At 36.1% G+C, this 144,179-nt stretch overlaps 11 protein-coding genes across 19 annotated transcripts; 4 read left to right on the top strand and 7 right to left on the bottom strand.

The window, feature by feature from the left end:
• The first annotated feature begins 36,519 nt into the window (after positions 1-36,519).
• On the top strand, positions 36,520-59,040 carry LOC110788342 (arabinosyltransferase XEG113). Its single transcript, XM_021992977.2, has 13 exons — positions 36,520-36,982; positions 38,382-38,672; positions 40,436-40,641; positions 41,956-42,061; positions 42,922-43,178; positions 52,481-52,616; positions 53,681-53,775; positions 53,854-53,907; positions 54,623-54,736; positions 55,684-55,782; positions 55,869-55,988; positions 58,225-58,311; positions 58,412-59,040. The coding sequence occupies exons 1-13, from the start codon at positions 36,814-36,816 to the stop codon at positions 58,577-58,579; spliced, it is 1,902 nt and encodes a 633-aa protein (XP_021848669.1). The 5' UTR covers positions 36,520-36,813; the 3' UTR covers positions 58,580-59,040.
• A 305-nt stretch (positions 59,041-59,345) lies between these two features.
• Positions 59,346-62,180, bottom strand: LOC110788343 (glycine-rich protein A3). Its single transcript, XM_021992979.2, has 3 exons — positions 62,024-62,180; positions 60,192-60,540; positions 59,346-59,851 (listed from the first exon to the last, which is right to left on the bottom strand). Exons 2-3 carry the CDS (start codon positions 60,523-60,525, stop codon positions 59,556-59,558), a joined length of 630 nt encoding a protein of 209 aa, XP_021848671.1. The 5' UTR covers positions 60,526-60,540; positions 62,024-62,180; the 3' UTR covers positions 59,346-59,555.
• Positions 62,181-64,731: 2,551 nt separating this feature from the next.
• On the bottom strand, positions 64,732-71,505 carry LOC110788341 (F-box protein SKIP31). The gene is made up of 9 exons (XM_021992976.2): positions 71,196-71,505; positions 70,497-70,730; positions 70,322-70,395; positions 68,904-68,979; positions 68,622-68,732; positions 67,344-67,518; positions 67,127-67,245; positions 65,137-65,203; positions 64,732-65,047 (listed from the first exon to the last, which is right to left on the bottom strand). The coding sequence occupies exons 1-9, from the start codon at positions 71,271-71,273 to the stop codon at positions 64,977-64,979; spliced, it is 1,005 nt and encodes a 334-aa protein (XP_021848668.1). The 5' UTR covers positions 71,274-71,505; the 3' UTR covers positions 64,732-64,976.
• Positions 71,506-79,036: 7,531 nt separating this feature from the next.
• LOC130462510 (secreted RxLR effector protein 161-like) lies at positions 79,037-79,844 on the top strand. The gene has a single exon (XM_056830898.1). The coding sequence runs from the start codon at positions 79,037-79,039 to the stop codon at positions 79,730-79,732; it is 696 nt and encodes a 231-aa protein (XP_056686876.1). The 3' UTR covers positions 79,733-79,844.
• A 1,297-nt stretch (positions 79,845-81,141) lies between these two features.
• Positions 81,142-84,685, top strand: LOC110788340 (mediator of RNA polymerase II transcription subunit 22b). The gene is made up of 4 exons (XM_021992975.2): positions 81,142-81,467; positions 82,594-82,743; positions 83,351-83,416; positions 84,239-84,685. The coding sequence occupies exons 2-4, from the start codon at positions 82,600-82,602 to the stop codon at positions 84,476-84,478; spliced, it is 450 nt and encodes a 149-aa protein (XP_021848667.1). The 5' UTR covers positions 81,142-81,467; positions 82,594-82,599; the 3' UTR covers positions 84,479-84,685.
• Positions 84,686-85,790: 1,105 nt separating this feature from the next.
• LOC110788339 (superoxide dismutase [Fe], chloroplastic) lies at positions 85,791-90,445 on the bottom strand. Of its 4 annotated transcripts, none has more exons than XR_008922913.1 (9): positions 90,288-90,445; positions 90,137-90,189; positions 89,038-89,109; positions 87,780-87,968; positions 87,520-87,691; positions 86,906-87,024; positions 86,690-86,740; positions 86,328-86,541; positions 85,791-86,078 (listed from the first exon to the last, which is right to left on the bottom strand). XR_008922913.1 is itself a non-coding variant. In XM_021992974.2 (9 exons), exons 1-8 carry the CDS (start codon positions 90,346-90,348, stop codon positions 86,416-86,418), a joined length of 843 nt encoding a protein of 280 aa, XP_021848666.1. In that variant the 5' UTR covers positions 90,349-90,445; the 3' UTR covers positions 85,791-86,078; positions 86,399-86,415. The 4 variants fall into 4 exon arrangements, 2 of the variants coding, with proteins under 2 accessions (XP_021848666.1, XP_021848665.1); XR_002533299.2 differs by having other exon boundaries at positions 90,137-90,201; positions 90,288-90,437; XM_021992974.2 differs by having other exon boundaries at positions 86,399-86,541.
• A 2,402-nt stretch (positions 90,446-92,847) lies between these two features.
• Positions 92,848-94,182, bottom strand: LOC110788300 (glucuronoxylan 4-O-methyltransferase 1-like). Its single transcript, XM_021992925.2, has one exon. It carries the CDS (start codon positions 93,780-93,782, stop codon positions 92,940-92,942), a length of 843 nt encoding a protein of 280 aa, XP_021848617.1. The 5' UTR covers positions 93,783-94,182; the 3' UTR covers positions 92,848-92,939.
• A 490-nt stretch (positions 94,183-94,672) lies between these two features.
• On the bottom strand, positions 94,673-98,943 carry LOC110788338 (uncharacterized). The gene is made up of 4 exons (XM_021992972.2): positions 98,474-98,943; positions 97,904-97,957; positions 96,685-96,810; positions 94,673-95,317 (listed from the first exon to the last, which is right to left on the bottom strand). The coding sequence occupies exons 1-4, from the start codon at positions 98,867-98,869 to the stop codon at positions 95,135-95,137; spliced, it is 759 nt and encodes a 252-aa protein (XP_021848664.1). The 5' UTR covers positions 98,870-98,943; the 3' UTR covers positions 94,673-95,134.
• An 8,815-nt stretch (positions 98,944-107,758) lies between these two features.
• Positions 107,759-113,199, bottom strand: LOC110788337 (uncharacterized). Of its 6 annotated transcripts, XM_021992968.2 has the most exons (10): positions 112,971-113,198; positions 112,594-112,840; positions 111,278-111,485; positions 110,580-110,657; positions 109,909-110,272; positions 109,598-109,710; positions 109,344-109,508; positions 109,062-109,201; positions 108,306-108,398; positions 107,759-108,192 (listed from the first exon to the last, which is right to left on the bottom strand). In XM_021992968.2, the coding sequence occupies exons 2-10, from the start codon at positions 112,707-112,709 to the stop codon at positions 108,033-108,035; spliced, it is 1,437 nt and encodes a 478-aa protein (XP_021848660.1). In that variant the 5' UTR covers positions 112,710-112,840; positions 112,971-113,198; the 3' UTR covers positions 107,759-108,032. The 6 variants fall into 6 exon arrangements, with proteins under 6 accessions (XP_021848660.1, XP_056686708.1, XP_021848662.1 ...); XM_056830730.1 differs by having other exon boundaries at positions 112,594-113,199; XM_021992970.2 differs by lacking the exon at positions 111,278-111,485 and having other exon boundaries at positions 110,534-110,657; positions 112,594-113,192.
• Positions 113,200-131,757: 18,558 nt separating this feature from the next.
• On the top strand, positions 131,758-133,821 carry LOC110788311 (uncharacterized). The gene is made up of 2 exons (XM_021992935.2): positions 131,758-132,086; positions 132,555-133,821. Exons 1-2 carry the CDS (start codon positions 131,758-131,760, stop codon positions 133,819-133,821), a joined length of 1,596 nt encoding a protein of 531 aa, XP_021848627.1.
• A 3,832-nt stretch (positions 133,822-137,653) lies between these two features.
• LOC110788336 (uncharacterized) lies at positions 137,654-140,331 on the bottom strand. Its single transcript, XM_056832864.1, has 4 exons — positions 139,389-140,331; positions 139,039-139,317; positions 138,491-138,948; positions 137,654-138,376 (listed from the first exon to the last, which is right to left on the bottom strand). Exons 1-4 carry the CDS (start codon positions 139,948-139,950, stop codon positions 137,654-137,656), a joined length of 2,022 nt encoding a protein of 673 aa, XP_056688842.1. The 5' UTR covers positions 139,951-140,331.
• Between the last annotated feature and the right edge of the window lie 3,848 nt (positions 140,332-144,179).

Raw genomic sequence — 144,179 nt, 5'->3', positions numbered from 1 at the left:
GTGATTTACTAGTATCTTTAAAAAACATTGCAAGTACCAGTAGGAATTAGGAAGCTAAGTAGAGTGTAGGGACTATTTATTTTTGTTTGTACTCGAATTTTACAACGGATCTAGCTTTATTATGTGATTACTGTCCTTATTGCTAAAATTCAAACACTATTTTTTTATTTCTTAATTTGAGGATAAGGTTTTTTCAATATTTTTGGGGGTGTTTTTGGTAAAATTATATGATGAATTATAATATCAACTTGTGGACAAAATAATATCTAAGAAAATTAGTTAAATTATTTATTATTGGGATATTTTTTTGATCACCAAGGTCACATCATAATAATATTATTACACCATAATGTTTATATTATAGTGGTGTGTGTGCATCAGAGGCATGGTGCTACTACTTTACAATGTTGCATAAGCAAACTTTAGAACAACAACTTGTTGGCAGCATAAAATATTCATAAAATTACTCATTCAATTTAGATATTCACTAGTGTTTTTTTTTTGTTTTTTTATGTACGTACACTCGAGTGTATATATCTTGCGCATGATATAATTATGTCTAATTTACTACTTATGTGCTTGTTCTTTAACACACGGGGGAAAACAACCTTGTTTCCTTACAAGGTAAAATTAACCAGTTGTATTATCCTACGGAGTACAAGTACTTTATAATATACATTCAACGGATTATTATTGTTTCCGATCCCCTAGCTTGTTCGACTATGTTCTTTTGGATTGAAATAATAAATAATTAATAATTTTTTTTTATAATTTATTAGTACTATTATGTTTTATATTATTTTTGTTACAAATTATTTATTATTTAATACAACGTATAAATTATTCATAATTTATTATTTTTTACTACTCATTCCTAAATTTTTTTTTTTAAATATTTACACAATAATTTAGGAGGAAAATGAGATCAACATTTTATTTGTCTTACATGGAATAAATGTCCAAAGCATTTGTCTTATATTTGCTTGTTCTTTAACACTCGAGGGAAAAAAACCTTGTTTCCTTACAAGTTAAAATTAACCAGTTGTACTATCCTATGGAGTACGGAGTACTTCATAATATACATCATCGGATTATTATTGTTTTCCCTTGTTCATCTAAGTTCTTTTGGATTGAATTAGTCAGAACTAATAGAAATAAAAAAATATTTATTATTATTATTTATTATTTTTAAGTATTACTATTTTATATTATTTTGTTACAAATTATTTAATATTTAATACTACGTATAAATTATTTATAATTTTATTATTTCTTACTTACTCGTTCCTAAATTATTGCCGTTTAAAATATTTACACAATAATTTAGGGGGAGGAAAATGAGATAAACATTTTCTTTGTCTTACACTCTTACACGTAATAAATGTCTAAAGCATCGTAATTGTTGAAATTCTATTGAAAATATTGTTCATCCTAAATTTCTCTTTGGAAATATTATCTCTAATTTTGCCTTTCACTTATAATTCCCAACATTTATAGTAATGACTAGTATTTCCCTGTAATCATTTAAATTGTCAATGTGGAAGTTGCACCGATATTCTAAAAGTGACAATTATTTAAGAACTGGAAAAGTTAGTAAAGAGACAATTATTTAGGAACAAATGGAGTATTTATATTTGTATTCGTATCTATTACTCTGTATTTCATTTCAGTTCATTTTAAATACAATATGTTAAGTTAAATTCAATTCAGTTTAAATTTAATCATTTCAAAAGCTCAGGGCTTAACCCCCCAAGTGTAATAACAAGTCACGTGACAAGAGAAGTCAATTAAGTGTTTAGAACCTTAATTAAATAAAATTATCTGATGCATAATAACATGCAATGCCAACCAATAGCTAGAGCTCCTATGGGCTTAATACAGAATACTATTGGCTGAAAATTCCGGTATTCAGAATACCCAATAATTAAATCTGAAATTAATACCATAATTAGTATTCCGTACTACGTATGATCCTTCCTGTAATTAAACATGCATGTTTGACCATTTAATACTACTACAAGCTTAATTTCATGCACGTGCCATTAATTCGATATTCTGGTTCATATTCCCAAAACAGAAAAACTATGATCATGTACTCAAATTAATACTGTACCTTCGTACTTTACTACGGAGTATATACTCCGTAGTGAAGTTGAATCTAGGATTGTGAAATTAAAGAGCATCAATTATTTACCCACTTTTAAACTAAAGAGTTACTTTCTCTACCAAAAATCCAAGAAGTAGACCACCTCTTAATTATACATTAACTCTTAAATACCTTTTTCATGTTAAAAAGCATATATAAAATACACCTCATACTCCCTTTTATTTCTAAGAGCTACCTCTTATTTAGAGGATGCACCAATCAACCTCGCTCTAAATAAGAAGTAGCTAAGAATTACCCTAATTTTTTTAAAAGTTAATTAGCTCTTAGAGATTCTCTCTCCTTAAGATGAATCTAAGAATTAGCTACAATTGATGCTCTAAGGTTACTCGACAATACACTACAAAAATTTGTACTCCCTCCGTCCCGGAATACTCGACCCGGTTTGACCGGCACAGAGTTTAAGGGATTTGAATTGACTTATTTAATTTAATAGGTAATAGTTGATAGTGGGGTATTATTTTAATGTAGTTAGTGGGAGGTGGGTTAAGAGGTGGGGTTGGGGGAGAGTAGGGGTTGAATTTTTAATTATTTTTTGTATGGAGTAGGGGGTAGGTGGGTTAATAGGGGTGGAGTGAGAAATAATATAATATTGTTAGAATATTTCCATTTTTAGAAACAGGTCAAGTATTAAGGGACGACCCGATAAGGAAAACAGGTCAAGTATTCCGGGACGGAGGGAGTATCTTTTATGACAACCTAATAACGACGGGTAAAAACCCTTTTGTGACGGGTGTAACAACCCAACAAAGACGGAAACAACCGTCGCAAATGTCTTTTACGACGGGTTAACGACGAGATTTTTCATTAACAACGACCCCCTTTTATGACGGGTTCGAGACGGAAAATTTCGTCGTTAATCAACAAAAGATGGCCTTTAACGACGGGATTTTTCATCGTTAATAGTACAATTTCTTGTAGTGATAAATCATACTAGTGCAATTTTTTACTACGTAATACGTAGTAGGTAAATAAAACAATTCGATATTGTTAATTACTACGAGTAGTTGTATTGTACTAGTATAAGAGTTAATACTTATTTTATATCCGGCAATTTAACCGCCGTGATGGGAATAACAGTCCTAGGACTATTTACTTTATCAGTATAATATGGGCACTTTAGTTAGCCAGGAATAATACAATTCTTCGAGGGGGCTTTAAACATCACTACGGTTCTGGTCCTCATCAAGGAAGGGATTGATCAACATTTCATTTTAATGAAAGGTAAATATCACTCCTTGAGCTTCCTTCATCCACCAGATTTCTCTAGAGTAATTATTGCTGATACGGGTACAAAAGCTGCAATGGATATGATTGTAGTTGATGGTTCTTGACATTCTCATACCCGCAATGCATGAATGGGATGATATTGGGAAGGCCAACAACATAATGATCTTAGGATTATGGGTGAAGCTTGCTCAGGAACGACATTTTCTGCTTTGCATTTGGAAGCGTTGATGTACTTGTTTATACGGGTTAATTATGTTGGGTTGTGCAGGCAAATACTTACTGGTTCCCATTCGCTGGTGGAGATGGTGATGAACCAAGAGTTAGTTGACGACCACTTGATCTGAATTGTTGCAGAGATTAAACTTCTTGATAAAAGGTTGTAGTGGTACAATATACACAAGGTGGATTGATTTGAGTGCAGAGAGCACACGACCTTGCCAAGGAAGCAACTTCATCTTAATTTACTGTCTTTTAATAATTTTGCTAAGTGTTTCTTTGTGTTTTTCTTTAAGCTTGTATCAAAACAAAAAAAAATACATGAAAATGTATGACCATCTTTTTTTTTTAAAATTAAGAGATCGAGCTCATACTATTCACGGGCTAAAAATTAGTTAGTGAAGTATAAAGCAGAGGTTGTGTAAAGCCCACTCCTAATCTCCAACGACCTACATAAAAGTAGACATCGATAACCTAATTATTATATTTTCAGGAAAAGATTAGTGCATATATTAGTTAACCCAAATTCTATTTTGGTGTACAATAAATATTATACAAGAGTAAAATTTAACTCGAACAGCTTCAAAATTAACCTTATATATGTAAAAATTATCTATTTTTTAGTGATTAAATTTATCATTTTAAATTATTTCTTCAAAATCACTAATAATCCTTTAAATATTTATTAACAACTTTTTTTATATAATATAAAAATTAATCAAAACATATTAAAAATGCAAAAAACTAGTTAAAAATTACAAATAATTGGGTAAATATTATTCTGATGTACAATAAAATCATTATACGCCGTGTGCGTATAAGACCTTCTGACTAATTAATGGAAAATAGCCCATGGCCCCATACGGTACACACGTACGGTGATATCGTGGAGTATGATGTGTCTCTGACTCTCTGTTAGGTCAAAAGTATAAGGATTAAGGAATTAGTAGCTAATAAGGGAAACAATTAGTGGAATTTCAACGAGTAAGAAATGGCGGGAGCACTGAAAAGAAGGCTAAACAATTTAATTAACAAAATTAAATAAATCCACTAATTGTTAAACTTAAATATACAATTCGAATGTTCCTAAAAAAACAAGCTCACAATTTTTGAAAGAGGACCATTTGAATCTAGAAGCTCCAGCACCAACTTAGTATAAATTCCACTATCTTCATTAGAGCTGGCAATGGGTTGGGTTGGGTCGAAATCAGGTCGACCCATTTATAAACGGGTTGAGATTTTCCCAACCCAACCCGACCTGTTTAATCAAACGGGTTGAGATTTTCAACCCAACCCAACCCAACAATAAACGGGTTGACCTGAAATTGACCCGTTTAAATTTATTTTCCACTTTTAAGTGTAAATTGACTTGACTATAGAATTGTGAGGTGATATTTTTGTGGTATATCTCATAGCAAAAAATAATACTTCAATATGTATTTGACATGAATCAAAACTTCAAATAATTGTTCAATGTTGAAGGAAAAATGAGAAATAAAATCTTTCAAATAACATTCAACAGATCTATATTACATACTTGCTTGAACTTAAACGGGTTAGGCGGGTTGTTTCCGGGTCGAACATTTCAACCTGACCCAACCCATTTAATTAAACGGGTTGGGTTGGGTTGACCCATTTAATTAAACGGGTTGAAAATCTTGACCCAACCCTTTATTATTGGGTTGGGTTCGGGTTGGGTTGGTGGGTTAGGTCAAATTTTGCCAGCTCTAATCTTCATTATTAAATCTAGTACTAGTACAGTAGTACTATACCGTAAAGTGAAGTGCTTCTTAAAAAAAAATAACAATTTAATTAAAAGAAATAAAATATCAAGTGCTTATTAGATGTTGTCAAAAAAGGTTTTTACTACGAAGTATAATATTTTGGGCATGCAAGTGCTAACCTACTATCATCGTCAATTTTCAGTTTGTGTTGTAAATTAAAAAGTCGTGTGGTTTAGAGGTAATCATTAACTTAAATTTTTTCATATTCATAATAATCAAGTTGATTATTAAAAATGACAACAAAAACAAAAAGTTATATTTGTGGTGGTATAGTTTAGCTAATTAATTAGATGACGACTGTTTTTTGATGTTTACCTAATATATACGGAGTATGTTTTTTGTGGTAGCTAAAAACGCAAATTCTTGCAGTGATATATTTTATTGCTGTGTTTTGAATGCTCTAACTTATTCTCCTTACCAAAAAAACATTATAATGATGAGCAATCACAATCCGCAAAAAAAATGACGAAGACACAACTAACAACTTTCTGGTAGTTAAACTGCAGCCCATGTAAACAGAGAAAACCCACAAAAAGTTGAATTCAAATTAATCAATATCCCAAGAAAACAACATCAATAATCGAATTCAACTTGATTTTTTTTTTCTTTCAAAGCTCGTAATATCATCAAACTAAATACATAGAACAACAAAAGGGGTAAAATGATGTCGAAATTATTCCATTAAATCAGTAATTACCTCAAAATTTGAACTTGAAATCTAAAGAACAATCAATACTAATCATCCGCAAATCTAAAATTTAAGAGAAAATTTCCAAAATATAAATTTAATTTCAATGACTAAATATAAATTATGCCTAATTTCAGTAATTTCCAAAAAATAGAGAATTTACCCGCCGAAAAATGAATATTCTCATGATAGATAATTGAACCTGAATTTAAATGTCCCATAAACTTCTACCTTTCAAATTCATCCCCTTATTGAATCATTAATTACTCAATTAAATAATTTAGTTGAGAAACGTGTCAGAAATGAAGAGGGGAGAAGAGAAGACTAAGCAGTTGATTGAAATTGAAACAAATTCAGTCAAATTGGCAGAGGAATTGAATTAGCTAGGAGAATTAATTTAATTTAATTTAATTTAATATAATAGGTCATTGACTATGAATGTTGTAAGACGATTAATGATCCCAAGACTGGTTTTTTTTAAAAAAGAAGGAATATATGTTTAGCCACGTGTCTTCTACGTGGTGATGCTTATGTGTCTGCCACGTGTTTTCAGAATAGTGTTGCTTACATGTCCTTAAAATGGAGTTAGTTTTCTTTTTAAAATACTAGGTATTGATGTCGAACTTAATTAGTAAACCAATATTAAGTAGATTATCACAAATACTTAATCTCCCTAAGAAGGTCAGCTAACTATGAGATCATAAAAGACTTTTAATATAAACGGAAAGGAAACTCCACCAAATTCAATTGACTTATTATAGAATTGAACTAAATTATGTGTTCCCGGGACGGGAACTCATCATCCATTATCATTTATCAACTCAAACAACCAACACATCACGTACATACACATTGTTCACTTCATAGTTCATAGGGCTTCTTATACATATTTGATAAGGTTTCCATCAAACCCCTCGATGCTTCCTCATTCCTTATAGCAAAAGCCAACTCGGCTAATGTCAACCTCACTAGTCACTAGTCACTACTTTAAATATTGACGGTGTAACACTTTATAATCCTCATTTTTCATCGAATTCGATTAACACCACTAAGTGGATGATAAATAATATTTTGATATAACTAATCAGCATTTTTAATTGCCCAAATACAAGTTTACGTCGAAGCTGAAACTCTATTAGACTCATACGTGATAATTTACCTTAATTATAAATTAAATGTTGGTCATCCTTGATCTATTTTATCAATTTAAAGAACTACGGAGTAGTTTTGACTCACACAGTACATGTGTTATTTTCCTTATGTATAAGCATGATTAGACACATCTACACATAAATTCAGAAAATTTAATCTACTGAAAACTAGTTTTCTCCCTTGAAAAATAGGGTTTCTCTGTCTTTGCTCGCGAAAGAACTGCCCTACCCTTTGGGTCATCATCTCCGTCGCGGTACGCTGCGAATCCATGGCTGAAGAAATCGTGTCCCAATATGCGTCACTAAACTTAGATGATGATGATGACGACGTTGTTGATCTGCGAACGATTGAATCAAATGACTCGAAAGACAAATTTAGCCTGCTACTAATCGGAAAACTGATTTGTGATAGACCCTTTAATGTTGAAGCGTTCAAACGCACGATGACAAGCGTTTGGGCACCGGAGAATGGTCTCGTGATTAGGGTTCTCGGCCCTAATTTATTCGGTTTCCAGTTTTTTCATTGGAAGGACAAGGACAAGGTCTTCCATGGGCGTCCTTGGTGCTGGGATAACAAATTGATTCTCTTGAAGGAGGTTGAAGAGGACGAGCAACCGGAACGGGTAACACTCTCATCGTCCCCTTTCTGGGTTCATGTGAAGAAACTGCCCTTTAACTGTCGCTCAGACGCGGACGTGGCTGCCCTAGTAGCAGGCATGGGAGAGGTAATGGAGATAGAACCTGACTTGCTCGGACTAGACAGAATTCGTAGGGTTAGGGTTATGATTGACATCACTAAACCCCTACGCAGATCGAAGAAGGTGTTGGATAAGGGAGGATGACAAGAAGAAAAACTTGGGGTGGGGCTTATTCCTACGAGCTTCCCCTAATAAGGGTCATCAGAGGTATGTCAGGGAGGTAGAAAATGCTTTGGTAGGGAGGCAAGTGATGTTTGTAACTAGGGAAAAGGACGATGCGGCGAGCCCTAGCTCGATGGTGAAGAAATCCTTGAGGTTCGAGAAGGCAAGTGAGCTGGCCCTCGACACGAGCCAAAGGGAGGTTAGTCAGGCCCCCAGCAAGCAATGTAACTCTAATAAGGTGGCAAGAGATAGTGAGTTAGTATTAGAGGAGCAAGGGGGAGGAGATGGAGTGCGAAAGAAGGGGAGTGAGGGAATGGAGTCTGCTTCGCAACTGGGGTCGGGAGGCAGTAGTGAAGATGGTGAAGGAGAGAGGAGTATGAGGGTGAAGCCTGTTGATGATACCGGTTCCGCATTAATGCCCCATCTGGCTTTTGCTGTAGGGGTAGGGGAGTCGAAGGGTAAGCCTGTTGGGAAGAGTTGGAAAAGGATTGCTCGTTTGAAAGGAGATAGTGGACCAAGGCTGAGTGGAGTTCCGGGAGAGTCTGCATTGGGTGGAAAGAGGGATAGAATTGGTGATTGCGAAATGCCCGACGTGGAAGTGGGTAAGAAGATTCATGTATGCGACTCTTTTTCTGGATTGCGGGAGGCGGTGGTTGCGGTGGAGCAACCCCTCCAAGCTCAATGAGTATCATGAGTCTAAACTGCAGAGGGCTGGGCAACCCCTCTGCAGTTGACGGGCTCCGAGCTCTGATTCGGAGGGAGGCCCCAACTGTTGTTTTCTTATCGGAAACAAAGTTGAGTAGTATCGAGTTTGGGAGGATAAGACATAGGCTCGGGGACTTTGATGGACTGTGTGTGGACTCGATGGGGCGGTCGGGAGGGGTGGCCCTATTATGGCGTAAAGAGGTGGTGGTGGAACTTCGAACTATGTCTGTGCATCATATTGACGTCATGGTGAAGGATGGGTTGGGCAACGAGGAGTGGAGGTTTACAGGGTTTTATGGATGGCCGGAAGTGCATAATCGCCATTTATCTTGGAAGCTACTCACGGCTCTTGCGTCCCAGATACAGGTTTTGTGGGTTTGTATGGGTGACTACAACGAGATATTGTTTCCATCAGAGAAGATAGGGGGATCCGAGAGGGCTGATTGGCAGATGAATAGCTTTCGGGAGGCAGTTGAAAAGTGTGGTCTTCGGGATGTGCCGTTCTCGGGGTACGAGTTTACGTATGACAACGGAAGGGAGGCGGGAGAGAATGTTCAATGTCGTCTAGACAGAGCAATGGCGTCGGAGGAATGGCACTCATGTTTTCCGAATTCTCACCTACTGCATCTCGACCGTGAATGGTCGGATCATGCGCCATTGAAGCTTACTTTGTGTAGGGCTGATAATCGGGTTGAGCTAGGTGATCGGCCGTTTAGATTCGAGCAGCTATGGATGTCGGACGAGGGGTGCGAAGGAGTCGTAGAGAGTGCATGGCAAGGAGGAAGGGAACTAGAGTCGAAGTTAGGGTTGTGCGCGGAAAACCTGAAATCGTGGAGCAGTGAGAAATATGGCGCCATTTTTCGGGAACTAAAACAAAAAAGAAAAAAACTAAAGAAGTTAAATAAGGGAGGCCTTACAGCGTCTCAATTGGAGCAACGAAGGGCATTGGTTAACGACATTGTCGGGTTGACCCAACATGAAGAGGTTTACTGGAAGCAACGGTCCAGGGTATTGTGGTTGAAGGAGGGGGATAAGAATACCAAGTTTTTTCACCAACGGGCGTCCGGGAGGAAGCGGCGGAATACCATCACTATGCTGAAGGATGAGAGTGGCGGGGTGCATAAGGGAGATGAAGAGTGTAGCAAGGTGGCTGTCTCTTATTTTAAAGAGATGTTCTCGACTTCCAACCCACCGCTAGTGGAGGCAGCCCTTGAGGAGTTTCAGCCACGAGTGACTGAGGCTATGAACAACTCACTTCGGGCCGAGTATAAGGGGGAGGAGGTTAAGGTTGCCTTAAGTCAGATGCACCCTATCAAGGCCCCAGGCCCGGATGGGATGTGCCCGATGTTTTTCCAATCCTATTGGCATATTGTGGGCTCATCTGTGACGAGTACGGTGCTGAGCATATTGAGAGGAAGCCCAATGCCGCGGTACCTTAATAGAACGTTCATTGCTCTCATCCCTAAAAAGAGCAACGCTGACCGAATGGCGGATTTCAGGCCTATCTCCTTGTGCAACGTGGTGTACAAGCTGGTGTCCAAGGTGCTCGCAAATAGGTTGAAAGTTTTTCTAGATAAAATTATTTCGGTAAGCCAGAATGCCTTTACTCCGGGCCGGTTGATAACTGATAATATTTTAGCTGCTTTCGAGGTGTTTCATTACATGAAAAACCTGCAACAGGTTGAAGGGTGTATGGCCATGAAACTTGATATGTCAAAGGCGTATGATCGCATTGAATGGGGCTTCCTGGAGGCGGTGTTGGAGAAATTTGGGTTTGATCGTGGGTGGCGTAGGAGTGTGATGGGTTGCGTGAATACGGTGTCTTTCTCGGTTCTTCTCAATGGGCGACCAACCGAAGAGTTCACCCCAAGCCGAGGGATTCGTCAAGGGGATCCTATATCGCCATATTTGTTTATCTTATGTGCTGAGGTCTTCTCTAATCTTATTTGAAAGGCAGAGGAGAGGAACGGACTTCACGGGGTGCGAATTGCTCCGACCGCCCCACCTATCTCTCACCTATTATTTGCAGATGACTGTATTATATTCTCTAGGGCTCGGGCTCAAGATGCGGAGGCTATCCAAGGTGCTCTTGATCTCTATGAACTCTCGTCGGGCCAAAAGGTTAACTTTGATAAGACAACCATTTCTTTTAGCAAGGGAGTCCCTAATGACCGGCGCGTGGAGCTTGCGGAAAAGCTTGGGGTGCGCATAGTTGATGTTCATGACCGCTATCTTGGTCTTCCCACTACGGTTGGAAGGTCTAAGAAGGTGATAACTCGAGGGGTGAAGGAGAGGTTATGGAAAAAGCTTCAAGGGTGGAAGGGGATGGTGCTTTCTAAGGCGGGAAGGGAGGTTATGATAAATGCAGTGGCCCAATCTCTCCCTACCTATGCAATGAGTGTGTTCAAGTTTCCATCTTCTTTTTGTGATGAGATGAGATCGATGATGTCTCAGTTTTGGTGGGGTCAAAAACAGGGTGAGAGGAAGATTCACTGGGTGGCTTGGAAGAAGCTGTGTCGACCAAAGGGTGAAGGCGGGCTAGGCTTTCGGGATCTTAAGTTGTTTAACTGGGCCTTACTAGGCAAACAAGCATGGAGATTGATGACTAAGGAGGGGACTTTAATTGAGCAGATACTACGGGCACGGTACTATCCTAGTTCGTCATATATGCATTCTGAGTTGGGTAACGCTCCTAGCTATACTTGGAGGGGGTTATGGGAAGCTAAATGGGTGATTCGACGTGGGATGCGGTGGAGGATAGGTAACGGTGAAGGGGTGCGAGTCTGGAGGGATCCGTGGATACCGGGTACGCAGTCAAGGCGGGTGATTTCGCCTCAGGGAAGCTCGCCGGGGAATCTGATGGTTGCGTCGCTCATCGACCCTGTTGCGAAAGGCTGGAACAAGGAAATGGTTTCCCAGCTTTTCGTTCCGTTTGAACAGGAGCGAATTCTAAGTGTACCCCTAAGCTGCCGATTGCCGGAAGATTGTATTTGCTGGGATCTTGAGTCCAATGGAGAGTACTCGGTTAAATCAGCATATAGAGCTCTATTTAACGACGACTGGGTGAGGGAGGAAGTTACTACAGCCCATCCCCGTGCGATTTGGAACAAGCTGTGGAAGCTCCGGGTCTTACCGCGAGTGAAGCTCTTTGCGTGGAGAGCTGGCTTGGAGGCGCTGCCCACACGAAGGAATATTGGCCGACGGATTGAAGGCTATGACGGAATGTGCGGGGTCTGCCGGAAAGAGGAGGAGACAACCATGCATGCAATTCGTGACTGCCCGTTGGCAAGAGCAATATGGGGTAAGTCGAGGTTCTATTTTGTTCTTACTTGGCAATGTTGCTCGACCTTGGACTGGTGGGAAAAAGGAATGACCGAGTTGGCGGAGGAGGAGCTAGAGGATTTTATAAATCTCTGTTGGGCGGTGTGGGGGGCCCGAAACCAAGTGGTGATGGCGAACGGGGTGGTGGAGCCGGATAAGACAGTGGCTTATGCACTGAAAGTTAGCGGGGAAGTCAGGGAGGGACTAAAGGAGAGCGAAAAGGATGGTGGGGGGTGCGGGTCGGGCTGGACGGTGAAGTGGGAAAGGCCGACGGAGGGATGGCACAAAATCAATGTTGATGCAGGTCAAATAGGGGAGGTAGGTTCAGGGCTAGGGGCAGTCGCACGAGGTCATGGAGGAGAGGTGGTGGGTTGCTCGGTGTATCAAGGGATAGAGAAATGGGATCCGAAAGTGGGGGAAGCAAAAGCTGTCTTGCTGGGTCTGAAGTTAGGGAGGGAACTAGAGCTCCGTCGTGTCGTAGTCGAAAGTGATTGTTTGATGGTGGTTCAAGCCTTACGGGATGGTGTGCGAGGCCGCAACAACTTTGACTTGGTGTTAGATGATATATTCAGCTTGTCCTCTGGTTTTGAAGATGTTAGTTTTGTTTTTGTTAAACGTAGTGCCAATGTGTTAGCCCACAATCTTGCCCATTTTCAACCTTTGGGAATTTGGAACAAGAACCTAGGCTAATGATTTTCCTTGTAATGTTTTGGACTTAGCTATTGCTCATTTATCAAATTAATACCCCTACAATGGGTTCTTTCAAAAAAAAAAAAAAAAAAAGACACATCTACACATAAACTACTAATAAAAACGTTACATTTTACAACTATCATGGAGTGAGATTGATCGATTTGCATGACGAGTAGTGACACATCTACCTCATCTATCCCTTTAGAAAACTCTCAACCCAACTATTTATTGAAGTTCCTATATTTCAACGACTTTATTTATTATCCTTTGAAAATGTCATGGGCAATACCCATAGAATTAGGAAACCGTTCAAATAATATAGAGATGGATAGGAAGAAAAAGATGAGAAACACCTTTTTGAATATGCAAGTTGTCATTTAATTCAGATCAATTTATGATATGTCAATGAATTGGATTACGATGTTCCCTGAAACGAGCAAATACTTTTCAAAGTTTATTTTTCACTATCTTTATACTCCCCCTGTCCCTTAATACTTGTACCGTTTTGACTTTTTGCACTATTCATATAATTCACTTCGACCTCATTTTGTTTCTAGTATATGAAAATAAATGTTAGTATGTAATATATTGTTGGCTTCATCATAATATATATTTTCAAATATTAATATTTTTTTAAGTTTTTATAATATGTAGTTAAAGATATTGGTGGTCAAAGTTGTGCATTGACAAGCGTATCCAATCAAAACGGTGCGAGTATTAAGGGACGGAGGGAGTAGTGAGTAACCAACATTGCGTCCGTAGATCCTAGAACTCACATAAGTCCTATTAAGCGAGTTGAGAAATAACTTTGTCACACCAACAAATTGATTTTGACACACTATTATGAGACGCTATTTTTCGTGCTTTATTCATAAGATGGTATGTCAAAAGTCAATTTTTGATGTGCCAAAATTAGTTTCCCATTAAAACTATTCACTCAGTTCTTTTAAGTGTTATACTTCTAATTATGTGAATTATTTCTTCACTATTTATCACGGAGTAGTAGTACTATGTTTTTCTTCTAACATGATCTTCACTTGTAATTACATTAAGTACTTCCTCTCTTAGCTTCTATGTTTTCACACATACTCGCACCATCTAATTCTCACTATAAAATAATTCACCCACTATCGATTCCTTATACAGTAATAAGAATTAACCCATTATCCATTCAACTCAACCTCCTAACCCTCAAGGGTGGAGTCATGATTTTTTAATAAGCTAGGGGGCCAAATTTATACATCTCGAGCAATCATATTAAATAAACTTGGGTTTTTTTTTTTGGCAAAATGAGCGTAATAGTTCACAATATTTTATAGACGAAAATTTAAAATATTATGGAGTAAAGGGACATTATGAAAAAAATGTCAAGTATAACAATCATCAACTATAAACAGTATAAAATCTTAAATTAAAAAATAATATTTTAAATTCAAGAAAAATACATTGCAGTAAGGGAGTTCAAATATGGCAAACCTTATGATTAACTTTTGTTAACAAATATTCTCTCCATCCTAAATTACTCGTTACACTTATCTTTGCATAAAGTTTTAGGTGATAAATGGTTGTTTGGTTATCAATTGTTATTTTATTGAAAAAAATAGATGTGATTAGGAGCTAATGAGTTATTTTTTCAATTAAATGAAAAAGGGTGTGAGGACAAAAAAATTTATTGGGAAGAAAGAGACAATATAATAATTATGGGGTCATTCCTAATTCAGAAGTATAACAACTAATCTGGGACGGCAAGTGTAACAACTACTCCGTTCTATTGGACTTATTTTGACTTAACTTATCTGAAATTATCTGAACTTATCTAAACTTATTTTATCTGAAAAAAACTTATTTTATCTGAAATAGACTTTTTTGTGTGTGAAAATGTCTGAAAAAAACTTATTTTTGCTGAACTTATATTATCTGAACTTATCTGAACTTAATTTAACTTAACTTAACTTAACTTTTCTGAACTTATTTTATCTGAAATAAGTTAAATTAAGTCGAACGGAACAGTGCCTAATCTAAGACGGACGAAAAAAGAAATTGTAACCAGTATTCTGGGATGAAGGGGTAGTATATATTACAACCACTAAAAAAAACAAAAAATGCTAACCCATGATTACAAAAACAACTTCATAAATCCATATACACTTTATTAATGTAATTTCTTGTAGAAATTAATACTTCGTACATATCCAAAGTCATAGGGGGCCATGGCCTCAGCTAACTAGTTTGGAATTACCCTATTCCGAATCCGGCTTAAAAGAACCAAATAACTCAATTAAAGTAGTAAACTAATATTTCTACAAGTTATATATTCTACAAATAGATTAGCTTCCCGGTGAGAGTGATGGATAGCTTGGTTGGTTAGAGCTTCTATTCCGGTACCAGGTGATCCTGTGAACGATTCTCATCCCCGCCATTATAACTCGCAACCAAAAAAAAAAAAAAAAGAATTAGCTTCCCGGTAAAAAAAAAACCACATTGAATCATTCGAGTACATACCGTGTTTAAATTCGAAAAGGCGCAAAAGAGTGTAATTAATGAGAATTTAAACCTATATACCTATATTACTATGTGGCTATATGCCAATATATATTCAAAGTTGCAATAACCAAACAACATTTATCAGGCAACTACAAGTTGCGGTTAATCAAATGTCACATTCATCAACATCAACCAAAATATATGAAACATTAATGGGAAATCAGATCTTCTTGCAGCTTTAATTATTATTTTGTTTGAAAAAAAACAAATATAATTATATACCACGCGTCTGATAATCTTATCTATAAATATGGGCAATTTTTATTTTTATTTTGAATTTATATTTTTTGATGTGTAATATTTTTACAAGTGTCACGTACATGCAAAGTTGTGACCATGAGTCACATGTTTGTTCGTCATTGTGTAGCTTGCATGGGATGCAATCATGCAAAATTCTTTGATTTTGAAATTTATTTGGTTACAAATCTCCTTTCGTTTTCCTTTTCTTCATCTCTTTTGATTTTTTTAACTTTTATTTGTCTACTGTTTACCTTTCCCACTATCAAGACTATGAAAGTTATAACTAAAGGACTACGCCATGGGCGGACCTACATAGCTTTTGAGGGGTCTAAAGAGACCCCCCGGCTATTATTTTTGAAAAAATTTGTAAAATTGATATTGGGGGTAATTAATTACACTTAATATAGTTAAGTTATGTATAATTAATTTACATTAATGACAATGCAATTTACTTGAAGTATAATGGTTGCTTGAATACAATATTATCCAAGTGACCGGGTTCAAATCCTTTTAAGCAAATTTAAAGATGATTTTTTTCATTTTTTTTTGTCTTTTACTTGTTCCCTTCGTTGATCATCTAAATTCTTTATGTTTATTTTTTTTATTCATTTTGTTTTTCCTATAATGGTTCATGATTTTGCTTTTACAAAAACACAAAAAAAATAGTAATGTAATTTTTTTCTTCAAAAATATTTTGTATTTTTCATAACATATACTTCTAGTGGTAATTATTGTAATAAAGTAAATCTCATTCAAAGTAAGAAAAACTCGTTTTTTTCATTTCAAATTGAAATTACGCCAAGTTATTGTTTGCAATTTGGATTAGGTGTTGAGTTTTATTGCTATGAAAATCCAAAATTAAAGTTCATAAATCCTCCACATATTTTATATAGCGTTTTTAATATTTCGAGTACTTACCTCTCACCTTTAACCCTCTATAAAGAGCAATTATGAGAAATTAAAAAGCAATTCACAAATTTTTTTGACCCTCATTTATAAATTTCTGGGTCCGCCCCTGGACTACGCCATGCGTGTTTTCGTTATTGGGACGAATGGACAATTTTCAAAGAAAATCGAGGGATGCATTAAACATACACATAGTCCTTTTATACAAATAAGTTTCATATGCATTAAATATTTAATTATACTATTTCCTTATATGATATTACCTCCGTTTCATAAAATTCTTTACGCTTTGGAAAATGTGTCCAAAGTATAAAAACTCTGATCGTAAATTCTCACCATTATATACATCAAAACGTTACATGTAAGATCTTGTTAGATTGGTCTCGGGGTGTATTTTCAGAATATCAAATTTTTATAATTTTTTCACATACGAAATCGGATATATTAGTAGTTAAATATTGTATTAGATTCCGTGCAAATAGTAACTGTAAAGATCTTTTTGAAAATGAGGTAGTAAGTTTCAAAAAATTCCAAAGATACATCTACTGAGTTTACTCTCTCAATTTTAATATCTTGCAATCAACTTTAATAAGGTCTAATGAGACTCAATAAATTCCAATCGATCATATCCAATATATAAGTTTAAATAAGTTTAGATAGTGCAAGTCATCTAAGCTAAGTCTTGTAGATGGAGATCGATAACTAACCCTTAATTTCGAACAAGTAAAATAAATGGTTTACTCCATCTTGAGTTAAGATACACAAATATAAATAGTCACTTTTAAACAAGGTTAAAAAGTGGTGAACAATGTGTATCAATATATGTATGAAGAGATTTGAGATGGTAATAAGTAAGAATGAATAAACAAAGCTATAAAGTGATAAATAATTAAAGTTTAGACATATTTGCGATGTAGCAATTGCATGATCTGGACTATTTATATAACTTTCTTTAGTACGGAGTACTAGTATTTATTATTGGAACTGATTTAAATGTTGTAAAGACCTTAATTGATTTTGCTATATAGGTTAATAGTGTAACAAAATGTTCAATATTTTTGCATGTCTATACAAGTAATAGTCTTGTCTATAAATAATAAATTATTTATTAATCAAGTTCATAAATTAAAAGTGACGATTTATTATTTTATATATAGCATAATGAAATGCAAACCCCACATATAATCCTACTCCGTATTAGACAACCAGTAATATATCGTAAACTGTAGGGATAAAGTGTTACCACATAATGAAGTTTAAGGCAAATCATTCAAAATTAACAACTTATTACTGACCACGTACGTACATTCAAATTAAATATTATTAGCCTAGTCAAAATTTCGTTTTTGAAAGCAGCTTGTAGCCATTACAATATTGTCACCTGGTTCAATTTTGAATTTTGTATGCAATATTAATTCTATTTCTCTTTTTGGCATTTTGGCAAGGTGCTTGCTTGATTTTGCCAATTAAAAAAAAGGGGGCTTGCTTAATTTGAATTAACCACGTATGTACGTGTATTATAACTAAATTAGATCTTGAGTCCGTTCAAATACCGAGTAGTTATATAGTGGTTGTTTTTCCGTAATTTTTCGAGGACTTGTGATTTTAATGAGAATATATAATTTAAATAGAGTTGGAATTTTAAGGTTGAAAAAATATATAAATTAAATGGTGAATAAATTTCTTATAAAATGAAGTGAAAAAAGATGAATAAGTATAGATGAATTAAATGGTGAATTGATGTTGAATGAGGATCGGTGATGAAGCGTAGAAGGTGTTAGAGCGTTAAATTATACCCCTTTCGTATTTTAAAAAGAGATACATTTTCCTTAAACGACCGTATTTTAAAAAGACATAAACTTTCCTTTTTTGACATGTCTTAATTGATCCCTATTTCCAATCTAATACATTATACAAAAACAAACACTAGGAAATTAGGAATCACACGTGTCATTTTCTGGTGCAAAATATTCCCGCAAAAAATGTTGTCATAAAAATATACTTCCTCTATTTTTATTTATATGGCACAATTGAGTTTTTGACACTATTCACACATGCTCCTTTGACTTCCTTTTGTGATTTATGCGTAATAAAAAGCATAGCCGTGTGGGATCTTATTAGATTCGTCTCAATAAATACTTTTTAAATATCAAATCTTTATAATTTTTTCTTATCTATAATAAAAGATATTAATGTTTGAAATCGTGTATTGACAAACGTGCCTAAATAATTGTGTCATTTAAAAAAGAACGGAGGAAGTATTAATTAACTTTATTTTTTTTATTTTATATCCTTTTTTATAAATTGATTATGTATGGTAAAAAAAAATATTGGAATGTAAATATGACAATTAATAGATATCACGTAATAATAATATGGTTAAAATAATTTTGGTAATATTTTAGTCAAATAGATATGTTAAATGGAAAAATTAGCATATTAAACATATAAAATATGTAATAGGACGAAAATTACATATTAAACTGAGTATGTACAAGATTTATGAATTATGCATTTGCTTTATGATGAGAAATATATCAATTAAACACTTTATAAAAAAAATGGTCAAATAATAATTTTAGATATCCGTGCATGCACGGAATCTAATATAGTTATATTTTTCACTTTTTGTGGTCCCTCATTTACTCACTGTAGACACCGAAATTTCTCGTCGTTAATGGTACAATTTCTTGTAGTGTACTCGAATATACCAAACCATTAACGAGTCAAGCTAGAGCAAGACTTTTCCAACCTCGTACGAGCATGTCGTGCGTCAGAATTTTGGCATTTTTTTTAAAGACGAGTATTGTTAGAAAAGCAGGTAAAAAAATAAAATAAATAAATTAAAGCGCTAGATTTCTTGCAACGTGTTTGCTTATCTTTGGAGCCTGTCTCGTGGGCCGAGGATGTCAGTGAACCCACAAACACTACATTCCCATCCGGCATCCCATATTCCCATGGGCAGCTTTGAGTTACCACCTATTATGATGAGCTTACATACAAAGAGAAGTGAGAGCTTTATAAGTAACCACTAACTCATCGTTGCTCATGTTCTCGAGTCATGATACAATGAAAATTCTCGAAAATAATATACTCCGCGTCTAGCAACTCGACAATTTGATACAATGAACGTGCTTGAAAATGTAAAAAGTTGACTTTAATTAATCGTAAAGAAGTCCTTATCAAGACTTAATTGTCATTTTTGGATAATAGGCAAAATACATCATTTTGTCCTCCTCAAATTCAATCCCCGGCTTCTCCTAGTCCTCTCGTAACAGATGAAGAATGATTTCTTGTTTTTTCTTTTAAAAAATAATGTAATTTTTTTTATTAAAAAAAACAAACCAAACAACAGTTTCCTTTATTTGCCTCCAAATTAGTGCAAAAAGAATAGTTCGTTGAGACATCGCAATAATAAATCATCATCAAATTGTACTACTCGATCTCAATCATTTTTAGAGGTACGTCACCTACTCATCTTTTCGTATTTATTTACCTCCATCCCCCCTTCTCCCTACCACACTTCCATTTCAGAAACAATATAATCTAAGACACAATCTCGAATGTTAAATTTACTCTAGGTGATGAACTCGGAAACATCTATGTTAGTACATGTTACACAGGATTAGATAAAACTATAGTGAAAGCCTGAAAGCTAGCGGATCAGCAACCTATATGTACGGGGTGATTACTTTTTCAGAACAAACACAATCGTCTAAACGGCTGTACTTATTCCGAGGGGGCTAGTTGTACGGAATACTCCTATAACCCAATTTAATACAAGAATAACATACTATTGAATTATAGGTCCGAACTGTAAACGACCCAAGGTCTAAAGAAATGACTGAATATTTCACAAACTACTATAAATTGCCATTTATGGGGCAAGGTAAAGGGGACTCCACTACTCTCACTCTCTACTTTCCCACTATTTATTGTATAATGGATACTAGTTTGGGCGTCGGAGGCCTGATCCGGGGAGCCTCTCTGAGTTCAGATTCACCTTGCAAGAATTCACCTCCACGCTCAAAATCCGAAGGCCCGACCACATCACACGATTTCGATACCGGATCACTATATGTCGTCATACATGTACATGTGATTTACAGTAAAACAATGTGAAAATTTGTCACCCCTTATAAGTGTACATCCTTTGTACGCGTAAAACATCGGATGTAGGCTTAAATTCAGCCAAAAAAAATGGTTGGATGCCAAAAGAATGAAAAATGGGTGGGGGCTTAAGTTGTCGATTTTTGTCTATTTGGTTTGGTTTGGTTGGTTGTTTGTTGCGTAGTTATGCGTAGAGCTTCCGTACCTAAATGTATTGCCCACCTTTTTCTCCCAAGTCATCCACACTTTCATCCTTGACTTTATTAGGAAGCCGAATTCTTCATTTTTTTGGATTTGGTAACACTCATAAAATAAATGGCCAATCTATTAATGGATAGGGACTAGTTAGTCCTTAGATCGACTAGTAAGAGATTGTTGTAACTTTATTTCGAGTCTTAGACTTGAGATATAGGGGTGCGATCGACCTTTGAAGACTTTTTGTATTCAATCAGCAAGAGGAATGGAGCAACCAGCCGTATTTTCTTTCAGTCATTTGGTTTCTGAAATTGTGTGTTGCTTAATACAAGTGCTCCTTTATATATGGAGTCACCCAAAATTAGGTAAACTAGGCAACCAATAGGAAGCTTACACTAATTCCTAGAAAAGACAACTACACTAGATGACAAAAGATCACATGATCCTAGGCTGATTTTGTTGGCTATTGCTGGCTGCTACTTTGTTCTTTGTTCGATTGGGCCTTCTATTTGGGCTTCATTACTACCTCATTCAACACTCCCCCTCAAGCTGAGAGTGAGGTGGATCGAACTCCAAGCTTGGACAGAAGATGATTGTGCTGTGTGGTAGGCAACACCTTAGTAAACACATCTGCAACTTGTTCAGAGGAAGTGACATAGCATGGATTGATAGTGCCCTCTACAGTCTTTTCTCTGATGAAGTGGCAATCAATATCAACATGCTTTGTTCTTTCATGATGCACTGGGTTAGCTGCAATGGCAAGAGCTGCTTGATTGTCACACATGATTGGTGTATTCCCCAAGTTCTTAATGCCAAGATCTTGTAGAAGTTGTTGCAGCCACATTACTTCACACACAGTTAGAGCCATTGCCCTATATTCAGCTTCAGCACTGCTTCTAGACACAACACTTTGTCTTTTTGATTTCCATGATATAGGAGATTCACCCACTAGAATGCAGAAACCTGAAGTGGACCTTCTTGTATTTTGACATCCTGCCCAGTCACTGTCACAGAATGCTGTTAGATGAGCACTGGACTTGCTAGCAAGCAAAATCCCTTGACCAGGTGCACCTGATAGATATCTAAAAACCCTTTTGGCTGCTTGAAGGTGAATAGATGTTGGAGCATGCATGAATTTGCTTAAAACATGCACAGTATAAGCAATATCAGGTCTAGTAATGGTGAGATAGATGAGTTTCCCAACCAATTGTTGATACACTTCAGGGTGAGGAAGAGATTCACCAATATCAGCAGCAAGTTTTTGATGGCTGTCCATTGGCAATTTTAGAGCTTTGCATTGAGACAACCCATATTCTTCCAACAGATCAAGTGTGTACTTCTTTTGTGACAGAAAGATTCCATCATCTGTTCTGTCAACTTCTATTCCCAGAAAATATCTCAGCTCTCCCATGTCTTTCATATGAAACTGACTTGAAAGAAATGCTTTTGCTGCATTGATTTCATTGAGATTGGTGCCAGCAACAATTAGATCATCCACATACACAAGAATGACTGTCAAGTCTGATTCAGTTTGTTTGGTGAACAAGGAGTAGTCAGACCTGGACTGAGTGAAACCATATGTTTTCAGAGCAGAGCTAAGTTTGGCAAACCATTGCCTAGGTGCTTGTTTGAGTCCATAGAGAGACTTGAGAAGTTTACAAACTTTCTTTGATTTTTGTGTTTCAGTGATGATCTCCCCCTCTTTTCTTACTTTAATTCTGCTTCCTGTTCCAACATAGCCAGGTGGCATCTTCATATACACACTTTCCTGTAAATCACCATGCAAAAAGGCATTTTTAACATCCATTTGTTGCACATACCAGTTTTCAATAGATGCCACAGCAAGTAAAGACCTGACAGTAGTCATTTTTGCCACTGGTGCAAAAGTTTGCTCATAATCAATCCCATAAGTTTGTCTGTTTCCAAGAGCAACAAGTCTAGACTTATATTTGTCAAGATTTCCATCCTTATCATACTTAGTTCTATACACCCATTTAGACCCTATGGCTGTCTTTCCAGGTGGAAGATCAGTGATTTTCCAGGTTTGATTCTCCTCAAGAGCATCAAGCTCTTCATTCATGGCTGTCACCCAATTGGGATTTTTTGTGGCTTGTTTGAAGTGAACTGGGTCAGGGTTGGCTGTGATTTTGGCTAAAAAACAGAAGAATTTAGAAGTGAGATTGGTATAGGTGGCTTGTTGAATTTTGTGTGGCTGGAAAACAAACACATTGTTTGATGTATGGTAGTCTTTGTGCCAAGAGGGAGTTTTGTGGGTTCTGGAGGATTTTCTAATATCAGGTTGTGATATAGTTTGAGGTTGAGGTTCTACTACAGGTTCAACTTGGTGAGTTTCTTCTTCTCTGTCATTCACTTCACCTGTGCTATCAGTGTCTTCACAGTTGTCAAAGACAGTGTGAGGGGTTTGTTCACTAGGTTTTTTATGACAAGGTGCAGAATCAGGCTTGAAACATTTGTAAGGTATTATGTTTTCATAGAATCTGACATCTCTGCTCACAAACTGCACACTGGTTAGCAAATTCAGAAGTTTGTAACCTTTTTGTGTATGAGGATATCCAAGAAAGACACATGGTACACCTCTTTCACTAAATTTATCAGTTATTCTACTTGGATTACTTGCCATTGCTAAACAACCAAACACTTTCATATGAGAATACTCAGGTTTAGTTTTGAATAATACCTCAAAAGGTGACTTGTGATTCAGAAGGGGTATAGGCAATCTGTTGGTGATGTATACTGCTGTAAGAACACATTCACCCCAAAATTGCAGTGGCAAACCAGCTTGAAACCTCAATGATCTAGCCATTTCCAGTATGTTTCTGTGTTTTCTTTCCACTCTTCCATTTTGCTGAGCCCTATTCACACAAGATGTCTGATGTATGATCCCAAGTTTGGAGAAGAAAGGTCTGCATTTCTCATCATCAAATTCCAAGGCATTGTCTGATCTTAACACCTTTATCTGCTTGCTGAATTGGTTCTTGCACATATTTGAGAATGGAGCAACCAGCCGTATTTTCTTTCATTCATTTGGTTTCTGAAATTGTGTGTTGCTTAATACAAGTGCTCCTTTATATATGGAGTCACCCAAAATTAGGTAAACTAGGCAACCAATAGGAAGCTTACACTAATTCCTAGAAAAGACAACTACACTAGATGACAAAAGATCACATGATCCTAGGCTGATTTTGTTGGCTATTGCTGGCTGCTACTTTGTTCTTTGTTCGATTGGGCCTTCTATTTGGGCTTCATTACTACCTCATTCAACAACCTTTATTTGTTGGGTAATTCAAGTTTTTTTTTTTATAATTGGGATCCGATATGACTAAACTCGTATTTTGATTAACTAGAATGCATGATAGTATTCTCTAGATTAGAGATATATCCTGAAAAATATTAATATTAAAAACAAATATTTAATTGGTACGTATTTCAGATATCTGAGTCGACAATACTTTTTCCCAAAAAATTACTTTGATACAAAAAGGTCAAATGTGACTTTGATTACAAACAAACAAAGGAGTATGAACAAATAGATTACATAACTTATATTTCAAAGTTCTGCTTTTGCAACTCAAAGATATGCTAAAAACAATGATTTAGTAATTAAGTCAGGACTTTGTGTAGTGGTAATATGATGCATGATAGTTGTTAATCACTACACCTTGATCACTTAATCATTAGTGATCAAGAACTCGGATAGAAATGGCGAAATAAAATCAGAATAGAGGAAAAATTAGAGTGAAGAGAGGAGAATAGAGAGATAGTTGAGAGAAGGTAAAAGAGAGGATTGATTATTATCATTCATGATCCTCATTACAAGCCACACTCATCTATTTAAACAATAGACAACTAAATTATTAGCATAACAGAATTGTGCTGACATGGACAAGTTGTTGTAACAACTTAACAAACACTTTGGCGCCTAAATGCTAGCAGAAGTCAACAATTTGACTTTATGTTGAGCTCTTCCCCTAACATTCCCCCCCCCCTAAGAAACTTTTCCTCAAGTTTAGGAAACGCATAACTCATGGTAACTGTTCTCAAACTCAGAAGCTAGCACCCAAGAGGCGTCATAGGAAGGAGTATCTTTCCATTGAACTAGATACTGCACTTGGTCTTGATTGTCAACTCTATCACCCTGTTGTCTAAGATAGTCATATGGGTATAATCAAGTGTGGATTCTTGGCCTTGTAACCATCTAGGTATATAGGAAGCTAGAGGAAGTATCCCATGAAACAACTTCAACAGAGAGACATGAAAGACATCATGTATCTTGGCCGAGCTAGGCAAAGATAGCTTATAAGCAACCTATCCCACATCTGCAACCACCTGAAAGGGTCCATAATATTTAGGAGCTAGGTTTTGACTTCCTCTGAACTGGATTGTCTTTGTCTATAAGGTTGAAGCTTCAACCAGACCCAAGCACCAGTAGAAGAAATTATGTTTGATCTGTGTTGATAAACTTGTTGTTTCATTCTTGTGTGTGCCCTTAACAGATGAACATTTATAATTTGTAACAATTCATCCTTCTCTTACTGCTTCTGTCAACCTCATCCACATGAGAATCACCAGGTAGATAGGGTAAATGTATGGGTGGAGGCTGGCAATAGACAATCTCATAATGTAAGTTGAGTAGAAGAATAGAAGTGTGTGTTAAACCCCCATTCTTCCATAGATAACCATGCTTGCCAATCTTTAGGTTGGTCACTACACATGCATCTAAGGTGGGTTTGAAGACATCTGTTAACAACCTTAGTCTAGCCATCTGTTTCTGGATAATAGGCTGATCTGAAGAGAGTCTAAACTCAGTACCATGAAGGCTGAATAAACCTTGCCATAATTGACTTAGGAAGACTAAATCCCTGTCACTGACAATACTCATAGGCCAATCATGGAGTTTGAACACATTGTCCAAATAAGCTTGTGCAACTTGTATAGTTGTATATGGATGAGAAAGAGCAATAAGGTGGCTGTATTTACTCAATCTGTCAACCACCACAAAAATAACGTCTTTTCCTGCAGACTTGGGTAAACCAGTAATAAAATCCATTAAAATATCAAGCCAAATAGCCTCAGGTATTAGTAAAGGTTGGAGGAGTCCAGGACTTGCTGAAGTGTCATACTTTGAAGCTTGGTATGTCTTACATTGCTTGACAAATAATCTTACATCTGTAGTCATGCCCTTCCAGTAAAAGAGGGATTGAACCTTTTTCAAGGTCAGTTCCCTTCCCGAGTGACCACTTTCAAGAGAAGAATGCAACCAAGTAATTATCTTGTGTTTTAGAGTATGATCACAACCTAGAACTAACTTCCATTTGTTCTTAACAATCCATCTTGCCAAGTGTAATTATCCACTGTCTCTCCATTCTGTAACTTGGTGATGATGTTCTGTAGATGATTTTCCAGAACACAACTAGCCTGTATCAACACATTCAGATCATATTGCACGATAGATACTTCCATACAAAGAATTATAGACCCCTGAATCCTAGAAAGTGCATCTGCTGCAACATTCTCCTTACCAGACTTATACTGGCCGGATTTTATAATCAAACCCCATCAACTTAGATAACCAAAATTGTTGAGATTTAATAGAGATTTTCTGCTGTAATAACCACTTGACACTTTTTTGATCAGTCCTTATGATAAAATGAGAGCTCATAAGATACTGCTCCCATTTTTGAACTGCAAAGACAATAGCTAACAACTCCTTTTCATATACTGAAATCTTTTTCCACGTGGGACCTAGTGTTTTGCTGATGTGGGCTATTGGATGATTGTCTTGCATTAGAACATCTCCTATACCAGTATTAGAAGCATCCGTTTCCACTATAAACTCTTTAGGGAGATCTGGTACAACCAGAGCAGGAGTAGAAACTAATGAATGTTTGAGGGAGACAAAAGCTTGTTGGGCCTAATTTGTCCATTCAAAGGCACCCTTATTTAACAAATCAATCAGATGTTTACTAATGATAGAATAATGTATCACAAATTTCCTATAATAACCAGCTAGACCCAAAAAACTCCTCAATTCTTTGACATTCTTATGAATGGGGCAACGTTCCATTGAAGAAACCTTGTTGGGATCAGTTTCTATTCCTTGCTGGGAGATGTAATGCCCTAAATACTCAACTTTATCCATGGCAAAGCAGCACTTACTATAATTTGCAAACATTTTGTTGGCTCTCATCAATTCAAATACCCGAGTCAAATGTATCCAATGGTCTTATTTAGTTTTGATGTACACCAAAATGTCATGAAAGAATACCAGAACAAACTTTCACAACATAGGCTTAAACACATTATACATCCACCTTTGAAATGAAGCAACATCATTGGTCAAACCAAGTGACATCACCAAAAATAATAATTCCATGTGTGTGTCTTAAAGGTAGTCTTATACACATCATGACTATTCACCCTTAATTGGTGGTAACCAGCTCTTAAATCCAGTTTGCTAAACACAGTAGCTCCAACTAGCTCATCAATCAACTCATCCAATACAGGAATTGGAAATTTGTACTTGATTTTCCGGTTGTTTAACTCCCTGTAGTTCACACATAAACTCCAAGTGCCATCTTTTGTACCTACCAAAACCACAGGTGAAGCAAAAGGGCTAGAACTGTTCTGTACGATGCCTCTTTCCAACATTTCTTGAACTAATTGCTCTATGATATCCCTTTGCTTCAATTGATACTTGTATGGTCTTATGTTTACAGGTCTGGCATTATGTTCTAATGGTATTGTGTGGTAAAACACACCCTTGTTTGGTGGAAGTAAGTCACGGTCAGCGAAAATGTCACTAAACTTGATTTTCAACTCTTCTAACTCATGAGACTTCATAGGAGATGAGATTGAGGTATTATGAAGTTTGATATTCTGAAGTTATATGAATTACATGTCCCTCACATGTAGTAAACATAGTTGTACAACATTGTCTAGCAATTTAGGAGAAGGAGCACCATTCAACACCTTTACTTTATGAGGATGAACCCCCTGCAATACAAACTGATTTCCATCTTGAGTGAATTCCATCTTTAATTCCTTGAAATCCCAACAGATAGTCCCTAAGGTAGCTAAACATTGTACCCTAAAACCATATCAACCCCCTAAATAGATGAGCATAACATTTTCCACAAAGGTCTTCCATTGCATATCCCACCTAAAGCCTTTACACACATGCTGGCAAGCCAGGTGGTTTCCATCTGCCATTGTGACAGCATGTGAAGGAATGGATTCAATCTCACAACCCATCTTCTTTGCCAATGCCAGATCCAAGGAACTGTGAGTACTCCCTGAATCCACCAAGATATGAAATAATATACTTCTCTTCATTCCCTTAACCCTCATAGTCTAGAAATTTTGATTACCAGATAAAGCATTGACTGACAGAACTGGTTCACTCAAAGTTTCTTCTTCTGAATCCATCTCTTCCTCACTCACGGAATTAGACTTGTCATCCACACTAGAAATCTCCAAAACAAATAATTGAGGCTCCTTAAACTGGCACTTATGGTTTCTGTCATAGGGTTGGTCACAATAGTAACACAAGCCTTTGACAATATTTTCTGCCCTTACATCAGCTGGAATGTGTCTGAAGTTTCTTGAATGTTTTGGGTTTAATTTAGACAAAGGTAGTTGAGGTTTGATAGATGGGGTATGCAATAAGGCTGGTTTGTTTGAGTTAATAAGTACAACTTGTATGGCTTTTTGAGCAAAGTAAATAGATCTAGTTGAAAATGGCTTCCGTGTGACAGCCAAAGCTTGCTCCTCATGCAATCTAGCATATTCAACTGCTTCAGCTATGCTATTAGGCCTAAATGCCTTCACAAATGGCTTAACAGTAGGGTTCAGACCCCCAATGAAACTCTTCAATATGAATTCATCAGGTAAGGAGTGATGAATATTCAAAACATAAGATTTAAGGTCTTCAAACTCATCAAGATATGACTCTATTGAATCTGATCGTTTGCGTTTATTAAATTGTTCTAATGTATTAGTTCCCCTAACATCCTTGAACCTAGCAGTCAGGTCCAAACAGAACTTACCCCACTCTACATTTCTTTTAGTAGTCAGGTAACTTGTAACCCACTTTTTCGCTTTTTCAACCATGTTCAATGAAGTTAGGTCTACTTTTTAATCACCAGCAATGTGGCAAAGATTGAAATACCTACTACACAACTTAATCCAGATTCTAGTATTGCTACCATCAAATTTTGAAAAAGATAGTTTATGAGTATACCCCCAAAGATTTGGTATGTTGAGTCTTCCTAGTTGAACCTCCATGCTTGCTATGGCCATTGCCAGGAGTGTTGTTATCTTTCACCTGGTTCATTTGATTCTTCATATCCAACAGAAGTTCCATATATAATCTCATCCATTTTCTTGGATTGGTCTTGGAGCTGAGCAGACTGAACTTCTACCCTTTGTGACTGATCCAACAATCGATCCTCCAATTGTTTCAGATGGTCATCCATGGCTTTCCTTGTTGCAGGCGCCACCAGATTAAAGAAACACTCAAAAGCTTTCTTACCAATAAAGTGGAAGCTCCAGGATCTACGAAGTGATTACAATTGCACTGATTTCAGCCAATTGAAATCGAAATGCTCTGATACCACTGATGCATGATAGTTGTTAATCATTGCACCTTGATCACTTAATCATTGGTGATCAAGAACTCGAATAGAAATGGTGAAATGAAATCAGAATAGAGGAAGAATTAGACTGAAGAGAGGAGAATAGAGAGATAATTGAGAGAAGATAAAAGAGAGGATGATTATTATCATTCATGATCCTCATTATAGAACACACTCATCTATTAAACAACAAACAACTAATGAGCATAACAGAATTGTGTTGACATGGACAAGTTATTGTAACAACTTATCAAACACTTTGGCGCCTAAATGCTAGCAGAAGTCAACTGTTTGACTTTATGTTAAGCTCTAGCTCCCCCTAACATAATATGATCGGAATACAATATTAGCTTAATTCAATGCCTTTTATTATCTCATATACGTACGTGAACCTTTAATCATAAAATTGTCCATATATTAGACATGTCTATTTTATCTACTTGCATTTAGGCTCTATTATTTCGACGGAAAAACTTTCACAAAAATATAATGTTTCCATTTTTCTTTCTTTGTTTGTTTGTTTTTTAATTAATGAGTGGAAAATAACTTAATAAAAATGAAAAATATTTTCCTTTTAAAAAGAAGGAAAGTCATATTTTTCTCTCTGTTCATTTACCATTCTTTTTGTATCCTTCTTTCCGCTCTCATTTTCTTTTTCAACTTTTCTTGTAAGGAAACAAACAAATGAAAACTATTTTGTCATTGTGTTTTCCATGACAAATCATTTTCCTTGAAAATGTTTTAAGTTGAAACAAACGTTTAAGATCGTTCAATTTCATCTACTCATTTCAATTTTCAAGAAATACAAAAGGAAAAGAAAAGAAAAGAAAATTGTTCAAGAACCATTACGGATAGCATATAATTAATCATTAGCCTAAGCAATTGCTAAAAACCTTAATTTAAGAGTAAAGAACCGATTCAAAGGTAAGGTTAATTATAGCCCACATAAGAACACATGCAACAACGAAGCTGGTACGTATAGTACATGCAATGTATGGTTGACTTTTTAGTTGTCCACTCTATTAATATTATTGACCTAATTAGATGGTTGCAAACTGGCAAACTATACTTATTTCCTATAAAATACAAATGGCAACCTAAAACAACTACACGTGTTTACTATTTGACTTTAGAGCCGTTGAAGCTTTTTGATGTATCTTAAAGAAATCAAATGCTCCGATCCGTACTACTCCGTATAATTATGTATACGGAGTACCTAGATTGCTTGATCAAAATATTACATGTTGGTTGACATTTTAATTATACAGAAACTTTTCAATACGTGTTTGTTGTTTGTTTTGTATGATAGGAAGTATAAGCGTTTACTTATTTTTTGTATTATAATTAATAAGAAGATTAAATGACTATTATAATAATGAAGTAACATATATATATATATATATATATATTATATATATATATATATATATATATATATATATATATATATATATATATATATAATATATATATATATATATATAAACTAATAGTTTGTTTAATCATTAATTCGTACGTCTTAAGTGACATAATTCACGCCATATATGCACATCACTACTACCCAACTTCAATTCGTAAACTAATAATTAATTTGTTTGCTTATATAGTTTGTTTTATATTTCAACAAACAAAAATATAGTTTGTTTTGAAGCACAATTCATTGGTATTGGTTTTATCATGACATTAATTATTAGCTAGGTTATGTCGAGTTATATCTACGAATTCCTCTTTTTAATTTTCTGTAACGAAAAAGAAATTGACCCTGATCCCACCACTTTCAAAAAAGAAGAATACAAAGTTTGGAACGTTTCAAAAATTTCAAATGAGATTCTCGTTCAAATTTCTCTTTCACCACACTCACTTTTGAAGATTTTAGCAATTTAATATCGGGATGAGAAAGGGATATATTAAAACGGAAGGAATGCACCATGTATATAAATTACGGAGTAGAATTAACTTGCATGTTGATTATTCGCAATAAATCTTGATTATTCCACACTAAAGACGATGCTACACTGCTAATCAATTTCGAAAATCGATATTTTCCCTAATCATTTTCGTTTGTACCATACATACTTAACAAAGCTGAATCCAAAATTAAAATAAGGGGATCGATTGGAAAAAGTAACCCTACTTTTTTTTTTTTTTTTAATGTGATAGAGAACTAATTAGTCCTAATTAAAAGTTAATGAAAAAGCTAATCGTACGTGGTCTATGGACATCCTAATCATGTAGGGTAAAAAAGGCAGGCCAATATAATAGAGTAGAAAGTGATATCCAAAGATTTGGTGCAATGAGTAAAAGGTGCACACGGTGTGTGATATAGCTGGAATTTGCAACCTTAAAACAGCGACGGCCAACTTCCAAAGATTTTGTACATCACCATAAACCTAATAAAATCATTCTATCATGCACTGCAAAAGTTAGTAAAAGACTAAATTATTAAAATAATTGATTTAACCCTAAAGAAGAAAACAAGAAAAGGATAAGAATCTAGTCACTATAACATCAACTTTAGTCGTACAATAATGGACAAATATCACATCTCCATCTCACCCCATGCACGTTTAATTACTAATTATTTTATTGCATCCATCCGAATAATCAAGGTCGATTAACATGTACGATAAATTGTATTGCTAATTAATATAAGTACTTCGGACAAATTAAGTATATCTAGATATTGTACTGCTCCGGCCCGTTGATTATATATAATTTGAGAATTAATCTTGGTAAAGATTGAGTCAAATAAAAATATTACTCCGTATAATAATTTGATATTAATACGAGATAAATATTTTATGAATAATTTATTTTTGTAAGGGTGATTAAATATAAAATTTGGTTAAACATCTTATTAAACTAAATTTGAATTTAAAGTGAAGTAGTCGGTTGCTAACTTGATTGCTATGTTCAAAATACAATTTCTCTTTGTTTTATACGGAGTAGCTCTAAGTAAATGTAAATGAATTGCTAAAAAATACGTAACTGTAAATGAACCTGTAAAAAATAGTAACTGAAAATGGAAAAAAAAAAATGTAAGTAGTATAGTTTAATTTCATAAGAAATTATTAAAATATAAAATGATGGTAGTTATTAAAATTTTAATACGGGGTGTTAATAAACATAACTTAATGTTTTGAATTGCTTAAATATAATAAACTGTGTTATTGGACTAGTGGTTAAAGTTCTAATTCGTTAGCATGGGGTCATGAGTTCAAGCATCGATGTTATCATTTCTTCATGTTATCGTAAGAAAATAGTACATGTCAAATCACTACAAGAAATTATACTATTAACGACGGGAAATCCCGTCGCGAAAGGCCAATAATCGTTGATTAGCGACGGGATTTCTTGTCGCGAACCCGTCATAAAAGAGGGCCGTCGTTAATAGAAATCCCATCGTAAATTCGGCGTAAACCCGTCGTTAAAGACATTTCGACGGTTATTCTCGTCATTATTTGGTTGTTAGCCCCGTCACAAAAGGCTTTTGCGACGGGATTTTTGACCCGTCGTAATTAGGTTGTCGTTAAAGATACAAATTCTTGTAGTGAATTGTCAATATGACTATGACTTGACACCATGTCACTTGCTATCTAATGGAGCAACATGTAACTGGATGATATAAAATGCATAATAGATTGAAAAATGGGTGCTTTGTTTTTTTCTCAATTACTACTAAATTAGTACTAATTCCAGATTGTTATATACGAAGTACTACAGTATTTTACGGGTGTTACTCATAATATTTAACGGACATGTCGTTGATCGTCAATTGTGAGAAAGTTACTAGTAGGTTCTTCTTGATTTCATAATACATCATCGATCACAAACAGGAGGCAATTTATGGCTGTAATCAAATATCAAAATATATTATTACTTTAAAAGAGATGCACAAAAACCTAATATCCAAAAAGGCTAAATATAACTTTGATGTTTTTGCTAGCATGATAATGATATTCGATCACAATGTTAAATTATTGCCCTTTTTTGTGTGTTATTGTTTTGCTTTTCCTTCTACTCGAGGGCCCTCTATGATGAAGTTGTAGCACCAATTATTTTGTTGTTTTATGGATTATATATGATTTTCTTAATCATAATCTTGATATAATATGGAGTACTTAATTAGTTTAATTTGTCAACTAACCTACTTCTTAGTGATGGATAGTCCAAATAAACTTCTTTAGTATCCTTCTTGCAACCATTTAACTTTCACGATTACCGATGCATAATTTTAATTAGGGATGACAATATATGACCCGACCTGATAATCCGACTCGAACCCTACCTGAAATTATTGAGAGAAACCCCAACCCTACCTGAACCGAACCCGAACGACATAAGATCGAACCGCTTTGACCCATTTATCATATTTTATAGTAATAAGTTTTACAATATTTCTGATATTTTTGACACAACTCGAAATCGACCCAAAATAAAACCAGATGCTGACCCATTGACTCGAATTGCCACCCCTAATTTTAATCATTAAATCATCAGTTATCAATAAGTAAAATATAAACAAAAACGGCAGTTTAAAAATATACATTGAGACCAGTCTAATAACACAAGTGACGGACCTTGAGCAATTTTACGAGGGGGTCAATAGAAGAATTAAGAAATATAATGTGCAATCTATACTATTACACACAAATTATAACGGGACCGTAACTAAAAATACTCTACGGAATTTTCCGGCCAGGGAATCCGGTCCCATCCAAATTATAAGGAACATCTGAACACTGCACGTAACTATTTTTTCCCCTTGCTAGTACATACTCCCTCCGTCCCAGAATACTTGCACCGCTTTCCTTATAAAGTCGTTCCGGATTACTTGCACCGTTTCTATAAATGGTACATATTTATTAATATAATAATATTATATCAACTACTCCTTTCCCATGTCATTTTATGATCTCATGCACCATCTCCCCTACCCCCTTACCCCATTTAAAAAGTTGACACATATCTCTATCTATATTAAAAAAATCCCACTATCAACTACATCTAGTTAAGTAATAAGTCAATTACATTGTATTAAACTTTGTGCAGGTCAAAGCGGTTTAAGTATTCCGAGACGGAGGGAGTATTAACCACCAAAACTTAATTTGGAAGTTTGTGAATAGTGTTCCAAGTGATGGAGCACGTAGTAGGATATTGGATAAATATAGCTAGCAATATGCGTCGTATATGCATGGACAGTCAATTATAGGACTTTCGTACGATGTATCATTTGCAAGTTGGGATACTTGTGTTGTGGAATGTAGTGTAGTTCGTTGTTAGTATTTTGCAACTTGTGCGCACAAATTGGCCTCTGTTTCAAGGAAGAGGGGAATGATGTTTTATGTGTTTTGGATGGGAATCCGGCTATTAACAAAATGCAACTCACATCAAACTTTTTTTGGTTCTAATCATTTGCTATAGTTGATGTGGGGTGACTATATAATTAGCCAGATTAATAATGACCTCTATATTATGTTACATTTTCAATATTTATATGTCTTATTTTGCCTATAATATTAATTTACTCTTCGTATTAATATACAAACATAATGATTTACTCACGTGGGATTGGATTGGATTTTGGAAAATTTAATTTAGACTAGTCCGTACTCAGATGCTGAGTCTCACGATTGACGAGTGAATTTGGAAACAACCTTTTCCCGGCTTTGGCCTTGATAGTTGGGCATTAAATTTTTACTTTTTTTTTTTGATGTAGAGAGAGGAACAAAATGTAAGGCGATAAATGAAGTAGATAAAATTCGATCTCAGGTTTCGGGTACCATCACTCAAAACTTTACCAACTAAGTTAGTTGACATCCACGTCAAATATAAAATAATGTTCTTACAGTCTTACATACGAGTAAGTGATTGAGTCCATTTTTAGGACAAGGCTTGAACCGGGCATGCCCAATTGTAAATTTGTAACGGACTATTGATAAATTGGTTAAGGCAGGTTTTTTGGTGCTAAACGGGTAAGTGTTGAGTCCATTTTTAGGACAAGGTTTTTATGATTATTGGCGAGTTTTACAGACTTAAAAAACTACTCCATTGGGTACCCAAAACTATTTCTACAAGTTTAAGGGGCTTTTTAGCTTATTTACTTTTTGGGCCACTTGTCTTTGGGTCCATGACCAATAGGCCTTGTGAAATCAGATTGCATTTTGCAACGTAGAAGAAATGCCTTGTGAAATCAGATTGCTTTTTGCAACCAAGAGTGCCATTTTTTTGTGTGTAGTTGATAGGAAAGAGAAAAATCATTAGAATAACAACTACACTCATTAAGAATGACTCTCAAACTAGAGATGTATCATATATGTAGCAAGAAACATGTTGCCGTTAAACATCTTCTACTTTAGATGAATGGAGGCCTCCATAGTTAACGATATCCGTAGTAGTTGCCTCGACATTAAAATATGCTTCAAATTTGATATTGTACTTGAATAATGATGCGCACTCATCACATAAATCAGAAGATTCAACCATGGAATACACATGTCCTTCTTGTCAGCTAACGTACTCTACTAACAAGAGACGAATTGCACGAATAAACTAACGACATTAAAGAAACTCACTACATGCATAAAGTGTAGTTTATAAAGTGTAGTTTATTAAACTAAAAATTAAAGAGAATTGAGTCGAAAACAACCAAATATCTAAAGTGATTTGACTATTTCCAACCTAAAAAACCCTAATTTTTGTACACCCTAGAGAAAGAAAAGCAGAGGAGAGAGACACAAGATGGGGCGGCTCCTTAGAATTGAATTTGTTTAGAAGTGCCATAATTGTGCTAAATATATGAAATATCTACGCAACACTTTGATTTTAAACATGATTTGCATATTTTCGGAGGAAAACAAATACTTTGTATATTCTTACATAAATTTCATGTATAATACTAATAATATGTTGGGATGACAACCCAAGTCCCACACCATAAGAATATGCAAGAGTTGTCTATAATATAAGTGTAGTGTTTTTCTTGTTTAATCAACCTAATTAAACCAATCTTCTTCATTAATTAATAATTTTAGGAAAATTAAGCAGACAAACAACCTTGTTCTTTTACGTTTGAATATTCCACACTCCACTTACTGAAGACGAACTCGTCGTCACTCTCACTTTTTGGGCGCCCAAACCAATCTTCATCAAAACTATTAAATTAACCTAAATTCACCGAACCCTAATTTCCGATGATCTTCCCCAATTTCTTCACAATGATCACAACAAATTTGTAACCAATCTTTTAATTTAGAAATTCATTGATTCATTAATAATAATCTCATTAGTCTGGGCAGATAAACAACATTTTTTGATGATCATTTTGATTTGGTGATCGGAGAAGATTAAAAATGGCGTTGGAAAATCCATGCCAAGAAGCTGCAAAATCGAAGCCATTATTTGTTACAATTTATGCAACTGTGATTGTCGGAATCATCTTCTCTTCATTTTATGTTTTTTCTGCTATTTACTCATCCGAGCCTCCCGATGCTCGAATTTCTATCTCCACTTCGCCTTCAAGTAATTATCCATCTCTTTTTATCTCTCATGCTCTGATTTTACGATTTTTGTTGTTGATTGAAGTAGAACTTATTGCAGTTTTGAACCATGTGTAGATTTTATTAGTAGGAATTTAAATATTTGTTATGTTTATGTGTTTAAAGGTAAGTATGTGGAGTGATTGCACTTTCTGGACAATGGTTTGCGATTTCTTTGCTATCAGTGGTGCTTTTGAGTTCGAGATTGATAGGTTAAGTGTTCAATTGAGGTAGCTTTATGGAAATGTATTGTGAGTGAATTAGGATACGAGGATCGGGGTATGGGGGAACATTTTTGTGTTTGAGGTGCAGGAATGCATTATAAATTAGATATTCAATAATGCTTTCGTTTTCCCTTGTGAAATTTCCGATCTTTGGTTTTGGGATGAGCTTTCCTTTGATTGTAAAATTAGACAATGCTTTGCTCATGGATACTCCGTACTCCGTATCTTATAAGCAACCTTCTATTACTTTAAAGTTTAAAGTTATATTGCACTTCGTTTGGTATGTTAAGCAAGTTTGAGTGATGGTAATGTTTACAATGGTAAATTTCATTACCATTCCACAGTGCATAGTTTTTGAGAGATGAACTCAATGAAGAGTAGTAGTTTGAATTAAGGAGGGAGAACTCAGAACATTTTTGGTTCTTTTGTGAATGAATATAAGTTACTATGTGGAGGGAAAATCTTGCAGGGGTTGTCAATGGTGTGGGATAAGTTACTGGAATTTGAAATATTCCTGCCCCTGGACTACTTTTCAAAAACATAGGCTTTCATGTTGTACGCAGACAGATAATTGGAAAGGTATACTGGGAGTTAGTTAGATACCCATGGAAGTAAAACCAGATGATGTTCGATAGGTGTTATCTCCTGTGCTGTTTTATGGTTTTAAAAGTGAGCATGTTAATATGGATGGTCTCACTTTAAGATAGGGTAAGAAAAAGAGAAAATGTGGATGTAGAAGTGACACGGTCTTGCTGTAGTCAATATAAAGGAAGGCACATGTGTAGCATGGTTGAATGTGTAAGGTGAAGGCTTTATTCTCCATCCGTGGGCAGGTGCCAGGCTGTCAGAAACTTCCTTGAAAGAGCTATTTAAGGGTGAAGGTGTGTGTGTGTGTGGGGGGGGGGGGGGGGGGAGGTGGGGAGGGAGGATGCTGGATGAAGATTTGAGGCAAGATCTTTTGATTCTCATCTTCAGGAACCTGTTCGATTGACAACAGGGGGACATACCTTGATTTGGTTGAATTTTCAGTTCCCAATTTATCTAAGTCATCTAAGTCCATATAATTGTGCATTCATGTTTTCATGAAAAAGCGAATAATTTTCCAAAGGTTTAATCAACAACTTGATTAAGCTACATCTGTTTTGAATTATATTTCAGGAGGGGATTCTCTTCTACAAGCACCAAACTCTTCTCCGTCAACAGGTTTAAGCACACACTCAGTGTCTCCTGTCAATCCCCAGAGCACAAATTTGAAGCCTATATGGGAGCCTCCCCCTAAATCTAAGAAAATGCCACCTATTGATTCCTTTCGGTTGAGAAAAGAGTTGGTGGAGCAGAGGGTGAAGGATAATACAATCATAGTCACTTTTGGAAACTATGCCTTCATGGATTTTATCCTGACTTGGGTTAAACACTTGACTGATCTGGGTTTGTCAAACCTCCTAGTTGGTGAGTTCTTTTAACCTCAACGTCTTGCCAGAAAAGTCTTGTTTCTTGATCAGCTTCGTTCAGATTATTTTAGTTGAAAACTGAATTTATCCTGATAGTATCTTCCGTAGCTTTGAATTTTGCTATATAATGTGCCTCCATCCCCGTTCCAATTAGTGGGCTGTATTTGCTGTGACCTCACTGTTAAGCATTCTTACTCGAGTTCATAATTTCTATATGATTCATCATGTTTAACTCGGTGCCTTATACAATGCTCGAACAGGTAAAATGTTCAATTCGCAAGTTCGACCCTTGTAATGTTAAGAGTATTTCACTTTGATACCCTTTTGACTAACCTACTACGGACTACTACAGAGTACTTGATAAGAATTAGTTAAAGGACAAGTTAGTGAACCATTTGCTATTGTCCTTCACTCCTTTATAATTCAAAGCAAAAGTATATTTTTAACTTTTTGACTTTGTTAGCTGTTTTGACGACAAACATATACTTGTATGAAATTGTGTTACTTTCAGCGAAGAGCCATTCTAATTTGTTGTTCTAAATTGTGTTTTTTACACATTCCGTAAAACAAAATGATATTCTTTTTGCCATAAGACACCAAAATGTTTACTACATACTCCTTACGGGGTTTTTTATTTTTTAATTTACTCACGTCTCTTTTCTTATTTTTCTAAAATATACACATTTTTAACTTACTAATTTTAGACAATGAACCCATAACTTACTTTCACATACACTACTTTATGCATGTCATTGTCACAACTTACCTCTCTTTCCTAAAATGTATGGTAACATTGGTAATTTGGTATTGATGAAAGTCAAGGGAATAGATTAAAAGAACCAGGAGGTAGTACACTCATACAGAATATCTATAACGTAGACACCTTGTCCGAAACATGGCTTCCCATTTACATGTAACGTTTTTGTGTGTCTTAATAACTAAAAAAATCGTTTTTATGGAAGATATAGAATCATGGAAACTTCAAAAGATAAGATTGATCTACTAGTCTAAAGTATATAAGAGTATCTGAGTATAATATTATGAAACTATATGAGATAATTACGTTTATCTATGTAGATTGCTGAATAATAGTATAAAGAGTCTACAAACTTGTGGAATTCGAAAACTACTTGGAAGTTGTTTAGTCATGCGGAATTTTGTCATCAAATACACACACATAAACGAATTAACGCGCATGCACTCAGCCACTCACACACACAGTCATACACACACAATTACTATGCAATTTATATATTATAAACAGTATGTACGAATAGCAAGATTCTTTTTAGAAGGAACATGCTGTTAATATTTTAACTTCACGTGATCTTTTAAGTCATAGGGATACAAATATTTACAGCTTCATGTGGAAGAAGCATAAAAGTAGGTAGAAACTGTTTAAGAGATGACGGATTATTGAGTACGAACGCCATTGATTTGTGCAAATGGGTTGACATCAAGCATAGTAGGGGTTGAACCTACACTCTTCCCAGGGTTAACTAATTCCCACTGAAACCGGCTTCGATCTTTTCTTAAGAAGAAAAGGATGTCAGATGAATGAGAAGAGATAGGGGACAGAACACAGATATTTGGAAATGTTCTATTCTTCTTTTTTTTTTGTTGGGGGGGGGGGGGGGGGGAAGGCGTTGGAGCTTGTTGTGGAGGAAGCACAGGGCTCGTTTAGTTAACTAAAGCAGGAACATATACATCTATTGTGGTATATAGAAATAAGAAGTCTTATTTAACTTGTTGTTACTGTAGGTGCGATGGATACTAAATTGTTGGAAGCACTGTATTGGAAGGGCATTCCAGTTTTTGATATGGGAAGTCACATGAGCACTATAGATGTGGGATGGGGATCACCAACTTTTCATAAAATGGGAAGGGAGAAGGTTATTTTAATAGATTCTATTCTTCCTTTTGGCTATGAATTACTGATGTGTGACACGGACATGGTTTGGTTGAAGGTACCCTTTTTCACTCATTCTATTGTTTTTCTATGTTTGGGATTAAATCTTTTTGCATATTTTGCTGCCTTCAATCATTAGAGTGGCGCTCTAGATTCAACAGTGGAATAGCCATTATCTTGCAACTGGAATGGAAAAGTTAAGGTTTGTTTTATTTAATTTTATGCGTGGATCGTCTTTCTAGAGTTTATTGGTAGGTGACTAGCATCCAAATGGTATAAGGGCCTTGGCCCCTCACCACAATGATCGGGCTAGTAGCTTGCTTTTACTCGTACAAAATTCAAATAAGTCAAACTTAAGAAAGGAATGTGTTGGAGTTGTCTAGATTATAGGATACTTTATTCTGTCTAATTTTTGGACCATTTATATTGTAAGATGCACTAAAGGGACACTTTAAATGTGGTAATTCTAAAATTATAATCCCTCCCTCCCAAATTAGTTTTTACACTTATCAGGATACAAAGTTTAGGAGATAAGTTGTCGTTTGGTTATCAAATATTATTTTATTGAAAAAGTAGACGTAAAAGGAGATAGTAGGTAATTTTATTGAAAAGTAGATGTGATAGGAGATAGTGGAGTATTTTTTTTAATTGAATGTGAGAGTGTGTAGGACCCTAACCTTTTGGTAGTGGGAGGAGAGAGATACTAAAATAATTGTGGGGTCTATTCCAAAATGGAAAGTGTAAAAATTAATGTGGGACAGATGAAAATGGAAAGTGTACGAACTAATATGGGATTGAGGGAATAGTAACTATAGTTTTTCACTCCGCATCCCAAGCTATGACTTCAACCCTCATTTCTGTATTCGAGTGTCATTGTGCGATTCAATTAATGAGCTAAACTTTCCCTTTACACTACTTCTAGTGCCGCAACTTATGTTTGACTACCATGCAACATTCTAAATTCAAGCAGCTCCAAACTATTTTTTCGGTTGCCTCATTAAACACATAATTCTAGACTTAGGTTGCAAACCATGGTTTTGAGGGTCATTATTACGATGCTTTAATTGGGTCCCTATATTTATATTCAAACACTTTTTAAGTTCACATGAATGTAAAGATATGAAAGATATACAACTATCCGTGTTTTTCTCGTTCAAATGTTCAGAACAATATTTGAAGTTAAAAAGATTGTGTTCCTTGAGACCTCTATGTTAGCTTGTGGCTGCAAAACCTGCAATGCACATTTTATGGTTACTACTTCTTTGCCAGTTTTTCAACAAATTTATGATCCTTATCTTTCGGGTTGCTTCTCTTATATTCTTTCTTTTATGTATTGTCTTCCCCTTGGTAACGTTTCATGTTCATGTAACAGAACCCCCTTCCATATTTTGCTCGATTTCCTGAAGCAGATGTTTTGACTTCAACTGATCAAGTTATACCAACAGTGGTTGATGATAGGTTGGATGTTTGGCAGCAAGGTGAGTCTGTTAGAATTTATTTTAGTTACTGAATACTGTTTTACTAGTTATCACACAAAAATATTCTACAATCTTAATAGCAAAAGATCTGGTACATACTCTGTAGTCTCTAATCATACACATAATATTTTATCTTCTTATACAACTTTTTGTGATATACATGTATCAGCTGGAACAGCTTTTCTTGTGGACCTTATATTTCCTTTCCTTCAGTTTTCGTCAAGAATTCTAGTGTATTTTTTTCTTTTTCTAATCCTGTATTAATGAAGGCAGATTATTTTGATTGTATATTTTTTATGGTATTTTAAAAAGGTTACTTAGCTTATAGTTTATGTGATCAGTGTACGAGGTCAATTTAGATTTTTTTCACATTCACAAAAGGTATCCTGGTGTGTTCGTGTCATTGGAAGCCTTATAATGTACCTCAAAGGCTTTATGGAATGTATGATTTTTATATAGGTTTTGTCAGTTGTCTCTCTCTTAATCTGGTGCGTGGGCTTTTCTTTTTCTTTTTGCTGGTGTTCATTTCCAAACCGAAGCCAGTAGTTTCTTTTAGTCCCAATGATCTTGTATACGTGGGGCGAGGTCTGATTCAAATGATTGCAGAAATCAATTTGATTTTAGGGTGCCTTAACCATTAAACATGATAATGCTGAAGAATGTCTTCCCTTAAAAACTAGTTCGAAGTTTAATGGGTTTCCATGGTTGTTTATGATCCTTGGGCCGGTTTCTTGATGTTAGTGGGTTGTTCCATTTTTTAAATGACAATGCATGTACCATTGCTTTCCGCGATATAAGATTCATAGATATATATGCTTTGCTCAATATATATGGTACTCATTGTTATATCTGTCCAACAGTTAGTGGTGCATACAATATAGGAATCTTTCACTGGAGACCGACAGAATCTTCAAAGAAGTTGGCTAAACATTGGAAAGAGTTGCTACTCGCTGATGAAAAGATATGGGATCAGAATGGGTTCAATGATATTTTACGAATGCAGCTTGGACCTTCTGTTGATGATGAAAGTGGTCTTTTCTATGCTTATGATGGAAATCTCAAGCTGGGGCTCCTTCCATCCAGCATATTCTGTAGTGGACATACCTATTTTATTCAGGTACATTTTCTTCTTCAGTTCTTTTATGCAGTTTTGACGTATCTTCATGCCTAGAATAGGGACAGAGGGAGATTAGGAGAGCATCCTTGAAGGATAAGTTTTGATTAGTTTCTTAACAAAATTAAACTTGGATGATTTAAGAGGGAGGGAGTTGGTTGGGATCATACCTTTCATTTCTACCCGTGTGCCCTTTATGGGGTCAGACCAGAACAAGATCCACTGTCATTGTCAACCTACTTTGAATCCCAAAAGCAAGGTAGAATTACAGAAGTTTATGCGCAGTGTCAAGGGTGCATTGAGCACATAAACAATGATCAGTTGCTGAACCGTGAAATTTCCATTCATGTATGGGTTTCATCAAATATCACCATAAGTGCAGTGTAAGTCACAAAACACATTCATATTCAGTAACACCTTCCACCCATGCCTTGCTTTTGGATATACTAAGATTTAGATAGACCTTCATAGTACTCCCTCCGTTCCAGATTACTTGTTGGTCTGCCCCAGATTACTTGTTACACTTCTAAATTAGGAATGACCCCACAATTGTTATATTGTCTCTCTCTTCCCACTAAATTTTTTCCCACACCCTCTCATCTCCAATTAAAAAATACCCCACCAACTCTTATCACATCTACTTTTTCAATAAAATAACAATTGATAACCAAACAACCACTTATCACCTACAACTTCGTGCAAAGGTAAGTGTAACGAGTAATTTGGGACGGAGGGAGTATTAGCTGGAAAGCTGAATGATTGAGGTTGGCCTCATAAACGGTTCAGGAACAATGAACAGTTTGCTGCTAATCTGAATAGTTCAGAAACTTTTTGATATTCGGGCTAGAAATCCAACAAAAGATAGAAATGACTCATGCTTGACCAAATAAGACACTATTTCTTCCAACTAATAAAGCTCCCTCAACACTGCTTAACTTCCTGACAAAGCCTTTCCTCAGAAACCAACTTGATGGTCAATTTTTCTGACTTGATGATTTATCAAACTAAGCGGGGGATCAAGTTTTTTTTATTCTCTCAGCTTCAGCTAGGTGAATCAATGGGCTTATTACCTTCTCTCCTGTAAATTCCCTTCTCGATTTTGTTCAATCCAGCACTTTGATGGAGATTTGTACTCCACAAGACCTTGTAAACTTAACTATTGACTATTGAGTGCCTCAAATCCTCAATGCGGAATTGCGGATATCAGAACAACATTATGCATACTTGAATCATAGTATGGATGTGTTGTCTATGTATAAGAATAAAAGATGTTTACTTCTGAAATAAGTCTCTGTCGATTTTCTTTGCAATCTTCTGTTATGTTCTTCTGGAACTATGTAAGAACTGATATTCTTGAGCATAATAATAATGGCAGAAAATATATTAATATGCTTGATAGATGATGAACATAAAATAGGATACTACTATACTAGATAGTAGGTAGTGACTTGAGGCCACCAATCTCCGGGTTTAGTGACTTGGGGCACCACTCTCCGAACTCCAAAGCCTAAGCTTACCAAATTCTCAACATCCCTCCCATAACTTAATGTGCCAGCATTTATAACCATTCTACTACACCTACCTAATTTGTCTTCTACCAAATACCACTCACTACCTATTGTGCCCTTTCCTTACACTTGATTCATTGCAATACTGGCCCCCTAAACTTCCACCTTGTCCTCCTCAAGGTGGGTAGTAATTAGCACAGAATTCACGGCCTCGGCAGCAATGGTCAATGTTCCCACTCTTGCACTGGCTAAGAACGAGCTGCTGAGTTGAGATTTGGTGTATACTCCTGGTGCTTAATCAATGAATTCAGGTGCAGCAACTTATCATCCTCAAAACTCTGCCTCTGGTGTTGTAGCATATTGGTAAGTGTCAGTAAGAGTGCTTGGCTTGGATGTGGAAATGAAATTCAGTTACTGATCTTGGGAGGGTAAGAAATTTTGGGAAGAATGTGGTGTTTGAATTAAGATGATGAGTGCATAGGTTGGATGGAGTTGTGTTTGAACTGGTGTTTGGGTTGGATTGATAGGTGCATTCAATTGGTTTGGATGAGTTTTTGTTACTTGCTAATGAGCAATTCATTGATTGGTGCTTCCTGAAGGGATGCATGCAGTGGGCTGGTATTGACAACTTCAAAATGGCCTATGATAGGATCTTAACTTTCTGGATAAGATAGCTGTTGACACTTGACAGGAATGGTTTTGTGATATGTCCTAGTGGAAGAAGATATACCTGCCATTTGATTTCTGCTCGATTTTATTTCATTTCTGGCGACGGCAGCTTAATGGTTACACAAAGCCATCTTCCCTCTTCTTCTTTTTTGTTTTAAAGTGGTTGATGTTCATAAGCTCTGTTTTGAAGGAAAAAAGAACCAACTTTATGCACAGTTCGATTTCCAGTTGGTGTTGATATTTGAGATTAGGATTGATAGAATCAGGTGGGGGCTGATATTGTTGTTGTGCTTCCGGTCTATAATCTGCCGACACTACTATTTGCTCTTGATGTATTAAGAAAATTCTATAGGCTTTCCGGGTGTTGTCTGGTCATAATCTAAATGCCTGGGACATATGTGATGCGTAAATAAGACCACTAAATTGCAATCTAACTCACACAAATTGTAACTGATATTTCAAGTTGGTAAATCACTCTTGAAGTTCCAATCGAATCCCCTAGCCTAGAAGATCACTCTTGAATCCTAAGTATGAGACCTAAGTCCTAGAAACACTCCTGAAAGGCTGAAATTAAGCAAAAGTTTACTTACGTTCAAGCCACTACTAGAATTAAACACAAGCAACGAAAGATCAAAACTCTCGATTTGATTAAGCAAAGCTCTGAAGTTTATTGATTTCTGAATTGTGTGTAAAACAAGCATAAGCACCTCTATTTATAGGGAATAGAGTGCGGGAATATTCTGGAAGCTTTATACTTAATCCTAGTCCTAAAACAACAAGGAAACCTAATCCTAGTGCAAGTAGGAAAATTAATCCAATTCAAAATAGAAAACCTAAAACCAAATCCTAATAGGTTTAGGAAACCAACTTCTACTCCTAACTGAATTAGGAAATCTAACATACATCAAAATGAAATTTCCCAAAATGAGAAAACCGTCTCAAGTGAGACCAAAAACTCATGAGCAAAATCTAATTAAGCAATAAAGAGATATGAAGAGTCTTGAAACGGTAATCATCCACGCATCACCATGCATGCTCTTGCATTATACTCCCTTCTTGAAAAAAAAAATTGTCCTCTAGTTTCTTCAAGCATGGAATTCAAATCATCTTCCTCTAACCCATGATAACATCCAAATTAATCTAACGGAAAACATAAGAATCAAGTCAATTTTGTGTCGCTTGCATCTACATCAATATGGTTCTGTACTTGATAGGGGATTAAACAATTTAACCTATGAGGTGCTCTTTTTAGTGAGGAGATCCTATGAATCCTCATTTTATGTATCTTTTGCTGAGAAGATTTCTTAGAGGTTAGATGTGTTAAAGGCGCCTTTTATTCTCTTGGAGGTGCATTACTTTTAACCAATTTCCTTACTTTCACCCCGTTTGTATTTTGTTTTGCTAACCTTGTTTAGAATCATGGGTTAGCTGCACAGGGGATTGAATAGACAGCAATTGAATTTCTTTGGTCTGGGGTTGGGGAAAGCTGGAAAGGCTTAGGGATTTCACATATACAGGTTTGGCGATAAGTATAGGGAATTTTGGTGGCTTGGGCTAATGTTTTCTAGCCTATAAATGGGTAGTTAGGGCTTTATAATGTGATATAAAAAATATTTTAGTGGGTTTATAAGTGTCTCTATTTCTGACAAATATGACGCAAAGAGCCACCTTCCTTCTTATTAAATTAATGAATATATATACTCCCTCCGTCCCAGATTAGTTGTTACACTTACCTTTGCACAAAGTTTTAGATAATAAGTGGTTGTTTGGTTATCAATTGTTATTTTACTGAAAAAGTAGATGTGATGGGAGTTAGTGGGGAAATTTTTTAATTGAATGAGAGAGGGGGTGGGGACAAAAAGAAAATTAGTGGGAAGAGAGAGACAATATAATAATTGTGGGGTCATTCCTGATTTAGAAGTGTAACAACTAATCTGGGACGGACGAAAAAAGAAAGTGTAACAACTAATCTGGGACAGAGGGAGTATTACAATTCCTAACTATTTTCAACCTAACTATTCTTAGATATATTAAGATAATACTACTAATAATATGGTAATCCTAATTTTAAGATATTATACTAATATTATGTTAATCCTAATATTAGGATACTAATATGGCAATCCTAATATTAACATAATATTTAATATTCCTAATATAGCTTAACATCCCCCCTCAAGGTGGAGCATGTAGATCTCGAATGCCCATCCTGTCAAGAAAAAATTCAAGATCTACATGCTCCACCTTGAGGGGGGATGTTAAGCTATATTAGGAATATTAAATATTATGTTAATATTAGGATTGCCATATTAGTATCCTAATATTAGGATTAACATAATATTAGTATAATATCTTAAAATTAGGATTACCATATTATTAGTAGTATTATCTTAATATATCTAAGAATAGTTAGGTTGAAAATAGTTAGGAATTGTAATATATATATTCATTAATTTAATAAGAAGGAAGGTGGCTCTTTGCGTCATATTTGTCATGGTATCAGAGCCAGGTTTATTTTCACTAACAGGAAAAGGACTCCTATTTTTTCTTGACAAGATGGGCATTCGAGATCTACATGCTCCACCTTGAGGGGGGATGTTAAGCTATATTAGGAATATTAAATATTATGTTAATATTAGGATTGCCATATTAGTATCCTAATATTAGGATTAACATAATATTAGTATAATATCTTAAAATTAGGATTACCATATTATTAGTAGTATTATCTTAATATATCTAAGAATAGTTAGGTTGAAAATAGTTAGGAATTGTAATATATATGTTCATTAATTTAATAAGAAGGAAGGTGACTCTTTGCGTCATATTTGTCATGGTATCAGAGCCAGGTTTATTTTCACTAACAGGAAAAGGACTCCTAGTATGCTTAGCACGAGGACAAACATCGCATACATTATTATTTCTCCTAACAACATTACTCACAGGAGGAAGAAGCTTCACAATTCTTTCCGATGGATGCCCCATTCGTTGATGCCACAGTTCGACCACACATTCTGTCTCAACCGCACACACCTTGACCAACGGAGTTCCACGAAAAAAATAAAGTCCATCCCTTCGTTCACCTAGGCCAATCATCTTCCTCGTCAACCGGTCCTGTATAACACATATCTTGTTAGTAAATTGAATCACACAGTTTGATTCATCACTCAATTGCGTCACAGAAATTAAATTGCAATTTAAAGTAGGTACAAATAACACATTATCAAGTATTAATCCTCCATTCAATTCCACCGAACCAATTTGATTCGAATTAGTGAATTGTCCATCTGGGAGGCCTACAGGGCAATTTTGGATCGTCCGCACATTCATCAATATTGAGAGGTCGTTTGTAACATGATTTGATGCTCCCGTATCAACGATCCATAATAAATTATTATCGCATATACCTTGCAATTTCATATTGGTTTTGGATGTCAACAGGTCAATAATCTGCTGGACTTGAGTGGAGGATACTCCTGCTAGCCCTTCGGTCATCCCAAAAGCAGCAAAAGAAGTTTGATGTCCCTGGCTTGTGAGTTTGTTAGCTCGCACACCACCTACTGCCCCTTGATTACTTGGCCCTGTGACACCATTGCCTCCTACACGACCGCCTCTACTATTGTTACGGCCAGAGCCTCGTCCTCCTTTTCTCCTATCATCCCACCATTCGGGAAAGCCAACTAGCTGGTAGCACGTCTCATCCTCATGGCCTTCCCTATTGCAATGTTACAAAATCTAGTGGCATGATCTCGATAACCCGACTTACCTCGTACCTCAGTCTTGAAAGCGATAATGTTACCCTCACGTTGATGGCCTTCCTTTATTCGTAAATCCTCAGTATTAGTCACTGATTGGTATGCTTCATCTATCGAAGGTAGAGGCGTCTGTCCTAGTAATTGGGCTCGTATCTATGTTACTCAGACACGGGTGTCGGTGTCGTGTCAGACACGTGTGTCGGAGTATCCGACACTTCGATCCAAATTTTTGTAGACACTTGACTAGGGTTTTAGACACGGTTACCATATAAAGTGTCGGAAAAAAATCGACACTTTTTATAAATTAAAAATTTCTAAAAGTAAACATTAAAAAAAAAGTATATGGTATTATGTACTTCTTTAATAGGCTAAGATAAAAGTCTTTGTATAGGGAAGATAAAAGTCTTTGTATAGGGAAGATAAAAGTCTTATCTAGGAAAGGTGAATGGTGTAAAAAAATAAAAACAAAAAATAAAATACGGAATACGAGCAGTTATTACTCCGTAAAAACTAAAAAAAAGCCCTCAAAAAGCTAAAAGATTCCCTCACTGTTCAGCTACAGAACTTTAATACTAAAAAAATTTAATAAAAGATGAAGGGTTGGACCACAACCCACTTTCTGTCTTTCTTCTTTCTCTCTCCTCAACCCTTCTTTCTGTTTTCTTTCTTCTCTTTCTTCTTTCTCTCCTGACCCTTATTTCAGCCATTTTTTCCGGCCGATTCGCCTCACCAAGGAGATCAAAGCCCATTATTTTTCCGGTGAAGTTCAGATCTACAACAAAGAGAAAGAGTTCGACACCTGATTTTTGGATTCTTTTCCGACACCGGTGTCGACACCTCCCCGGACATGTGTCGAGTGTCGTGTCGCGGGTCGGGTCGTGTCGACACCGACACCCACTGCCGGACGCCGTGTCGGAGACTCGGAGTAACATAGGCTCGGATGGCTTCGTAAGGTTTGTCAAGCCCAATCAAAAAATAATGTAAATGATCCTCTTCTCTAATCTCCGCTACTTGCGCTGCAATACCACACGTGCAACCTCCACAATCACACTTAGGTACCCTTGCATAATTCACAAGTTCCTTCATGATAATGGACAGCCTGCCATAATACTCAGCTACTGTCTCATTACCTCCCTGCTTGCATTCACCGAGGCTTGTTTTTAATTTGCAGACACGTGTGCCGCTGACCACGCAGAAGCGCTTCTTCAGGTGAAGCCACAAAGTTTCGGCATTATCATAATCTCCTACGGTTGATCTCAACGATTCCTCCAACGTGTGTGTGATCCATGATACCAACATAGATTGGACAGCAATCCAATCTGCAAGTCTATCCGGGTATGTTGTTGGTTCTTTGATTGATCCATCAATGAAGCCAAATTTTCTCTTCGAAATCAAAGCTCTACGAACCGATGTAGACCACTCATCGTAGTTCTTGGAGCCTCTAAGTTTAATAGGTGTAAGTATATTTCCTGGACCATCAGATGATCCTAGATAGTATTCCTTCGCAAGTTCATCCTTCGGTGGCGGAGTTTCCTCATCATCCTTCGTCATTACACGACCTCAAAACTCACCTTATTTCTCTCCTCAAATTTGCGGAGGAAAAAAAAATCTTACCTTGCTCTTGATACCATGACAAATATGACGCAAAGAGCCACCTTCCTTCTTATTAAATTAATGAATATATATATTACAATTCCTAACTATTTTCAACCTAACTATTCTTAGATATATTAAGATAATACTACTAATAATATGGTAATCCTAATTTTAAGATATTATACTAATATTATGTTAATCCTAATATTAGGATACTAATATGGCAATCCTAATATTAACATAATATTTAATATTCCTAATATAGCTTAATAATTTCTAAGGCGGAGCTACTTCTGGCACTGTGTCTTCCGAATTTGTATTGTTTCCTGCTAGTAGGTTGTTCATAATGGTTGAGTGGTCGACAACGACGACAAGTAAGTCACATATGCACTTATGGAGAAGTTAATGTCCATTAAGGTGGATTTTGAGTCAGATTGGATTACTTAATTCATCATGGGGGGATAATTTAAGGGAAGATGTCCCATTTACCCAACCTATATTACTCAGGAGTCAGGTACCTGTCTAAGTAAGTAATTTCCGTAAAGAAGTTTATGCACTAAAAGAAAGATTCAATTTTGTACGTTTTTGTTTCAGGAGAAGATTTGAGGAAGTTAGATTAGGAACCTTTTGATTTTTGTTCCCTTGCTGGATCAGACACTAGGGTCTGGAGTGTTGATAATATAGAGCAAGTCATGCTCAGAACTTTATTCTCCACTTGTTACCCCTGCTTGTTTGACACCCATTATGTTGGCAATTCATTTGGAGAAGTACCAGGCAGAGTCAAATATTTCCCTTGAGTGACCATTTTGAGTATAGTTAGTGTTGTATAATGATTGTTCTTAGTGTAACCAGCAACCTGCTGTTGAAGAGGAGCCTATATCAGGCATTGTTCCTGGATTTATGTTTTGCACTTTAATTGTAGCCAGAACAATTAGCATCTCTTCTGTTATTGCACCTTGCTTGGATGTCTTGATCAACCTGAATTACTCCCTTTATACCTAATACCAGGCCGTATATGGTTAATCATCTTTAAGGAGTTGAGCTAAGTACAATAATTATCCGTTGGCTATAAACATTTTACATGTGCACCATACCAATTGATTTTTTTTTTGGAATTTTTGTTTAATGGTGTCATCATCATACTGAAAAATAAATTTAACATACTGAATCTAGAAATTGGCCTTTATATTTGGGATGGCCTAAACTAGGATGTGGTCTATTATTTGGGGATGAAGGACGGGGTAGACAGGGGTAGTAGGTTTGGTGTACAATAGCCACCTCAAATGTTGGAATCCATTTGTCAGCTTAATTTTACAGGGAAAGATCTTGGAACACAGTGATTGAATCTTTAGATACCAGGTTGTCCCTGGAAATATTTCTCCATTTGTCAGCTGTTATCTGGCGTATTAGGTTGGAACACAGTGATTGAAGCTTTAGATACCAGGTTGTCCCTGAAAATATGACTCCTGCTGCCTCTTTGTCGGTTTTCCCCACTTGTGTTTTCTAGGGACTTTGTTTCCAGATAGTCTGTTTTATTAATAGGCGCAATTGTAACAGATCTTTTGTCTTCTATACTCTTAATTGTACACATTCTCGTTTCAGCAAACTCTCCTCAGTATCTCAGAAAAGCCATCTGTATGTATTGCATTCTGATTTGCGGACTACTAATCTTTATGTCTGGCTTAATAGGGTCCAGGAGTTTGAATAAAAATTCTGCGCTGTAGTATGTAAGGACACATTTTTGAGAATGATTTATAGAGTGATACTTATTTCACAGGCAATGTATCAACAATTTAAACTGGAGCCGTATGCAGTGCATACCACATTCCAGTACGCTGGTACTGAAGGAAAACGCCATCGATTACGAGAAGCCATGTTGTTTTATGATCCACCTGAGTACTATAACTCTCCAGGTACTTTGGCCAGACTTCCCATAATATATGTGCTTCATTTCATGTAGCAAAAAGACGACTGCTTGTACCTCACCTTTTTCTTCTCTTTCATGTTTAGAAACAAACCTCTTTCATGCTTGTTGGTGATTTATTACTTGCATTTTTGTATTCTCTTTATTTCATAGTGATTGCCTTAGTATGTTTCATATTAACCCTCCTGGTGGTTCAGTTCCACTGCAAATTTATATTTCGGTCCATTTCCTCATTCCTTAATCTTTTTAAATCTGTTAACTAGGACAACAAATTGAGTGAGGGGTTTGTTTGTCCTATGTTGCTATTGATTGGCAAGAAGGGAAATTATGCATGCCTTCTTACTTTAAAGGCTCTTAGTCATTTGACATGTATTTCATGAGAAGAGTTGAAAATTGTGAGGTTTCCTAACTGTATTGCTTTGCCCCGACAGACTACAGTAAGCTTCCCCCCCCCCCCCCCCCCCCTCCCCCTCTCCCTTCAAACCAGTCGAATACTGAGTGAGGGGCTTGTTTGTCCTATCTTTCTACTGAATGAACAAAAAAACCTGAAGATAAAGGATCCTGTACCCTCAAAGAAATTCAGGATGGGCATGTTAATGGTCTCACGTGAAATATGTGATGTGTGTCTGACAGTCTTTTAAGTGGAAGTTCCTCTTGTCAAAGTATTTGGCCGTTTCGATTTGGGCTTCTGTGGACCTCTATAGGGTAGTGTTTAAGCCTGTCTTTGGTGTTGATTGACATTTATTTTATAAAGAAGTACATGTGTGTTCGTTGGGAGATATGGATTGGCTATTTGTCTATTATCAAATCTGATGGAAAAGTGTCTGAGTCCAGTATTGTTCTTCATAATCATATATTGATTAAAGCATATAAATCTAGAAAAGTTAGAAGTTAACAATGATTATAAACTTTCTTATCTTCTAGCGGTAGTAACAATACATTGGATTTAGCATTGTTCTCGGGTTCATCTCTTAGCCCTTGCATAAGCTCTTTGCTTTGTATTTGAAAGTTTGGAACATAGATGATCTGCCACCTCTGTTGAATCTAATGCAGGAGGTTTCTTGTCCTTTAAGCCATCCATTCCGAGGAGCTTGTTATTAGATGGAGAGCATAGTGTTGAGTCACACTTTGATGTTGTTAATTATCAGGTACAATGTAAATTGCTGATGTCTGTAGTTGCTACTATGTATGACATCTGCTTAATGACCTTTTATGCTTTTCTTCAGATGAAACAGATACGAACAGCACTTGCTATCGCGTCATTGCTGAATCGTACCCTGGTGAGAACACGTTTGACTGTTCGTAAATGCATATCTTTTGTAATTGTGGCTGTCGATGTGCATCTCTACTCAAAATGAATATTTGATTCTGTTTATTTTAAGTTCATAATTATCAATTGTGATACATCATCCTAATATTAAGCACGAACTAAAATATATTAGAGAGAGTACATATAGGAAAAAGGGAGGTTAACAGATAGAAACTTTATAATAAATATACATTTTGACAAGAGGATATACCACATCGGCATTAGATGTATTAGTTCCTTTTTCAGCTTCTTTCCTTTTTTTTTCTTTTTTTTTTTGTCTCCCCCTTCCTCGGGATTTCAACAAACTTTGTACTTTAGAAGTACCTAGAGTTTTACATATATTCTTGTGAGTTGCCTTGACCATTTTAACCTCTAATCTGTTATTATGTTCTGTCAACAAGAACAGACCCCTTCTATAGAGAAGACGATGGTCAAATTGTATTTTTTGCGTTCCCAGAGTACATAAGTTGTTTATACTCGAATAATTTGAAGATTTGCAGTGTGTTGGTGCCTTGTCTATTATGTCCTCTAGTCTTGCATCTTTTAATCTGAAAAATTGAGTGATGCAAATTTGTAGATTTTACCAGTTGCAGTTGTGATTTATGACTTCAGGAATCAGGACTTAAGATTGCCTCGTTGGGAATTTATATGTTGACATCTTGTTTACTTCTTGCTATGATTTATAGGTTATGCCTCCAATATGGTGCAGGTTGGATAGGCTTTGGTTTGGTCATCCTGGAATCCTGGAGGGTACCATGACAAGGCAACCTTTCATTTGCCCTATGGATCATGTTTTTGAGGTAGAGCATAGCGTGAAAATTCATTCAGCTACAATCCTTGTTTAGGCTAATTGCTTTTACTCTTTTGCTTAATCATTTGCGTGAGTCTGGCCTTGAAATAGTTTGGTGTTTTAATATTGAATGTTTTACCTGGAAAATAACCAATATTGGTATATGTGAAGGATCAAGAGAGTTTTCTTTTACTTTTATCTTGAACGGAAAACCTATAAATGCTTGTCAGGCTATTTGTTTGTTCTCTGTTGCATTTCATCTACGAGAAACTTACTCACTGAGTCACTAGAGATAATTGAAGTTGTTTTTTATGAATAGAAAGTTGATTGAGGGTCATAGAAGCATTAGGAGAAGACAAAAATATTTAAAAGAAGAATAGAAAGACAGTTGGAACAAAGACGACCAAATAAGTAGAAGAAATAATAATAAGCTAATGTCATTGTCTTCTTGCCTTCTCTCCATTGGATATAGACCAAAAAGGTTGTGAATCTGACAATAAATATTGCATTAGTATTGATGTTTCAATGTGAATAAGTTTGTGCGTCTCAATATGTCTTCAGTCTGAAAAGTTGCTCTGTTAATTGCTAGAGTTAAGAAGACGCATGGCAATGTCTAAGTATATAGAACTTGGAACTTACGTGCACTGACCGTTAGAAGAAGAGAGTTTTCTGATTCTTGTGAAGGTAGAAAAAGGTGAAGTTGGGGGTGTTCCTTTTGAAGTAAAAATCTTCCCACTTCCTAGAATTCTTTCGAACTGCAAACTTACAATGGTTCTTCAAGGAGACTATATAAATCCATGTTTATCGTTGTGTGTTCTATACTTATACAGGGGAGACTTGATTCAAACACATGTTCATGTTACATACTCTTAAACTTAAGTCTTGAATCTGGTTGCTGAGATTTACATGTGTTTTTGTATATTAAATTTGACATTGTTATTTGAATATCTACTGCAGGTTAACGTGATGCTGCGAGACTTGTCACAGCAAGAATTTGGCCCACATATTGATATCAGGGAATATTCCTTTCTTGATAACCCAGCACTGCCCCTGAAAGTATGTTAATATAGGGATGTGATAGATCCATCCAATAGAAACTGCATATTTAAAAAAATAATTTACCTGACTTTTTTGGTGTCTAGGTAAAGGAGTCGTGGCTCGATGTGCAACTTTGTCAAGTGGGATCAAAAGACTGCCATGCTACCAGTAATTCTAGCGCTGCCGGACTGCTTAGATTTCCCAAACATGGCAGCGAAAAAACGGTATTCATTTATGATAGTTGGGGATTGTTGATAAACTGTCGTTTAATTTGATTAAACTTATTATGGTATGGTAAAATACACTTAGATGTTCACTACAAGTGCACCTATTGCTGATATCTTAAGAAATCACCTGCCTTAAACAGCCAACCATCTGGTAATTTTATCCCATAAAATCTCCTCTGTCTCCCTGTAGTAATAGCCCAACACAAAATTCTCTACACAAACAAAGGGCTACATAGTAAACAAAAGAGGAGGAAAACTGCAAGAACAGAGAGAGAGAGCAGTAGTGGAAGCTAGTATGTACTTAAAATAGGCGTGGGTGCTTCATAAAATCTATAATTGTCCTAATGTGTTTATTATCTGATGTTACTCATCATGTTTTATTGATCCTTTTCCTAAGGCCTTAAATTGTTTTACATTTCCTAAATTGGTTATGAACTTATGATGTAGAACCAGACTGAGAGACACAATCCCACCTTCCAAGTGACAGATGATCATCTTACTTAGGCCTCCTTCCACGCCAGCCTTGTTTGTAGCCATCCTTCTCTGTCTTCCTATCCTAAATCATTGCTAGCATGCCATTTAGTCAATGGTGTTACCGTGTTACCCCCCAGAACTGATTTTATCTTAGCTACTCTGCTGCTACCTTATTTATGTTTGTCTGGAGCTGGAAATTATCCTTTTAAAAATGCATAATATGCTCTTTCTCCCACCTATCTTGAAACCTGTCTATTTTATAGCCTGACTGCAATTTCCAAGGTATTACACCGCTTCCAATAATAGGACTTACTTTCACATTTCATTTTTGAAGTATGTAATAGAGATGCGTTGTTTGTGATTGTTCCCTAACATTTACTACCTCTGGATACCTGTCATTAGCCAGGCTTGTTACTTATATGGCAACGAAGCGTGAAGAATAACAAATGCCGTTAGTTTGCAAGATGATAGTTTGGGTGCTAACGTGCTTGAAAGTTTTGGTGGTCTTTTTGTTTGGGTCTTGGGATTTCATTATTTGGCATCTTCTTGTTGTGAATGTTCTTGTAGTACAGGAAAGTTATTTACAAATGGTTTTAGTTTGCAAGATGAAAGATGAGAGTTTGGGTGCTAACGCGTTGCTTGAAAGTTTTGTTCTGTATACTTGATGCTTTCCTTTATTTGGTATCTTGTTGTGAATGTTCACAATGTACAAGGAGGTTATTTTAAGTTTTCAATTGCCTCTTAGTATATGTATTTTCTCATTATTCTTGATTAGTGTTGTAGGATTCTTGTTATGGACTATACTAAATCAAAAGGTCTTGCACTCACAAGGTGTACATTAAATTTTTTGTACACCATGATATAACTTTTCACCAGCTTTTTGTAACTGTTACCTAGTTTTTTTTGTAACTTTTAATATGCTTTGTCTAAGTTTTATATTATAAAAAAAAAATTGATAGATAACTTTATAGAGGGTTAAATGATTAATTTTACACATTATCAGTGATTTTGAAGAAATAATTTTTATTAAAATGAAAAATTTTATCACTAAAAAATAGAACTTTTACATATATAAGGGTAACTTTTAAGCATATTGGTTAGGGGGTCCGGTCCGAAGAAGACAAAGCAACAGGAAAAAAAAAAAAAAAAAATGGAGCAGTTCGGTTGAAACTCGGAATTAGGTAGTAAGTGATTGGTCTTTTGGCCACCGATGAAAGGAGGATTTCCAGTCATGTAATTCAAAAGAAATAGAAAGAAATGATGGACAAAGATCTAAACCCTGGTCAGGCATCCTCGCCGGTATAATGAGAAAGATTCCGTAGTTAAATTTACGGTGTACAGTATTTAGTGCATAAGAACTTGTGATACTAAATAAGAGCTAGACATCTTTGAGATACTCATACTGGAGAAGATAGGATAAAATCCACAAAAGTGGATCAGCATTTGGTTGAGATGATGATATACACAAAAGGGGCTGGCCAAAATTTGGACCTCTTTTATGGGTAATACCCAGTCATTTATATTCCATCTCCTGTAATCCCCGATCAAGTCCTCCTCATCCTCGTGATCTTATCACTCACAATACAATCTTACACAAGAAAAAGAATTTGAGAAAGGACTCTTTAACTTTCTGCTTCCTTGTTATTTGAGTGTTTTTGTTTTGTAAATGTGAGTTCCTTTTTCAGTTCTGCCTAGCCTTTATCTTATTAAATATATTCAACAATGCAATTGATTATCTTATGTTTTAATTGTTTGATAGTTCAAGTCAGTGTTCTCCCCATTCAAGAATGTCAAAGTTATAAATTTCATGTCAATCCAGGATGCCTTCCTTGGGTTTGCTGAAAAGGTAAGTTTCCGTTTCAAAACATTTCCTAGCTTTTGTGTGCATGCTGCTTGCTACCGTACGTAGTTCCTGTAAATACTTACATGGTAATATGCTCATTTAGGAGAGAGAGCAGAAGTTTGAGAAACGTGTTAAACGTTATGTAGGCATATGGTGTTGTGTGATGAATAACACACCAGGTCATATATATTATGATATGTATTGGGATAAGAAACCTAACTGGAAACCATTACCGCCACAAAAACCGGAGGATGATCACCCTCCAGTATAGCTGCCTAGACCGTACGCCCTTCCAACACGAGAACTGTAAAGGCATTACACGGAGAGACAAAAGCATGCAATCAGCTGACAGACATTTGTAGACAGTACTTCATGTTTGGCCGGAAGCTGGCAGTACTCTAACAGAGGAACATATTTTGGTTATTGGTGCAATGCTTGCTGCAACTCAGGCGTACAAAGAGAAGTCTTGCCCTCTTCTAGGGCAGGGCAGTCAGGGCAGTCAGGGCAGGGGAAGCTGTTGCAATACTATTCTGAATCGGATATTTATGAAAATTCTGTTGAATCATTGATCTTGATAAAGATCGGTTCATAAGTTGTAGCTAAACATTTCTTTTATTCAGTTTAGTTTTATACCAAGCTGTATCCTGGTGCATTTGTTCCAATGTAATTGAACTAAAGCACCAGTAAACAAAAATGGTGTATGGCGCAGTTTACCGCGATTTTTTTGTAATATAAACAAATTTTGAAATCCATTATGTTCTAATTTGATACGGCAAATTGGAAGGATCCTTTTCGCATTCAAGTTTTGTACTTATTAACAAACACAATCGATTATATGATACTACGAGTACTACATATGATTTGTCATATAACTAAAGATGAGCAGAAACAAACATTGTATTATTTGGATAATTTTAGTTCACATATCATGATATCAACAGCAAAATGCTCTGTTAAATTAAACCATACAATGAAACAAACTGAATTAAATGCAGCAATATTTCTAGTCAAAGAAACCCTCAAATTAGAACGTGAAATCAGGAAAGACAAGCCACACAAGCTCCATTCATGTATATATCTAAATCGCAATGGTCAAGAAGATGCCGCACTGACTGGTTCAGGCCACAAAGGAGAACAATCCATGACAACAAATACAACACTACATCCAACATAATCCTTAAGCACAACAAGTAAATAAGTAGTCATTTAAGTTATTAGGTATGTATACTGAAATGGGGACATCCCAATTACTTCCACTTCTTGAACTTCTTTCCACCTCCGAACATGCCACCCTTATGTTTGCCACCCTTGAACTTGCCGTGTTTCCCGTGCTTGAACTTTCCTCCATGATGACCGTAGCCACCACCATGAGAGCCACCAAACATGCCACCACCATGGGAACCACCACCAAAACCACCAAGCATACCACCACCGTGAGAACCATGTGAACCCTGTGTCAACTTATGAGCTCCATATGCTGCTGCAGCGGCCGCAGCACCTCCAGCTAGAATTCCACCCATGGCACCCATGCCTCCTGATCCACCTGAACAAGGACACCAGACCAACAAATTATATAAAAGATATTAATGCGAAAAATGATATAATTCCTCCGTTCCTTACATATTGCACCATGGTTGACTTTTACTACTTTAATACACTAGTTTGACTCTTAATATCTCAAATTATGTATGAGTAAAATTAAAAAGAAAAAGAATGATATTTAGAAAATATATATCGATACGAATCTAACAAGATCTCACATGACTCCAAAAAGTCGTAGTGTGAATAGAGTAAAAATCAAATTGGTGCGATATTCAAGGAACGGATGAAGTATTACCGATGTTATGTACATAACTCAAACTCCTCTATTTAAGTATTATTACCTGAATGTGAGCCATGACCTCCAGATTGATGCGAACCATGACCACCAGGATAAGCATTAGGAGGATAGCCTTGAGGTGGGTAGCCTCCCTGCTGAGGTGGGTAACCACCGTGTTGAGGATATCCGGCGGGAGGATAGCCTTGAGGTGGGTAGCCACCCTGCTGAGGTGGGTAGCCACCTTGTTGTGGCGGGTAGCCACCCTGATGAGGTGGGTAGCCTCCTTGCTGAGGTGGGTATCCGTGTCCTCCATGGCCACCATGTCCACCAGCAAGACCAGCAATATTTGAGAACAGTCCTTTGTCAGATTCATTATAGTTGTCCTTTCCACCCCCCATGTTTGCTTCAACAAACTAATGCATACAAATTAAACATGGTCAATAAGTTACTCCACGATTTATCTAGTGACAGATCCCATTCATAATAGAACAAATATAGACCATTCAAACGCTAAGAAAACATGCTTGTCGAGCAAAAGAATAACAATGATAGGAAGCCTGATTAAGTTATTAATTTCATCCTTGCAATCGCATATAAGAAGAAAAAAAATATGAACAAAAAAGGTCGGCTAGTTGAGGGCAGTCTAGTTGTTCCTAGCTTCAACTGAAATTTACTAAGCAAATAAGTTGCAAAACACACCCTTCCGGGGGAAAGGGGTACAGGGGTAGTAAAATTTCAACAGTCGGAACTAGATTGATAGCGACTTCGAATCCAGTGCACATGATAAGCATATTTCCATAGGCATACGTGCAAGTACATGTGCAACATGCTCGAAAATACTCTCTGTTCCTAAAAAATTGTCCAATAGCCAAAATTCACTTTATTAAGAATTAGTTGTAAAATATGCACATAGGTTGATAGAGTAGGCTCATGAGGAGGGAGATAGGGAGAAAACGGGTGGAAAAATTTACCATTTAAGGTATGTTGGCAAAGGGACACCCAAAAAAAGTAATCTTTTAGAGACGGAGTGATCAATAGACACCAAATAACATAGTTGGTTAAAGACTTGAGGGAGGTACCCGAGACTTGGGATCAAACCCCGTCTACATTTGGTGCCACTGCGGCTCCTAATACACCCAAATAAAACATGCTAAAATAAGGCGAATCAGACAACTCTCCAATTTGATCAGAAAATTCGATTTTGAAGCAGTAACTGTCTTTTATCCTACCAATAGAATAGCAAAGAATGGCTAACTAGACTTGTATTATAAACACAACTTCAGATAATAATCAAACACTTTCTCTAGCAAAACATCTACACAAATAAAATTCTGAATACAACACAACAGTACAAACAAATGCCCAAGAAAGTTAAAAACTAAGGCAACATCTTCCCAATCTTCATTATCTTCAAAACAATCACACCAGATCCAAAACCTAAATCAATCACAACACAACGAATTTTTATTTTTATTTTTTGCATGAATGTAACTATGTAAGTAAAATAATATTCCCTACAATTGGGGGAAAAATGAACCAACAATTTATACAACAAAATCAGTTGACATTTCATATAATCTTAATCGAACAAATAAATGTGATCAACTGATCATAATATCATTTTCCAAAATAACATCAAAGATTAATCACAAAAGTCAAACACAGGATTGCATGTAATCTCATAAAAATAAATCTGCAAAAAAGGAAATCTGGGTACTCCAGAAAATATAAAGTACATGATCGCAGCATTGAAAACATGTAAAAGAGCTTTGATCAAAGTCAAAAACTCGCAAAATAAACAAAAATATTGCTCAACACCCATCAAAATTAACCCAGAATATTAAATTGCAGATAACAAAATCAGAGAAGATAGAAAGGAAGAGAGAGACACCGTACCTAAAATTAGCAGAAAATGATCAGAAGAGAAGAAATGAGAAAATCGAGTAAAAGAAACAGAGGAAGAAGAAATAATAGGGAAGTTTATCCTATTTATTTATATATACTTGTAATAAGAGAAAATATCCCCCTTCGTTTCTGGGAATTCGATTCCACGCGGTATTTCAACGCGCACTACACACGGCTCGTGATTTTTGTACCAAAAGGTCTTGCGCGCACAAGGTATATAATAAATTTATTGTACACCAAGATAACTTTTATTCATTTTTTTATAACTTATATTTTAAAGGGTTAAATGATTGATTTTATACATTATTAGTGATTTTGAAGAAATAAGTTTTATTAAAATGAAAAAAAAATCACTTACAAATAGATAAATTTTACATATATAAGCTTAACTTTTAAGCATTTTGTGTTAACTTTTACTCCGGTGTACAATATTTATTATACGATAAGAATTTGTGTTTTTGTACATATCCATCTTACAATCAGGTGTATCTAAAACTCAAATTAAAACTATGCTTCCTCCGATTTTTAATCCTCGCAACGTTTGTTACTTTCATGCATGTCAATGCACAACTTTGATCATTAATATCTTTAATTATATTTAAGCAAAAATTACCAAAAAATGATATTTGGTAAGTACACATTGAGACGAATCTAACAACATCTGACATTACTATATTTTATCTTACTTATAAATCACCAATCATAGTCAAAGTAGAATATGTAAATAGTATAAAAATTTCAAACGTTGCGAGTATTAAAAATCGGAGGAAGTATTATTTTTACCTGTTTATTTATTTCAAAATTTCAATATAAATACACCCGAGTGTAAGTCTATAGCGGATTAAGTGATTGTATTTTTCATTTTAGATAAATGTATGCAAATTACTTCATTTCATTACTTATTAAGCAAGTTCATGTTGGATTTACAATTTCATTTGATTTTAACTTATACCAAATACTTCAATACTTTTTAATGGGAGTATATAGAGATAAGATAAACTAGACTTTTAATTCATATGCATTCACACATTCACTTCGTATTTTATAAGCTACCCCGTGCTTTTCGATGTTGATAATAGAATCCTTCTAGTACGCATTGATAAAGACTTTCATAACAAAATGATGAAAATACTTTTAAAGTGAAGCAAATAATATACTTATATCTTCACCGACATATTATTACAGTTAATCGATTAGGTCTTGACTTAGTTGTTAAGACTGAAAGCCTGTGTACAATAGGTCTCTGTTTCGATTTTCCCTGCCCCCATTTGTAATTTGTATTGTCCTTGTGGCTCATTCACACCAAAAGAAAAAACATATTATTACGATTATCTTCAATTACCGTTAACTATAAAATGGACTGTAAGGGATCAAAATGAAGTCTTAAGAAAACAAATAGTTTATTAACTACTACATTCATACTTTTGGACAATCAAGAATTAGTCATAAAGAGTAAAATCACCCGCTCGGATTAGCAGGTTAGACACTTTGAGAGTGGGGGGAGTGATAAGGGGAACCCCAAACCTTTTGGTTGGAAGATGGAATCATTTCCACTAGGCCAAGACACACTTGATTTTCTTGGATGGAAATACTTGCAAACAATAATACTCGTAATAATATAAAGTATTCCTAGCAGGCTGGAGGAGAACAAGTCAATAAAAGTTAGAAACTTGATGAGCATATTAAGTGGTCATGTACACAAAACAAGGTATGTATCTCGTGATTTAACAATTATAAAAGGGAAGCTTCAATGCCTTTGTGCTTAAGATATTGGTCTATTTATATAATTTACTTAAGAATCAAGATAATGATCCTTGGTCCAGAGAGCGTCACCAAGATAGGGATGGTTTTAGAGGTTTGAGTGAACATATTCGCAATTTCACCAATTTTTAAATGAATTCGGTACACACTAAATTTATTGTCGACCATGCCTTAAAAAATGTCAACAACTTGTTCTTAATTTGTTTTGGCATGTTTATTAGGATTATTAAGCAGGAAAAAGAAAAATATGACAGCAGTAGTGCATTGTTTGAGGGTTTGGAGGTACTATCCGCTTAGCAGTCCATTTTTGGTCAAGACAACCAATGTAGCTACAAGCAACTTCTTCCAGACCCAACAAATATCAAATCAGTGTCTTTTATACATGTTGTGCTTGAAAAATGTGATTTTAAGTAACAAATCACTTTTAAAAACATAGGGTTACTATGATTTAAAAAATGGTTATTACATCTAACAAATTTGGTGCGTAATCACTGTATGAATAATAAAGGTACTTACGTATGTAAAAAGAGTACTAGAGAAAATTATTAGTTTTGGGTTTACACTAATATTATTGTGGACCACATTCACACAAGAATAGTCCAATTCATGTTTTTCATAGTTGCACTTTCCTACTGGACGCCTGCACTTTCGAGCTTCAGCAGTACATACGATACGCTGTAATATTACTAATATGGAAAGACAAAAGAATCATGTTGCTGTTTGAAGCAGATAGATAAAAAAGAGTCTGGATCCTCTAGAGTTTTAATAAACTCTACAAGGTAGAATTGTATCTAAACCATACATTTTAAAATCAATGGCTCATATTGATGAGAAAAAATAGGGGAATTTCGGAAAGATAATATATGAACCATTGATTTTTCATTCAATGGTTGATATGCTCAAACTCTACCTTGTAGGGTTATTTTAGAACTTTAGAGGATCCAAAACCGATAAGAAGTAACCTTCATTGAACTATTATTACAAACTTCAAATTTTAAATACTACTCAAATTCAAATACAAGCTTACAAATTACAATACAGACATACAGTTTTAGTGATACAGTAAGTAATAGCAGTTACTAACTTACAACACCTTCATGGTACAAGTATAAATTAACATCATCTCAAGTACAGGGGCTTCTGATGCATTCACCATTATGGTAGAAAACATATTATTGGGTCTCTAGCAAAACCTCAAGGCAGCTTCAAGTTCCTTCTCATCATCACAGTTATACCCCAACAGATAAGCTCGTGCTGAGAAAGAGTAACCAACATAAGATTTTAAAACAAGCTCACAGAAAGTATGTATCAGTTTTAAGTTACAGTGAAGGTGAATTTCATACCAAAACGACCAGCTCCCATGAATGGTTCTGCTTCATCAGCTACAACATCTTGTTGTAGCTCCTGGTCCTGTATATTTCCAGCATTTTAATCAGAATACAGCAGTCATGGAAAATAATAGGTATAGTGTATACAAACACCGCACCTTAAAATTCTGCCTGTTCTACTACTAGGTATTTATTGGTTTTCCCTAACTAAATAAAATGAAATTATAAGTAAAACATAATCTATGGAGGGACTCATAAGAAGCCATTCCATAGAACTGTTCTTGCTAGCATCACAATCACAAAGTGGAAATTACAATCATGATAGCTGGTACATCTTAATGCAATCAAAGAGGGATGTCGCAGGATAGCATAAGCAGCCAGTTCCGTTAAAATGAACTAGTGTCAAATTTCACATAAGTGACTGGCAATTACAGTACATGGTAATCTGGTACGTAGTACATTTTAGTTGAAAAAGGATAACACAGGATACCATGGTACTATGTGCAGCTTTATTTACCAAATAATTTTGACAACTTCTAGGCCTTGAAAACAGTACTCATTCTTGTAACTGGCAAAAAAATCACTAGCACATCCTTGAAATACACATAATGATATAATAGGGTTATAATTCAAGTATTCAACCACCTCATCCCCAGTGGAAAATCTTCCACGCTCACAATTAGATTAAGAAGGGAGAGTGGCAGGCTACAGGGACTTTCCTTTTTGTTGAGGGAAAGAAGTTTTGGGGTTTAGAACTGGGAAGGTTATATAGTTTTTGGCTTGAAAGGAATTCTAAAACCAAGGACAGAGGAAAGACGAGCTGTGGTTAGAAAGAAAGAGTACCGTTGGGTTTCCTACCTTTAAGGGCCCATTTCGTTTTTAAAAGGGAAAAGGAAAGAGTTTAAGAAACGGAAACACGGAGAATGGAAAGATAATCCCTTTGATATCATAGGTTGTTTGGATTGATAAATGTTTTTTTACATCACCCCCTCTTTGTTCTTCCTTCTTTCACCACAAGGCTCCCAAAAGACCTCACCAGCATTCACCATCAGCCCTCTATCTTCATTCTTTCTGTTGTCACCATCCTCTGTCTTCCTTCTTTCACCATTGGTTTTCCTCAACAGCGCACTTTGCCTCCACCTTCATGACCGCTCACCGGATTCAGAGGTTCAGTTCGGCCATAAAACTCCAGATCTAGAGTATTCATGGGCAAATTTGACCATATAAAGCCATACTTATTAGTATGAAGTGATATTTTACATCCTCACTCTTGAATTCGTTTTTCGGTTTGATTTTAGTTGGTGGTGATGTAGTGCGTGGTTTTCGGAGAGGGGCAGCGACTGTAGTGATTTGATGGGTTAACTTTGTGGTGGTGGTTGGAGTGTGGGAGGTGTTGGTGGGTTTATGCGGTAGTTCTGGTGGTGGGTCAATTTGGTGGTGGTTGGAGAAGAAGTGGTGGGGCTGGTGATATACAAGGTTGTAGACAACTAATGGCTACGTGGGTGGGTAAGGGGAAAGGGAATGGAAAAACCTAGTCGGGGTGGGAAATCAGTGTAGAGGATTGAGAATAATAAGTTTGACCTAACAAACATCTAAGGGAAAGAGGTGTTGATCCCCTTACTCTTTCCTGAATACCCCAAATCAAATGCCTCCTAATAGTAAACGGAGCACACCGCAAAAAGATTCTGCTATAATTGAGAGATAGAGGACAAGAGACAAGAGTACGACAAAAGAGACTTGACTAGTGTAAGAAGTTCACAAAAGGAAGTAACAGCGAGTCTCATAAAATCAGACGGTAAATAATTGAACACTGAACATTGAACGACCATTAAAGAAGTTTAAAAATTTGTAAGATAAAATATATTGCAAGTTCATAACTAGCGAAGAAGATGCAACTTTTAATCATTCTATTAGAGAACTCGTGGAATATTTTTTCCTTAATCGGGGTGGGGTTGGAGTGGGAGACTGTACACTGCAGATAACATAGGAAAAAACAATTACTTACACCATCTCCTGCCATTTCAGAAGGTGAGAGTAGTCTGTCAAAGCAGCGTCCAGATACAGTACAAACCAAAAGCTCATTTGCAGGATCGGCGATAGCTTCTTTACATGTATCATCACATACTGGCAATAAAAGAACAGAATAAATTACCAAATCTGCAATAAGCTTGTTATGCATGTGGTACAATCTTTAGTCTTGCACAGTCAGAAAAAGGAATTACCATGGACATTTCCTGTCTTTTCACAAATGAAGACATTCCCAATTTGAAAGTAAGAACAAACTTCCCCAGAACAAGTATGGTCTGTGACCACCATATCACTGAGGCCTTTATTTCTCTTCCATAGAAACACTTGATCAGCAACTGTTTTGTCAAGAATGATAAGATCGTCGTTTACCTTGCCAAAATAAAATTAAAAAAAAATATTTAGACTGGTACCATGAATATACAAGGATATGAATACAATACACATTGAACAAAAAGAAATTAACATGCACCAGACCATGAATCCCAAACATGATGAGAAGCACAAAGTTGACTAAATGAGAGTTCAATTGCAGGAACAAAAAATATATACATTATTGAACTTCGAAACCCTCTTAGTGGAACCAGAAGTATCTCATACTTGGTGTGGCAAGGTAGAAATGATAGATTATTAGTTACATGTTTGTTCATAAACTTTGAAGTTGGTCAAAATCTGCAGTTGGAAAAATCAATGTCTTAAGGTGTGCAGATGGGGAAGTCAGATCCTTAACATCCACATGAAGCAGGAAAAGAAAATCCACGTTAAATATGACCTCCTTTTAAAAAAAAAACATATATAGAGTATATCCTAAAATAGTAGGCAACGTCATTGAATATCCAGTTCAACATCAACATGTGTCCAAGAGATAAACAAGAATGTGCCAGTTGAATATATCGAAGATTAGATAAGTCAGACAACAAGTGAACAATTATTTGCAATTCTGATACTGTTACAAGTCTTACACCTCTGAATTATTTCTCTTCTTTTGTCTCAATAAAACTTTACTAAATAACGTGGAACAAAACAGAGGATATGAGAAACAGCAAAAAGAAAACCAGAGAAAAGCAAGACTACAAGAGTGGTTTGACGTACAAGAAGAGTGGAATGAAAAAGAAGAAAACATTCTTACGCCACCTAACATCTAAAAGAAAATTTTAAAATAAAATATTTTCCTGGGAAAATTGGGGAAGTTTATAGTTTAAACTCGACTAAAAGTTTCTTGAATTCTATTGCAAGTAAAAAAGCAAAATATGTTTCAGCGAAAACAGGTCCAGTTGGATCATTCTCAACAGTTGTTCCAAGTTAAGCAAATTTTAATATTTATGTGATCTAAATTATATTCAATACCAGCAGCATTAATCTGTCACTCTACTCTAGCTTGGGTACTACAGTCACCATAGGGAAGCAAATGCAGCTACATATCATCTCTTACAGCTGACAGGAAAAGACTTGAGCCTGACAAATCCCCAGGTTACCTGCGAAAGAAGTGGAGCTTGACTTCGCTTAGCTGCATACATTTGAAGATAATACTCTTTAAACTCAGGCTGACAATTCGTCACAGACTGAACCATATCTTCCTCATCACGCTGCAAAAGAAAAAACGGAAGTATTTAGACAAGAAAATGGTTACCGGTGCAAGAGATTCCACCAAATACCAACCATCTAAAGTAGATAAATTGAAGTAGGATATTCTTTAGGGTACTTAAAACTGACACTACATACTGCTACGTTAAATTAAAAAAATATGCAAAAAATACCTGGATATACAGCTTCTTCCAAGCACAGTCGCGTAAATTCTTTGTTTGTGGCAACAATCCCCAACGCATGCAATACCTGCAGGCAATGTATAATGTGGGCTTTGAATAAACTGGCAACTTCATAGGACTAAAGGCACTTCAAAAAATAGTGAACTGATCGGGGAAAAAAAATTAAAGTGAAAACAAAATCAGCACAACGTTTTGAGTTATTGAGCAGGCACGGCATTCCCTAAGTGTGTACATTTCTCTTCCATTTCCAAATTATCTTACTGTTACCCTTTCATCATGACAGTTACTTTTTCAACTGATTCTTCTTTTTACCACCGGATACCCTCATGCTTGATGCTAATTACAAAAGAAGCCAAGCTGCCTGTCAGCATTAAAAAGACTGAAGAACAAAACATTGCCTACTGCTTGAATTCACTCAATTCCGTAATATTGAGTTTTAAGGCTTGTTTGGTAGAAAGTGGATGCAAATATATGGAAAGAAAGTTAATAGCATAAATCCTTCCTTTTTCAAAATCTTTTATAATGAACCAACCAACCAACCAACCAAATGAATTATCAATCCCGGCCAAAATAAACCAAACAAATTTAATCTTGTTTGCTTCCTTTCTTTTTCTCTACCTCTTCCCTTCCCTTCCCCTCCCAGCCTTTCTTTTCAGTCATCTTCAAAAATCAAAGAAGCTTTAAAGATCAGTAATTGAAAATTATATTGCCTGCCTTTGCTCTTCCTGTTTTCTATCTTTCCAAGCATCAAGAATCAAACAAGGATAAATCATGTTTTCCTAGCCTCTTTCAGTAGATGGAAGAGTCATAGCCTAGCCCATACAGTTGGTCTAGTTCATCAATGAAAGCTACGGAGTTAAAATAAGCCAATAGGCACGTATTGGCATGGAAGTATATATAGTAACTGCTAGTACCAGTAGACTTCATATTCACCGTGCAAGTAACATTTAGAACAACTATTATCTCCCATTAATATTTCTAAAAGAGCGAAAGCTATGAAATTCTGTCAGGAACTGATTTCACTTCAAAAGATCCCATTAAAAAGAGAACACAAAAATGTTACAAACACTTTGAAGTACCAGCACGCCTCAAAGGTTAACAGAATGGATAAAGATAACATGAAGAGGATCATACACAAGACAAATGCAACTACCAACACAGTAACAATGAAACTAGATTGGCATATCACATTTTCTTTCATTGAACGAGATAAGTAGGTAATTGTTGACTGGATAAGCAACAGCGGTTCAGTGCACAGGCTAGATATTTTCAGTGACTCGATCAAAATCAAGTAGCAATATAGTTCACCATGAATAAACACAAAAGATACCAGCAAGTAAACAAAGAAAAGGCAAAGGCCTAAACTTCAACAAGTACTACAAGATGCAAACATAGATTATTATACTCACAAACGACGCCAAAGGGATTCTTCAGCTGCTGCATTATTCAAAAACTTGCATACTTGTGAACATGAAATGAGATCCTGCACATACCGGATAAAACATTCAATACAAGATCCTAGCATAAACAAAAACTCAGAAATAACATAAATAGTCAATCAAGTTCAAAGTCAGTATTGGATACTTCAGAAGACAGGAACTTGAGAACATGCTGAAATAGCTCAGGAGGTATCTTGCTTAAAATCCCTGTTTCAATCCTCCTCCCAACCATTATATCGCCACTTATGCTGGAACTCGAACACTCAACCGTCAACCCGCAATCTTTAAGGGTACCACAAGCATCATTTTCGGTCACTCTGAAAATATCCTCTGTACGCGTCCTCTTCATTGGTCTCTCCGTGTCCTTTGTGTCTTCATCCTGTCATCAAAGATATCCATAATCCAATTAATTTCTCATTCTTTACTCATAACATAAAGTTCCACTAATGCATAAATTCTAAGGACTCCCCACCAAACTCAAACAAGTAAAAATGCTGGAAAGTTTCAAAATCAGAAAAGAGTAAAATTGCTGGAAATTTCAACATTCGTCATTGTATAACAAAAAATTCTCAATATTCTATCTACAAAATTTTCACAAAAGAACCAATACATTATCATGCCACGGAAATATTCAGTCACAAAATTCGAAGAAAATAATATCTCCACAAAATTGAAGAATAAAATAAGAAAACATACCCCCTAAATTTGTTTGCTTTAACATAAACTAATCATACAAAAGTTGAAATTAGGGTACTTTGGAATTATTTTAGAGGCAAGCAATCGGAATAATTTGATAAATTTCTTAAATTTGACATCAATCTAGAGAAGAAAGAGAAAACGAAACCTGATCGGAGACTTCGGAGAGGACCTCAGATTCGAGAAATTGAGCTAGATATTCCTCTTCCTCATCCAAATTCGACATCCTTTTTTCTATTCTGATATCAGAATTGGGATTTCCACAAAACAAGATGGAATAAATTAGGGTTTCAATCGGGAAATTCAGGATTTTCCAGCCATCAGAAAACCGGAAACCGGCGAACCTTCGCCGGCGGTGAAAGAGCGTATATATATGCCTCGGCGAAATTTCCGTTGTTTCTCTATGTCTGTATTTGGCCAGATGAGTCGGTTGGGGTATTGGGCTGGCAGGATACTGGGCCAACGTTTTTGGGTTGTTTGTTTGTGTACTGTTTAAAGGCCCAATTCACTTATTGAAACATGCTCCCTTCGGTTTTAATGGGTTAATCGGTTACCTATGTAGAGAAGTATTTTTTTTATTTTTTTTTGACGGGACCTATGTAGAGAAGTATAATTGTTGTGAGGTAAGAAATTAGAAGGGTGTAAGATAATAAGGGCGTTTGCTTAAAATAGAATAAAATAATGAGATTAAAATATAAATGAACAAATAAAATTAGGAAGTGAGTAGAACTACGAAGGACAGAGTAGGTACTTTCTGACTTCTTGAGGGTTAATGGAGTTTTGTTCACATAACCTTAATTAGTTGCTAGAATATGGACCTCAATATTAGAAATGTACGTGAAGTGTAAATTACGTGACTAGATGTTAGACGTTAGTTGTTTGTGTAAAGTATTTGGTAAATTATCGGTTAACTGTTAGCTATTTAACGTGTAAATGACCATTAAGAACTTTCACATAAACTAATTTAAGCAAGGAAAAATTGTAACTTTTTAAATAATACGGAGTAGGGAAAAGTTATTATTATTACACCTACTTCTTCAAACCTTAATTGAATAATATGAGCTTTTTAAAAATTAGTTTTTTCATTCTACAAAATTACTTTCAAATCTCCCTTGATCAACACTCTCGTTAGACATGATCAAACTCTAATTCACCCATTTTTTTTTTTTTTTCACAAGATGCACAAATAAGTTTGAAGTATCTCCTCCCCACTTAAGGGTGCGTTCTGTTCAACTTATTTGACCTGAACTTATCTGAACTTTTCTGATCTTATCTGAACTTATCTGAACTTATCTGATCTGAACTTATCTGAACTTATTGGAACTTATTGAAACTTATCTGAACTTATTGAAATTAATAATTAATAATTAATAATTAATAATTAATAATTAATAATTAATAATTAATAATTAATAATTAATATTAATATTAATATTAATAAATAATAACATTATTATTAATATTGGAACTTATCTGAACTTATTGGAACTTATTGGAACTTATCTGAACTTATCTGAACTTATTGGAACTTATTGGAACTTATCTGAACTTATCTGAACTTATTGGAACTGAAACTTATTTTTTTTAAGGTGAACAGAACGCACCCTTAAAACTCCAAAGGATCCTAAGCTCCTAACGCCCAAATCGCATAATGCTATGTTTGGATTCAAGGGCTTCATTAAATTTAAAATGCTGAATTTGGCCTAAATTCTTTAATTAATGTTACAGGAACATATCTGTGTAAGCAAAGCCCACTTGTCTTATTTATGAATTATGTCCCTTGTAACTCACTTTCTCTCTCCTCTCCCGAACCCTCTCCCTCCACCAGCAAATTAAACCCCACCGTCCCTGAAGGAATTATGTCCTTAGACATTTCCGGCAATTACTAAATATAAATAGGAATTAATTATGAAGATAATAAGTTAATTATTTTAGTAATCATATTTGCTTGCTAGAGAATAAATGTGATTAGCAGGACAATATTGATTGGACCTACAACTAAAATATATTAATCCTATAAGGTCACACATATAAGCACTGATTGGAATGGGCCCAAAAGGCCCGATGGCAACCGGTCTGTTAAGGGAAGAATGTTGGGCTTTGGTTTTGTGTTAACCTAAAACTCTCACGTTATAATAGTTATAATGTCAGGGATTTAAAAATCACGTTCATTCAATATCTGACAAAAGGAAAACACAAAAACCCTAATTCTAATTCTCTAAACGCCGTACATCCCAAACAAAGCAAGAGACAGATTGTGATCGTTCTCTTCCGTACTAGCATACGTGGGATTCAATTCGTGCTTGTGGACCGAGTAGAGGAGCAACAAGTGGGGCTCTAAGATCTTCGAAGCTTGCATACGAACGGGAGAACACGCTTCAAAGGTGATTATTCTTTCGACTTAATCTGATCTATACTATTGTTATGCATGAGATCCTGTGATAGATGTTAGGAAATTGTTTCCTGAAATTCCGCTTTATGCATCTATATGTTCCTACAGTGGTATCAGTTTTAGCCTCTTGCATAATATTTTATGATCATGATTGTATGCAACATTATTATTTTGATTCAATTAAGGGAAGATTTATTTATGGCTTGAATTTGCAAAATTAATATATGATATTAATTGATTGGAATCATTAAATCGTGATTTAATTAATTTTTGCTCAAAATAAATTTATAAAATTCCGAAATTTTTATCACAGGTTCGAAATTAACAGTTAATATCTCATAAAAATTTTCGGATTTTTTAAAATTAAATTCGTCAGATTTTAAATTATTTAATGGTTAATAAGATTAATCATGGAAATAATTTGTTAACAATTAAAGATTTGATTTTTAATTTGTTAAATAAATCTACTGATTATCCCCTAATTTTTATACAATAGCCGAAATTTTTTGGTAATTTTTTAACTAATTTTCGGAATTTTTGTATATTAATTATTGAATTTGGTTAATTTTTATGTTTAATTCGATTAATCATAAAATTTAAGGATAACAATTAAAATTTTTGATTTTATTTGTTAAGAAAATTCAATAGATCTTCCTGGTAATTTAATTCGAATTTTTCGAATTATAATTGTTATTTTCTTGAATTATTTGAATAAAATGAGATAATTATGCCTTAAATTTTGAATTCTTGTTAGATTTAATTTTAATAAAGAGTTTAAATTGAAATCTAACTTCTAACAACCCTAAAATTCAGTTTAAGGATTGTTAATTTATTCAAATTTTTTTCCCATTATTTTCGGATAATTAAACCCTAATTAAATTGTTAATCTTTAACAAAAGTTGAATAAAGATTAATTTAATTTAGGTAATTGTTACCCAAATTAAAATAACAACCTCCATGGCTGGGTGGCCACCACCCGCGACGGTGGAGCCACGGTGGAGGGATAATTAGGGCGGCGTTCCGGCGAGGCAGGGGCGGGTCTCATGCCTGCCTGCTGTTCTCTTGCTTTAAAAAAAAAAAAAAAAAAAAGGGAAAAGAAGAAAGGGGATTTTTCATACAATTAATTTCCAAAAAGTTTGAGTAATTTGATTTTTTTTTTTTAAATTGGAAAATCAGATCTTCGTTTTGAGCATAATTCGTAATTTTCAATGAATGCAAATTCTAGATTAATGAGATTATTCTAGCCATATTTAAATAGTAATTGAATTAAAATAATGTTAAACTTAAATTGTTTAAGTTTTTAGTATTATTTTGGAAATGTTATTTGCTTATTAATAGTTAATAAGTAAATAATTTGTGTCTAATATATTTTAATATTATATGCGTGTATGGAATATTATGATATTTTGTTACAGGCAAGTGACTAGTATGGCCCAAAATAGGATAGAAAATACGATCTGCGTATCGTTTTGTATTCTTGTAAATTTTGAAATACGATCTGCACATCGTTCTGTATTGTTGTAATTTAATTTAAAAGTTTAAATTGATTATAAAGTTCGTATTATGAGCTCGATGAAGTAAGAAGGTTCAATCAAAAATTCAAGGATGGAGATCCAAGAAAGATGAACAGGAACCCAAGAAGATTTGAGCTTATTTTTTAGGGGCCATACTAGGATCACATTTATTTTTATGCATTTTATATTGCCTTAAAATGCTTATTGAGTTTATGTATGTGGTTATTTAAAGCAATGTGTTCACTTTTAATTAACCAACATAGTAAACTTAGGTCCCAAAATAATATTGAGTTTAAGTGCTTTTCCATACAACACCTATAAAGCCTTAGATCATGAGTAATAGGTTCTGCCAAAGCAGGGTGTTGCTTATAATTCCGGGGATAGTAGGGTAGGTTTTTTGAAACTTACATGTTAATGTTTGGTTTAACTCAACAAAACTATCAAAAGACAAAGTTTTGGGTTTTGAAGCTAAGAGATAGGAAAATACAAAGAGTTGTTAACCTGTCTACCAAGAGTTATAATCAGTTATAATTAGTAAAATGTTTACTTACCTCGAATACTATAAATTAAAGTAGCAGGGCCAAAGTCCGTTTGATTGTAGTGGGAGGGGATCTTGGTTAATTCTTTATACAATGGGGACTTCTAATTTTGAATAAAGGGTAGTAGTGAATTGAATTTGTTTAATTGCTACTTTTGATAAACATTATATTGAATCTTGCTTTACTTTTTATTGTAGTTATCATGTCTGGTGCAAACAACTCTACTTTTAACTTGCGCCCTCTAATTGAAAAAGACAAACTGAATGCTACCAACTTCCTACAATGGCAAATGGCTGTGAGAATTATTCTCAGAGCGGAAGGAAAAGAAAGTGTTCTTGACAATCCTCTACCTGAACCCTTGCCAGAAAATGCTACTGCAGCTCAAAAGCGAGCTAGACAAACTCTAGAGGATAACTCCTTGCAAGTAACATGCTTGATGCTTGCTTGCATGGAACCAGAGTATCAAAAACGTTTTGATGGTCTGGATGCCTACAGCATAATCCAGCAACTGAAAACTTTGTTTCAGAAAAATGCTAGATTGGAGAGATTTGAAGCAAACTGCAAACTTCTGGATTCCAAGTTGGAAGAGGGGAAGCCCGTTGGTCCGCATGTGTTCGATTTGATTGGACATTTTCAGACCATGGAGAAATTGGGTTTCCCTTATCCTAAGGACCTGGCAACTGACATAGTCATCAGATCCTTGCCTGAAGATTTTCATAACTTTAAGTTGAACTTCTACATGCAAGGAGGGGAGGCTACCCTGCAAGAGTTGCATGGTTCACTAATTCAGGCTGAGAGAAACTTACCAAGTAAACCTAAACATAAGGATGTTCTAATGGTTAGTAAAGGTAAGCAGTTCAAGAAGAAAGGGGCTCCCATGAAGAAGAACAAGGGCAAGGTAGTTGCCAATGAGAACTCTTCAACCAAGCCAAAGGCCACTCCCAAGGCTAAGGTAGCTGCTCAACATGAGTGCTACCACTGCCACAAGATTGGTCATTGGAAGAGGAACTGCCCCAAATATCTGGAGGATAAGAAGACTGGTGCTTTAACTTCAGGTATCTATGTCATAGAAGTTAATTTAGCTACAACTGCTTCTTGGGTATTTGATACCGCTTGTGGATCTCACATTATTGGTAATGTGCAGGGACTAAAAAGAAGTAGGAGCTTGAGCAAAGGCGAAGTGGATCTCCGAGTAGGCAATGGAGCAAGAGTTGCTGCTTTAGCTGTAGGAGATTATAGTTTACGCTTGCCTTCTGGTTTAATATTAGAACTTTATAATTGTTATTACGTTCCAGTTATTACCAAGAACATAATTTCTATTCCGATTTTGGATTCGGAAGGTTTTTCATTTCAAATTATGAATAATTGTTGTTCAGCATATTTGAATGGTATGTTCTATGTCTCTGCTAAATTATCAAATGGTTTGTATGTACTAGACTTACAAAACCATATCTATCACATAGAAAACAAGAAACACAAACCAAATGATTTGAACCCTACTTACCTATGGCATTGTCGATTAGGCCACATAAGCTCAAAGCGCATAGAGAAACTTCATAAGGATGGAATTCTCAAATCATTTGATTTTGAATCATTTGAAGTATGTGAGTTTTGCTTAATGGGGAAAATGACAAAATCTCCTTTCACAGGCTCAAGTGAAAGGGCCAATGATCTTTTAGCCCTCATACATACTGATGTGTGCGGACCTATGAGTACTTTGGCTAGGGGAGGGTACGGGTATTTCATTACTTTTACTGATGATGTGAGCAGATTTGGATATGTTTACCTCATGCGACATAAGTCGGAATCCTTTGAAAAGTTCAAGGAATTCCAAAATGAAGTACAAAACCAACTTGGAAAGAAAATTAAAGCATTGCGATCCGATCGTGGTGGTGAATATTTATCTCAAGAGTTTGGTGATCATTTGAAAGATTGTGGAATACTTTCGCAATTGACTCCACCAGGGACACCACAATTGAATGGGGTTTCCGAAAGAAGGAACCGAACTCTATTAGATATGGTTCGGTCCATGATGAGTCTTGCTAACCTTCCTGCCTCATTTTGGGGATTTGCGCTTGAAACAGCGGCATTCACACTCAACAGAGCTCCGTCCAAAGCAGTAGAAAAGACGCCATATGAGATGTGGACTGGAAAAGTTCCAAAATTGTCTTTTCTAAGGACATGGGGTTGTGAAGTTTATGTAAAACGTTTATTTTCTGATAAGCTTTCACCCAAGTCCGATAAGTGTCTTTTTGTGGGTTACCCAAAACAGACTAAGGGATACTACTTCTACAACCAAAGCGAAAACAAAGTGTTTGTTGCTCGCGATGGTGTCTTTCTAGAAAATGAGTTTATTTCCAGAAAGACAAGTGGGAGTAATGTATATCTCGAAGAAATTCGAGATGAGCAACAAATGGATGAGGTTCACACCTCGTCAGAGACGACACAGCATGAAAATGCTCAGGAGGCGGTGCATTCCATTCATGCGCCTTCTATCGTCCCACTTGGAGATAATCCATGCGAAGTCCCTCAACCTAATGAGGTGGAAACTTCTCCTGTTGTTCCCCAACGTAGGTCTAGTAGGACTGTCATTCCGTCAAAGAGATATATTGATTTCCTTTTGACTGAAAGTTCTGAAATAGAGATTTTAGAACATGATGAACCTATTAGCTACACAAATGCTTTGACGAGTCAAGACTCCGAGAAATGGCTTGAAGCCATGAGATCCGAAATGGATTCGATGTTTGAAAATCAAGTATGGGACTTGGTTGCTTTGCCTGATGGGGTTAAACCCATAGGTTGCAAATGGATTTTCAAACTGAAAAAGGACAAAGATGGAAACATTGATGTCTTTAAGGCAAGACTAGTGGCAAAAGGTTTTAGACAAATTCATGGTATTGACTATGATGAAACCTTCTCACCAGTAGCCATGCTGAAATCCATTAGGATAATTCTTGCGATTGCTGCCTTTCATGACTATGAGATCTGGCAGATGGACGTCAAAACCGCTTTCTTGAATGGGTTCTTGAAAGAGGATGTGTACATGACACAACCACAAGGTTTTGAAGATCCAAACAGTCCAAGAAAAGTTTGCAAGCTTAAGAAGTCCATTTATGGGCTTAAGCAAGCATCCCGGAGTTGGAACCTCAGATTTGATGAGGCAGTCAAATCTTTTGGCTTCCTCAGAAATGAAGAGGAATCTTGTATATACAAGAAGTTGAGTGGGAGTAGTATTGCTTTCCTAGTCTTGTATGTGGATGACATACTTCTCATAGGAAACGACAAGACCATGCTTGAGTCAGTCAAGGAATGGCTTAAAAGTTGTTTTTCCATGAAAGACCTAGGAGAAGCTGAATACATCTTGGGAATAAGGATCCATAGAGATAGATCCAAAAGGCTGATTGGACTTAGCCAAGAGACTTATATTGATAAGGTTCTTGCAAGGTTCAAGCTGGAAAACTCCAAAAGAGGTTTCATTCCCATGCAACATGGCATTTCACTTGGCAAGACTCAGTGTCCTTCGACACCTGATGAGGTCAAGCGCATGAGTAATGTTCCTTATGCCTCTGCAGTAGGGTCCATTATGTATGCCATGGTATGCACTCGACCGGATGTTGCATATGCTTTGAGTATGTGCAGCAGATACCAGTCAAACCCAGGAGAGGCGCACTGGATGGCAGCAAAGAATATCCTTAAGTACTTAAGAAGGACTAAGGATGATTTCTTGGTCTATGGTGGAGATAATGAGTTGGTTGCCACTGGATACACCGATGCAAGCTTCCAAAGTGACAAAGATGATTTCCGATCACAATCTGGTTTCATATTTTGTCTCAATGGAGGGGCTGTGAGCTGGAAGAGTTCTAAGCAGAGTACCATCGCAGATTCTACAACAGAGGCTGAGTATATTGCAGCAAGTGATGCAGCAAAAGAAGCTGTTTGGATCAAAAAGTTCATTAGTGAACTTGGTGTAGTTCCTAGCATTGAAAATGGCATTGAGTTGTATTGTGACAACAATGGTGTCATTTCCCAGTCCAAGGAACCCAGATCGCACCAAAAATCCAAACATGTGCTCAGGAGATTCCATCTTATTCGAGAGATCGTTGAAAGAGGGGATGTGAAAGTAAGCAAGGTTCATACTGAGGATAACGTGGCTGATCCTCTGACTAAACCGCTTGCTCAACCTAAGCATGAGAGTCATACTAGGTCTATGGGGCTTAGGCATATGGGAGAATGGCTTTAGTTTGTTTACTTTATGTTTACAATTGTAAAGACATTTATTATGCTTTGAATGTTTATCAATAAAAGTTCATTCTTATTTAATTGTTTGGTTTAGTATTAAATAAAATGTCCAAATAACTTGTGTTTTCAAATAGGATTATCGAAAACGTTTTGATAATGGAACCCTATAAAGTGAACTGAAATCACAACTTATTAAGTCCCTAGTCTAAATCACTAAATTGGACATAAGTGATTTATGTGAAGACTAGCATGTAATTAATTGATAGTGCAGTTCCATGGGCTATGGAGACATAGGGATGTCTAATTGATTATATGGATGTATACTTGATGCATTGTGACTTGACCTAACTAGATTCTAAAAGTAGAATCAAACTTCTATATTTAGTGGATTCCTTAGACATGAGTATGTCTTAATAACCACGAGACAATTAGTTTAACTTTGACGCTGTTAAACGCCGCGCCGTAAAAGGAGGTTATAAAGGCAGTGATCAGGTGGGCTAAGAATTGAGTGGGAGTTATGGTCATACAAGAGTGAATAAGTCCTCCTATTTGATAGGAATGGTGTCTGGGCCTCTTGATGAGCGAGAACTGAAAATTGCATGGCCATGCGGAATGGGATTAAAAGTTAATCTTTATTTGAACAGTTCGAACTCGGCGATCAAGAAACTAGAATTTGAGAATAACAGTGTGTTATCAAATTTTGGCATTAAGAGACTTAAGGAATTTAGCATTGCGTTCTTGTCTTCGGACAAGTGGGAGATTGAAGGAATTATGTCCTTAGACATTTCCGGCAATTACTAAATATAAATAGGAATTAATTATGAAGATAATAAGTTAATTATTTTAGTAATCATATTTGCTTGCTAGAGAATAAATGTGATTAGCAGGACAATATTGATTGGACCTACAACTAAAATATATTAATCCTATAAGGTCACACATATAAGCATTAATTGGAATGGGCCCAAAAGGCCCGATGGCAACCGGTCTGTTAAGGGAAGAATGTTGGGCTTTGGTTTTGTGTTAACCTAAAACTCTCACATTATAATAGTTATAATGTCAGGGATTTAAAAATCACGTTCATTCAATATCTGACAAAAGGAAAACACAAAAACCCTAATTCTAATTCTCTAAACGCCGTACATCCCAAACAAAGCAAGAGACAGATTGTGATCGTTCTCTTCCGTACTAGCATACGTGGGATTCAATTCGTGCTTGTGGACCGAGTAGAGGAGCAACAAGTGGGGCTCTAAGATCTTCGAAGCTTGCATACGAACGGGAGAACACGCTTCAAAGGTGATTATTCTTTCGACTTAATCTGATCTATACTATTGTTATGCATGAGATCCTGTGATAGATGTTAGGAAATTGTTTCCTGAAATTCCTCTTTATGCATCTATATGTTCCTACAGTCCCAACCACCACCTCCACCTCCACCTCCACCTCCACCTCTATCTCTTGATTCTCTTCTTTCAATTCGCTCTCTCCTCTGTCTTGTTCCAAATCGCATCTAACCTTAAGAAGATCTCTCCCTTTCAGCGGTTCCCTCAACATTTTCACGCATCGAGTGCTACCGGCAACAACGACCTGCGCCATCCACTCTTTTCCGTCGCATTTCCTTCCCCTTCCAGTCTTCATCCCCTCCAACAAAAGCAGCAGTCTTGTAGTTGTATCACCACCTCTAGTCGGCGGCACCTCTGCCAACCACCCGTCCTTCACTGCTGCTGCTATTCTCGGTATCGATTTTTTTTTAAAATTTCTGTTGATTTTATTTGTATTTTACTGATTCAACATCTCAATTTCCTGATATGATAAATATATTCTGTTCATACTTCTACTTGAAACTCGTATTAATCTTTACGATTATTGATGTCTGATTATCCAGTGAAACAAAGTACTGTAGATGGAGTTAGTTAACTACTGGTAGTCTTCATAATTCTACTTGAAATTCGTATGAATCTTTTTCAATAAGATTGATTAGGATTACTGGGGCTCAGGGACGGGCCTGGTGATGCGAATTGTGGGGATAGAGGTAGTGGAGTTCTATTGGGGGAGTGTTGCGAGTTTTGTTTCACATAGCTGATTTTATTGTAGATAATGTATGCCCTCTATTCTGTGATTTAGTGACCTTTCTGTTTCGAAAAGATTCTCATTTTAATAACTGTGATTTGTGAATAATGTAAATAACATTGCATTTTTGTAATTAAATCGTTAAAGAAAAACAAAAAATGCGGAGAATAAAACAAGAAACGAAAAAAGTGAATTAAATGAATAAACTTTAAGATTGAATGAATAAAATTTGAGCTTAAATAATTAAAATTTGAGTTGAAATGAATATATTGAAATTCTATTTGTTTATGATTATGCCATGTGATTAACACTGTTCATAAATTATAGTTATTGATTTGAAATCACCCTTTTTCTTAGATAATGAGCAGCAATGTAAGTATTAAGCTTGGCCTTTTTAATACATTTACTATTTGCCAACAAGTCTCGTCTTGTTTATTTAATCACAAAACTATGCCAATTAGTACACTTTTCTCCAATTTTACTTAAGAACTGAAAATGACAAAGGGAGTAATAGGAACAAGGACAAGGCAATTTTATGTTGCTTGGATTCTTCATTTCAATGTCATATACCTATGTCATTTTACGTTGAGTCGTTGACATGCTGACACTTTCTTTGGGACCAAAACATGCCCAGAAGAAGTTTCAAATTTGCTGTTTGATACTAGAATACCTATCTAGCGAATTCCAGAAAACTGCATTTGAGTTCTTCCATTCTTTTCCCATGTAGCAATGTTTTTTCCATCAATAGTTTTCTTCTGCCTAACCTAAGATTGTGCCTTACATTTCCTATAGCCCAGAATGAATAAAGGAAGCGGCGGAGGTGGGCCTACAGCCGCTGCTGCTGCTGCTGCAGCTCAGAAGCAAAAAGCTCTTTTGCAGAGAGTGGAAACTGATGTTTCCAGTCTCGTTGACAATTTCACTGTCCTTGTCAATGTTTCCCGGGTTTGTCTTCACCTCTTTCTTCCCTTATAAGTTGTGGATTTAAGTAATATTTCTTTTCTTGATTTGTGCTGAGATATGCATGCTTAGTTTCAGCTTGAGTAATCTCAGTTATGTGTGCTTGATTTGGGAAAACTTTTAGTTAATTGTTTTCAATTAAGACAATTTTCCATTTCTAACATGAACCAAATATTAAAGTTACAAGATATAGAACACATTCAGAGAATCAAAGGTTGTTTGAACGCATGGAAATTTAGTATGGAAACTTCGATCTGTGGCTTCCAACAATTGGGTTTTATTCCCTTACGTTGCATTCCAATTTTGTGAACCAAAACAATCCTCATCAATATTGTTATCTGTTCTGCTTTTGTATCAATTTTTAGTTATGATTTATGGATAATATTGAGAAAGCAACTGCTTCTGCAGTGCAGAAGTCAGAACCTCGAACACTATTTCTTTTATTTTCTTAAGTCAGCAATGTCGGATGTCCAAGCGTGTGTCTGTTGCTGTGTCAGGGAAAAGCCAAGAGTCAGAGTTAGCTAATACATACATATATATTAGCAAGGCACTGTAGTATCTATTAAAGTGTCTGAATTTCTTAATTCTCCAGGTGAATGACCCACCCGTTAGAAATCAACAAGAAGCTTTCATGATGGAAGTGCGCGCAGCCAGGATGGTGAGAGCATGATCTTACTATCTTTAATTATATGCACTTCAATATGTTACATCCTTCTTTTTACAAACTTGTTTTGGTTCGTGCTCTTGATGCTTGAGCTTGTGAGTGCATGAGTATGTAGGTAAATGGGGTTCAATGAATTTAGTTTGAGTTAATGGTCAATCTTCTTTTGACATAATTTCAATTATGGTGGGTAGTGCTGAGGCTTCAGGTTATGCACGGCCATATTCGAGTTATTGATTTCTCCATATCCCCTTGTCCATCCTAAGCTGACTTGCATTTGACCAAAGGCTTCTGACTATTTATTGCATTTTTGTTTAACAATTTGCTCTTTACCACTTAATATTGTTCATGATATTCTTCTTGTTTGAGGTATCACTTTCTATGAGAATGACCTCTTGTTTTACTTCCGTATTATCTATATTTTCTGTTGGAACTTAATAACTAGCACCTAGCCTACAGGCTACAGAGTATTATGATTCCTTAGCTTTTGGCCTCAGGCATTTAAGAGTAGAACTGAAGCAGCTGGATGATATGTTTTTGTTGCCATACACAGAATACAACTATTGTCATTATGTTTAATATCAAATAATCTCAATCCGTTGTTGGATTTTGGGCTGATGCAAGTTCTCTTGATAGAATTCTCAGTTGTCGCAGTTTAGATGCCTTGTTTTCTCCTGGATAAATACTAATTGAGAAAGTATTTGGCAGATAGTCTATCTTCCCAATTTCCCGTCTCCTAACTTCTTTGAACTGCCACTCAGTTCCTTATTCATGCTGATTATCTTTATTCCACTTGTTATGTTCTTTGTTCATTAACAGGTACAAGCAGCTGACTCACTGTTGAAGTTGGTGTCAGAATTGAAGCAGACTGCTATATTTTCTGGACTTGCATCGCTGAATGACCATGTAGAACAACGCATTGGGGAATTCAATAAGCTAGCAGAGAAGACAGACATTACTTTAGGTAGAGTTGGGGAAGAGGCTGCTGCCACTCTCAAAGACCTTGAATCACATTTCTATTCTTCTGCTGAGAAGGCCGCCCAACCTTCATCACCTTGAGGCCGCCATAATATTACGCTCTAATCATCTTACTGTCGGAAAAATGTCTAGGTATTTTTTTGGGGGGAGGGGGAATGACTTCGGAAATCAAGCTAGCAGATTCTGATTTGTATATGCAGTGACTGAGAACAGGGATAGACTTCACTAATTATGTGTAAAATTGGATTCTGATTTTTCTTTTATTTAGTGGAGAGTTAAAAGCCGCCCCATATTACTCAAAACCGCCCCACTATTTTCCCTTATTTTCCATTAGTATCCTTACTTAATCTTACTTTCCAATTCTCTCACACCATACAGGCTTATGAATTTTTAGCTCCTTCCATGGTACAAGCTTAAACTGCATAAGTCAATACCATGGTCGAAGCTAAAAATCCATAAGTCTGTACCATGGTACAAGCTTAAAATCCATAAGCCTGTACCATGGTACAAGCTAAAATGCATAAGTTTCTAAAAAATTCCGGACAAAAAAACTCTTGTGAAGACTCGGTCATTTTGTCGCCTACGACGTGATGGTAGTGGCCGGCGATGGTGGCCGACGGTGGTGGTTAGATTTGAGGCGGTATATGGGTAAATGTTGAATGAGGGGATTAAATAAAAAAGAGTATATGGGTAAATGAATGGGGGATTTTGAGTAATATGGGGCGGTAAATAGTAAGCCCCTTTATTTATCCCAAATTCAAACCTAGGCAGATTTTTTAATATTGTAGTCTGCTGCAAGCAGTTAAATTTTTGACTGGCTACTTCATATTGGCCGATTTTAATTCTGTACTAGATTTAAGTCGAATCATTCTCACTATCGTAGTATAACTATTCTTTGGATACAAGTATACAAACTAGTATTTCTACAGACGATAATATAGCTCTAATCCAACCGTTCCAAGACAACGAAATTAAACAAGCTTTTTTTTTATATGTCGTTTTTTCATAATGGAATCTTGTTCGACAAATTAATCATACAATTATTACGCTAATTTCAAAGGTTGATCACCCAAATGAAGCACATATATTTCGTCCCATTAGTTTGTGTACTATTATTTACAAAGCTATGGCCAAAATATTAGTCAACCAAATCAAACCTTAGTTAAAGAAAAGAAATTATAGGTCCTTAGCAAAATGATTTTGCTCCAGATTGAGCTATTTAAGATGATATTTTGTTAGTACAAGAGATTCTGACAAAAAGTTTGAAATAGATATGGAAAAGCTTATGACCGTGTTGAATGGGACTTTGGAAATCAAGCTAGCATATTCTGAGTTGTATATGCAGTGACTTAAATCAATTTATATTTTCATGTGAAGATCATAAGAACAATAGTACAGAGTAAAAATAATTCTGCATTATTCGCCGTTAAGTTCCTCTACAAAAGTATGTTTCCACAGAGTTGCTCGTTATATTTATTCTCACAAGCATTTCAATCAAAACTGTATAACAAGCTATAATACACCCTTTATACATACAATCATCAACAGAAGGAACACTTATGCTGAACTACAACAGCTTGACCATATTCCACAAGATTAAACTACGAATTCAATCCTCAGCACCAACTCTGGCATATACTGCTTGCTAACTTGATCATTAGTAACCAACTAACCATTAAACCTACCAAGTAAGAAAAGCAAATGAAATTAGAATAACATAATCCTCAAAATATGACATAATTTTGGATGTATTTTCTCAGAAGTTGAAAGTGTACTTTTATGAGCAATCAGCTATTAAGTTTCTTATTACTGTGTTTAGGCACACTAAGCTAATCTTGAAGCTCTTGAACTCGAAAGCATGCCTAACTAGGTTTGTATACTGTCCTAAATCTTTGTCCAATTATTGCTTAGAACTTGGTACAAACCTTACCTTAAACATGTTCCCATTATTTTGATTATGAGCCATCAGTATCACACTATATAATAGCCGTCAGTACTTACTGTCTAGCGAAATCTTGTTAATTCTGCGCTGCCTCTTCCTCTCTCTCGGTAGCAAAAGCCTTGGCTGCCTCATATCTTGCATTGACAGCATCCCAGGAAACAAGGTTTTCCATGAAGATCGAGAGGTAATCAGGCCTTCGATTCTGCATAAAAGACAGCAAAATGAACAGTTTCTCAGACAGTAAGCAGCAAAAAAAGCCTTGTTTTAAATACATTTCACTTTTTCCTTCTTTTTTCTTAAATTGTTTTTATAAGAAGAAGCATTTGTAAATAATCAGAAGTCAGCCTAACCTGGAAGTCCAAGTAATACGCATGCTCCCAAACATCAACAGTAAGAATTGGCTGCAACATATGACACATCATACATCAGTGACGATAAACAAGTTCTTAGAAAATACAAGTACCTGAAATGCATGTTTTTTTTTCTTTTGACAATTACTTAATCCATGTCACTTGTCAGCGCACTACAATAACGCAAGGGCATGAACCTAAAGATATGATACTCACATAATAATCCCAAACGAGAGGGTTCACAGCATTTGGGCTCTTGACAACTACAAGCTTCTTGTCATCTTCGGAAGGCTTCGGGTTTACTGCATTTCCGACATCCAATTTATTTGCTTTATCTGCAGTCAACGGAAAACCAGTAAGTTTAACATAAAATATAGAATCTTCTCTTATTTCTCTTTTCTAAATTTAGGTCCCGTTTGGTTTGGTGTATAACGTTTCAGTGCAAAATGATTTTCCATGGAAAACATTTTCCAAGGAAAACACAATTCCAAACTAGCTAGGTTTCCTTTGTTTGATTCCTTAAAAGAAAATGGGAGAAGATGGGGAAGATAAAGGGGAAGAAAGGATAGGGAGGTAAGGAGGAAAGGTGGAAAAGTGGTTTCACCCCCTTTCAAATGGAAAAAGATTTTCCACCTTTGAAGGAGTTATGAAAAATTGTTTTCCATCCCTTGCCAAACCAAACAACGTAAAATGATTGAAAAGGGAAAAATCGTTTTTCATGAAAAACGTTTTATACCCTACCAAACAAAGCCTTAAAGTAAAACAACGGGAGGGAAAATCTCGTGAAATTTATTTATGAGACTAAGAAGCTTTTGACAAGGGACACTCACAAACAAGCCAAGCCCAGCCAGAACCAAATTGTGTGGCTGCAGCAGTCTTGAATTCAGTAGTAAATGCTTCAAAAGAACCAAAATCCTTTTCAATTTGTGCCAAAAGCTCGCCAGAAGGCTTTCCCCCACCACCAGGCTTCATGGACTCCCAAAAGAACTCGTGGTTCCAGGCCTAATTTCAAAAATGTAACCATATATGAAACCATTGACATTCTAACAACGACCGTCCACCACATCAGAACAAGGTTACAAACACATACCTGTGCTGCATTATTAAATGCAGGAAGCATGTCCCCTTTATTATATGTGATACGTACTACTTCTTCGAGAGGTAATCCATCTAATTCTGTTCCAACTATTTGCTTGTTCAAGTTATCCACATATGCTCTATGATGCTTCCCCCAATGATATTCAAATGTCTGTTTGCTCATGTGAGGCTCCAAGGCATCCTATTAAGTGTTAAATGAAAAAAGGATCAATCAACAATAGAAAACAACTTCAATGTACGATTTAATTTTATAAAAATCCAGTCTAGTAGTCCATTTTACATCTCACAGACAGCCAATTTCACATAGGTAGTGCATATAAAATCTTCTTCTATCAAAATCCAAAATTTCAAATTTGGAATCTCATTATGCAGCTTACCAAGGGATTTCTTGTAGATTATTGAGTATGTTATTTGTGGATCAACTTGTTTGATTGACGATACAAGAGAAAGTTTCAATGACAAGCTAGAACTTTAGTGGGTTTCAAATTAAGAAGATCCAAGATGGAGAACATGAAAAGAAAGTTTAGAAGAAATAAGGCACCTTCGACTTTGAAATCTAGATTAGTACCAAATTTCTGAAGTCGGCCTATCCTTTTCTATTTTTGGACCAAGGGAGGGTTATCTCCAAAAAAATAAAGAAACTAAATTACAGACCTAAGGTAGATCATTCACCAACAGGAAGCTTATTAACAAAATTGCAAATCTTGTTGATGCTACGGTACTAGAAGTAGAAAATCTCACCAAGAATCATTACGTTGATTAAGTTAAAGGGGCCAAAATTTGTAAGTAATGGTAGCATATGAATGTGCAAGATATCAGAAACAGAATCAAGAATAAATAATTTGAGACACGAAAGGAATGACATCTTTTGGAGGTCAGAAGTAAAAGATAAGACTTCAAAAAGTTTGAACCTATTTACACCATTCATGATAATTTCATTATAATAGGATATTGTGACCTTTGATGAACGCAGCCAACAACCACCATGGGTGTTAGACACCTTAACCATGAGGTCACAAGCTCCATGTTAAAAGCCATAATACCAAATCATCTGAAAAGTGCTACACACAGATACATATACATTTCAATGTTCCTGAAATTCACCTTATAAAGGCGCCAAAAGATTAGCAAATTAAAAAGATTAAGAGAATATTGCTTTTCACAGTCAAACATCATGTAGCAAAATAAAATAGAGAGAGTTTATGCAAGAAAGATCAGATGAAGAAGCTTTCAAGTAATTCGAATCTTACAATTGGATAAGGTGGGGGATTCAAATCAAACTTGGCTGTAACAACATCAGCACTGGCTCTTCTTACTCTTGTCTGCAGCATTGTATTGTCAGAAAAAAAATGTAATTATTCTTCACAAAGTAATATCAGATTAGAGAACATCAAATCTTTGACCAATTATGTCGAAAACAGATTAAGCTTCATGATGAAAATTTCCTTTTCAAAAAGTTTCAAATGCAAAAATAAAAATGTGAGCTACACCATAACTGTTAAGCAATGTCACTCAAGAAGCCAATAACACAATTAGAATTACATAATCTAAGACGTGCTTTGGTCCGCATATCACAGCTAAATGTTATTTCAAGTTGTCAGCTTAATTCACTTCCATTAACTAATGGCAGATTCTACTACTAGTAATCAATTGATCACTTCCTCGAACTCAGTAGATTCGGGTAGTACACTAGTACTACAATAGTTTGATTAGTAACTTGGCCTAATTTTGTCAATTTATTCTACCAATTTGCTAAACAAACACTTTCTAGTGCTGCCACAGCATCTTATCATCTCAAGTAAACAACTTTAGATCTCAACCAAAGTAAAACGCCAATATTGTCCCTTGAATAAAGCAAATAATAATCATTTAAAGAATCAACTTGAGTAAACACGAATTTCATTTCTTTGCAGCATTTTAGTGAATCCACATCAGATTACATAGTCAAAATCTTCACAACTAGATTTTTTTTTTTTTTAATTAGGAATGAGTTTTCATTTGCTTTCATACTGGCTTCTAGCTCATTAACTTAGTTATACAACCAAAAATAAGTTTGGTACACAGCTTTTCAAGATGAAAATTCTCTATGGATCACCTAATTGACCAACTTTTCAGCCAAAAACAATAATAGTTTCAAAGAGATAATTTTGTATAAAAGCTTTGGCTTCAACAATAATAAATTTCAATCCCATCAATTTTACAACAAAAAACATGATAATCCGCAATTAACCAGCAACTAAAAACAACATTTTAAAGCAAAAATCAATATACACTCACTATCAATTTCACTACCCAACAAAAATAAAAATCAGGCAAAACCATTTAAATTATAAAATTATGAATACCCACTTCCTTGAGTTTCCATGGTGAGAAGCGGGTAGAGTTGAGCCCCCCTTTAAACCCTGCAAACATAACTGAGTTTAACATAATTTCATAAATAAATACTCCGTAAAACATGTAGTTTAATTTTAATTTTTTTAAAAGAAATGACTAAACAAACCTGGATGAGTGAGAAATGAGGAAGAAATGGAAATAGCGGAAGGAGCAGCAACAGCAGACATTTTCTAGAACTGAAATAGTGAAATGTGCCAAACACACTCTCTTACGAAGTTATGACTTATGAGTTATGAGTAGTTATAACCCGAATCGTGCTACTCCGTATATAAGTACTCGGGTGTGTTTAGAAAAGGACAGAGGAGAATTCCAGATTATTTTTAGGGATAATTGAGTTTTACACCTATTGAGTAAAATATATTCACAAAATTATTTTATTATCAAAATATATTTTACATTACCATCCAAAAACAAAATAAAATTTGTGTTTTAACACCTCTTGACTGTAAAAAGGATGAAAATGTTATGTGGGCGTTGTGAGACCCCTTTCTAACGCAAATCAAAAGCAGCATGATTTTCCTTTGCAAATATGGAAAGGAATTGTGCCACTATCAAATTATCAATATAAGAAATATTACCAAGTTATGTGAATTTAATGGAAAACAAGGACAAATAGTAGCTTATGTACATGGAAGTCATAAGAAAAGAGAAAGAAATCAGAATATAATCGTTGAATTGAGACCCACATGGTTCATCTTGTCGTTAGAAGGTGGAAAAAAATTATTTTAGTTTTAGGTAGTAAAATACAATTTCTATTTTTTTGAAGTGGTAACAAACAATTTGTCTAACTTTTTTAAGGTAGTAAAAGTCAAAATTTCCTATTTTTTAGAGTGAAAATAGAAGTTGAAATTAAATTAGACAAAATTGTTAAAAAAATCTTATGTTTTCCTCATTTATGAGCAGTATGTTAGTACCGGGACAGAGGATCAGTATTACAGAGTAGTATTTTTTGGGTCAAAAAGCACCTTGAATTAATTTTCTTTAATTAAAAACAGTATCTTTGATCTGGCAAAAGCCTGCAATTTGGATTATACACTCGGATGCACATTGTTCATTGTGCACCATATTGAACATTTATTGAAAATATAATTAACATTGAGAATGATTTTAATGTACATATACTAGTGAAATATTTAAACTATATGTTCTATGGATTTGAACTATATGTTTATTGGCTATATGTTCTTTGGGTATGAACAATATGTTCTTTGTATCTAAACTATATGTTCTTTGTAAAACAGGGTGCACATTAAGCATTGTGCACCCGGATGCATAAACCATATTTTGCCAAAAGTCAGGCAAAAAGACAACATTCTCATGATTTACTCCGACTAGTTACCTTTTTGTGGGAAATTAGCGTGTGTAAACCACAACCCATTGTATAAAATAAAATTCAAATGTTGTCCTTAATTTTCCCAACAACACCTCTTCTTCCCCCTTATTCACTTTCATTAATCAATCAAAACCACGGGGCCATTTTTAAAACCTTGTTTTCTATTTTCCACCGTTTAGAATTTGTGGAATCTGGAGGCCACCACCTATAATTTTCCTAAAATATTTTTGTGGGGGTTCAATAAAAAAAAAAGGGAAAATTTATAAAATGTAGTAGAAAGCTACCAAATGTATAAGCGATGTATTTAAATAAAAAACACCCGTAAAAAATAAGTGATGCATTTAAAAAAACTGGAGGGAGTAATAAGACCAAACCTTGTTTGGTAGTAGTACTACCTAACCATCATGTTTTGGATGCAAAACAAATGTACTTGTTTTTCGTGTAACACAAGTCTAATCAGTTATCTATTTATCACCCTAGATTATAAGGTTAATCAATCTTTTATAAATTTAATAAAAAAAAATATGTGATTTGAGGTGACTTCTGATTCCAAATGAGATATACTCCGTAAGAGATTTGAGATGACTAATTATTAAAAACATGTACAGTCGTAATCCGATATGAAGTGAATAAAGTTCAACCTAATTGTCTCACTATTAAAGGTTTTGATTTTTTTTGGTGGAAATTTATTTTGATCATGATGAATAGATGATGACACAATGATCACACTGGATGTGTTTTTCTAGTACATTCGGCTTGTATTTTTTTATAGTACACACATACATGTCAACATGTGTACTATTTAGAATTTGTGGGTTAAATTTTTTTTTATTTTTTTTGGTGTGTGGTTTGAGCATCTTCTTATCTTTGGCATTTTTCCTTTTTAAAAAAAAAAAACCTCACAATCTATTAGTAGTCATTTTAAAAACATCTAAAACCTCCAAATCAGAATGTTTGTATAAGGAGTATACCGTGTCTATTAAAGAAAATAGTAAATATCAACTACCTTAGTTGGTTAAAGTTATGGACAATGAGATCGAATTCATGCTTACGAGAATCCTTTGCATTATTGGGAATTTGTAAGGAAGTAAAAATAGAGGTAGATATGTAGAAAATTTAAAACGAGATCATGTTAATTTTACCTAACAATGCATAGTATATTTTATGTTTTTTAAACAACCAATATCAAGTAAGAAAAATTAATCAAGTGAATGAATTTTCTTCTTATAGTACTCATATATTATTTAGTATTTCGAGCTATAAAGAGAAATAGTACCTACCAATTTTATTAAAAAAAATAGAATTTGGAAGACCATCTTCCAATTATCCAATATTAATAAACCTTTTATGAAATTTATGAAATCGAAAAATATTGTGAAAATTCAGAAACTCATCATAAATCTTTCAAAAAAAAAATGAAACTAATTAATTAGGGCAAAATGGCATGTGTGATCCATCCCTATGACTTGGTATATTGAAATGCCTCAACCTCCCTTCTTGCTTCATCATATACCCATCACACAAAAATGCCTTAGAAAACTTATCTTCAACATTTCTATTAACATCATGAACAAACACATCTGTTTCTCCATCTTCCTTATTCCTAGCAATCATCCCTGCAGTATAAATTGCAGTCATTCTACCAGGTGCTTCATCATGATACCCAGTTGGTGCATCCACCATTATCACATCCCACTTTGTTTCATAAACTTCTTTTGGTAAACTTTTCAATGCAAGTTGACACATTGAATGCCTAACATCCCCTACTGAACTACACTCTTCACCTTTTGCCATTTCCATCATGTTTTCAGCTTCATTAACTTTACTATCATACACAACATGGTAAGAATCTAACATTGGGAATCTTCGTTTGATTTGCTGAATCCATGATTCGTCTTCTTCTAAGAAAACGGTTCTGCCTCCATAGTTTAGCGCGCTCCACATTAGACTGTCGTGGCCAAGGCCGAAGACTAGGAAGTTACAAGGGGATTTCTGTTGTAGGATTTTGGCAGAAACTGAGATTTCTTTGAGTGTTTGTTGTGGGGTTATGTTTGAGGTTGTGTAGTGAATAAGTGCATGTGATAAAGAAGATGGGATTTTTGTGCAGGTTGATGAACATGAATCTGAATCTTTCTTACTAATAATTTGGTCAGAAGAAGAAGATGATGATGATAAGTTTGATCTTAAGATAAAGAGGAGGAGAAAAGCTAGGGTAACTCCTAATAAGAGGAGCTTAACATTATGAGGGCCTTGAGGTTTAGATCTCATGGTGTTTAATTTTAGGATGAATGCAATTAAGAAGATGAATTAAGCTTATGTTGGTGTTGCAAATACATGCTAAGGAAGAGGAATATATATGAAGTGAGATTGAGGAGGGTATTGGTTATGTGATGAAGACTATTGAGCAACTGTATTATTATTGAGTTAAGATGAAGCAAAGTACTATACTGATATTTGGTGGATCTGCATGTTTGGTAACTGGCAAGTTATTTTGATTAGTATGTCTTAATTTAAAGTTTACAGTTACTAGTATGATTAGCTTAATGATTAATTAATCATTGTAATAATCAGAATGTGTTCTGTTCAACTGATTGTCACTTGTTTTCCCTGAAACTTACCTTATCTGAACTTATCTAAACTTATTAGGATTTATCAAAACTTATTTTAGTTATAAAATGTACTTAGTTAACCTTTATTTTTCCTGAAATAAGTGAAAATAAGGTGAACAAAACAGAATCTTAGTTTAAAAATCTTTGGATATTGATTTGGGTAGTATAAAGTCTGTCAAGCAGTAGCTTTCAAGGAAGCTTATACTTAACAATGGAGCAAGTTTAGAGTGTTCATGATTTATATGAACTAACTTTTTAGTGTAGTACGGAGTAGTTAATGTAGTTGTTGAAGTTCAATCATATTGCCTATCTACATTGTGTGACTCATCTATATACCGAACATTTTATATTTTATGTATGTGCATGTCACATTCTTAACCCCAAGATCAACTGATTAATTAAAATATGCAGAAAAGCATTAAAGAATCTGCATAATTACCGACTTACCACTAAATTGGATCATTTTATACAACACAGATGTACAATTATTAACCTTCTTTGTTAATTATGTAAGATGAGGTGTATAATCCCCTTTTTATTGAGACATGGTGCAAAGAAAAGCTACCTAAAAGCAGGTAACACAAGTACATTGGATAAGTTAACACTTAACACTCGAACTTCAACCAAATTATCTACACACGAAGTATGATGAGATCTTTTACTGTACAATGGCGAAGTGAATGCACCAACAGAACAAATTATTACATACCAGCCTATCAGCTTTCTAAATGTAGAAACAAAGATCCCAAAAAAGAAGATAAGCAGCATTATGCTTCTCAATGTGACTATTTCAGATGTGACTATTTCAGATTCCAACATATAGAATATAGCAGCAACATCTTAACCAAAATCAATTCCTAGAATCCGAGTGTGTGACTGTGTAGGCATCCTAAACAGGAACACACTTTTCTCTTTCTCCAGCTTATGATTGCATTCCTATTTTTCCAGCTTGTTGGTCCCGAATGGAACAGGTTAACATCATCTCCAAATTGAGTTATATATCGGTTTTCATCACTTCTCCTCAAATTCAACGTCTATGATATCAGAATTCTTTGACTGTGTTCTTTTGTCACCTCTTGAGAAGAAATCATCTTGTGTGCCTTGTGGCTGCCAGACAATGTTACGACAACCTTGACAACGTATTACACTGTTCTTCACGCCTATAAACTCCCTCTTGCATGCCGGGCAAGCACCCTGTGAAAGATTTTGCAAAAGGTGCATGAGAACATCTAATGCACGAAGCATATTGCTAACTGCTAAGTGCTAACTATAGTAGGAATGTGGGACATGGCTATCCCACTAAAGCATAACTCTTGCAACCATGTGGACTACAGGAGCCTCTTCCAGCATGTTGTAGCAGCCGTCTATTTCTGTTCTAATGTATAACGAGGCAGCTGAAGAAATGTTGCCCACTTTCAAGCTAAGTATTTGACAGTACGGGCGTACAGCATTAGAAAAGATTACCAACACATCTACCCTGGATCTACCATCAACCCAAAAATTACGTCAAAACCACCCCATCTAGGAGAACAGAGAACTATTCTAGTAATGTTCGACAGTCTCCGAGATTATCATATTGTTACAGCATGTTCTTGGAGCTATAACCGTGATCAATTATGCCTTATACATATAAACATAGTATCATCCTATCGTACTACATATACCTTCTCATATCATTCATCTCCAAAGACATTCAGGCCTTGCCAAGTCATCAGAGACCATGTACATTATCCAAAGGGGTAACCACAAAAACCCTCCAAGCACACGATAACTCCTGATATGTCTCTTCCCACTGAGATCACCCAATAACTCAGACTTCACATACCTCAGTAAATGATGACTGATAAAGGAACAAGAAGGGACAATAGAGTAGTAACCAGTTGATTTTGGTCTTCTTTATTCTGTTATTATATCTTTGGGTTTTTCATAAAAACAAAAAAAAAACTTTGAGATTAAGGTATCTCGTTGTCTCCCTAATACATACCCTTTAAAGGACAAGATAATACGGAGTAAGCCACAAACAGTACATTATCAAGTACTCCGTTAGTACAACTCGTTATTAAATTCTGGGTAGACATATCTCTTCTTCTTTTACATATCAAGTTTGCAGCTGGAGAGGGAGGTGACAAAAGGACCATTGGGAAAACATTTATCAACTACCTTGGTCTTAAAAAGTTCAATGTGCCCTTTCCTTTCACCATTCACCACTAACTTCAAACTAAACAAAATTGGAAAGAACTCAGACCCTAAAACAAGGCTTGCTAGCAAACAAGTGAGGACAGACATTGGATTATAACCAATACATATGACTTTGCAGACATACTAATGGACTTCCGCCTTCCCAAAAGATGGACAGAACTAACCAGCAATTTATACAGGGGATTAAATTCAAAAGGCTAGTGCTAGACCATTATCAGGACAAGGTGTCTCTTTACCCACAGACGATGTTCAAGAAGCAAAATACAGCTTAACCAACTTACCATAGTAAGCAGAAAGCAGTCAAAAAAAAAAATTGAACACAAAATATATGAAAATTAACTAATGCAAGCAGATGCATTTACCTTTACGGTCATTTTATTAGCAACAGCGGTGAGCAGAAGAGGACCAGCAATTGGCAATACCCAAGTGGCAATAATTAAACACCGAAACAGCCATCCGGACAAAGCAAACCATAAGAAGAAGATTGTCTGAAATGGAGATGAGCATATAAAGTAAGAAACCAAAAACTATAGCATTGACTCAACAACAGGACTACCTCATTATGCACATAAAGAATTTAACATGTAGATCTATTTAAAGAGTTCAAAAGTGAATAGAACTAAAGATTTTACACATTCAGTCTTTTTCAAGGTGTGTAAGTATGTAACCAATGAGCCAACCCCAAAGAAAAGAAGATGAAAGGAAGACGGTAATACATACAGATATAGGAGATGTGAAGAGAAAGGCAAGAGGAATATTGAAGTCAAAATTTAGACTGCCATAGAACAGAACAATACATACATTAGAAGCATTCTCCGACAGAGATGATACAATGAAACTAACGGATTCTTGCCAACGACAACATGATTTGATGAGAAAAGATGGCACCACTTGCTTAAAATGATGAGAAAAGATGGCACCTGAATGGAATTTATGGTAGAAGAGCCACTGGGTCGAATGAATTACTTTCCTCTCCCGAGAGAATACCCAAAACGGATTTGTGTGAAGTTTAAGGGGAAATATTGACTTATCTCTTTGAATGTGTTTTACCAATAATACAACTCCCTTCAGCTTTGAAAGCTGTGTTATAACTCCTTGTAAAGATACAGTAAGGGTATGGGCAGTTCAACAAAATGAAGATATAATTTCAGTTAAAGGAGTCTCCTTTCAGAAAGCAAGGGATGTCATTTTAGGGGATAAAGGGGTTCTTCTCTACAGATTACAGTCATCTGGTATGCTTAGTAAAAAACCTCCATTCACAATCAAAATGACAGGCCAGAAAAAGAGGTATATTGAAAGACAAAAATGTCATTTTGCCACACATTCATTTCTCCCATATTTGACTATGCTAATCCAATCCCAAGCGTAAATGATAAGGGGCTACTGAGGTAGTCAATTTTGCTCCTTGTTATCAACAACTCCAGAAAAAATGACCATGAATTTTAAAGAATAGTGGTAGCTTGCTAAATTGCTGATAAGCTCAAGTTTCAATGTGAAAAATTCAAGGCATGCATGTTGAAAATATAACCTTCGTATAGTAGAACGGATGCAAAGCAGTGCATAAATTCAAATAATACTTACTGCAGAACTCCTTCCAAGGGGAGTATCCATGAAACTATTGAACTGCTTCCTATACTGCAAGAACAAGAAAATGAACAACGTTAATCATGCTGTCAACTTCCACCACTAAAACAAAACGAGTGAAATAGAATTACAGGACATGATAAACCTACATCACCACATACTTCTAACTAAGTTTTCATCTATACTTGTATTGAGGTAATGGTATGTTTTCCAAACAGCACAACTTGGCAATTTTAAAAGCCAAACAATATCCACATGTTCCCATGATTATCAATAATAGAGCTATCATTTCAGATAAATGGATCGTGTTCGAGTTTGGTCCCGTTATCATGATTCTTAAACCCTAATTCAGTCTGCAACTAGCTCAAATGCAATGAAGGAAACGTCCCCAATTTGACAAATCGAAATTATCACATCACCATAATCTCTTAATTTCATGTCCGATGTTCAGACACTACTCCTAAAATCAGCTCAATTTCTTAACAATAACATACAACAAACTCCTGAAATATAATCAAATTGCAAAAATAACAAAATTCTGCACTAGAGAGAGCGGGAAAGACGAACCCTAGGCAAATTGCGGGAGAAGTCGAGAGAGAAAGTTCGCCATTTCTGAGTAACCTCATAGTCACGGTCCATTTCACGAACGCGAACGGAGGCAGCTTCAGCGGCGGAAGAAAGGCGACGGGAGATGGAGTAACGGCGGTCAAACCGCTCAGCAGCCTTCCTAGCGTCGAAGACAAGCTGTTCGAATCCGTCGTTGGCGGAGTGCCATACTTCCTTCAAAGCTTCACCTGATAATACGCGCCGCTTCAAGGACTCGAAGTCTCCTCGCTGGAACGCCACCACGCGCATAGGAAGCCGGTGAGGCGGCGGCGGTGACGAGAGAAAATAGGGGCGTTGGTGACTGTGGTGGTTGAGCTTTCCCTGGATGGAAGTGGGAGGAAGAAAAGAAATCGCCATTGATGAAGTATGAGAAGCTTTCTCTCTCTTCTCCGAATTGAGCTTTTTCTGTGTTCTAGCTAATTCGCTCGACTTCTGGTGCTGGCGTGCTGCTAAGCCACTAGCTTTGCACGTGCATTTCACGTGAATCCGATTTTCTTACGAGTATTTCTTTTCCCATGGCCACTAAATGCAGAAATTTTAATTTTTTGTTTTATCAGAAAATGCAAAAATATTTTCTTTTGAGCAAAAGTTAGTGAAATTTTCAATAAATAATTTGTCAAATGCGCATAAAAATGGATGATGATAGAAGTACACAAGGTGTGCAAGAGCATCTTGCACACCACCACTCATAATATGCCACCTCAACTTTAAAAGATTCTATCTCTTTTGAAAATTTCAAACTGAAATTTGAAATGTGTTTTGAAATTTAATTTTGAATTTCAAATTGGTTTTAAGTTCCCAACACAATCAGCAATTAATTATTTTTAATTTCCCATAAAAGCAATGAGTGCATTCCCCATAAAGGAAACGAGTAACCAAAAAATTAAATTATCTAATATTTTGATCTTTTCATGACTAAAATGATCCCGTAAAATGGTTTTGATCCGCAATTAAAAATTTGGTTACTTATCCTCTTGAGAAGAATCGAACACAGGTTTGCGCAGTTAGAGTAGATGTTGTAACAACTTAGTAGTGACCATTGTAGCAAGGGGTATCAGCACGTAAGTCATTGCAAACATAAATCTTTTAATCTAATTTTACCGAGTTTGAGAATTCTAAATATGATTTATGTAAAGGTGAAATGATCCTTTATAATCGTAGATAATATTATAACACATTCATGTGTTCTAGCTATTTTTTCTAATCTTGGTGGTGGGTCATAATTTTGTATTATAACAAGAAGTAAACAACTTACTCAGTAGATGTTTATGAAAATGTTAGGACTTACACATCTATTTTACTTGAGTTTATTTTTATTTAAATTTAATTTCTTCAAAAGTTATATAATCTTGTGTAATCTTAGCCAAACTTAGTAATTAAAGGCTAACTCTTCGAAGTTTGATCTAAACAGTTCATTTATAACGTACGGAGTTATATTTTTGGATAACGTTACTATTTTACAGGTTTAGACATACGGTAATAAAAATTTCATTTGGAGATTGGTAAACATTTTCTGGTATCATTAAGTTTTATTGTAAGTCTTTGTGTAATCAAAAAAATATGTAATATATAATTTTTTAAAAATAAATTATATTTTTAACAACCAACTCTTTTTTGATAGTGAGGTAAATTAATTATCAGATAGTCCCCATAAATATAACGATTTACAAAAAAATCATAGTTAAAGGTGAAAAAAAAATTCAATATTAAGTTTGATGTTTTATTTACTAAAATGATCTCATAATTTGGTTTGTCACATTTAAAATTTTGGTTATTTTTTCTCTAGTCAAGAATCAAGCACGGGTTCTCGCAGTTAGATCGAGTAGATGTTATAGTAGTGTAGTAGTGACCCCCTTAGCAAGAGGGATCAACACATATGTCATTTCAAATGAAACTTTTTAACATAATTTTACGGAGTTTGAGAATTCAGAATAAGATTTCTTTAAAGGTGAAATCATCCTTTTTAATCGTAGATTATAATACAATATTCGGTCCTAATTCAATAAGGGGTTATTGGCAAAAAAAGCTTTTTTATTATATTTTTACTAGGAAGTACTCTCAGTATGTTTTTTTAATGAAAAATAAATTTTATAAGTATGTATTTTAATATTGTGGGATCATTTCATGTATTATGAAATCTAAACATTCGTTGCATATATATAAAACCTTATCTATATTCTCAAAATCTCAAAAATATTATATATTTTCTAGCACAAATGGATGTGCTGATACCCCTTGCCAAACTGGTTACAACGAAGTTTATATGATCATCTTTACACTGCTCCTAGACCTGCGTTCGATCCTTTATATGTGGATCTTTTTTTTCCTTTGGGCAATTGTTGTTTTATGTTATTATTGTTTTTATGGTTTCTTTTTAGTATTTACGGAATCATAATAAACAATACTTCCTTTCTTTATGTATTGAATCTTTTTTTGGGATCATTTGTGAGTTTATTCATAAATTTTATCCAATTTTGTTTATCTTTTCATCCAGTTATATGGCCGTAACGATATGCTATTTCGACAATATATGATGTGGACTGTAATGACAGATGCGTGAAACGAACAATCTTTTGCATATCAGAAACTCTTAGATGTAGTTTAAGCTTCAGATATTATGAATAATGTAATGATTTTTCAAAAAATATATTTGTTGTAAACAATGAAGTTTAGACTTTGAGTTTAATTATCACGTGTAACTTCATCAGAAAACTTTTTGTTATATCTTGAAAAAAAAAATGCATGTACTCATATGATTCGTCGATGGATAATGAAAGAAAATGCATGTACTGATACTCGTATCTTTAAACTTTAAAAATCATAGTTAAAGGTGAAGAAAAACATCAACAATTTGATCTTTTCATGACCAAAATGATCCCATAAAAATGGTTTGTCACAATTAAAAATTTGTTTTATTTGCTCTTGACAAGAATCGAACACTGGCACACACAGTTAGAGTATATGTTATATCAGTAGAGTAGTGACCATTGTAGCAAGGGGTATCATCACGTAAGTCATTGCAAATAAACATATTTTTGTCTAATTTTACCGAGGTTGAGAATTCTAGATGTGATTTTTTTTAAAGGTGAAATGATCCTTTTCATCATAGATAAAGTTATAACACATTGTGTTTTCCAATTTTGGTGGTGGGTCATCATTTTGCGTTTTAACAAGAAACAAACAACTTAGATGTTTATGAAAATGTTAGAAATTACGTATCTGTTTTACTTGAGTTTGGTTTTATTTAAATTTAATTTCTTCAAAAGTTAAATGATCTCGTGTAAATATAGTCAAACTTAGTTAGTTATTTAAATCTAGCTCACTAGTACGGAAAAGGCTTCTAGTGACGCTTTATAAATGTCTATTACGACGCATAAAATCGCCACAAGTGCTTTTACCGACGCTTTCAAAAGCGCTCTCTTTGCCTGTGCCGCTACCCCCTATTACGACGCTATTCTTTTTCTTAGGTAAAACTTATGATTAGCGTCGCTACAGATTTACTACGCTTTTAAGCGCCGCCAGAGATCTAATTCACGTTTTCCACTACCGTACCTTTTGGAGTACACTAAAAGCGTCGCAAGAGTTCACTAATAGTGTCGTAGAAACTTAATTTTCATGGTAAATAATTTTAGCCAAACTTAGTAATTAAAGGCTAACTGTTCGAAGTTTGATCTAAATAATTCATTTACAACGTACGGAGTTATTATTTTTGGATACCGTACTATTTTGCAAGTTTAGATATACGGTAATAAAAATTTCATTTGGAGATTGGTAAACATTTGTTGGGATCGTTAAGTTTTATTGTAAGCCTTTGTGTAATCATAAAAATATGTAGTATATATATAATTAAGGAAAAATAAATTATATTTTTAACGACAAACTCTTTTTTGATAATGAGGTAAATCAATTATCAAATAGTCCGCATAAAGATAACCATTTACCAAAAAATCATAGTTAAAGGTGAAAAAAACATTCAATATTAAGTTTGATGTTTTATTGACTAAAATGATCCCATATGTTGGTTTTTGACAATTAAAAATTTGGTTTTTTTTTCTCTAGTCAAGAATCAAGCACGGGTTCTCGCAGTTAGATCGAGTAGATGTTATATATAGCAGTGTAGTAGTGAACCTTTTAGCAAGAGGGTATCAACAAATATGTCTTTCCAAAGGAAACTTTTTAATATAATTTTACGGAGTTTGAGAATTCCGAATAAGATTTCTTTAAAGGTTAAATCATCATTTTTAATCGTAGATAATAATACAGTATTCGGTCCTAATTCAATAAAGAGTTATTGGCAGAAAAAGCTTTTTTTTATTATATTTTTACTAGGAAGTACTCTCAGTATGTTTTTTTAATGAAAAATAAATTTTATAAGTATGTATTTTAATATTGTGGGATCATTTCATGTATTATGAAATCTAAACATTCGCTGCATATATATAAAACCTTATCTATATTCTCAAAATCTCAAAAATATTATATATTTTCTAGCACAAATGGATGTGCTGATACCCCTTGCCAAACTGGTTACAACGAAGTTTATATAATCATCTTTACACGGCCTCTAGACCTGCGTTCGATCCTTTATACGTGGATATTTTTTTTTCTTTGGGCAACTGTTGTTTTATGTTATTATTGTTTATGATTTCTTTTTAGTATTTACGGTATCATAATAAACAATACATAATCAGATTGCATATTGCAATAAACGACCATTGTCAGTTCTGAAAAGCCATTGTCATCTTCATCAACCTTCGCTAAAGGGTCCAACTTTGGCTTCCGTTCAAGCACAAAACATCAATATAGCTAGTTTTCTTCTACACCTTCTTCCAACCATCAATATAACTAACTTTTGCAACTGAAAATAATTTAGAAAAGGTAGATTAAATTTATTAATTCAATTACGCATTTTATCAAACACCTTATATGCATCACAAAGGGAGGTTTATGTAAATAAAATATGAATGCTCAATAGTTGAAATGATCCCGAACTGAACAACATGTAACCAATACCACGAACTGATAAATATGAATGCTCAACCAGAAAGGAAAGAATAAAGCACTGTCAAGTACAACATGTAACCAATATCACGAACTGAAAAATATGAATGCTCAATTACTTTAGAAATGGAAACCAGAAAAAAGAAAGAATGAAAATAAGAGGAGAAGAAATGAAATGTTTGGCGGTGAAGAATGAATGAAAATAAGAGGTGAATAATGGAAAAAAGATCAGTAAATGTTTGGCGGGAAAATGAAAGTGGATAGTATGGCGCAATTTCATCCCGCCTAATAGATGCGAATGGCGCAAATGGCTGAAATATTTTGCCGCCCATTATCTTCCTTTCTTAAATTTTTCCCTCTCTTTTTTTAGTGGAATTTGTGAGTTGGCATCATTTAATTGGTGGTGTGCAAGATACCTTTGCACACCAAGTATATCCCTAGCCTTTTCCCATAAAAATACGGAATGTATAATTTTTTGTGAATTTTTTGTGTAATTTGGAATTCGATTAGTGAAAAGAACATGTGGAACATCATACTATGAATACAAAGCAAAATGAAAGAAATTACTCCCAAAAATATTCTAGTACGAGGCAATTTTTTTTATTTTTTTTTATTGCGAAGTACATATTTTTTGACGGGAAATAATTATTATTTTCTGTAATTTCTTTAAATTTTCTTGTTTTCACTTGTTTGATTATTTAAGGAGAAAAACTATAAAGAAGTATGAACTTTTACTTACACATGGTGTACAATAAATATCGTAAGGCTAATGTAAAGTTATCCAAAATGGTTAAAAATTAACCTTATATAATGTAAAAGTTACTCCCTTCGTCCCGGAGTACTCGACCCGGTTTGACCGGCACAGAGTTTAAGGGACTTGAATTGACTTATTTAATTTAATAGGTAATAGTTGATAGTGGGGTATTATTTTAATATAGTTAGTGGGAAAGGTGTAAAGGGGTGGGGTTGGGGGAGAGTAGGGGTTGAATTTTTAATTATTTTTTGTATGGAGTAGGGGGTAGGTGGGTTAATAGGGGTGGAGTGAGAAATAATATAATATTTTTAGAATATTTCCATTTTTAGAAACAGGTCAAGTATTAAGGGGACGGCCCAATAAGGAAAACAGGTCAAGTATTCCGGGACGGAGGGAGTATTTTTAGTGATATATTTTTGTTAAATAAAAATCATCCCTACAAAATAACTCATAATTTATAAAGTTAACCATGTAAGATTTTAAAAAATTAATCCATAAAACAGGAACTATTATGTAAGACCGCTTAACGGTTAGACCAAATAGTTAAATTTATGAGTTGAATAGTGTTATTATTTTTTAACAAACTTATCTATACTATTATTAAATCTCCAAGGCAAGAAATGTCACGTTACCATGTGTCATTGTGATTTGGCAAGTGAAATAATGATGTGTAATGTCATGCGCGCGCGCACATGCATTACTCAAATTTATTATCACAAAAAATGTTAGTATCAATGTTCAAACCCATGACCTCTGATTCACAATGTAAAGTTCTAACCATCTCTACAATGATATAACGTGTGACTCTAAAGTAATGAAAAAAACACAAAAGTCAATTCTTATAAGTATTAAAACTTTAATGCCCAATATATATTTGAATAATAACCTATTATAAAAAAATTAATTAATCTTTCTTAATTAATCATATCATACGATAAAAAAAAGTTAATTGTTGCCTATTTCTTTAGCTAATCAGTCGTGTGTTTTTCTAAAATATACTATATTTTTTGTTATTCAATTTATAATAATTGATGATTTATAAGAAATTTCTTATGTTTATAAGTGAATTAGAAAAAATAAAGTTTTATACGGAGTACCAATCAAGTAAGACTTGCAAAAATAAAATATGGATATTCTGTAATATTGGCAACAAATTAAATAGAAAAATACATAAAAGTTTGCAGAGAAAACAATCATCAACCGAACAAAAACCAAATAACAAAAACAATAAAATCCGGGGCATCGCCCGGGCCACTAACTAGTTATTAACTAAAACTCATAAAACCTTAACTAATTGATATCATTGCTTAACTAATCAGTTTTATTGTTTAACTAATTGGTTCAGTGCTTAACTAATTGGTTCGGTTGCATAACTAATTGGTTTCGTTGCTTAACTAATTGAATTTCAGACTTTAACTAATTGGTTTCAGTGGTTAACTAATTAGTTAAAGTGCAGAACTAACTGGTTTCAAAGCATAAAAGTGTTCTAACCGTTAGACCGTCTTCACTAAAAATTTGTATAAAAAATTACTTATAATTAAAAAGTTAATCAAAACATATTAAAATTTACCAAAAATTGACAAAAGTTACCTTCAGGTGCTTGCAAGACTTAGACCTAGTTTTCCCATTTTTATATTAGTTTGATGAGGAAAATAGTATAAATTAATTAGTAACATAATTTTAGATTTACCTAGTTTTCAGTTGTTTTTTATAAATTTGGGAAAATTATGGAAAACTAATCGGCTCAATTATGACTATACATATTTTCACAAATTTACTTTTTTATTTCTCCCAAATAAACAAACATGGTACTATGAGGAATTCATACATTTATATACTTTTATTTAGTTCTCCTCGTTAAAATTAAGTTACCAAACATACTGATAGACTCTGAATTACAAGAGTAAATGAAAAACTGCATAGATAATAATTACATTCACTGAAGATAGTCGAAAAAACAACGGATTTTTCATGAAATACCCTCGAATTTTGGCGAAATTCACCAAATGCCCCTCACAAATGACAAAATACACCAAATGCCCCTCACAAATGACAAAATACACCAAATACCCATAATGACGTCATCATCACCATAATCAACCAATTATTATCTAATTAACCCATTAATCCTCTAATTAACCCATTTACCCATTTACTCTTCTCTTATCTTTCTATCTCCCTGGCTTCCATGGAAGCCACCTCCAACTTCTTCCAACCACAATTCGGCCACCGGCCACCACCAACGCACCAGCCCCGTACCACTAATCTCTCTCTTACGCTCCAATTTCTTACACCAAACCCCGATCGAGTCATCGACCAACCACTGCATCGTCGCTTACCTCACACCACACTTCCTCCCTTCTACCTCCTCCCTCCTCACCCATAGCAATCAAGAATCACATGGGGAAAAAACCAGCCCCCTAGCTAATTCTCTCTCCTACTTTTTTTACAACACCCTCAATTTAGTGTGAGTTGTGCCCGTTATTATTACTAGCACAATCAAATCTGAACCAACCCCATTAAAATTCAAGCTAAAAACATTAAATTCATAATTCCATTTTGGTGAGATTGAGGGTTATCACTAATATTATTTCTTCCATCTTCTTCTTCGACTTTGCCGAACAAGGATAGCAGCAAAGCTCCAATCGTAGGCTTCAGAGATATTTTCAGGAACAGAACCCGAATTGAAGATAGGTCTGAAGTGGGTTGGGCCCAATTGGAGAATTCATTATTCTTGAGTTAGGATTCAGGGGGTAACGGATTGAAGAAGAAATCAACGCATACGTAGTCGGTTGTGGAGGTGGAAGTGACGCCATTGGTTTGAGGTGGGATCTTGAAATCACCGAAATTGGGGGATGCAATTGGGGAGTGTAATGGTGGTCGAATTATTTTTGTGGTGGTCGGATTACTATTTTGGGGGTAAGAATGGAGGAATGAGAAGGTGGTGGGTGGGGTGCTGGAGGCAGCAAGATGGCGCCTTCCATGGAGGAAAGGGATAGAGGAACAGGGAGTGAGAAAAGAAAAAAATATGGGTCAATTAGAGGGTATGGGTAATGGGTGGGTTAATTATTAGATTAGTGCGTTAATTAGGGGATTAATAGGTTAATTAGATCATAATTGATTTATTATGGTGATGATGACGTCATTATGGGTATTTGGTGTATTAAGTCATTTGTGAGGGGCATTTGGTGTATTTCTGAAAGTCGAGGGGCATTTGGTAAATTTCGCTAAAATTCGGGGGTATTTCATGAAAAATCAGAAAAAACAAAGAACCTAAAACCCTCAATCGGTGGAAATCTAAATGGGACTAGTCAATCATTAGGGTGCTTCTTTTATTAATTTTTTTTTTATAACAAAACATAGTTAGAGTGCTCAATATTCGTTTAATTTCCACTTAAGTGAACTTATTTTTATTTAAAAAGAAGTGTTGCAATCTATTTACAACATCTCAAGCTAACAATATTGCAATTTAGTGAAAAGAAGAAGTAATATGACATGGGCATTTGGTCTGATTAGATTATAAAGATCTAGATTGACAATCATTAATCATATACACAAATTTAACACATCATTTTGGCACTTTTCAATTGAATCATATTCTATTTGATACAGATGCATCTAACATGGTCATTTGGGTTGAATAGGGGAACTCGTACACGGTACACTTGAGCTGTAGACTTGACAGTTCCGGATTTTCATTATACGCTCCGGTAGTGTAAAGAGTGAGTCATGGAGACTACCAGATCTATATATTATGTACACAAATCAAAGGGCAGTCAATTGACCTGCATGCCCCAAAGACTTCCAGGATGACTCTAATCGCATAAGGTGTAGTTTCTCGACAAATGGTTCCAAGAGTGCTGCCTCTTCTTCTGGTGCAAAAGCCATACAAATACTCAGCTCTTGGACTGCTTCTCCATATTGCCTGTCAATTGAAGTCAGATAGTATTAATTCTTGCTGAATAACCAACCAAATTATAAAAAAATAAAAATAAAAATAAAAATCGTAAGTCGTAATTCAAGAGGGATGAAAAATACCTATTATAGTACAACATCAGCCCATGGTCTCTCCTTAAAGACCAGTTATGAGGTTGTAAAATTAATAGCCTTTCTGAAGCCATAATAGCCATCCTACATACCCAGAAGGATGGTGTTATTAGAGGGTAGGAACAGGGGATAAAAAACTAAAGAGAAAATGAAAAACAAAGAGAAACTTTTCAGAAGGTAAAACTGCTGAATCAATAAATAACAGAACCGTATAACAAAGAACGTCAAAACAGACATCAAACAATTTCAAATATCATATTACCCTAGGTTAGGTGAATGCATATTGCGACAACAAGAAGAGAACAGATGCAACAACAAATAGCATGAGCCTTTATTAACCAGATTCAACCAATTTCAAGCAACTAAATTGCAGAACAGGCAGAGAAAATTTCCAGTATTCAAAGAAATTGACTACATTGATTAAAAACAACTGCATAACCTGCAATAGCAGGTCGAGTTCATAGAGGAACCAAATCACCAACAATAGTTGTATAACTGAAAGTTGAGACAGGAGTGATCATTAAGAAAGGTGAATGCCTGAACGGTGTAAAATAATCTCTACTACAACATCCAGAAGTCTCATCCTAATTAAGCATGTTAATGTCAAGAAACAAGTATCCCAAACTCATAAAATAGTGCTCCGTAATGCAACATGGAAAATATCCAGGCATCCAGCGAACAGCAATTTGTGATGCATACCCATTATCAGAATACAAAATGCAATTGAGAATTTGAGATGGTAAAAACCTCAAATCTTGAGGACGCAACAATGGGTGATTCGATCCATCTATCTTCTCAAACTTTTTGTCAGCATCATGAACAAGCCTTAATGCTGAAGTCAGCATCAATCCATGGCTTGATCTTGAAGCACGTTTCCAATGCAGCCTCTGTACCAACAATGTGTTTCCAAATTAAACATTGCAGACAAGTCTATTCCAATAAGAAATATATTCAAAGGAAAGATTGAGTGGGAAGCGATTGAACTTGCTAATTTGACACTGTAAATTGAAAATTTTGGATGTAGCTTACAATCAAATTAGCCAAAGCAATCCCAATAACATCACGGTTAGTAACAACATCAAGACTTCGAAGTGAGTTGCTGTTTAGGTCTGAGGCCATTGATCTTGGATCCTCCACACACCTCCCATTAACTACGGCAAACAAACTATGCCCCGAAGTTACCTTGAAGAGCTCCTGTTCATGAAAATTATCAAGAAAATTTGAGCAATTGGCCTGTAAATAATACACAGTCTAGAAGTAGATGAAGCACAAAATTAATATACCTCAGGGTTTTCTGTTTGAGGCCATATCAAAAAGTCCTCCCCAACACGAGATCCCAGCATGGTCAGTCCAAGTCTCCGACAGACTTCTATGTATATAATGCTAAGCAGTATAGCTGTTCAAAAAGAAATCGAATCCTAAGCAACATACTGACACTGAACAACAACTCCAGAAATCCAGGGATAAGTGATTTATCCATATCCTGAGACTCTAGGAAGAAAGCAGGAAACAAATGATGTATAAGGGTGGAAAGCAGTACAAATATTCCAAGCATAGGAAAAATATGGGTAAGAGAAAAGATGAAAAACTTTACCACTGCCATATCCAGAACTCAGAACCCCATGCAAGTAAGACCACTTAGGCTCTACAGCTATCGATACCCTCTTAAAACATCTAGATTCAAACAGAACTATATTTACAGCCTCTATAACTTCAACCAAATGGCAGCCTATGTCTCTTGAAACTAACTCGGCCTCAACTTCTCTAGCAATAGCATCTAACTCATTTAGCCACTCTGTCATACTCTTTCCAGCAAGAGGTATAAGCTCCACAGAATCCCCCTGATGGTCATTTGCTTCTATCGGAACATCCTTCCTCTCATCCAGAACAGAGCGAGCATCCATCACTCTGTTAAAGGCCATAAAAGCTTCATCTTCAGCAGCAACATATAGAAGAGCCTGTACATTGTGGACAACATAAAGTCGCAGATTCAAATCACTTCTGAATACTAGTTGTGATGAGAAAAAAAGCATAAAACAGAGAATAACTAACATTTCGAGATTTCTAATCTACGGACCAAAACATAAAATTATAGTTTTCAATTGGGCTGGTTAATATACCCAAAAGGTTTTAAATCAGTTCAGCCATGAAAGGGGGAAATTACTTGCGAAATATCTATGGCAATGAGCCAACGATTATACATACTATCAGCTTCTCACCTCAAAGGATGAGCAGCGAGTGAGCCAAGTTGCTCATCAGAATTACCTTTGCAAGGGAGATATCTTTGTCCTTTGACTGAAAAGAGATCTCCTCGGTAAACTTCTCCCTTGCAGTCTTGAGAACCTGGAAATTACAACTACTGTTAAAACTTGCACTCAAAGAGCTGGGCGAGTAGGTCTTCTAGTTCTAGAACTAGAAACACATATTCATCATAAACACCTGGTTGCTGGAAGTTCAAGCAATCACGCAAATCATAAGAATAAAGTCAGGCACAATTGTCTCATGTACAATCACAGTAGGAAGGGAAATGCAAGTTTCACACAATCATCATCAGACTTACCAGCATCATTTTACCATAAAGACCTTTAAATCCTTTAGGCAGACAATTTTATTTTTTTATATAAGTATAATATGTTTAGGATGTTGCTAACTTGGGAAATTAAAGGTTATGACCAGTAAAGAGACCAGCCTCCATTAAGCACGGGCAAATTAAGTACTCAAGTAAAAATGAGAACAATCCATCATAAAATGATAAAGCCATTAAGTTGGGGACCAAAAGTAAATCAATTCAAAGAGGGGGTACAGTGAGAGTCAGTTAACTGCTTAGCACGTCAATGCAGAAAAGAGACCAGCAAGGTTAAATATTCACCATAATTAACATATAAACATTGGCAATATGACTGTATCACAACATGGAAGTTGGAACGCATACAGTCAGACTGCCAAAAGAGAGAATTACATACATCCTTATAAAAATTAGGGCCAAAAGAATCCCTCGTCACTTGACCACTGAAAAGTGGAGAAGCCGAAGCAGCTGCTATGGAAGTAGAATAATTGGTGCTAACCCTCCTGTTCCTTGGGTGCCGGGTTGCTGCCACCATCGGTGATTTCAAGAATGATATCTCCATCCCATTTACATTCGAAACATGGCCGGCCTTATCATCAGAGCACCTAATCATAATTTTGAGTACTTAAAACAAGCATCCTAAAACAGGTATGTTAACACATCAACTTAAACCAATCTACCAAGTCAGTACAGCTATAATGACTTGAACTAGAAATATGCCACTCATAACGTTGTAGAAAACGAATATGTCCCTCCTTTCTGGAACATTTTTCAATTATAAAACTGAGTTCCTAAATGTTGTTACTAACATCTAAAAGTTTTAACAAGCTTTGAGAAAATTTCCGGTATTTTTCTCATGCAAGGTAAATAGTTGCAGATCATCGAACTTCATAACTGTATCTAATACGTTCATTCTCATATCCTAGATATCCATCCTTTACCGAACGTTTAGTAATTAAGGTCTTTAGGACCTGATCTTGTATTCATGGGACACTCTGATTACGAATACAAGCAATAGCAATCAAACTGAACCAAAAAAACTCATTTACCGTACTCCCTAACAATCCACTAACAAATAATTACCTCCATCACAAACAAATAACAGTCCCCATTTGACTTTCGAGTACATCCAGCTTCTTATTTTTTTATATATCTATCGATGCTGATGGTATATTAATAATAAACTGTTAAGATCATGTTTAATACCATTACTAAATTTCATCAATAGTGATAAACATTATTGGTCAAACTTTATCCCCAAAATCAAATGTAAACCACCATATTATTTGAATAGAGAGTAATAAACAAATAATTATCCTTTTCCAGCAAACTACTGTATTTCTAATCACTTCCTCGGGTCATTTCCCAATATATTTTGTTACAGTTTGAATCTACAATACTTTTTTTTCGAGGGGGATCTATAATACTTAATTGGTAATGTGACAAATTAAGTAATATTGTACGGAGTATCACATAAAATGGGACGAAATTTCAAAAAGTAGACACCTAAACACAGATAAAGTGACTGATCCACTTTTTTCTTAATTGATTAATTTCCTCAACAACAAAAATGGTGAACAATCCAGCTAAAATAAGCATCAAATGAACAAAAAAAACAAACTTGAAAGCAAATTGCAGAAATGGAGTTAATTAAATCAACCAAAATGGGGAATAAGTTGCAAATTAAAGAACTAGGGATAATCGGCAAATTACCTAAAATTCCAGAAATCACTGAAACAATTCCTTGATGAAATCGCAGCCATTGAAGATGAAGTAGCAGCAGCAGCAGCAGCAGTAAACGACGGCAAAGATGCACTCATCACCATCATTTCGACTTGTTTTTTATTTGTTTATTTTTGAACTACAAAATAATCCTCCGATTTACAGCAACAATCCGAAAAATATAATCGCATTAAATTTCAATTTCCAGTTAAAGAATCACGCGATTTCGGCGAATATTCTGGAATCGAAGAAGAACAACAAGAGGAAGAATGACGAAATTCAGGAAATGAATCAGCAACAATCATCAAAAAGTACGAAAAATTTACAGAAAAATCAATTGATGCAAAGCTCAATTCCATTATACAAACCAGAGCAAATTATTCTGATTTTGTTGTGATTTCAATCAATTCGATAACATTCAAGAATTGAGAGTTTCCTCGAGAAAATGAATTAGGAGAGAGAAGATTTAGCTAAGGCGGAAGCTTTCTCTCTCTAAAATAAGATGACACTGGATTAGAGAGAGAGAGTGAGATGATGATGATGATGATGAAGGGTAATCGGGGATACTTGTACAGCAAGAAGAGGAGAGAGAGACAAATTACAGCGGGGGAGAAAAAGAAGATGTTGTCTATTTTAAATTTGTTTTATGTTTTTTATAATATTTCATCCATTTCTTTTTGTTCAATAGATTTTCATTTTTTTTTGCTATCTCAAAATATTCTTTATATTTCTTTTTGTATCTTTACAGAGATGTTTTAATGTTGTATCAAAATATTTAATGATTATTTTAACCAATTAAATTTATTGAGTCATTTAATATTCACATTTTTTATTGGAACTTTCTCTTTTTCAATATTATAATTTTGATAAAATGAAAACTTTTCAAATAAATGTAATTTGTCTTGTTTAAATAAAAAAATCGAGGAATCTCATAAATAATTAGTCGTTAATAAACGTGTAAAAAGTCAAATGTAACGGAGAAAAGAGACGTTTTGGAGTATTTATTATTCAAAGAAATTATTTTAAGTTTTGTGAATTATTGGGGATTTAATTGGATGATTTATCCAATGATGACGGCAAAGGAGAGAGAAAGTTGGGGATTAGGTCCGACAACTTGGAAATGAGTGATGTTACTTGTTAGAATATGCTCACGTTACTTATTGGAATTCACTCACAACATTTTGATTTTGTTGTTTAAAGCTAGATCATTGCCTCAATTAATCCGATACAAATAACCCTACTCATTTTGATCACGTATTTGCAGGAATTCGATGAGTTGAAATTAAACTGAACGTAGTAAAATTTACTAGCGCCAAATTAGTTATTTGCTTCAATAAGCTACGTAATACAAAATTGACCTTTTGAGAATAAGAAAAAAACGTGCAATGAAAATAAACGTTTGTAAATTGTACTCCTTCCGTCTCTAAAAGATTGCCTAAATAACATTTTTCACTTTATTAAGAAAGAATGTAAAAGAAAAACAAATGAGTTGGTAACTTTGTCATTTTGCTAATTTAAATAATAGAATGTGAGAACTCAAAGGGGCCGACCAAAAAGAAAATTGGGGCAATCTTTTAAGGATGGACGGAGTAAGAAAGAAGCAAACCAATATTCTCAACCAAGTATGTTGCACGTGTGTTACTCTTTATTTGTTATTGACTAAGATAGATTTTAAGAACATCCATATATATGAACCAAATCATTTCCATCAACAACTTAAATTGGATGCCCAGACTAGCAAGCTTGCTAAGTGAAGGCCAATAAGATGATGTTTGGTTCGCAAATTCTAGAGAAATTTCAAAACAATCCCCCCAATTAAGTGGCATTCTCGTAATTATAATTAACAAATATACAATCTAAAAATTACAATGCACGGAGTACAATTTATTTGATACTTTAAACAATTAAAAATAAAAGAAAATAATTTTAACGTAAAAAGAGATTATATATTTAAATATGTACGGAGTAGATTGTATATTTTGAAAATGTATTTACGAAAATACTCCTTGATATGTTTTACTCGCCAATCATGGAGATTGACTGGGCAGAACTCCAGATTCTAGGGATGATTTTTTGGTTGGAATTTTAAGAGTTTTAAGTTCATACAACATACCCTACTGTATGGAATTTAAAAACCTAGGGGATGCGGTTTTGGCTTATACATTTACTTCATGTATCAAATAAAAGGAAAAAAACCCAACTCGAAATTGAACCAAACACATAGTATTAAGAATGAAATTCCAAACCATATTACATTAGTATCAGGATGTGTTTATTCACAGACTCACCTCCAGTCTTCAGATTCTGCCACATCAGCTTTTCACTAACTTTTTCATTATCCAGACTCACACAAAACTCACCCTATTTTTACACATTATCCCCAGACTCACCTCAAACTCACCTAACTCTTAAAATAATATTTTATGTATATTTTATTTTTTTGGTACATTTTCTAAATAATATTGAAACTATGTTTTCTTACATATAAACAAAGTAGACTTGATCAAAAGGCGGGTCGGACCGGGTCGAGTACATAAAATTTGTCCGTTATGTAGGGGCGGGGCAGGCCAAGCTTCGGGCCAATTTTGTATGCCCAAAACCCGCTATTTTGGGCTAAAAATAGCGGGCTTTTGAGCCGATTTCGGGCCGACCAAATTTATAACTAAATTGTAGTTTTACGTTGTCCAAGCTCGTAAATTTTTAAAAACATTCGGGTCGGGCCAGACCTTCTGCCCAAAACCCGATAATTTTCGGACCGGGTCAGGTCGGGCCAATGGGTCGGGCCCCATGTTGACCAGCTCTAAAATAACGTAATTTATGATTCGGGAAAAAAATGAAAAAAAAAACAGAAAATGTTAATTTCGATTTTTATTGACATATATTCCGTACAAATTAGAAACAATAATACAACATATTAAATTCAAAAGATCCAAAACATAAATTTAAAGGCAAATGAAACAAAATAATACATAAACCATCAATAATTTAGTTGGGTGAAATAAGATAAATTAAGTTTGATGATGTGGCATGATTTGATTGGAGGAAAAAAAAAGTGGAGTCTTAAGTAAGTCTTGAGTGAGTCTTGGATTTTCAAACTCACTTCAAGACTTGGTGTAGTCTTTTATCACATTATCCCAAGATTTAGGCTTGAGACTCACCTCAAGACTCCCTTCAAGACTAGGGATAAACTCACCCTCATTCTTGATTTCAACCCTATACCAGTATGTGAACCAACCACCCTGTAAAAATGAGGTAGCTTTGTTTAATGATCAAAACACAAATGAGTAGTTTTGGGGGAAATTATCGTCCAATCACATATAAGTACTCTCTCCGTTCTTGGATGTTAATTCATTTTGGAATCTAAGACAATCTAATATAAATACACTTGTCACATGAATCTAACACATGTGGGTAGTGTAACACCCTAATAATTCCTTGCTTTTATAAAACCATTTTCCAACTTAAAATAAAGAAATTAATAAAGTATTACCGCCACCGTGATAACGGTTAAGGCTAGTACGAATTACGCAGCGGAATTTAATGTCAACTAACTTTTAAAAACATAATTAATAAATATTGAGGCCTCCTACAATTGGGAACCATGACGGCCCAAAAACCAAAGTATAAAAAGTTCAACAATTTCAAACTTAATTAAAGTATAAATAAATAGCTCAAAATACGAAAACATGCAACTCTCGCGATCATCCCAAGCCACATGAATTCGCTCTACCAACCTGCTATATTATTCTACTCCCATCAATGCAAATGCAAATGATAGATCATATAGGGTCATTAAGGCAAAGGCCATGACCAAAAACACACAAAGCACGTAGTCAGCAAAAGCTGAGTACTTACAAGAATAGAGTGAAATAAAATTAAAACATGCATCACTCACTAAGTACTAATTAACATGCAAAAGCCATGTAATAATTAACAAACCAATCATGAAAACAAGACTCGAATCTTGACTCACAATTTAATTAGAATATGCTTCGAACGGGCCAAAAGAATATTCCATAAAGGAAAGGTGATGGGAGCCAACCATACACCAAATAATAAATAATAAAATCGGGCCATACCGACGGAATTCCTGCGCATAATACAAATGAAACAACGTCTTGTATCATTAGTAGGAGTACGAGCTTTCCGGCAAGACTCCCCCCATTGTTCATACTCAAGGTATATACGTTCCAAGAGTTTTGAAGCTTGTTCTGGTTGCACTTTACGTTTATTAATATTTTATTAAAGGTTAACTCAAGACTCAAAAACGTACGCACATACAATTAATAAATGACAACCAAAACAATCTTACTTTAATGCTTTAGGACTTGTGATCAACCAAGCAAGACACTTGTGAAATTACTACCATGTTCCTCCTCACGAAAGTGAGATTCCACATCATGCCCATTAACATGAGGGTTGTGCCCTTGCACGGCAAATCCTAATTCATTTCATACAACATATTCCCAACTGAACCTTACATGTGCGGTGGCTTACGTGAGCTAACCCTTCACATGTGGTAAATAAAAATAGTATAACGAAGTACGAATAATTGGCTAAAAGTATGCTAGACATCCCGTACAATAGCATACAAATAAATAATTCATCCATTGCATGTAAAACAAACCATACATGCATAAATATTGAACAACATGATTGATAATGAAATCCATACTCATAATAATCCCAACATGCTTGTTCAATCAACAATTCAATAATTCCAATAGTATTAATCCACATGATCGTTCACCAAAGCATATATGAATCCCCATAATATAATTCACATCATCAACAATCATGTAATGTCCTTGACAAAAAGTGTGGTCGCCCTAGACTTGTACGTACCTTGAATACCTAAGCGTAGGGGCCACTTTGCAATAACGAGCACTCACTCAGAAATCACCTCCTATCATCAAAATAATGAAACTTAAATTATTTCCATGTTCATTAAATTTCCAGCAACTTTATAAAATTTAAAACCTCATTTAAACTTTAGAATTCAATCGTTTTTCAATAATATAATCGTCTCAATTTGCAAAACCAATCCCTAGTACGAAAACATACTTTTTCCGCCTTTAAAATCAATAAAAATCAACACTTTAAGCCTTTATTCAAATCTGAAAATATAATTGATTATCATAATTAAAATCATCACCTAATTATGCTAATCAATTGACTCATTAGGTCTAGATTAAAACCCTAACTTGAAAATCCCAATAAAACCAATTTATCATCATAAAAATCAATTCTTTATTAAATAAACAAATCTGAAAATTCATGCTTTAATAATTAAAACAAGCATAATGAATCACAACACGCAAATCCTCAAAGCACGGTATTCATTACCGATTCCCAGCATTTTAATTTCTCAAAACAATAATAATATTATAATTTAAAATACGGAATTTTAATAAAATAATTAAAAAGAATTAGGGTTATACCAATCCGTCCTATAGCACGGAACAATCACGAATTAGAGTGATTGGGCGAAAAGGAATTGAATAACGAAAACGAACAACACACACACACACACACACACACACACACACACACACACACACACGCTCGTGTGTGTGTGTGCGCAGCAAAGGGGCGACGAGCAAAGGGGCAGCGCGCACGGGCTGGGCGCAGCGTGCGAGCGAGAGAGACGAGAGCAAGGGGTGTGCGCTGTGAACACGAAGAAAGGGAGACGAGCAAGGGGTGTTCGTGTCCGAAGGCACACAACAACAGCAACAACAGAGGCACAGCAGCAGTGCAGGGCACAACGAGTGCTCGCTGTGGGCTGCGGGCAAGAGAGGAGTGGGCGAGAGAGTGGGCGAGCGACGGGCGAGCACGAAGGCACGCAACACTCGAGGCTGAGTGTGTTGCTGGGCGTGCGGGAATGTCGAGCAAAGAGAGAGGAGAGGGAGTTGGAGTGAGAGGCAAGAAAAGCAAAAGAGGGTTTATGAATTTTTAGGGGCTCATTTAATGATGAGGAGTCCTATTCATAGGTTCCCTATTTTCAATGGGCTAGGCTTAGGAAAATAGAATTGGGCTTAGGGAATTAAATGATTGGGGTAGCTTAGGACTTGAATTAAATTCTTTTCATTGGGCTCATTTAATAAAACGAATTGGACTATTCATTTAAAACCCGAACCTTTAAAATTACTTGCGACCCATTAAATTTCCCGACTCGAAAATTAAATTCGTTTCGTAATTAATTAAAATAATAAATATTCTAATTAATTAAAATACATTTAAATAATATTTAAATCCGTAATAAATTCAAAAATCGTAAAATGCTTTATAAATATAATAAAATATATTTATAAATATTATAAAAATACGAGGTATTACAGTCTACCCTCCTTAAAAGAAGTTTCGTCCCAAAACTTGGGTTCGAAAATCAAAATTTTAACTCAAACTTGAGACTTTATGAGACTTTTAATGCGTTCACTTGCAAAAAAATTAAGTTGATGTACTCTTTACATGATTAAACAGGACAATAATAAGTGCAAATTCAACAGAAAGCACTAAATTGAGCATAAAATAGGGGAAAACAAGGTAAAAAGCGCAAAATTCTACCACACTCTACCCCCCTTAAAAGACACGAGTTACGACCCCGTAACTCAACTAACCTCGGGAAAAAGCTCGGGATATTTCTTTCTCATTTCGTCCTCCACTTCCCAAGTTGCTTCCTCAGATTCTTGATTAGACCACAACACTTTCACAATTTATTCATCTTTAGTACGCGTACTACGCACTTTGCTTTCAAGGATTTTGACAGGTCTTTCCTCAAAGGTTAAACTTTGTTCTAATTCTATGGTCTCCGGTTGCAACACATGCGACTTATCCGGGATATATTTCCTTAACTGAGATATGTGGAACACATTATGCACTCTATGCAAGTCCATAGGCAAGGCTAGTCTATAAGCTACCTTTCCAATTCTTTCTAAGATTTCATATGGGCCTATGTACTTAGGGATTAACTTCCCTTTCTTTCCAAATCTCATGACACCTTTCATTGGTGACACTTTGAGCAACACTTAAACACCTATATTTGTAATACCTCGTATTTTTATAATATTTATAAGTATATTTTATTATATTTATAAAGCATTTTACGATTTTTGGAATTTATTTCGCATTTAAATAATATTTAAATGTATTTTATTTAATTAGAATATTTATTATTTTAATTAATAACGAAACAAATTCAATTCTTGAGTCGCGAAATTAAATGGGTTGCATGTAACTTTTAAAGGTTTCGGGTTTTAAATGAAAAGTCCAATTTGTTTATTAAACGAGCCCAATCAAAAGAATTTAATTCAAATCCTAAGTTAGCCCAATCATTTAACTCCCTAAGCCCAATTCTATTTTCCTAAGCCTAACCCATTGAAAATAGGGAGCCTATAAATAGGACTCCTCATCATTAAATGAACCCCTAAAATTTCATAAAGCCTCTTTTTCTTTGCTTGCCCCTCAATCCAACTCCCTCTCCTCTCTCGTCCGCACACCCGCACGCCCGCACGGCCTCGGGCCCTCGTGCTCGCCCGTCGCTCGCCCACACACTCTCTCGCCCTCCCTTTTTCCTTGCAGCCCACCCAGCCAGCACTCATCGCTGCTGGTGTCGTGCTGCTGTGTTGTTGTTGCTTCGTGTGCTCAGCGCACACTCCTGCCTCGTCCCTCTCTCGCTCGCACGCTGCACCCAGTCGTGCGCGCTTCCCCTCTTGCTCGTCGCCCCTTGTTGCGCGCGCACACACACGAGTGTGTGTGTGTGTGTGTGTGTGTGTGTGTGTGTGTGTGTGTGTGTGTGTGTGTGTGTGTGTGTGTGTGTTATTCGTGTTCGTTATTCAATTCCTTTTCTCCCAATCACTCTAATTCGTGATTGTTCCGTGCTATAGGACGGATTGGTATAACCCTAATTCTTTTTAATTATTTTATTAAAATTCCGTATTTTAAATTATAATATTATTATTGTTTTGAGAAATTAAAATGCTGGGAATCGGTAATGAATACCGTGCTTTGAGGATTTGCGTGTTGTGATTCATTATGCTTGTTTTAATTATTAAAGCATGAATTTTCAGATTTGTTTATTTAATAAAGAATTGATTTTTATGATGATAAATTGGTTTTATTGGGATTTTCAAGTTAGGGTTTTAATCTAGACCTAATGAGTCAATTGATTAGCATAATTAGGTGATGATTTTAATTATGATAATCAATTATATTTTCAGATTTGAATAAAGGCTTAAAGTGTTGATTTTTATTGATTTTAAAGGCGGAAAAAGTATGCTTTCGTACTAGGGATTGGTTTTGCAAATTGAGACGATTATATTATTGAAAAACGATTGAATTCTAAAGTTTAAATGAGGTTTTAAATTTTATAAAGTTGCTGGAAATTTAATGAACATGGAAATAATTTAAGTTTCATTATTTTGATGATAGGAGGTGATTTCTGAGTGAGTGCTCGTTATTGCAAAGTGGCCCCTACGCTTAGGCATTCAAGGTACGTACAAGTCTAGGGCGACCACACTTTTTGTCAAGTACATTACATGATTGTTGATGATGTGAATTATATTATGGGGATTCATATATGCTTTGGTGAACGATCATGTGGATTAATACTATTGGAATTATTGAATTGTTGATTGAACAAGCATGTTGGGATTATTATGAGTATGGATTTCATTGTCAATCATGTTGTTCAATATTTATGCATGTATGGTTTGTTTCACATGCAATGGATGAATTATTTATTAGTATGCTATTGTACGGGATGTCTAGCATACTTTTAGCCAATTATTCGTACTTCGTTGTACTATTTATTTTACCACATGTGAAGGGTTAGCTCACGTAAGCCACCGCACATGTAAGGTTCAGTTGGGAATATGTTGTATGAAATGAATTAGGATTTGTCGTGCAAGGGCACAACCCTCATGTTAATGGGCATGATGTGGAATCTCACTTTCGTGAGGAGGAACATGGTAGTAATTTCACAAGTGTCTTGCTTGGTTGATCACAAGTCCTAAAGCATTAAAATAAGATTGTTTTGGTTGTCATTTATTAATCGTATGTGCGTACGTTATTGAGTCTTGAGTTAACCTTTAATAAAATATTAATAAACGTAAAGTGCAACCAGAACAAGCTTCAAAACTCTTGGAACGTATATACCTTGAGTATGAACAATGGGGGGAGTCTTGCCGGAAAGCTCGTACTCCTACTAATGATACAAGACGTTGTTTCATTTGTATTATGCGCAGGAATTCCGTCGGTATGGCCCAATTTGTATTATGCGCAGGAATGCTTTGTATGTTTTGGTCATGGCCTTTGCCTTAATGACCCTATGATGATCTATCATTTGCACTTGCATTGATGGGGAGTAGAATAATATAGCAGGTTGGTAGATCGGAATCATGTGGCTTGGGATGATCGAGAGAGTTGCATGTTTTCGTATTTTGAACTATTTATTTATACTCTAATTATGTTTGAAATGGTTGAACTATTTATACTTTGGTTTTTGGTCCGTCATGGTTCCAAATTGTAGGAGGCCTCGATATTTTATTAATTATGTTTTTAAAAGTTAGTTGACATTAATTTCCGCTGCGTAATTCTGGTAATAGCCTTAACCGTTATCACGGTGGCGGTAATGCTTTAGTAATTCCTTTATTTTAAGTTGGAAAATAATTTTATAAAAGAAAGGAATTATTAGGGTGTTACAATATTGAACTCTTCATCCCTACGTTTCAAGTCTGCATAACTCTTTTGGCGATCCTGCGCCGCTTGAATCTTTGATTGGATGGTTCGGATTTGGTTCATGGTGTCCTCTATCATTTGAGGTCCCAACACTACGGTTTCACTAATGTCATTCCAACAAAGGGGACTTCTACACTTTCGTCCATACAAAGCCTCAAATGGCGCCATTCCAATGCTAGCATGATAGCTATTGTTATATGAAAACTCAATCAAATCTAGGCTATCTTCCCAACTTCCTTGGAAATCAATGACGCATGCCCGAAGCATGTCCTCAAGGGTTTGGATGGTTCTCTCAGTTTGTCCATCTGTGGCTGGGTGGAAGGCTGTACTCATTTTCAATGTCGTACCAAAGCTATTCTGCAAACTTTTCCAGAAATTCGAAAGAAACCTTGAATCCCTATCTGATACGATATCCTAGGGAACTCCATGTAACCTCACAACATTCTTAATGTAAGCTTTAGCAAGTTGTTCCATTTTCCAGGTATCCTTCATTGGTATAAACACTGCTGACTTAGTCAACCTATCTACCACGACCCAAATTGTATCATTTCCAGTCTTTGACTTAGACAAACAAGTGACGAAGTCCATAGAAATACAGTCCCATTTCCAGCTTGGAATCTCTAAAGGTTGGAACTTTCCTTGAGGTCTCCTGTGCTCTATCTTGACCTTCTGACAAGTCAGACACTTAGCCACAAATTCAGCCACTTCATTCTTCATTCTTGGCCACCAATAGATCTTTCTCAAGTCCTTATACAACTTGTCACCACCCGGGTGCATAGAATAGGGCGTATTATGCCCTTCTCTCATTAATTTCTCCTTCAGTTCTCCACACTTCATGGTACTGGATATTAAATTACTTGCGACCCATTAAATTTTTTAATATTAATAAATGTAGATTTTTGTTTAAAATTAATTATGAAGAATCATATCTGACTAGATCAGATTAGACCAGACCAGACTAGACCAGACCAGATCATATCAGATCAGATCAGATCAGAAAAATTAAGTTCAGATCAGGTTAGATCAGAAAAAATAAGTCCTAATCAGATCAGATCAGATCAGACCAGATCAAATCAGGAGAAATAAGGTGAACTAAACAGGGCCTTATTTTAGTTATAAGTTAGTACTTGGTCAACCCTTATTTTTCCTGAACTGAACTTATCTTAACTTATCTGAACTTAACTGAACTTATCATAACTTATATTTCCTGAAATAAGTGGAAATAAGGTGAACAAAACATGACCTTAATCTCTCACACTTTTCCATTTGGACATTAAATTTTTCTTCCCAATATCATAATTTTGATAAAAGTGAAAACATTATAAATAAACGTAATTTACTTTGTTTAAATAAAAAAAATAGAGAAATTTCAATGCACATTTATTAGTCATTAAAACGCGTGCAAAATACCAAACGTAAAGAACAAAAAGAGACAGAGTGAGTACTACGGAATAATTAACCAATTTTTTTTTTTTTTTTGTGTTAGCACCTAATTCACCCTTAGGGCTAATCCGGATTCGGGGCGAGTTCTGGGTGGATAGGTTCCAGTCTCCTCCCAATTATTGTTACGAGCACTACAAGGAATTGTACTATTAACGACGGGAAATCCCGTCGCGAAATGCCAATAATCATTGATTAACGACGGGGTTTCCTGTCGCGAACCCGTCATAAAAGGGGGCCGTCGTTGATAGAAATCCCGTCGTAAATACATCGTAAACCCGTCGTAAAAGACATTTGCGACGGTTATTCCCGTCATTGTTTGGTTGTTTGCCCCGTCGCAAAAGCCTTTTGCGACGAGATTTTTGACCCGTCGTAATTAGGTTGTCGTTAAAGATACAAATTCTTGTAGTGGAGGGATCGAACTCGGGTTCTCCCTACCAAGTTCAGCCTTAATCACCACTAAACCAACAAACAATTGGTATACCAAATATCTGTTTTTAGCGTGTATAGAAAGTTAAGACTTAATTAAGCAAACATCATCTGGATATTACGGCATATTCCACTTGGCATTGTACCATGAATCATGTTGCGCGCAGCTGATTCGGTCGTCGTACGTCCTTAATTTAGCTTCATTATTTCTTAATTAATACCATTTTTAATTACTGATGACTCATCATCAACAATAACATATTCAGCTATTCACATTATATGTCGTACTCCTAGTACGTACACTTCCATGATCTACAAGCTTTTTGGGATTCAATAATTGATGTTAATAATTGAGTTTTTTTTAAGAGTTGTTTGCTTTTTTGATCCATGATAATCTTTTGGATTATGGTATTTCATAGATTTCCATGTTGCAATTTTGTCTTAATTTGTTAGTGACGCATGTAGGAGTATCTCATTTTACCAATGTATTAAATGTTAGTCTTATTTTGGTTTTTTGGCTCGTTTCAACTCAATATTTAAACGTAAATATTTGTATATACATATATTTTAAAAAAAATTAAACAAGATCTCATATGAATATGTTTTGAAATATATATTGAAAACAAAATTAAAGGTTTTTTTTTCAATTGTGAATAGTACGTGACAAGATTCCAAATATAACTGTTAGAAAGTAAGTGTGAGTATTGTGTCCCACATCGGAAAATTAAGCAAAGAGCTTCCACTTTATAACCTAAGTGGATTGCTCCTCCTATTGCCAATTGGTTTTGGGATAGAATTTCACTTGGGTTATGTTAGCGGGCTTCTGTTTTCTCCTTTATTCCCTCATCTGTTATAACAATAACTAATATTCGAGAACGGGGGAATATTAGAGCTAAGATAATTCTTCCTTATTGATATAGTTGGATTATCCAATTTGGATAACAAATGCTAGCTCCTCAAGTTGTCACACCAAGTACATATATAGTATCTCTATATACGTAGTATACGTTATGAATTGAAACTAGTCAAACTAGTTGTATTATACATCAACTTGTGAAAGCTAGTTGAAAAGTAGAGGTGTTACACAAGTCAATTGGATAGTGTTTAATCCCGTAAAGTATTCGAGTGACGAGACATTTGATGGTGCTTGTTAGAAAATGGTTGAATTATATCCTAGTTTATGTATAAATTATGAAAACAATCTATTTTAATTAAGTCATAACTTTATTTAAATTGGATCATTCAATTTAAGATAAACTTCGTTTTGAGTTTTTTGGTTAAATAAAAGAAAATAAACATTCCTCCATTACAAAATTTACTCACCCTTGATTTGGATAAATTTGAAAATATACTTAGTTGAAAATAAAGAGTAACACACGTAATATACTTAGTTGAAAAATATTGGTTTGCTTCTGCCTTCTTCTTATAATTAACAGAGATTTATTTCCATTGCACGAATTTATTTGATCTCAAAAAGTTAATTTTGTATTACGTAGCTTATTATATCAACTAACTAATTTGAATCTAGTAAATTTTATTACATTCAATTTAATTTCAAATCATCAAATTCCAAACACCATACGAACACATAATCAAGTTGTTCGAATAATTTTACTTTCAAGATGAGTAGGGTTATCAACTTATCAACTAACTAATTAGAATTTGTATGGGATTAATTGGGACAAGGATCTAGCTTTAAACAACAAAATCAAAATGTTGTGAGTGAATTCCAATAAGTAATGTGAGAATATTCTAACAAGTAACATCACTCATTTCCAAGTTGCCAGACCTAAACCCTAACTTTCTCTCTCTCCTTTCCCGTCATCGTTGTGAATTTATGATAATCATCCAATTAAATCCCCAATAATTCACAAACTTAAAATAAATCTATCTATCTTTACTATTCCAGGATTGACACGTGTAAACCCTAACTTTCTCTCTCTCCTTTCCCGTCATCGTTGTGAATTTATGATAATCATCCAATTAAATCCCCAATAATTCACAAACTTAAAATAAATCTATCTATCTTTACTATTCCAGGATTGACACGTGTCAATTCCTGGTGCAATTTTTTTCCGCCAAAACCACTTTCCCAAAAAGAGTGTATCTATTTTATTTTATTTTTATTCTCTACCTTTTTTATAAACTGTTTATGTATGGAAACAAAATTTAGTTTATAAATTATGCCAAAATAGATACGACGTAATAATAATTATTCTAAATTGGTAATATTTTAGTCAAATCGCTATATTAATAATGAAAAATATATCATCACTCAATATTTTAGTCAAATTACCATATTAGCATTTTAAATATGCCTATTAAATGAATATATTTAAATGAATACGTATGTTAAAATTTTATAACTATGCGGTAGTTTGGGAGATATACATTTAAATGTTTTGTGAAAAAAAATTGATCAAAATCCGTACGTACCCAGGATCTAATCTAATTCTTCGAATAAATAAATGTTATAAAAAAAATACGGAGTAAACAAATTTAAAATTTATAACATCTTCTTTGTCTCCCCCGCTGTAAATTTGTCTCTCTTTCCTCTTCTTGTTGTATAAGTATACCCGATTACCCCCTTCATCATCATCATCTCCTCACTCTCTCTCTCTAATCCAGTGTCATCTTATTTTAGAGAGAGAAAGTTTCCACTGCAGCTAAATCTTCTATCTCTCCTAATTCTTTTCTCCAGGAAACTCTCAATTCTTGAATGTTATCGAATTGATTGAAATCACAACAAAAATCGGAATAATTTTCTCTAGTTTGTATAATGGAATTGAGCTTTGCATCAATTGATTTTTCTATAAATTTTTCGTACATTTTGATGATTGTTGTGTTAAAATATTAATCTAGAAAAATCTAGATAATACACTTGTAAAAATAGTTAAATGTATTATGTAGAAAAATCTAGAAATATAATAATCTAGAATAATCTTAGGAAATATCTATGAGGTAGACTAGAAAAATCTAGTAACTAAAATGTCTAGAATTATCCTAAGAAAAATCTAGATGATGAAGGGAGTAGAAAAATCTAGAAACCATAATACAACAACTATAAATAGGTTGTATGTGCATAAGTTTAGGGCGAGCCAATCAAGAGAGAGCTCCCACAAAATATGAGTGAGGGGTAGAAACAAGTGTTCTACCAAAGAGATAAGTGAGAGACATGAGCTCTCACAAATATTGTTGTACATTTCTTATTAATGTAATCAATGATAAAAATACAATTTTGTTATATAATTGAGGTCCATCAAAACTTCCGCGTGCGTCCTCAAATTTCTATCAGCTGATTCATTTCCAGAATTTCGTCATTCTTCCTCTTGTTGTTGTTCTTCTTCGATTCCAGAATATTCGCCGAAATCGCGTGATTCTTTAACTGGAAATTGATGACAGAAATTTAATGCGATTTAGTCTAATAACTTGACAAGTATATTGTGGAATCTGATTGGATGTATAATGCGATTTAGTCTAATAACGTGGCAAGTATATTGTGTTGCCATTGCCAATGAGATTGTATAAAAGGGGAAATTTTGTGTTATAAGATTTAATTCTTTGCTTGTGTAACAATGATTATATGTCTACTTTGACTTCTGAGTTCTAGGTCTTAGAAGCTTGTGTAACAATGGTTATATCTTATCCCCTGTTACTAGACCTGTCAAACGGGTCGATCGGGTCGGGTTGTAAAAAATTATTTTCGGGTTCGGGTTGAATCGGGTCGGTCACTTTCGGGTTCGGGTTTACAAATGCTTGTTCAAGACCCAGAACTTTCGGGTTCGGGTCGACCCAACGGGTTGAGAGATTTTAAAACGCGCATTATATTTTCTCTAATTTAGGTGATAAATATATAAAATATTGGCACAATTTAACAAATTTTCCTGCACAAGTATATATTTAGTCAAATTCAACCATAAAATGGTGTATAATTCAAATTAAAATCATATTACACACAACAATAGTAACAAAAAACGTGTTTATTATACTTAAATTTATTCATAATGTCATTTATTACTATAAATACAATGATTTTCAATCGGTCGGGTCCAAAACGGGTTCGGTCGGGTTTTGACCCATTACTTTTCGGGTTGCTCGGGTTCGGACAAAATCGGGTTACGGGTCACAAAATCTTGTTCAGGACCCAGTATTTTCGGGTCGGGTTCGGGTCGGTTTTCGGGTCGGGTCGATTTTTGACAGGTCTACCTGTTACATCTTGACTGTAGATGTCAAACTGAATAGCCTTGGGTTTTTGATGTACTCTCAAAATGCTTTTTCTGGGCATCCATTTTACAGATTCAGTAATGATCAAGATGGAGCAATTCTTTGCTCTCTTTTTTGGAATGATGGTCGATCGCCGAGGCAAAAGTAGGACTATGTTTAAATTTTAAGTTCTTCCAGAACTTGTATTTCATCTGATTGGATGTTTTAGGTTAATGTTTCTTGAGTAGCCAATAGTCTCACTATCTAGTTTTTCTATCTTCATAAAATAATGCACTTTTCTTTCCGTTAATGGCAAGAGAAGCAATCTATTAGCTTTATTATTTAGTCTAATAACTTCATTATTTTTTACGGTTAGTTGTCACATGATAATCATGTGACAGAATAATCCTAGGATCCTACATAGTGTTGCATTCTTGTATGGGGTGTTTTAGGTCATGAATGTAAGGTGGGTTGGTGTGATTGAGCAGTTGCCATATATATACATTGGTTGTGCGGCTTATAATCAGTGTGTGAGGTGTCTTTGTTTGATTTTACTCATAAAAGTGTTCATGGTATCAGAGCCACGGTTATGAGAGAACATAAAGTTGATAGAGGTTACTGTATTCAAACATATTAAATACACAAATATTCAAGATATTGTAACATAAAGCTACAATTTTGAATATGAAACTTCATATTTCTTCACAAAAAGAAAGAAACTTTGATTCATTATGGCACCCCTGACTTTGCAGCCATATCAAGGTGCAAGCTCTGTCAACGTTGGCAAGCTGACATTAAGATCAATAGATATTACACTTTCTTTGAAGAGGAAACTGGGTCTTGTGACAGGAAATATAGTAAGAGATTCAAAGGATATTGTAAAGCAAGAGATGTGGGAAACCTGTAATAATATGGTAATTTCCTGGATTTTTTTCTCCATTTTTTATTCTATTAAGAAGTCTATCATGTTCAAGCACTACAAGAGAAATGTGGGTATCATTAGAAGCAAGGTTTTCTATGGTGAATGGATCTAGGGAGTTATATGAATGCAAACAAAATGGCATGTTTGTTAAAACTTCCTTGACTGTGATATGGGAAGAAGCTAGAAGCATCGAATTTTCTGCCTAGTTTCACTACTCAGAAACAAATGCATTTCTTAAGGCTTTCAAACAACAAAAAGAAGAACAAAAACTTTCTAGTTTTTGAATGGTTTGGATGATGAGTATGATTCACAAAGAAGTCAAGTTTTGATGATGACACTCTTTCCAATTGCAAAAAATGCATGCTCTTGTGTTTAGACTGAAGAACACTAAAGAGATGTTCTTAAACATGTCAAAACTGAATTAGATTCTACTACAATGTACAACAATAATGATGGTGAAATTTGTACTCCTTGTGGTAAAACTAGTCACTCGGCTGAGAGGTGCTGGACAATTGTTGGCTATCCAAAATGGCACCCTAGATCAAAAATCCAGCAGGGAACACTCAGTTCATAAACTGGTCAGAAATGGAAAAGTAAACAAAACATGACTTGTAATAACAAGTGGCAAAAAGGGAAGAAGATCAACAACAACAATGTGGCAACAAATGCAAGTAACACTTCAGAGGGCAGTGTTGTAACTGCTACTACTGCACAACAACTGGAAAATCTCATTAAAATGCTACCATCTGCTTCCAAATCAGATCATATGACAACTGAAACTGATGATGAGTTGGATAACACATTTGCAGGGATGGTTTTAGTTTGAATGCAAATGTTGTGACCAATGAATGAATACTTGACTCTAGGGCTTCTGGACATATGACTTCTGAGTCCTCAAGACTGATCAATCCTGTTATAGTGCAGGGAAATAACAAAATCAACATTCCAAATGGAAAAACTGTTGTAATTAGCCATATTGGAAGTGTTGTGCTGAAAACTGGAATCACGTTGAATCAAGTATTGTGTGTACCAGAATTTGAACACAACTTGATGGCAGTCAACGAGCTAGTTTCTCAGGAGAAGTGCTAAGTATCTTTCCTTCCTGAATATTGTATCATTCAAGATGTTGTGATAAGAAAGGTTCCAGGGCTTGGAAAGGCAATGAATGGACTCTATTACTTGGTAAATGAGCCCATACAGGAAATACTGATGAGGGTGAAGACTTTGAGTTCCGTGAGAACAACATACGGGGTCAAAAATCATGAGAAAGGAGCAATGACACTTGCTAAGTTCACTAAGCTTCCATATAGGGTAAGAAAATCATGTGCATTAAGGTAATTTAAGTTGATACACATTGATACATGGGGTCCCTATAGAGTACAAGCAAGCAAAGGGCGCAAATATTTTTTGACAGTGGTTGATGATCATGCAAGGACTACTTGGGTCCATCTCAAAAAACTCAATTCATAGGCTTTGATAGTGATACAGGAGTTTTTTGAGTTTGCATTGCCTCATTATGAGGCAAAGATCAAAAGAATCAGAATCGACAATGCTTTAGAAATGGATGATCAAGGCTGTCAAAGGTTCTTTCATGAATTGGGAATTTTCCATGAAACTAGTTGTGTTGATAGACCACAACAAAATGGTAGAGTGGAAAGGAAGCATAGAAACATCTTGGAGATGGCAATTGTTATCCCACTTTTTGGACTAACGACATAACCGTTCTAACGTTTGGTCATGTCGTGTCAGCCAGGTCATATCGTGTCGCAGGTAAACACAGCTCCAGGGAGATACGTCCGACGTAGCATCATACAACGAGGTACAGCCGACGAAGGACAGGCGACAAAGTACAAGCTACTGAGACGCGTCCTCAAGAAACGGGCTGATAAGTTGACCTAAAGCCCATGATAGGCAGCGCCGTCAAGCTAGCAAGAACGAGTCCAAGACTCACGCGAGAAGCGCGGAAGCAGTTGAAGGCTGAAGAGACGTGTGATGAAGATACTCCTATCTTTGTGGGATTTTCTCAACCGATTAGACCGTTGAGAATACCCTATAAAAGGACGAAGATAATGATAAGCAAGCCACGTTCACTCAAGCACCGAAACTCTTAAGTTATAAACTGTTTCATCATTCATTATTGTACTTGAGATTTTAGTTATCGATTCTCAGAAGAAAAAGCATAAACAATCATATAGAATACTTAGTGGATTGATAGCCTCATAGCTATCCGCGGTTTTTTACCTTGTTCCTGGGTTTTCCGCGTCAACACTCCTCTGTGTCGTGCCTCTTTATTTGTGTCGTTGATTCTTTGCTTAGTTAGTGTCGACCCTAGCCGAAAGTCGCCCCCATACGAATTTTGGCATAAACAGTTTGGCGCCGTCTGTGGGGACATTAACTAGGTTTTACACAAAAGCACCCCTCTCACCATGGCTACTGGAGAGATGACGATCGCAGAGATGAAGGCGGCTTACGAGAAAGCCCAAGCCGAACTAGCCCAAGAGAGGGCATCCAATGAAACCCTCCAGAAAGAGCTCGAATCTGTAAAGAGAAACAAGCACCAGTCCCGCTACAAAGGTGGGAAGCCAAAAAAGCTAACGTTCGAGATGCCCGATGACTTTGAAGACGTGACCGACGATGAGGAGGAAACCCGTGAGGAAGAAGACAAAGAAGCTCCCGATCCGGTGACCCAACGCCTGAACAAGATGGATGCACGCATGACAAAGCACTATTCCCGCCTGATGAAGTTGATGACCAGGTTCCCCGGGGCACCTACACCAGTGGAGACCGAGCCGACCGACGGATATGCCGCGTCGCCGTTCTGCGAAGCGATCGCTAGAGTGACGGTTCCGCACACACTCCGGCTCCCAACCTGGACCACCCTGTACGACGGGACATTCGACCCCTATAGGCACGTCAACTTCTACAAGCAGCGCATGTGGCAGATCGGGATTCCGCACGACCTAGTGGAACCTGTTATGTGCAAATCATTCGGCGGCACCCTTGATGGAGCAGCTTTGGAATGGCTCACGAACGTCCCTCCCAGATCCATCTCCTGTCTGTCCGACCTCATCAACGCCTTCTATCAACAATTCGCCAGCAGTCGCTAGTTAGAAAAACAAACCAGTGATCTCTATCGGTTGGTTCAAGGGCCAACCGAGTCGGTACGCGATTATTTTAACCGTTTTAATTGTGAAAAAATTGGTATAAAAAATTGTGATGTCAGGACTGCTATTGAGGCGTTCAAGAGAGGCCTCATCCCCAATTCGGAGCTATACCGGGAAATAACCAAATACCCCTGTGCAACTTTCGAAGAGGTGCGATCAAGGGCCACCGCCCAGATGCGAATCGAAGACGACGAGGTTATCCGAACAGCATCTCAACGATCGACGGGGGGCAGCAGCGACAGAAGATCGTACACCCCAAGGAACAACAATTGGCGACACCAACCGTATGTTCGGCAAAACCAGGTACAAAGTGTCAATCAGTATTATGATACTAACAATGTTTACAGGAACGAGCGGGTCGAACACCCCAACATCTCCGACTACGGCTTCAACGTCGACATTGGAGGTGTGGTGAACGCCCTTCAAAATGTAGGTGGAACAGTCAGATGGCCCCGGAAGAACGACAGACCGGACTCCATGAAGGACATGAGCAAATGGTGCGACTTCCACCGCGACAACGGACACACAACCGAGGAGTGCATCTCCCTCCGAAAGGAAGTCGCATACCTCCTGAAACGGGGGCATCTAAAGGAACTGTTGAGCGACAAGGGAAAAGAAACATTTTCCAAAGAGCAAACCACCCTGCCCGGCCCAGCGACAAGCAGCGAGCGACCAGACCCACCACCGTTCAATAAAGTGGTAAATGTTATTTCCGGTGGTTCAGATATTTGTGGACTAACCTCTTCTGCAGCTAAAAAAATTAACAGGGGAGAATCTGAGACCGTAGAAGAGGGACAAACCGAAGACGAGGTCGCACTACACAGGTCCCTGACCGCAATGGCTATTACTTTCGACGATTCAGATTCTGTAGATACACAGCGGGAGCACCACGACGGGTTGGTAATATCGCTCCCAATAGGAAACGCATTGATCAAAAGGATACTGGTCGACAACGGAAGCTCAGCCAACGTACTGTTCTTGGAAGCACTACAAGAAATGGGATTAGAAGAGAAAAACATAGTAAGGAGATCAACAGTCCTGGTAGGGTTCAGTGGAGAAGCACTACGGACGGTAGGAGAGATATCGCTGCCTACATACGCAGAAGGCGTCAACATGATGACCAAGTTCAACGTCGTCGATTGTCCATCAGCGTACAACGTCATCCTAGGACGACCATGGATCCACAAAATGAAGGCAGTGCCATCAACATATCACCAATCAATCAAATTTCCAACCAAGTGGGGGGTCATGGAAATCAAAGGGCAGCAAAGGGATGCGAAGAAATGTTACGAAACAGCACTGAAACCATCCAAGTCACCCATCTAGCAATTACAGCCAGGGTCGACGTCGGACGACCCCGACGACCAACAAATCGACGAGATAGTACTAGACCAGACAAAGCCAGACCAAGTCATAAGGATCGGAGCCTCACTGCCTGACAACATCAAAAGTCAGATAGTGTCGTTTCTAAGAGAAAACTCGGACTGTTTCGCTTGGTCACACGAGGACATGACAGGAATTAGCCCAGACGTGATTACCCACAAGCTCAACGTCGACCCCAGCTTCAAACCGGTAAAACAGAAACGACGTAAGTTCGCACCCGAAAGGAATAAAATCATAGACGAAGAAGTACAAAACCTGATAGATTCAGGGAAGATCAGAGAGGTCAAATATCCAGACTGGTTAGCAAACGTCGTCGTCGTCAGCAAAAAGAACGGGAAATGGAGAGTCTGCATCGACTTCACAGATATCAACAAAGCTTGCCCCAAGGACCCATTCCCTCTGCCGCACATCGACGCCCTGGTCGACGCCACAGCCGGACACGAGCTACTCACATTCATGGACGCCTACTCAGGATACAACCAAATCCTTATGCACCCAGACGACCAGGAAAAAACATCTTTTGTAACGGATAGAGGAATTTATTGTTATAAAGTCATGCCTTTTGGTCTTAAAAATGCAGGTGCGACGTACCAAAGATTAGTCAACAAGATGTTTAAAGACCAACTCGGAGACACAATGGAGGTATACATTGACGACATGCTGGTGAAATCGAGGAAGGCTGACGATCACGTGGAACACCTACGACAATCCTTCGACATACTAAAAAAGTACGGTATGAAACTTAACCCGACTAAATGTTCTTTCGGAGTGTCCGCAGGAAAATTCTTAGGTTACATCGTCACCCAACGAGGAATCGAGGCCAGCCCCGACCAAGTGCGCGCGATCATCAACATTCAATCCCCGCGGAACATAAAAGAGGTACAACGCTTGACAGGGAGAGTGGCGGCACTAAACCGTTTTATATCACGGTCGTCGGACAAGTGCCGATTATTTTACGACGTCCTACGCAAAAACAAGGGGTTTAACTGGTCCGACGACCACGAAGCAGCCCTGCAGAACCTCAAAAAATACATGATGTCGCCGCCCCTCCTATCCAAGCCAAAAGAAGGAGAAGTCTTACAACTCTATTTAGCCGTTAGCTCGACGGCAGTAAGCGCGGTCCTAGCTCGAGAAGACGAAGCACAACAACTACCCATTTATTACATCAGTAAGTCACTACTGGAAGCAGAGACCAGGTATTCCTCCCTCGAAAAACTCGTCTTAGCACTCGTTACTGCAGCTAAGAAACTAAGGCATTATTTTGAAACTCACCAAATAGTGGTGATGACTAACTATCCAATCAAGTCTGTGATGCGTAGGCCAGAACTGACAGGTCGAATGGAGAAGTGGACAATGGCACTAGGAAGGTTCGACATCAAGTATCAACCAAGGACGGCTGTAAAGTCGCAGGCTCTAGCAGATTTTGTGGCAGACTTCAGCCCCGACTTAGAGAGAATAGCAGACGACGAAGTCAAACTCATTAACAACATAGAAGAAATATGGACACTCTTCGTCGACGGCTCATCTAACTTTCGTGGTGCAGGTTTAGGCGTCGTACTGAAGTCACCACAAGGGGACATGATAGCACAGGCAATCTGCTGCGACTTCAAGGCAACTAACAACGAAGCAGAATACGAGGCGCTAATCGCCGGAATGACATTAGCTATGGAATTAGGGGCAAGCGGACTCAACATCTTCAGTGACTCACAACTAATCGTCAACCAGATTAACGGCGACTACGAAGCTAAAGACCTAAAAATGACCTTGTATCTCGAGAAAGCAAAAGAGTTAACTTCCAAATTCAAACCCTTCTCCATCAAACAAATCCCAAGAGACCTAAACACGCAAGCCGACGCCCTTGCCAACCTAGGATCCGCACTCAGAAAAGCACCATTCTCGACCATACCTCTAGTGCACCTACTATCGCCCGCCGTCGAAAAAGACATACCACAAGACGCCAGCCTCGTCCTATCAACCTTAAACACAGACAGTTGGACCAAACCCATCTTCGATTACCTAAAGCACGAAACTCTACCCGACGACAAGCTAGACGCCAGAAAGATACTTTTCAAAGCTTCACGATATGTTATTTTGCAGGACGTACTATTTAAGCGATCAGCAAACGGAATGTTGATGCGATGTGCCGAAGAGATCGAGTGGGAAACCCTATTGAAACAATACCACGAAGGAGAATGCGGAGGACACGAAGGAGGACGAAGCTTATCAACCAGAATCAAAAGAAATGGATACTATTGGCCAACAATGCTTAAGGACGCCATGAGGTACGTATCCAAATGCGACAAGTGCCAACGACACGCAGGTATGACACATAAACCATCCGAATTCTTGCATCCAACCCTAACTCCGTGGCCTTTCATGAAATGGGGGATGGACATCGTTGGCAAATTGCCCGTCGCCCCAGGACAAAAGGTCTTCATGTTAGCCCTAACAGATTATTTTTCCAAGTGGATAGAAGCAGGTGCGTTCCAACAAGTAAGGGACAAAGAGGTATGCTCGTTCATATGGACTAACATAATATGCAGGTTCGGAATACCGTCAGAAATCATCTGCGACAACGGATCACAATTCATCAGCGACAAGACAAGAGCTTTCTGCAAAACATGGAACATCGAGCTAAAGACGTCGACGCCCAGATACCCCCAAGCAAACGGACAGGCGGAATCCAGCAACAAAACGATCATCGCGTCGCTGAAAAAGCGGTTGGACGACAAGAAGGGGCGATGGGCAGAAGAATTGCCATCCATCCTATGGGCCAACAGGACGACGCCTAGGACGGCGACGGGACAGACTCCCTTCTCACTCGTTTACGGGTGCGAAGCGGTACTTCCCCCTGAAGTGACGCTGCCCAGTGCACGATATGGACTCATGACGCCAGAGCAAAACGACGTAGAACTCAGCGAAAACCTCGACAACACAGAAGATCTCAGGGAAGCAGCATTGATAAGGATGGCGTCACAGCAACAAATCGTGGCAAAGTGCTTCAACAAAAATGTCAAAGTGAAAATGTTCAAAGAAGGAGATTGGGTACTGCGCAGAGTATTTCAAAACACGAAAGAATTGAACGCGGGTAAGTTAGCACCAGCTTGGGAAGGACCGTACTTGATCGACAAAATCGTCGGAAAGGGGGCATACAGACTCATTACCAAAGATGGCAAGTCGGTCCCCCGAAGCTGGAACGCAACACATCTTAAACTCTACCATTTTTGAAACCTCGTCGTAACCAATTTTATCAGTCGCCGCATCGTCGTCTTTACTTTTCTTTATCGTTTTATTTTAAAAACCATTACTGACTTAGGCATCGGAGGGCCGTTGGCATCCCCAACGGCCAATCCTCCTAGCGACCCCTGTTTTCTTTTGCAGAATGCAAGACGCACGACGAATGACATCCACAAGCAACAACGTACGACTCAGAGCGAGACCGCAAGAGACAACGAAGTAACAACGCAGGTATGATTTTACACATCAGTCGGTTCAATACTTATTACTCACAAAGCATCTGCTACACGAAACTAAGACATCAAAACGCAACGGGATAACCATAAAGAAAAACAAACTTAACACACACGACGCGCGACCCCTAAGGCCACGACTTCCGAAATTTCAAACACTAAACATTATCCACACACAGCGTCGCCACTACCGACGACGAATAAAAACACAAGTCATCCAAACCACCTCGTCGCCGCCATCGACGACGAGTAAAGAAGTTCACCAACAAAACACAAAAACCAACAGAAAATTCGAAAACTACAAACTAATACATCCCTTCTTCCTGAGTAGAGACCACGACTTCCTGCTCCGGCTCTTGCTCTGGGGGCACGACTGGCACCTCCACCGACGCCACGTCCACTGTCTCGTCTTGAGAAACGACGGCAAGGGCCTCCTCTTCGCACCCAACAGCTAAAACCTCCCCCTCTTGGTCCGGAACAGGCGCACTCACCACCAACAAAGCCGCATCCACCTCCGTCGCCTCAGTACTAGCAGTGTCAGCCGTCTTCGCCAACTCCTCCGAATCCACCACGGGCACCGACAGGTCAGCCATGGTACCGCCATTAGCCAGATAGTCATCCACCTCCTTTTGACACGGCCAAAGGCTAGTCTCCCCAATCAGGCAGGAATACATCATCTGCGCCGGCGTCCTCCATATAGCAAGAGCCTCGACGTCTTTCGCCTCCTCCTGCAGGGCGTCGTACAAGCTCCTCAATCCATCCAATTCCTCTGTCGTCGAGGTCAACTCCTCCTTCACTTTCTCCAGATCTTTAGCCACGTCGGCTAACTGCTTATCCTTACCCTTCAACTGATCACCCTTGGCCTTAATCACCGCAGCAAGATCCACAACCTTCTTCTCAGCAGCTTTCCACTTCGCTTCCCACGATGCGGCCGCCTTCTTCGCCGTCGCCGTCAGCTGCCTTGCATTCGTCACCTCGTCGCACAGCAACGAACACTGCCTACGTACAGCCAAGGCAGCCTGCGACGCCTGCGCAAAACCAATGCCAAAACAGATTTACACAACATACATCTTTCAAAAAAAAAAAAAAAAAAAAAAAAAAAAAAAAAAAAAAAAAAAAAAAAAAAACTAAATAAAACTCACCCGCAGACTAAGCTCAGCGGCGTCCGACGCGACAGGAAGAGGATCCACCTCGTGGTATCGTCGATACGTCGTAGGCAAGATCAAGCGATCAGCGAAAGGCCATATAACCGACGCCTCTTCATCACCCAAGAAGCTTGGGGGCAAAGTGATAACCGTATCCTCGACAGGATCCGTCTCGACAGGTCGCTTCTTGGCCGACGAAGCAGACACTTTACTAACGTCGACAGCAGCAGACGACGCCTTGAACGGCTGTGGAGGCGACGACGAAGCAATCGGATGAAAGCCTTCGGCTCCTATGACGACAGGCGTCTCGGCCGATGAACCTATCGCAGAAAACCGAGGTACAACCGTCATACCCCGTCCACCAGAAGTCGAGGACGACCTAAGTCGCTTCCTTGCACGCTCCTGAATCTCGCTCTGAGACATCCTCGACACAGGCCGAGACGAAAGAGTATGCTCTACACCCAATACAAAAAATAAAGGTCAAACATTACCCAAAACAAAAACAAAAATATATACAAACCCCGAAATAAACAAACGACAAATACCTGAGTTGTCAGCCATATCACCTACTTCACCTTCGGCGGACGACGAGTTTGCCACTACCTCCTCAAGCAAATCCAACCTTTTCCGACGACGAGTCAGTTGACCTGATCCCTCGTCTATCTCCTCCTCCTCGGCGACGTCGCCTGACCGGTCCACCTCCTGCTCGTCTAAAAACTCTCCGTCGCGACTGAAAGACCTATCCTCGACAGAATAACCCAAGAACTTCCGATACTTATCCTCAGAATCAGCGTTCAACTCAGTCAACGACGACCCCTTGACAACTGCAAAACAAAACCAAGTAAGGCGACGTTCAGTAAAACGACGAGAAACAAAGATAAAACGACACATTTACCTTCCATCGTCCATCCCTCGACCAGAAACCGCCCTTTATCTCCCAGAGAATCTTTGCCTACAAAGACAAAACGACTCTGCCAACCCCTGTCGTTCACACCTAAACCAACACCTAAGTTCGTCTTCCCCTTCTTCGTAACCAAGGTATACCTACAACACTTCTGCAGTGCTAGGTCGTAAGAGTACATCAAATCAGATAGGTCAAATGGCGTACGCCAGTTCGCAGTAACTCCATGCACCACCGTGAAAACCCGCCATATCTGGGGCATCAACTGACCCGGACTCAAATGGAAAACCTCGATAAAGGACCTAACTAGAGGAGTGAAAGGAAATTTGAAGCCAATTGTGAACGGATACTCATACATAACCACATACCCCTCTGGACAGTCAAAGGCTTCCTCATCCGAGCCGGGAATCTTCACTTCCGCCGACGGCGGCAAACCAGCAAGTTCAACAAAAGCCGCCGGATCCACCACAGTAGAATATATCGGGTTAAGGGACTTAACCCGAGTGGAACCCGACTCCCCCTTTCCTCTCGCTACAACCGACTTAGATCTACCCATCTCACTTACAAAAATCTACAAGGAAATCGAAAAAGAAAGCAAATTTTACCTGAAAATCGAACAAACTCAGTGCGAAAATCGACTTCGCTTTCTCCCTCTTCTCTCTCCTGCTTTCGGATCTAGAAATTTTTCGAAAAACTTGGTGTGAAGAACTTTATTGCATGTCGTGAATTGGTATTTATTACTCTAGAATTTTGAACGGTTTTATCCCACGAACTAGGCAGTTGAAGACGGTTTTTTAATTTGAATTGTTTCTTTTGCTTTGTGTGACTCCGCAAATTCACAATTGGGGGCAAACTGTTATCCCACTTTTTGGACTAACGACATAACCGTTCTAACGTTTGGTCATGTCGTGTCAGCCAGGTCATATCGTGTCGCAGGTAAACACAGCTCCAGGGAGATACGTCCGACGTAGCATCATACAACGAGGTACAGCCGACGAAGGACAGGCGACAAAGTACAAGCTACTGAGACGCGTCCTCAAGAAACGGGCTGATAAGTTGACCTAAAGCCCATGATAGGCAGCGCCGTCAAGCTAGCAAGAACGAGTCCAAGACTCACGCGAGAAGCGCGGAAGCAGTTGAAGGCTGAAGAGACGTGTGATGAAGATACTCCTATCTTTGTGGGATTTTCTCAACCGATTAGACCGTTGAGAATACCCTATAAAAGGACGAAGATAATGATAAGCAAGCCACGTTCACTCAAGCACCGAAACTCTTAAGTTATAAACTGTTTCATCATTCATTATTGTACTTGAGATTTTAGTTATCGATTCTCAGAAGAAAAAGCATAAACAATCATATAGAATACTTAGTGGATTGATAGCCTCATAGCTATCCGCGGTTTTTTACCTTGTTCCTGGGTTTTCCGCGTCAACACTCCTCTGTGTCGTGCCTCTTTATTTGTGTCGTTGATTCTTTGCTTAGTTAGTGTCGACCCTAGCCGAAAGTCGCCCCCATACGAATTTTGGCATAAACAGCAATGGATTTAAGGTTTCAATCTAGATTACCCTTGAAGTACTGGGGAGACTGTGTTCTCACTGTCACATACCTCACGAACAGATTTCTAACTCCAATGCTCCATAATTGCACACAATATGAGAAATTCAATGGAAAAAACCTGATTATGATGTGATTAGATCATTTGGTTATTTGGGATTTGCTTATAATCCACAAAGCATAGTTGACAAGATGAAAGAGAACGGAGTTCATGCTTACTGTTCGGCTATCCTATTGAAAAAAAGAATATATACTCTTGAATTTAATCTCACATGAAGTGTTTTATGTCAAGAGATGTAAATTTTCATGAGCATATATATCCATAGCTGCTAAAGTCAGAAGAGATTGATAATCTCATTCCTGAAACTTCAGAAGATGAAAGTCAGTTCCATGTCCCAGATTGGTCTGAACCAATGACTCACACTCATAATGATTGTGCTGAACTAGTGACTCAAGAAGCTCCAGTTACTCTCACTCATGATACTCAGCAAGCAGTAACTGTTTGAGGAACAAATCAGGGCATCGGTTAGAACAACAAGAAAACCAAGTTGGATGAATGACTATGAAACTGCATGTGTTATGGAAGAACTTATAAACCAGGTCATTTTTCCACCAGCAAGCAAGGTCTTCTCACGTATTTTAGCAAGTGTAGAGCTGCATGAAGATCCACATAAATTCAAACAAGCAGTTGAGGAAGGAAATCACTGGATTGAGGCAATGAATGAAGAGTTAAGGGTCCTAGAAGACAATGAAACATGGGTGATTATTGACTTACCACTTAGAAAATGGGAATAGCAAACATATGGATTTACATAACTAAGTTTCATTCAGATGGAAGATGGAAGAATTGACAGTCATAAGGCAAGACTTGTGTTTTTTGGAAACATGCAAAGGCATGGCCTGGATTATGATCAAACCTTTTCTCTAGTAGCAAAGTTAACAACAGTTAGAGTACTTCTTGCAGTGGCTTCTATGGAAGGATAGATAGAACATCAAATGGATGTGAAGAATGTCTTCTTACATGGTGGTTTGAATGAAAATGTGTATCTAAAATTTCCACAAGAATACACTGGTTCTGGAAAGAGTATTAGTACAATACAGGGAGAGCAAGTTCCAGAGAAGAAGGTTTTGAAGCTTAAAAAGTCTCTGTATGGACTAAAACAGGCTCCAATGCAATGGTTTTCCAAGCTTTTAGCAGCACTAACAAGGTTTGTATTTAAGCAATCCAAAACAGATTATTCTCTCTTTACCAGATTGGCAGGGACTAAGTTTGTGGCAATTTTAGTATATGTAGATGATCTTATTATTTCTGGAAATTTTGCGAAAAAAATCACTGATGTCAAATCTCTTTTGTTTGCACAATTTCACATGAAGGATATGTGAGAACTGAGTTATTTCTTGAGAATTGAGGTTAGCAGATCAGATCAAGACATATTTCTGTCACAAAATCAATAAACACTTGACTTGATCAAGCAATATGTTATGACACATATGAGACCACTTAGGCTTCCCCATTATCCTAATGTGAAGCTGATACATGATGCTGAAGATCTGTTTCCCGATCCTGAAGTGTATCAAATTTGGTAGGAAAACTGATTTATCTCACACTCACAATACCTGACATTGCATTTACAGTTCATGTGTTAAGTCAATCTATGCATTCAACAACAATTGTACATTTGCAAGCTGCTAAAAGGGTGTTGAGGTACTTGCTACATTCACCAGGGCAAGGGATTATGCTCAATGCTCACAACTCAGTCAAATTAATGAAGGAAATATGTCCTTCGCCCAAGGTGCATTAGTCCAATACAAAGGTTCAGATTAATTACGAACAATTAATTCAGTGAGATCAAGTGATCGGAACAGCTGGCTGGAGCAATGCTTCCGATCAGTGAGTTCTAATCCTAATTAGGCTCACAGCTTACTCTTGACTGAACCTATAAGGTCACACCATTGGCATTTAACGGATCACCGGATTAAATGAATCGGAAATTTATTTAATAGCTTTTCGGGAATTAGTTCGGAAAACATAATTATACGATTTAACATTGGATCGTGAAATCGTATATCCTGTTGCATATATTCGTAAGCTAGGCGAAACGAATAATCGTATCGTACGAAAATGGATCGTCAAGTACGAAACGATAAATAAATTGTCGAAGGATAATTTAATCGCATACACGAAAGCAAACCCACGAGCCAAGAAAATGAGGCGCAAGACCCATGGGCGCAACACGCATGATTGCAGCGCTATCCCATGGCCTTGCCTGCTTGGATGCGTGCACAAAAGGGCAGCAGTTGTTGCGTTGTGGCCCGCGGCTCGACAACAAGCTAGCTGCGTTTGCTCGCACTCCTCATGGACCTTGCTGACCGATTGAGCCTTGTGCTTGGCCGGTTATCTTGGTCCATTAGAAAGGTTATTTTAATAACCTATTCTAGATGTTTTCCTAACCTTATGCAACCAGATTATTCTAACCTAAGGCAAGAGAGAAACCCTAATTCTCTATGTGCCTCCATTAGAGTGTTCTTCCCAAAAAGCAAACATCTTGAGTGACTTCTAAGCCATCGATCTCAAGACGGGTCTGAATGTGTCGGTGAACCAAGTAGAGGAACCACATCTGGAGTTCTTGTTCGTGTTCGTGATACGTTAAATCTAGGGAAAGCACGCTACAAACGTAAGTCTGCTTAATTTGTACTTTATACATGATTCCTGGCTTTGGGGTCATTCGCTATGTCAATATGTATTTAACTCTAAACCCCTACAGTGGTATCAGATAAACATGTATTTAAAATACATATTGGCATGTTATTTTTTTTTTTTTTTATTATTGTCGAATTTTTCTGATTTTTTCCTGAATTTTTCTGGATTATTGGATAAGTCGTAGAAAGTATTCAGAATTCATGAAATGTCGGAAATTCAATTTTCTGACCATAATCTGATTGAAAACGGTGTTTTAAGATCAATTCATGAGAATAGAAACGCAAAAACAGGCCCCGAAGTTCGGGTTTTTGGGCGTTTTTGTTAATTAATGAATTAAAATAACAAAGTTGGAAACTTTTTCAATTAATTGCTCGACCTAATGAACTCGGAATTAATTGAAATTTTTCCCTACCGTTCTTGGATTTATTATAGAATTATGTTAATTGTTTCGTCCATGAATATTAAGTATACACATTAATTTGATTTTTCCCTAATTTAATGAATTTTAGATCGTAAATTAATTTTGTTAA

The sequence above is a fragment of the Spinacia oleracea genome, chromosome 6 (assembly GCF_020520425.1).
Source record: "Spinacia oleracea cultivar Varoflay chromosome 6, BTI_SOV_V1, whole genome shotgun sequence".
Classification (NCBI taxonomy): domain Eukaryota; kingdom Viridiplantae; phylum Streptophyta; class Magnoliopsida; order Caryophyllales; family Amaranthaceae; genus Spinacia; species Spinacia oleracea.
Note: the sequence above shows the minus strand (reverse complement) of the source record. Positions and strands in the feature narration are given on the sequence as shown.

Bases quoted from the DNA above. Each gene is read 5' to 3' on its own strand.
- LOC110788342 (XM_021992977.2), top strand. From the start codon at position 36,814: ATGGCGTTGGAAAATCCATGCCAAGAAGCTGCAAAATCGAAGCCATTA. The intron at 36,983-38,381 runs GTAATTATCCAT...ATTATATTTCAG, and splicing joins TATCTCCACTTCGCCTTCAA to GAGGGGATTCTCTTCTACAA. The intron at 55,989-58,224 runs GTATTCATTTAT...ATTGTTTGATAG, and splicing joins AACATGGCAGCGAAAAAACG to TTCAAGTCAGTGTTCTCCCC.
- LOC110788343 (XM_021992979.2), bottom strand. From the start codon at position 60,525: ATGGGGGGTGGAAAGGACAACTATAATGAATCTGACAAAGGACTGTTC. The intron at 59,852-60,191 runs GTAATAATACTT...GTCCTTGTTCAG, and splicing joins AGGTCATGGCTCACATTCAG to GTGGATCAGGAGGCATGGGT.
- LOC110788341 (XM_021992976.2), bottom strand. From the start codon at position 71,273: ATGTCGAATTTGGATGAGGAAGAGGAATATCTAGCTCAATTTCTCGAA. The intron at 65,204-67,126 runs GTAAGTAATTGT...GGAAATATACAG, and splicing joins CTGAAATGGCAGGAGATGGT to GACCAGGAGCTACAACAAGA. The intron at 65,048-65,136 runs GTATGAAATTCA...ACTCTTTCTCAG, and splicing joins CATGGGAGCTGGTCGTTTTG to CACGAGCTTATCTGTTGGGG.
- LOC130462510 (XM_056830898.1), top strand. From the start codon at position 79,037: ATGAGTAATGTTCCTTATGCCTCTGCAGTAGGGTCCATTATGTATGCC.
- LOC110788340 (XM_021992975.2), top strand. From the start codon at position 82,600: ATGAATAAAGGAAGCGGCGGAGGTGGGCCTACAGCCGCTGCTGCTGCT. The intron at 82,744-83,350 runs GTTTGTCTTCAC...TTAATTCTCCAG, and splicing joins TCCTTGTCAATGTTTCCCGG to GTGAATGACCCACCCGTTAG. The intron at 83,417-84,238 runs GTGAGAGCATGA...GTTCATTAACAG, and splicing joins AAGTGCGCGCAGCCAGGATG to GTACAAGCAGCTGACTCACT.
- LOC110788339 (XM_021992973.2), bottom strand. From the start codon at position 90,348: ATGTCTGCTGTTGCTGCTCCTTCCGCTATTTCCATTTCTTCCTCATTT. The intron at 87,025-87,519 runs GTGAGTGTCCCT...CGTTGACTGCAG, and splicing joins TGGCTGGGCTTGGCTTGTTT to ATAAAGCAAATAAATTGGAT. The intron at 86,741-86,905 runs GTGAGTATCATA...CATATGTTGCAG, and splicing joins CTCTCGTTTGGGATTATTAT to CCAATTCTTACTGTTGATGT.
- LOC110788300 (XM_021992925.2), bottom strand. From the start codon at position 93,782: ATGAGATCTAAACCTCAAGGCCCTCATAATGTTAAGCTCCTCTTATTA.
- LOC110788338 (XM_021992972.2), bottom strand. From the start codon at position 98,869: ATGGCGATTTCTTTTCTTCCTCCCACTTCCATCCAGGGAAAGCTCAAC. The intron at 97,958-98,473 runs GTTCGTCTTTCC...TTGTTCTTGCAG, and splicing joins TCTCCCGCAATTTGCCTAGG to TATAGGAAGCAGTTCAATAG. The intron at 96,811-97,903 runs GTAAGTATTATT...TCTCCATTTCAG, and splicing joins CCCTTGGAAGGAGTTCTGCA to ACAATCTTCTTCTTATGGTT.
- LOC110788337 (XM_056830730.1), bottom strand. From the start codon at position 112,709: ATGATGGTGATGAGTGCATCTTTGCCGTCGTTTACTGCTGCTGCTGCT. The intron at 108,399-109,061 runs GTTTTTACCATC...CTGGGTATGTAG, and splicing joins TTGCGTCCTCAAGATTTGAG to GATGGCTATTATGGCTTCAG. The intron at 108,193-108,305 runs GTATTTTTCATC...TTCAATTGACAG, and splicing joins CTGATGTTGTACTATAATAG to GCAATATGGAGAAGCAGTCC.
- LOC110788311 (XM_021992935.2), top strand. From the start codon at position 131,758: ATGGCTACTGGAGAGATGACGATCGCAGAGATGAAGGCGGCTTACGAG. The intron at 132,087-132,554 runs GTTCCCCGGGGC...TTGTGATGTCAG, and splicing joins CTGATGAAGTTGATGACCAG to GACTGCTATTGAGGCGTTCA.
- LOC110788336 (XM_056832864.1), bottom strand. From the start codon at position 139,950: ATGGGTAGATCTAAGTCGGTTGTAGCGAGAGGAAAGGGGGAGTCGGGT. The intron at 138,949-139,038 runs GTATTTGTCGTT...TATTGGGTGTAG, and splicing joins TGATATGGCTGACAACTCAG to AGCATACTCTTTCGTCTCGG. The intron at 138,377-138,490 runs GTGAGTTTTATT...GGTTTTGCGCAG, and splicing joins CCGCTGAGCTTAGTCTGCGG to GCGTCGCAGGCTGCCTTGGC.